The 104133-nt window shown below is 40.3% G+C and overlaps 2 protein-coding genes across 8 annotated transcripts; both read right to left on the bottom strand.

Annotated features, from left to right (window-relative positions):
• Positions 1-278: 278 nt before the first annotated feature.
• On the bottom strand, positions 279-26793 carry LOC129470462 (myosin-1). Of its 2 annotated transcripts, XM_055258314.1 has the most exons (40): positions 26771-26793; positions 26491-26521; positions 24694-24937; positions 24454-24597; positions 24181-24337; positions 23129-23156; positions 22272-22386; positions 22081-22173; positions 21886-21949; positions 21126-21224; positions 20940-21043; positions 20667-20805; positions 20333-20451; positions 20098-20247; positions 17445-17615; positions 16323-16632; positions 15857-15927; positions 13992-14079; positions 13792-13909; positions 13368-13491; positions 13143-13279; positions 12791-13046; positions 10988-11230; positions 10721-10897; positions 9751-9896; positions 9579-9669; positions 9095-9484; positions 8604-8730; positions 6959-7077; positions 6605-6801; positions 5699-5882; positions 5251-5416; positions 5033-5157; positions 4204-4512; positions 3913-4116; positions 3145-3270; positions 2884-3054; positions 2522-2626; positions 2307-2402; positions 279-540 (listed from the first exon to the last, which is right to left on the bottom strand). In XM_055258314.1, the coding sequence occupies exons 3-40, from the start codon at positions 24895-24897 to the stop codon at positions 388-390; spliced, it is 5820 nt and encodes a 1939-aa protein (XP_055114289.1). In that variant the 5' UTR covers positions 24898-24937; positions 26491-26521; positions 26771-26793; the 3' UTR covers positions 279-387. The 2 variants fall into 2 exon arrangements, with proteins under 2 accessions (XP_055114289.1, XP_055114290.1); XM_055258315.1 differs by lacking the exons at positions 26491-26521; positions 26771-26793 and having other exon boundaries at positions 388-540; positions 15857-15924; positions 16317-16632; positions 24694-24897.
• A 2661-nt stretch (positions 26794-29454) lies between these two features.
• LOC129470459 (myosin-2) lies at positions 29455-58225 on the bottom strand. 6 transcript variants are annotated; one of them, XM_055258308.2, is made up of 40 exons: positions 58126-58225; positions 57942-57984; positions 56290-56513; positions 56048-56191; positions 53914-54070; positions 52678-52705; positions 52480-52594; positions 52289-52381; positions 51688-51751; positions 51465-51563; positions 49205-49308; positions 48538-48676; positions 48056-48174; positions 47817-47966; positions 46272-46442; positions 45838-46147; positions 45135-45211; positions 43879-43966; positions 43674-43791; positions 42110-42233; positions 41886-42022; positions 40236-40491; positions 38420-38662; positions 38152-38328; positions 37924-38069; positions 37750-37840; positions 37278-37667; positions 36353-36479; positions 35544-35662; positions 35205-35401; positions 34287-34470; positions 34045-34210; positions 33818-33942; positions 33351-33659; positions 33060-33263; positions 32359-32484; positions 32096-32266; positions 31908-32012; positions 31690-31785; positions 29455-29739 (listed from the first exon to the last, which is right to left on the bottom strand). In XM_055258308.2, exons 3-40 carry the CDS (start codon positions 56491-56493, stop codon positions 29587-29589), a joined length of 5826 nt encoding a protein of 1941 aa, XP_055114283.1. In that variant the 5' UTR covers positions 56494-56513; positions 57942-57984; positions 58126-58225; the 3' UTR covers positions 29455-29586. The 6 variants fall into 6 exon arrangements, with proteins under 6 accessions (XP_055114283.1, XP_055114282.1, XP_055114284.1 ...); XM_055258307.2 differs by having other exon boundaries at positions 58203-58225; XM_055258309.2 differs by lacking the exons at positions 57942-57984; positions 58126-58225 and having other exon boundaries at positions 29522-29739; positions 45135-45205; positions 56290-56493.
• Between the last annotated feature and the right edge of the window lie 45908 nt (positions 58226-104133).

Here is a 104133-nt window from a genome sequence, read left to right as displayed (position 1 = left end):
TCAATAATTTCATTGACAGAAACTAGCTATGTTTTGTCAAGTAAGGTTTACCAAATATTCTATGTTTTATGTGCCTGTGGTATACCTTTAGGTTCACCTACTTCCCATAGGGACGCATATGGTGGCACTTACCAGGTCGGCCTAGCTGCTCCCTATCATGTCTTAATATTGGTGATTAAGCACTTTTCTGTAAAATGTAACCAAAATGTTGAGATGTTTTTCTTTTCTCGGTACTTCTAAAGACAAATTGACATAGAGAGGAAAAAGAGACTCACAAGTTTTTGGCAGATAAATTTTTTATCTCCAAAAGTCATAAGTACAAAATGGAGTGACAAAGATTTTCACATTTTGTGCATTTCTTTGGTCACCTTTCAGCAGTTAGATAAATTACTCTTCACTTATGATTTTTGTGTGAACCTCCCGGCTCTTCACGCGCAGCTTGTTGACCTGGGACTCAGCAATGTCAGCCCGTTCCTCGGCCTCCTCCAGCTCGTGCTGGATCTTGCGGAATTTGGAGAGGTTGATGTTGGATTGTTCCTCCTGTGAATGGAAATCCATTTATGAGGGAAGAAAGTTCAGAATTTTTCCATTCTTAGGTCAATGGAGCTTGAATTTCCTTTTTACTTAAAGATGATTCACTCTAGCAGATATTTTAAGAAACCTAGAGAAATGCTCTTGAATTTTTATTTTTGTTATTTTTGCATTAGCTTCTTGAACTCATAGATAACAAGGAAGGACAGGTGACCTTTGTATCTGAACTTTTAGAACAGCAGAACATCCTAGAGCTACTACTAAATATGCCAGGTGTCCAGCTTTGTTTTTCTTTTTTTTTTTTTCAGAATCCTGAGAATGGAACCAAACCTTTTAAGAATGCAAGTATGCAATCTATACCAAACCAAACCATTAAGCCTGAATATAAGTTATTGCCATGTGAGTATAAATTATTGCCACTTAAGTTTAGAAATTAAGCAACAAGTTTGTTTCCTAAAATAGTCTGAGCTGTCTCTGATTATATTTAAATATATAGCAGAATTTGAGCAGGTCGGTTCTAGTTTAGTCTCTGGTAATCATTCTTATTTAAAAGTCTCAGTAAGAACCTCCAAAATGTGGCATTCAAATTTAGAACAGACATAAAGCTTAGAATCATTAAATAGTATAGCTTGAGAAAAAACCTCAGCTTTTCCTCTTACAGATGAGGAAAGTAGGAACTGGAGAAAGATAAAGCAATTTGTCCAAGGTACGGACAGTAGTTTGTGTGTGTGTCTGCGCACACAAGTGTGTTTGTTTTCTCTCCCTCCCTCGTTTCTCTCCATTCCCATCTTTTTCTTTCTCTTACCCTAGATGTCAGGGGTAAAATAAAAACCATCAATGAACAGAGGAACTCATTTGTGATATGTAACTATGCATATTTATATGTAGGAAGTTGAAACTATTTGGTTATTAATCCAGATGAATCATGGGATATGGAAATGAGATAAAGTGGAGTGTTAAGAATCTACTGATTTGAACATAACCAAGACCTTCTGAGTTTCAGAATCTTATATTTAACTATTTACTTGACATGTTCACTTGTGTATATATGGTATTATGTATCTAAAACAGAATTCCTGTTTCTTTGTTGCCCTGCAAATCTGTTCTTCCCTTTGTTCGCCACTTAAGTGTTACATCATCCACCTGGTTACTCAAACCATAAACTTGATAAATTACTCTTAATTGCCTTTCTTTCATCTCCCAAGTGCAACCTATTAGCAATCTTGTAGTTTCTACCTCCAAAATATGTCCTGAATTTCTCCACTTCTCTCTGCTCCACTCTCTTACCCAAGCCACAGAACCAACCTGAAAAGCTTCCTAACATGTCTCTCTGCACCCACTTGTGTTACCCAATAACCCATTCTTTACATAGTATCCCGAATGTTCTTTTTAAAAAATATAGATCAGGTAATGACTCACCCACATTAAAACCCTCCCTGGCTTCCCAGTATCTTATTGTTCTTACCATGGCCTGGAAGACCCTATGAGCTGCCTCCTGCCTGGCTCTCCAGCCCCAGCTGTGGTGCTTTCCTCCTTTTTTTGTCTGCTTCTTGAGCCAGACTCTTTTCCACTCAAAAGCTTTGCATTTGCTCTTCCCCATCTCTAGAACATCTTCTGCTGGCTTGTCAGGCGGTTGGTTTTACCTCAGCCTTGGACCTCCATGTAGCCACTTGTTTTCTTTTGATCCTTCCTCATTTTACTCGTCTTTTCTTTTGTCACTTTAAACTGGCCTGGTCATGTCTGAGAAAAATCACCCCAAGGGGTTGTGAACTCACCGCTTCTTCAGCTTGTCTCTTGTAGGATTTCACCTTTGCTTGCAGTTTGTCCACCAGGTCCTGGAGCCTGAGAATATTCTTGCGGTCTTCCTCAGTCTGAAATAATGTTTTCAAGAGTAAGTTTCTTGAAAGTACAAATATTACATTTTGTCATACATATGGCTTTTAATCCCATGTAGACTAAAGTGAAAACCTAGACAGGCCATTTTCCTTACTTGGTAAGTGAGTTCCTTCACTTTTCTCTCATGTTTGCGTAGACCCTTGACAGCTTCAACATTGCGCTTCTGTTCACTTTCAACTTCACCTTCAAGTTCACGAACCTACAAGAAGATGGACATTTTAAGGACATTCATTTGACCAATTTCTGCTTCTTCACATGACCCACATACTTCTTTTACTCTGCTTTATATGTAGTTTTTAATGCCCTAGTTCAGTTTTCCTTATTATGAGCTTTTGGGCATGAAGGAATAGCTCTCCCTCATCTCGGTATGCCCCACATCATCTAGCAGTGCTAGGTATTCAGAATCATGTGTTGGATTGGAATGAGATAGGAATACATGCTGATTAGGAGACCCACCCTGGCCTCCAGTTTCTGGATCTGCTTCTTCCCACCCTTCAGGGCCAGTTGCTCAGCCTCATCCAGACGGTGCTGCAGGTCCTTCACCGTCTGTTCCAGGTTCTTCTTCATCCGCTCCAGATGGGCGCTGGTGTCCTGTTCCTTCTTCAGCTCCTCAGCCATCATGGCAGCCTAATTCGCAGTAAAACAGAATGGGTTAAGACAGCTAAGACAGCACGTTAAGATTCAAGTTTGACCACCACTGTGTTACCCTTCACTCACATCAGTGATGGCCTTCTTGGCCTTCTCTTCTGCATTGCGGGCTTCCTGGATGATGTCTTCCATCTCTCCCTGGATTTGGGAAATGTCTGTCTCCAGCTTCTTCTTGGTGTTGATCAGGCTGGTGTTCTGTTTAAAATGTGAAATTTAGAAATATTAGGCACATGAGAGAAAAATTAGGAAGCCTCATGTTCTAATGAACCCATAAACGAATTAACTAAATGAATGCATTAATATTCCTCCTTGTTTCATAAATTATCTGAGTTGACATATGTTTAAAAGACAATCAACTGGCCGGGCGCGGTGGCTCACGCTTGTAATCCCAGCACTTTGGGAGGCCGAGGCAGGTGGATCACGAGGTCAGGAGATCAAGACCATCCTGGCTAACACGGTGAAACCCCATCTCCACTAAAAATACAAAAAATTAGCCAGGCGTGGTGGCGGGCACCTGTAGTCCCAGGTACTCCGGAGTCTGAGGCAGGAGAATGGCGTGAGCCCGGGAGGTGGAGCTTGCAGTGAGACGAGATTGCGCCACTGCACTCCAGCCTGGGCGACAGAGTGAGACCCCGTCTCAAAAAAAAAAAAAAAATACAATCAACTATGGATGTTATAGTTCAGATAAACAAAAATATAGATAATCAAAAAAATAAAATATTTTAAACTTTATCCTTCATGAAATCTTATAAATAGATTTCTTAATAGTACCAAGATTTCAGCAAGAATGTCATTTTCATACCCTTGTATTTGTTACTATTCTATTATTACATGCACCTGGGTGTGCAGGAGCTGAACACGCTCACTGGCATCCAGGAGCTCCTGTTCTGCGATTTTCCTGCTTCTCTCTGTCTGTTCCAGAGTGGCCCGCAGCTCCTCAATCTCAGCCTGCAGCAGGTTGGCTCTGCGCTCCACCATAGCCAGCTGCTCCTTCAGGTCCTCCTGGCTCCGTAGAGCATCATCCAGGTGGAGCTGGGTATCCTATGGAACAAACCGTCATTGAGACACCATGTATTCAGGGTTGCAGGCAGCCCAATTGTCCTGGGACCATCTCTTGGACATATTTACCTTGAGGATGGCTTGGGTGTTCCTGTAGTTCCTCAGGGCCTCAGCAGCCATGCGGTTGGCATGGTTCAGCTGGATTTCCATTTCATTGAGGTCTCCCTCCATCTTCTTCTTGAGCCTAATGGCATCATTCCTGCTCCTGATCTCAGCGTCCAGCGTGCTCTGCATGGACTCCACGATTCTAATGTGGTTTCTCTTCAGCTGGTCAATTTCCTCATCTTTTTCAGCAATTTTCCTATCGACCTCAGACTTGACTTGGTTCAACTCAAGCTGGATGCGCAGGATCTTTCCCTCTTCATGTTCAAGAGATGCCTTAATGACAGCAAGAGGTGACATTAGTAGGGTAATGGAAGTGTGTGTATTCGAGAGATAAGAATGATTTATCCTTCATGGAACCTTATTTATAAATAGATTTCTAAGTAGTAGTAAGATTTAAGCAAGAGTGTCATTTTCATGCCTTTGCATTTTTTTGCTATTCTCTAACACACACACACTGTCTGCCTTTGTGCTGCCATCATACATTTTTATTTTGTTGTTATAGAAATTTCTACAAATTATTGAATGTTATTGTTGATTTTATATGCTTTTATCTCCCTAGGTAGATTGTGCCCTTGAAAGCAGGGCCTTTAACTGATTCATCTTTGTTTGCTCAGTGTGTAGCACAGTTCCTGACATATGGTTATGTTGGTTGTATGCATGATCAGTTCTCCATTCTCATCCCTAGTTCATGGAGCAAAAATTATTTTTCGGTTCTCTTGATTCACCATTCCTTGCATTTAATAGACCCCAATTCCTCTTCTAATTGGTTTAGAGTATGCAATAAAATGCTTACCTCTGCCTCCTCTAAAGCAGCCTGAAGTTCAGACTTTTCTTGCTCAACTTGCTTCTTTATTTTTTCCAGTTCATGGATACGCTTTCCTCCTTCTGCAATCTGTTCAGTGAGATCAGAAATCTCCTCTGTTGGTGAACAAAAAATATAGAAATTTGTTTATAGATGGAAAAGATTCTTTCAAATCTTTTATTGTTAAAGAAAAGGTAAAATGTTCTCACGTTGCAAATTCTTATTTTCCCGCTTCAAGGTTTCAAGTTGGTCTAAAGATTCCTCATAAGCATTCTTAATCTTAAATAGTTCTGTGCTGAGTGAGCGGGATTCCTTTTGAGAAGCTTCAAGTTCAGCATGAGTTTCTTCACACTTCTGTTTCCATTCTGCCAGGATCTGAAGGTCAAGGAATGGACAAGAAATTTATTGGACAAAATTTGATGAGATAAAAACCATCTATTCTAGCACTTCTCAGAGTTGAGGTGTTCTGGGATTGAAAAAAAAATTACGAATGAGAAGGATAGAAACCACAGGAGCACTTCCCCTCTTCACAGACAGCTGCTGATGGGTCAAGAGCTACTGAGAACAGCCCTCAGATTGTTTGAATTGGGCACACTGAAGGTAGCAGGCTATTGTTAATTCTGTGTTGAAAGTTGAAGCAAAAACTGGAGAGAATACCTTATCGAAGTTCCTTTGCTTTTTGTCCAGGGCGGCACAGGCAGCATTTGTCCTCTCAACATCAATCATGAGGTCCTCAACTTCATTCTGGAGCCTCTGCTTCGTCTTCTCAAGGGAAGCACATTTGGCATTCACAGCTTCTACATGTTCCTCAGCATCCTGCAGACGCTGAGCCAGCTTCTTCCTAAAAAGTGAAATATGGGCAATAAAAGTGAACGGCTGTCAACTGAATTGGGTGTTTCAAAGTGGGTACAAGAGAGTGAATTCCACAATCAGACTTCTTTAATACTTTGCTTCTCAAGCTTGTTTTGTAGGTCCAGTTCTATATTAACTCATTCCCGTTATCCTACCACCAAATACCAAAAACAACCCCAATTTTGGTATTGCCGTACTTCATAGAGTGGCTTTAAGGCCATCCATGACAAGTATGAGCTAACATTTTACCCTTCCAGGTAGCTGGCTTATTCCTCTTCTATAGAATATTAATATCTACCTTGAATTACTGGTTTGTTTTTCTGTGTCTCCACATAATTTTAGTCCCCAGAGGGAAAGTCTGTACTGTACTAATCTTTGTATTCTTGTAGGCTGTCCAACATATTAAGGGCTCAAATGTTGGATAAATTGAATTCAAATGAAATATACTTGATTTTGTCTGTCTAATTGTATTCCTTATTTGTGCTAGTTTTTAATTAATCCATTAATAATAAAGAAGCTTTCCCACATCAATATACATTTTGCATCGAGAACTCCTCTCAGAATCTCTTCTAAGGCATCTACCAAAACATTAATTCCAACAATATGGCTGTATATGGTCCCAGAATGTTTTTTCCCTAGTTTTTCGTATTTTTTGAGAGCAAGGAAACTGTTTGCCCTTATAGTTCCATTTTAACTAAGTCTGGAACATACTTGGCCTCCTCCAGCTCCTCTGTGCGCTGGATGGCGTCTGTCTCGTATTTGGTCCTCCACTGGGCAACCTCACTGTTGGCCTTGGACATTGCTCTCTGCAGCTCGGCCTTGGCTTCCTGCTCCTCCTCATACTGTTCCCGCAGCAGGTCACAGTCATGGCGGGAGGACTGCAGGGCATGTGCCAGGGCACTCTTGGCCTGAGAACATAGAGATTGGTGACTTAATTTTATATATTTAAAGTGATGTTTGATTCCTGATCTCCTATAGGCCACCAGAAGAAAGTCTGTAAAAGTAAGCGAAAAACAAATAACAAGAACAATAATGACAAGAACGACAACAATAAGTGGAGCTTACCTTTATCTCCTCTTCAAGTTGCCTTTTCAGTTCCTCAATCTGTTGTGTAAAGGCTTGTTTGCCCCTTGAGAGCTGTGAAACTAATGTATCCTTTTCATCTAGCTGGCGTGAATATTCACCTGTAAAAGACCAAGTCCAGAAAACTCAACCTTACTTTGGAAATTAAAACTCTAAAATAAAAACTTGAGCAGGGAAAGGGAGCCGAGTTTGAAACTTGATGGAGGGCATGGGTGACAACAAACCACCAACATCCGCTTTAACCCTGATAAGTAGATCCATGTAAAAATTAGAAGCATGGAGAAATTTGAGGCATATTACATGCTTGTGAACAGCACAAAAGATTTCAAGAGATATTTATGATTATTTGATCATAGTCAAAATTGATGAAGAAATGTGAAAAAAATGTAAATCAAGCCAACAAAATATTCTAGTACTTTTTACTTTATGTAAGGCAGTAGTGTCTAATTTGCCTTCCATTGAAAGTTGGTTGAAACAAAGGATTTATACTGTGGAAAATAAGAGACTTTGGGCAATTTCTTCTGTAAGTAGAAATGATAGTCAAAAGAAATTCTGGAAAGATTTTTATATTAAGAAATGATTAAGTAGTCTCCCATCCCCAGAATGAATTGGTTTCTGGATAAGTACTTTCCAAACTAAATGGCATTTACACATGTCTTCAATTTTTTAAGTACCATAATGCAGAAAATGCACTACATTATGTTAGAAAGATAGGAAAACCTTTCCACACCATTTTTAAACTAGTTATCTTGAACTTTATCTCTGGCATTTAATAAGAATTATAATAAATATTTATTCTGAACTTTGTTATAGAAAGAACAGTATTTGAATACCAAAAGTGTAGAGTCATTTTCCAACACTTTAACCTGCCTATTACTTTAATAGCCTAAATTACCCATAAAACAATTTCCATTTTGTTACCTCTACTTGGGGAGATAGAACTTTGTTAGAAAGTTGGACAAGTCAGTAGGAGGGGGAATAAATGCAGAGACTTTTCCAATTTCTGTAATCAAAAATCTACAAATCTTACTTGAATGCTTCTCAGGTGGGTTGTGGTCTTGAATATTTCCCTACTTAACCATGTTAGTTACAAGTAATTGGCAAGACTTCAGGAAAAAGACTGGAGTAAACATTCTTGGACAAGTCGCTTCATCACTACCATAATCCACTGTCTTTAAAATGGGGATAGTATTACACAGACTAATGAGGAAAATAAAGTAACACATGGCTTGCGAAAGCATTTTGAAAAGTGAAAAGAGGTACTGTAAGGATACACTTTGTTTTTGATAACTTTTTGATTAAAGCCGAATCTCCCTTAAAGTCTTCAAAAATAAAAGGGCCTGATTCTATTTCTCTCTCTCTCTCTCTATAAATATAAATATATGTATATAATATATATGTATGGATATATATATACACATACATATAGACATGTATTTCTCTCGTATATATATGAAAGAAAGCAACCTCATGCCAGTGGTCAATAATGTGTTCATATTAGTGGGGATCTCCCAGGGAGGTAGTATATGATCTCAAGCAAATAAATGCAGAGTTTTTCAGCAGATTCACCTGCATGTGCATGCAGGGTGAATTTGTCATTCAAGGTCAGTACTGGTACATGGCCCACCTGATTCTGTTTGCAGGCGCGCTCTCTGTGCTGTGAGGTCGTTGATCAGCCGCTGCTGCTCCTCTTCCTTGGTCTTAATTTCACTCAGTTGATCTTCTAGAGCGCGGCACATCTTTTCAAGGTTTCCCTGCATTCAAAAAGTGGTAGAAGGCATTTCAAGTAAGTAGTTGGACCAAAGAAAGTTTCAGTAATCTAAACATTCCATAGGAGCTGCAGTACTCATTTATTTTGAGAAGAAACTATCTTTACAAACAAAACCAGCAAAGGTCTTAGATTGTGATGGAAAGAGTAATAAGATACATAGTCCAAGCATACAGCCACTGAATTGCTTGTTAATCTAACTACTTAACTAAATTGTTAAGTTTCTCATATCCGTGATATGAGAAAAAGGGTGCCTGATTTAGTCATGAGACGTTTTTGAGATACAAATCATATTCGTGCTAAAGGGAAAAACAAAAAACCAAATAATCAATGTGAAGTGTTGATTGTACCTTAGCTTTGGAGACAGTCTCCATGTTACTAGCAAGGTCATCGATCTCCATCTTCATCTCACTCTTCTCCTTCTCCAGCTTCTGCTTCACTCGCTGCAGGTTGTCAATCTGCTCCCCAAGCTCGGCCACGCTATCTGCGTGCTTCTTCCTCAGGGTGGCCGCCGTGGCTTCATGCTGTAGGGTGGCCTCCTCCAGGTCCCTGCGCATTTTCTGGAACTCAGCCTCCCGCTTCTTGTTCATCTCAATCTGGGCTGAAGTGGCCCCACCGGCTTCTTCCAGCCTCTCGCTGATCTCCTCCAGCTCCCGGGAGAGGTCAGAGCGCTGCTTCTCTGCTTTGGCCCGGGAGGCCCGCTCTGCCTCGATTTCCTCCTCCAGCTCCTCAATGCGGGCCTGGGAATGGTGAAAAATATTAATACGAACTCACCTTCTTGGTGTCAGTAACTTTTTGATGTTTAATTAGCCTGGTGAGAATCATTTAACGTACTTGTAACTCCTTGATTTTCTTCTGCAGCTGCATTGCAAGGGCTTGTTCATCTTCAATCTTGCTTTGCAGACCGCTCATTTCAAACTCTTTCCTATTAGAAAAGCCCTTTATGTCAGTCTCAGAAATATTAAGAGTAATTTCCCCACAAAACTGTTGTCCTAAAACTGCTTACTTTTTAAGCTTTTCATCAAGTTGTTGTTTGTCATTTTCTATATCCATTGTGGATTCTTGAGCCAATTTTAGGTCTCCCTCTAGTTTTCTCTTTGCTCTTTCTAGATCCATCCGAATTTTCTTTTCTTGTTCCAAAGATCCTTCTAGCTAAAAGTTAATAATCCATGAATACGGTTCTTAGAATGGTACCACCTTTTGACCCAGATTAAGTTTTTAAACATTATATCTATTCAGCAAACTATTTTTCTATGAATTAGGCAGATTTGTCCCACTGACTCCACTCTCCTTGGCATTTACCTAGTCGAAAAAGTTATCGTTTAAAAGGTAAAATGTGCCTCTTTTTCACATGGTTATAATAAGCTACTAGTGAGACATTATGCCTTCTGCATCTCCCCACTGGAATCCAATACTTTTCCAGCTGGGATGGACACCACGCTAATACTTCCAAACCATGAACTTTTTTAATGCCTCCCTTACTCAGGCATTTTCAGTGGGTTCTCTATTAGATATCAGATCATGTTTAAAGCCAAACTTATCTTCCACATTGCTAATTCTGAGTGTCCTTTGTTGCTGTGAGAGAAAACCTTATTGATCATTACAACTTCTTTGCTGCTGCTATGCTGCCTGCTTAGAACACCCTGCCTCTTCTGTAACTGCACATAGCCACTTGTCTTTCAAGCCCAGCTAAAGACGTGTTTTGCTTGTATAGCTTTTCTTTGTGAACACATTAACCTTCCTTTCCCTCAATTCTTTTTACCCATATTGTCTATTATTCATAGTTAACTTTCTTTATTGATTTTAAAAACTTTCTTGTGTGTACATCTTAGTCCTTGTAATAGGGATGATATTCCATATTCCTCATTCATAGGAGGCACTTGATAAGTACTGACTGTATCATGACGACACAAACTCATGCTTACTTAGTTTGCTACAAAATTTAAAAAATCATGTTTATATAATGTTAGGCTTACATCATCCACTTGTTGTTCAAGTTTGATTTTAGCTTTGGTCAGGGTGTTGACTTTGTCCTCTTCTGCCTGCAGGTCATCCAGGGTCTGCTGGTGGGCCTCCTGGAGAGCCTTCTTCTCCTTGGTCAGCTTAGCGATGGTTTCGTCCAGACCTGCCATCTCTTCTGTGAGGTTTTTCACCTACAAAGGTGAAGAAAGTAGCTTAGTTGTATAAAGCAGCTTCGTTAGGTGGCAGAACCTCTATAGAGTACTGTAGAATATGGTTGATACCTTGTTTTCTGTGGCATGTTTCTCCTTCTCAACCTTGGCCAGTGTCAGCTCAAGGTCATCAATGTCTTTCTTGAGTTCTGAACATTCATCCTCCAGTTTCCTCTTCTTGGCTGTCAGCTCAGCATTGATCTCTTCCTCATCCTCAGCTCTCTCAGTCACCTCTTTGATTTTGGCCTCTAGCTGGATTTTGGTTTTGATCAGCTGGTCACACCTTTCCTCTGCATCAGCCAAGCTGTCAGCTTCCTGAGAAAAGGCAATAGATATTTTAGATTTTAGTTTCCTAGACATTTTCAGATTTTATTAATATGTTGAAACCAAACAAGTAAATTGTTTTAAGGCTTCAGGTTAATTTTTATTAGCTTTCTACCATTCAGTAAATATTTATTGGGCACTTATGAGTCTGGTGATAAAAAAAGGAACTTAAGTCATGGTTCCTGGTGAAATTATGTTACAATTATATTTGCTATAACATATATAATGTGTTGGTATATAATTTCGGGTCAGCCAATTTTCTTTATTTAATATTTATTTTCAGGAGCATTCAATATATGAAAAACCAAGAGACAAAAGGATTGGGTTTCTAGCAGGTTGCTAGGAGAGAGGGGTACTATCAGAAAAGTGCCTTGAAAGGAAGAAATGTCATCCAGTGACAGAGTAAACAAAGGGAATGGAACATGTTCAAGGTGATGCTTAGAGAAGTAGCAAGCATATTTCTCATAAGAAGAAAGAGGAGTTGGGATAAACTGTGAGGGAAGGACCATGTCTCTCATTCAAACTTGCATCCCTGTCTGGAACTTCACCCAATATTTATTAGTGGATAGTTGATAGAATATTGTTAAACAGAGGTTTTATAATACTATCTGCAAAGGACAGGTATATTCTTGGATAGATTATCTCCTGTTTCTTGAAGACATGATGAACCACTCCTCAATGTGGAAAACCCTGATCTATACAAAGTACAGGAAAGTCACAGTACCAACCTAGGTATTTGCAATTCATCATTCTTTAGATTTTCTAAGTATGTGTCCCAAACTTGTAGGCACAGTGGGACTAGTCAATTCCCTTTCTGAATTCAGAGAACTGGGAGGGCAACTTTTAATGTTTCTGCTGTTGGTTTTGGTGGCAGCAATTGAACTGTCTTGTTATTTGCATTACAAAAATGGGTTAGATAGTGGCTCTTGATGAAATATTTCTCTCCAAGCCTCTGGATAGTTACTGGGACATTAGAATAAGAATATCAACCCTATCTCTCATATTTTGCATAAAAACAGACATTATCTATGGAAGGCATTGCCATTATCCTTACCAGAAAGCATTGCCATTATTCTTGCCATAATCCTACTCTTTCAGGTACTAAAAAGTTTCTAAAAATAAAGTTGAGCAGGAAGTTGCTCGGGGATTGTAGATACAAAACTCAGAATATTGATTTCAAGTTAATGCGTTTTCATCAAAGTCTCCTTCCTCACTGACAATATTTTTCTTTTTCACAGCTCTTATATGCATTTTTCAGTAGGGAGAATTTAGGGAGCAAAGCTCACTTTATTTCCTGTTCACATTCTGCTGTGGAAAACAACAGAGCGGAAGGAAAAATGCTTTTATTTTTCCCTTCTTGACATCAAAGAATCCTACCACAGTGATTTTTAGTAATATTGTGTATGGAATTCTATAGAACATTCTAAGGAGTTGTGGATTATTAAAGATTCATAACCTGTCCCTTATTTGGTAGAATCTAGGTCTCTCCTTAGTGACCACTGAGCTGAAGTTTTAGCATCAGATTGCAGGAAATGACTTCGGGATACTCACAGCTTGAACCTGGAGTTGCAAGTCATTTTTTTCTTGCATCAGAGTAACCATTTTTTCTTCCAGCTCTTTCCTTTTTGCCTCGGTCTTAGCCAGCTCTTCTTTGGTTTTCTCAAATTCTTCCTTCATGTTGGCCATCTCCTTCTCTGTCTCTGCACTCTTGAGGAGGGGTTTGATCTTGAAATACAGCTTCATCCAGGGCCAGTGCTTCACATTCATGAAGGCACGGACATTGTACTGGATGCAGAAGATGGACTCTCTGTCATAGGAACAGAAATGTCCAAATCAGATTATAATAAGAAGCAGAATTAAAACGCCTAAGATGATGAGTTAAGTAAAGAATTCTTATTAATACCTTCTTTCCACCATTTTCTGGTACTCCACTCTTGCCAAGAACCCTCTGCACATGGCCTGGGTTCGGGTAATCAGCTGTGCCAGCTTCTCATCTCGCATCTCCTCTAGGAGCCCCAGAAGACCAGCTTTGAAAAAGACCTATGTGTGGGAAGAATTTCAGATCAGAAAATTTACATAAAGTTCAAAGGAACAGAAATAGCATCAGGTAGGATTTACAGAATATTACCTTGGTGTGACCAAATTTATACTGGGTGTGGTCAACATCAATGGACGCCAGGAGCTTCTCGGAAGCCTTCTTGCTATCGATGAATTGTCCTTCAGGGATAGCACTTGCATTTAATACCTTGTATCTGTTTAAGCCAGACAAAAAAATGATATGGCTGTTGTCACAGGCAGGAGATCTTCCTGTCTGGCTATAGAAACAACATAGCCACTGGGTAATCTGAAATAAACAAGAAATCATATCTACCCCTTTATCTATCCTCTGTTTATTCAAAGGACTTCAGAGTTTTCTTATGTCAATACGGAGTTTGTTAAGTGAGTTTATCTTCTCTTCAATTTTAAGAGGAGGTATAAAGGATTCTTTCACTGAAAAATGTTTAAAAAGTAATAAAAACCTCTTAAAATAATTTACAGCAAAAATGTCTGACCTCTGTTTGAAGTCTGCATAAAGGATTCTGCTTGGGAAGCCTTTCCTACAGATGCGAATGCCTTCCAGCACACCGTTACACCTCAGCTGGTGCAGGACAAGCTCATGCTCCATGGCACCTAAAAGAATGAACCCACATGCCATACTTCGTGGTCTATTGCAAACACGCTGGAGCTTGTCTGGATATCAGAAATGTCTTACCAGGAGTTTTAGTTTCATTGGGGATGATGCACCGCACAAAGTGGGGGTGAGTGCTCCTCAAGTTGGTCATCAGCTTATTCAGATTCTCCTGTGGAACCATGTGAGTTTATACTTTAAAAAATGTACTGTTTTCTACATTTATATTTATCGACATAATTATTGAGATCTATGACAGTGGTTTAATTCTAATGAATAGTATCCAGATGAAAATTTTCTGGAATCCAATTTCTGGAATTTCCACATTCTTAATATGTCCCCCTATTTTCTGTTGGTGTGCATTAGAAACATAGTTTTCTACTTGCTGTTGAAGTGACTGTTCGCTGCTGTTGAATTTCCTAGTATATGTTTTAAATTCACTGTGACACCCTAAATATATGGAAATACTCTACCCATTCTCTTTTTGCCTGGATACATGGTCTGATTTTACTACTAATCAATGCCTTCCTCTAATTCTCCCACTTTTTTCTTTGTCTTTTCTTCTTCTTCTTTTTTTTTTTTTTTTCCTGAGATGGAGTCTTGCTCTGTTGCCCAGGCTGGAGTACAGTGGTACAATCTTGGCTCACTGTAACCTCTGCCTCCCAGGTTCAAACAATTCTCCTGCCTCAGCCTCCTGAGTAGCTGGGATTACAGGCACATGCCACCACCCCCACCTAATTTTTGTATTTTTGGTAGAGATGGGGTTTCACCATGTTGGCCAGGCTGGTCTCGAACTCCCGACCTCAAGTGATCCACCCGCCTCGGCCTCCCAAAGTGCTGGGATTACAGGCATGAGCCATGGTGCCCAGTCACACCCACTTCTTTCTTTACCTGACTTTCACTTGTATCTGTGTGTCTATCAAATGCTTATTCCTTGCCATAGATACAGAGCTGTGTCCTCCTGCTTATTCCACAGAAAGTGGCCTTTATTAATGCCTATTCTGGGAATTGGTAGAAAACTGACAGCCATGTTACCAAGCGTAAGTTTTCCATCTTTTGAAAATCCTGGTTTTTCCGAATATCTACAGCATCAGTTATTAAAGATGGAATCAGAAATAGGATTGCCAAAACAAAAATAGACTTTTCTTTTTTTCCTTTTTTTCGTTGAGATGGAGTCTTGCTCTGTCGCCCAGGCTGGAGTACAGTGACATGATCTCAGCTCACTGCAACCTCTGCCTCCTGGGTTCAAGCGATTCTCATGCCTCAGCCTCCTGAGTAGCTGAGATTACAGGCGTGCACCACCATGCCTGGCTAATTTTTATATTTTTGGTAGAGACGGGGTTTCATCATGTTGGCCAGGCTAGTCTCGAACTCCTGGCCTCAAGTGATCTGCCTGCCTCGGCTTCTCAAATTGCTGGGATTACAGGCGTGAGCAACTGTGCTTGGCCGTAATTTTTTTTAAGTGCTATTTATTATCACATCTGGTTTCTTATTTTCTTCTTTTGACTCGGGCTCCAATTCTCACCACTGTTCTATCTTTAGCTTTCAAAATCTACTCATTTCGGTTCTATACCAATGTATCTTTAAGCACCTAAATCACTTGGAGGCTCCCAAAGCCTCAAGCAAGTCTCAGCTTTACTTAATCCTATCCCACTGGAGTCTTTTAAGTGTTAAATGACCTCATTCTCAGGCCCCAGCATCGAATTTTGCCGTCTGCTACTGACTTCTGCAATTCACTTTCATCTCCCCTGACCCCTGTGTCTTCTGAATAGTGAGGTATCTCTTCCAAACTATCCCCAAGCTCCCTAAAACTGTTTTACCACTACCAGCTGAACTATCTCGTTGAGTCACATCAGTTCTAGAATCCTTGAAAGGTTAGTTTTTTCCCCGACACCATAGAGTATATTAATATCCTAAATCTAATTAGACAGAGAAAATGAAGTTTGTACCCTGAAGAGAGCAGACACGGTCTGGAAAGAAGAACCCTTCTTCTTACCACCTTTCTTTCCACCGCCAGCCTCTGAGGGGAAAAAGAAGGCAATCATAGGACAGCCTTTCTCTGTTTTTTTTTTTTTTTTTTTTTTTTTGTGACGAAGTTTCACTCTTGGTTGCCCAGGCTGGAGTGCAGTGGCATGATCTCGGCTCACTGCAACCTCCACCTCCCGGATTCAAGCGATTCTCCTGCCTCAGCCTTCTAAGTAGCTGGGATTATAGGCACCTGCCACCACGCCCGGCTAATTTTTGTATTTTTAGTAGAGACGGGGTTTTGCTATGTTGACCGGGCTGGTCTTGAACTCCTGACCTCAGGTGATCTACCCACCTTGGCCTCCCAAAATGCTGGGGTTACAGGCACCGCGTCTGGCCTCTGGTTATGTTTTATACATTAGGTAAAAGATTAATTATATTGATAATTACCTGCTTCTGCTGCCGTTGCCCCAGCAAAGAGGAGAGCCAGAGTCTTCATTGCAGACTTCTGGTACAGCCCCACCACAGTCTCATTCAGGGGGTCCTTGTTCTTGTCCAGCCAGCCGGCAATGTTGTAGTCCACGGTGCCAGCATAGTGAATCAAAGAGAAGTGGGCCTCAGGCTTGCCTTTGGCAGGCTTGGGCTTCTGGAAGTTATTGGATTTTCCAAGATGTTGTTCATACAGCTTGTTCTTGAAGGAGGTGTCTGTTGCCTTGGGGAACATGCACTCCTCTTCCAGGATGGAGAAGATGCCCATAGGCTGGAAGAATGAAAAGAAATAAATGCCACTTGAATTCTGTCTGCTTATAGAAATAACATGTAACATTAATAATTATCCCATCTGAGTAAATTCACCCTTTAATTCTACAGAGTTAATGAAAACTCGTTCCTTTGGTCAGAAGCCATTAACTTAACAAATATTTATTGGGTGCTGATCAGGAGCCACGTGCTGTGTCAGGCTCTGGGATATGACAGAGTAAGACAGATGAGGGCTGTGCTCCTGTAGAGTTTGTGTCTTTACCCCAAAGACCTGAGAGCAGTATTTCTCCAAGTGTGACTTGCAAATTAGCTGCATCAGAATCACTTGCTCAAAATGAGGATTCCGATGTTTCATCCTACACTTACCAGAAAATATTTCTAGGGGTGAGACGAGGGAAACCTGCAGTTGTACCAAGTATTCTTGGGGAGTCTTTCGCACACTGGATTTTAAAAGCCCCTGCTTTAACGTACAGTAGTAGAAATTCATACTTCAAATGCAGTAATAATGACTTTAGGATGACAAAAAACAGTAAGTAAAAAATATTCTAGTCAGTGCACTTTTTGTAAGGAAAGATGACTTTAAATGTAAGACTTTGTATTGCAAACTGTGGGTAAGTGTTGTGTTCTGGACTCTACAGAAAATATTTAATCTCCTTTTACCAGAATATCTACTTCAGAGTTGGCAAAATAAGGAATTCTCCTCATGTTTTTCACAAGTAGAAATATTTAGCCATTGCCTATATCAAGATTTTATGATTTTATTTTAAATACTATACAGCAGTATGATCTGTGGTCTGCAAAATGCAAGCCAACCTTCTCGATGAGCTCGATGCAGGCAGCCAGGTCCATCCCAAAGTCAATGAACGTCCACTCGATGCCTTCCTTCTTGTACTCCTCCTGCTCCAGCACGAACATGTGGTGGTTGAAAAACTGTTGCAGTTTCTCATTGGTGAAGTTGATGCACAGCTGCTCCAGGCTGTTGAACTAAATGAGTTGAAAATACAAATTAGCATTCAATTTATAATGAAATCTTCTCTTTGAAAGGGGTGATTTTTTAGTTAGCCAAATTGCCCTTTTAGGATGGTATCGTTTTGTCCTACCTATACCTACGCAATGAAGTTTTTGCTGCTGTTAGCATACTTGTTAAAATTGTCTCTTTAACACCCGTCAACAAGCTCTGAATGATGCTTTCCTATGCAATAAAAAAAGTTGTTTGGAGCTGGAGGCCATTATTCTTAGCAAACTAATGCAGGAACAGAAAACCAAATACTGTATGTTCTCACATGTAAGTGGGAGCTAAATGATGAGAACACATGGACACATAGAGGGAAACTGCACACACTGGGGCTTATTGGAGGGTGGAGAGTGGGAGGAGGGAGGGGATCAGAAAAAATAACTCATGGGTACTAGTCTTAATACGTGGGCGACACAGCTTACCTTTGTCACAAACCTGCACATGGACCCCTGAACTTAAAAGTTTTTTTAAAAAGTCGTTTGGTTTTTATAGTATTTGTTTTTGTTAGAGGTTTCTTAATGATTATGATTATGTTGTAAGCTAGCTAAGTTTGCTAGATCTGAGCTATTATGGTCTGTATGTTGTCCTTAATAATAAAAATTCAACAGCTAATATTTGGTGAACATTTACTCTACAGTAGACACTATGCTAAGTGCCTTGTATAAGTTACTGCATTTAATCCTCACAGATACCTTTGTAAGTGGTATCATTTGCTCATTTCATGGGTGAGGAAACACTATTAGGGAGGCTAAGTAACTTGTGTAAGACCATGGTAGTAAGGGTCATGGCAGGAACCCCAACATTTTGATGCCAGAGCCAGTGTTTGTAACTATTCCTAGAACTTGAGTAGACCTGCCCTGCTTTATTATTTGGGACACCTACATAGAAACACAATTGAGGATGCCCTTGTTTAAGGGCACTATCACCATACACAAAAGTCAAAGGAGTTCTATGAGGGGGATGAATCTGGCAAGCATATGCGAAGTGCAAGAAGCCAGTCACAAAGAACACATATTATCCGATTCCATTATAAGACATGTCCAGAATAGCCAAATCCAGAGACAGAAAGTAGATTGGGGGTTTCTGTGGCCTAGGGGGAGGACAAAATAGAATTTCCTGTTGGGATGATGATAATGTTCTGAAATTGTTATGATGATAGCACGTACCTGTGAATATACTAAAAACCATTGAATTTTATACTTTAAATAGGTGAATTGTATGATATGTTAATTATATCTCGATAAAGCTGTTACTTCAAAAAAAAAAAAAAGCTCAAAATGATTGCAAGTACCCTGTCTTTAGTTTTCTTATTTTAAAAAGTGTGGATTGCTTTTTCTGTTCCTGCTTAATGACAGATTATTCCTTTCTTTCCACGTTGGCTTGGAAATGTCTGGAAGTGCCTCCGTTTCTAAAATTTCATCTAGTTTCAATCAGTCCATACATAGATAAAAGTTTAGAATTGCGACCTCTAAATGAGACACATCTGAAATACTGCTGTCAAGCGGAGGATTGCAGTAGCCCTATTTGCTAAGCTGTGTAGCAGGTATTCTTTCTCAGACAGACAAATTTGAGTTTATTTACGATGCCATTTCTTTTTTTTTTTTTTTTTTTTTTTTGAGACGGAGTCTCGCTCTGTCGCCCAGGCTGGATTGCAGTGGCGCGATCTTGGCTCACTGCAAGCTCCGCCTCCCGGGTTCACGCCATTCTCCTGCCTCAGCCTCTCCGAGTAGCTGGGACTACAGGCGCCCGCCACCACGCCCGGCTAATTTTTTGTATTTTTAGTAGAGACGGGGTTTCACCGTGGTCTCGATCTCCTGACTTCGTGATCCGCCCGCCTCGGCCTCCCAAAGTGCTGGGATTACAAGCGTGAGCCACCGCGCCCGGCCATTTACGATGCCATTTCTATACTCAGTACCTGGGTATTGCAGAGGTTATCCTAATAATTAAACACATTTCATTTCTCGGCAAACAGAATCTCGAAGTCTTTCTTTTAAAGACTTTGTCTTCTCCACCGCCATCTTTGATCCTATTGTTGCCCTCAGTATCTTACCGTTTACTGAGTGCTGCCTGCATGCTTGGGGACTGTGTTAAGAGCTGAAAATTCAGAAATCTTGAAACTAGCAGACAGATCTCAGAAGTGAGTCTGTGATCTGGAATGCTAAATGCTTTACCTACAGGTCCTAGTTGAATTTGCCCAATGATCAATCAGGTACCATTCCCATTATTACACAGCTAGTAATTGGCAGAGCAGGAGTTTGAATCCAGGTCTGTCTCATTCCAAAGTTCATTTCCTTTCATGGTCTTTTGGTGCTCTTTCATGTGTCAGTTAAGTTTATAGTGTAGCTATTTTTCATAGACCCTTTCCATAAGTGACTACAGTCATGTTCTATGACCGCAGCAACAAGCTTGCTTGTTGGAAGCTTTTTTGGTACAAGTTTTCTGCTAACTCACATCAAAGATCTCAAAGCCAGCAATGTCCAAGACCCCAATGAAGTACTGCCTGGGCTGCTTGGTGTCCAGCTGCTGGTTGATGCGGGTGACCATCCACAGGAACATCTTCTCGTAGACAGCTTTGGCCAGAGCACCTACTGCATTGTACACCTTCACAGATAAAGTTTGTTGGTGTTATTAAAGACATGTCATGAAGGCCTCGGATGTGTGTGATTCATTGAGGTCATGCACTTACCTGCTGCACAGTTTGACCTTTGGTGACAAACTCATTGCCGACCTTGACCCTAGGGTAGCAGAGGGCTTTGAGCAGATCTGCAGAGTTCAGATTTTGGAGATAGGCTGCTTTGTCAGCAACTGCAGAAACATAATTCAGATACCCAATATGACTTACTCTGGGACCCACAGTTCAAAGGGGCATAGTATTAAGTAAATAACTTTGTAGAAAGTCTGTGTGTGGGTACATCTGAGTATATCCATCAGGAGCTCAGCTGTAAAGAAGACTTGAGTTTTGGAATGGACATTTTTGCCTTTATTTTCTCATTAAACCCAGATGGAGATTCATTTGGTACCTTCAGTGCCATCTGGCTCAGCTTGCTCCTCACGCTGCTTTTGCTTGAATTTCATGTTCCCATAATGCATCACAGCCCCTGTGAGCTTATAGATGGACACTCTTTCATCTGAAGTGAAGCCCAGAATTTCAATGGCACTCTACCAGGAGAGATGAGAAGACAAAGATTAGGGCACAAGAGAATTTATACTGTATCCTTTACACACATATAGACGGCTATTATTGCCATTCCCATGCATAATGGATTTTAAATTAAAATTCATGTATAACTTACATCTGTAGCCATCAACTCTTCTTGGTCATCAATGCTGGGCACTGTGATCTCCCCTTGACTGACGAAGGCGTAGTCATATGGGTTGGTGGTGATCAGGAGCATTTCTGGGTCACAGAATTCAGGGCATATGTTTTACATTAGAAGATAGTACAGTGACAATCTTCTAGCTATGAATTTATTTCTTACCAATTAGATCTGGCTTCTTGTTAGACATGATCTGATAAAAAATATGATAGCTTCTTTCAGCCTTTAGCTGGAAAGTAACTCTAGACTTCTCCAGAAGATCTGCAACGGATAGTAGACATCAGATTATGGGGAAAAATTACACAATGTCCTGGAGTGATTTGGGGACTTGGGATCATTAGCTAAATCTCACTGGCCTCTTGAGATTTCAACTGAATGTTCCTGTGAAGTACCACATATCATGTCTCTACAAACACTATTGCAGTTCCTCCTGCCTCCTGGGAAAAAAAGTGAAATATGCTTGGCTCAAGATATTCACTTCTCATACAGAAGATCCTTGACATTTGGAATATAATTGAGTCCTGAGACTCCCTCTGCAGGGTCCTGTCACCATATAATAGAGGGATTACTAAAAGCAACAGTATTAAAGCTCAGACTAGGAATAAGTCACATGTCCTCAATCCCTGGATAATTTGTTTACTTCTAGTGTTAGTTTTTTTCTTAAAAAAAAATTGAAATCATTCTGAGGCTGGAATACTTTGGACATGCCCAGCAGTTCCTGGCAGTTTCCACAGAAGCATTACCTCATGACTGGAGTGGGTAAAGCATACTGTGGGCTATGGATAAGACTGACATTAACCACAAACATGTTTGGCAGCAGACTGGTGCTTTACAAGCTCCATGTTCAGCAGGAGCTGCAAAGTGTTCCTCCAAACCAATATTTGTCATTCTTGGATTCTATTTAGGAGGTCCTGTTACTCACATGTTTCAATATCAGCAGAAGCCAGTTTCCCTGTCGTACCGAAGTGGATCCTGATGAATTTACCCTTGTAAGTAAAAAGGATGATGTTATACCCAAAGCTTGAAGTACGCAGTAGCGATGCCATTGAAATAATTCAGACATACTTTCTCCGGCATCTAAAGGCAGAGAAGACCCTTTGGCAACCAAGAGACTTACAAAGCGAGAGGAGTTGTCATTCCTCACGGTCTTGGCGTTGCCAAAGGCTTCCAGTAGGGGGTTGGCACTGATGATTTGATCTTCCAGAGTCCCCTGCAAAGGCAAGAGCAGTTGTTGCATCTGGGGCTTGGGAATTTCCTACCTGAGAGTCCCAACAGAGCCTGGATTCTGACTGTGACAATCAGACACACCTGAATTTTGCCAGAAGTAACTTCTTCCTTCTTCTTATCCCCAGTAACCGCAATTGTTGCAAAGTACTGGATGACACGCTTGGTGTTCACAGTCTTCCCTGCACCAGATTCTCCACTGTCAAAGACCAAACACATGAGAAATTAAGCACTGTGACAAATAAAACTACAACTACCTCATGCCTTTGTCCTTATATCTCTATTAGAGAGCCTTTTACATCTTTATTTTCAGCCTACATATAGCTCATATTATTTCTTTTGCTTTGCACTGACAAGAAGTAGAAAAAATCAGTCATTATTCATTTAACACGTATTTCTTGAGTGTTTATAATGTGTCAGCTTTTTTTCTGGGTGCTGAGGCCTGGGCTTGAGGGGTCTGAAAAGCAGCTACTCAGCACCTCTGTAGTGAATGGAGCAATTAGTAGGAAACTCTATGAAACGTGCATGTGTTTTTCCATTTCCTCGGACCAGAGACATGGCTCAAGTTTGGTCTTTGAAGGAATGGACATTCTCTAAGTGGGCCTTAAAAATGAACTGCTAGTAATATTTCCAAACTGCTGTACCTTTTGAAGGCTGTATGCTGCTCATTGCACTGTACTGGTTCCAGCCAAGCTCATTTTACACTTTCTACACACCGAAAAGTTCTGTGGAACTTTCAAGACCAGCAAATGAGGTGATTTAGAACATTATTATTTTACATTCTAATGCAAGGTAAACCTTAAAATAAAGCTAAACCAATATCTAGTTCCAGGTTGATCATTCAGTGCTTTAGTAGGGAACATTAACTAATTTCTTTTTTTGGTTTGTCATTTTTCCAGCAAGAACAAACTGCCAATAAATCTCAGAATAGGAATACATACGTGATCAAGATAGACTGATTCTCCCGATCTAGAAGAAAAACAGTGGAAAATCAGCATATGTATCAGTTATACAAACAAAACTTTCTATAGGGAAACAGGGCATTTGAGTATAAGTATCATGTGTTCAGTGGGGTTTTTCAATATATTATGGTAAAGTTATAGGTGTGTCCTGTTGGTTTAATATAAAGAGCAGTATTCTCCGAAGCTAGATACATTCCGTAGTTGTCATCTGTAGATTTCAATGGCATGCTGTCTGCTAATTAATGCATATAGCTGAAAAATGCATAATATGCCAAAGGCTTGGACTGTCATTTAATAGATTGAAATAGTGTTAATCAAGCCATGACTGAGATTTTGTTTCTAAATGTGTCAGTTGACTTCACAAAGAGAAAAAATTTAGTATCTTATGGCCACAGACTAACTTCAATATAGCTTCGATCAGCCCTCCCAAAAGTGTACCATTGTGTTAAAGAAAGATGAGGTAAGAGAGGATGCCTCAATCAAAATAAAATCTTTCTAAGGGGGGGAAACAATTTCTGTTTACATGTGTGTAGCCCCAAAACATCATCTTCATTCAAACAGAGGATATCATCTCTGAGATGTACTCTGATAACTTTAAAGAGATGAAAGTACTTGTAAAAGTATCTAATTTATAATTAACATGAAACTGAGGCACCAGAAGGATTGAACTCCTATTTTTCATTTCTATTCAGATAATATATGATTTATACGATTCAGTTGTTACTTAATCTTGCCTCTTATTACTTAAATATATAAAATAAATTGTGTGTTTCCAAGCAAGGAGACCATAAACAAATTAAACTTAATGGGATGGAGTAATAGCATGGCCTAGTAAAGTCAAGGAGGTGTAATCAGGAGAGCTGAGTTTTAATACGAGCTTTGACAGTATATACTTCTCTGTGCTTTAGTCACCTCTGCTGAACAATCAGGGGCGTGAATTGGGTTTTTTTCTAAAGGCCTTTTATTAGTTCTAACATTTTGTGATTATGGATGGTAAAATAATTCATATGAAAACCAGCTGAGCCACTCACCAGTCAGCATGAACTGATAGGCATTGTCAGAGATGGAGAAGATGTGGGGTGGGGCCTCCTGGCGCTTTTTGCCTCGGTAGGCTGTCACCACCTCTGCATTATACACTGGCAACCACTTGTAGGGGTTGACAGTGACACAGAACAGGCCTGAGTAGGTCTGCACCCAAAAAAAAAGGGAGGAACAGAATTATTTGATGGGGACCTTAATCACCTACTACTTTTCAAAAACTATTAACTACTCTCATGAGTACAAGACCGTGAGAAAGAACTCACATAGATCATCCAGGCTGCGTAGCGCTCTTTGAGGTTGTACAGCACAGCAGGCTCGTGTAGATGAGTCATCATGGCCATGTCCTCGATCTTGTCATATTTGGGAGGGTTCATGGGGAAGACTTGGTCATCTTTCACCGTTACGGTCTGTCCAGTCAAACAAGAGAGGCCAGATCAAAAAATAAGTGCTAACTTAACCCAAAATGAGGCAGAGTCTAATCAGCTCCAGGTGTTTTTACTCACAGCTCCAGCTTCGGTCTTAGCTGTCACCTTCCCCCCTTCCCTGCTCTGCACTGTTGCTTTCACAAAGGACTCCTTAGGGTCCACCACAAAGACTGATGTCTTGGCATCAAAAGGCTTGTTCTGAGCTTCAATTCGCTCCTTTTCAGACTTTCGGAGGAAAGGAGCAGCCTCCCCAAAAATGGCCATCTCAGAGTCGGAACTCATGGCTGCAGATTATTGATGGCAGCCCAGTTAAGGACCCTGGCTGGGAAAGGAAGAAAAGAAATTGTAGAAATTAAGAAACCGGACCATTAGATTCACATTTAAAACTTTTCAAAAAAATTTACTGACCAATTGAGTGCTTAGCGTTGCATTGGGTATGACCACCTCCCTGGCTTGGTTGAGGATAAAATGTCAGTCTCCTTCTTCTGTGCCAGTGCTGACAGATACTTAATCATGCATTTGGAAAGACACTGTTGTTTCTGGCTCACCTATTGCAGTCTCTTAGCTGCTTTCTCTGTTTCATTTGTTATGTATATTAATCTTTATAAGCTCTCTATCATTGGCTTATGGAGAACATAAAGCTATAATGGTGGCAGGATAGTCTCCAGTTCTTTCACTTTAGTTTTTATCTTCCCAACTGGATTATAAGCACCTTGCAGGCAGGGAGCACTCTTCTTTTTATGGTATCCTTCACACCTCTTAGAACAAATGCTGGACGTGGAGAAAGGCTCAAAGCTGGCTTGGTGAATTAAAAGAACAATAGGAATATGTTGCTATAATTTTAGGAGCTATTCTGTACATGACGGAAATATTTTCATTATAAACTTGGGAGTTACGAAGACTTCCTAATATACAGGAAAGCAGAAATGTGTGGATCTTTGTTTTGCATTGTTAAAAAATATTCTATTATCCATCAGTTTCTGTTGTCTCTGTATAATAATTTTGACAAACTCAACTTCTTCACTGATCTTTAGCATTTCTCAAATATTTATTATAAAACATTATTACCTATGTTTTCTTGCTTTATTATTAACATTTTTATAACAATTTCACAAAACTTGTTCTTTTCAGGATCCCCGTCTTGCCACATTAACTAGCATTCATTAATGCTGTCAATAATCTTCATGTATATTCTACTTTATAATAATAAAGATACCTTTTCCAGGGAAGCTCATTTGGATACATTTCTCCCATTGGAACTATATTGACTCAGATAACGTAATTAAAATGCTTCATCTTGCTGAATATGCTGACAAACATGTTTCGTATTGTGTGTGTGTATATATACATATGTGTGTGTGTGTATATATATATTCGTTAATTTTTATTTTACAGATTGTGAAACAACATGCAGATTTAAGCAACTTTTCCAAGGCAAAGATTCAGACCATTCTGTTTATCCAATTAGACATCATCTCTCATAGGTTTTTATATTTATAGTGCTGAGGAAAAGCCATAGTATAGAAAATTTAGATTTTCTCTATAATTAACACTTTGAAATGTTATATTGCATATTGTAATGCAGTCATTTAAAAGATAAACTACAATGCTGGAAATAGTGAATGAAATTCACTATTGTGAATAAAATTCCCAAAGACTCTGAGAAAGCATTTTCATATATTGCAAGGTATATGAGTTAAGAAGAACCAGTTTCTAAAGTCATTCTCCATTTTTTAAGAGAAGTGCGATCAACCATGAAATGGAAATGATTTTTTTTTTATCACTCCCCTCACCCCGCCCCCACCATTGTCCAAACCACTGCAGAAGATTCCTTGCACTCTGTGAGGAATGAGAAAAAAAAAATCAGAATCTTACCGTAGAGATGCGACCTTAAAGTGGATCAGAACTGTAAGAAAAAGAGCAAACCTCTTCTGATTAAATTATAACAGTTCCCAATTATAGAATAATTCTTAACTGAGAGCCAGGAAATGACTGGGAAGACTACAACATCTAATTAAAATTGCTACGGAGTAAGCTGGTGTTTCACTGGCAGGACTGCCAGGGACAATGGGAGCCAGTATGTGTGGCATGCACGAGGGCAGCCAGACATCCCTTACCGTCCTCCAGACAGAGCCCTGTCCTCACACACACTTACCTTGAAGCTTTATGAGGAGAGACAAGTCATACTCATTCCAAGGGTACTTTTATAGGCTCAAATATGGAAAACACGTAACCTCCTCCTCTTTCTTAAAACATATTTGGCAAAACATGTTTTTGGCATTGAAGGTCTCCAAGCCTAATTCCCCTCATATTAAAGATGTTTGGATATAATTAGAAATATTTCCTCTCATATTGGGTTAAGTATATGAATCAATCTCCTATAAATAATTTGAGTCGTTGGCAATCTTAAAGTTGTTGGCCTTTGGAATGTAAGGTGTTGTTTCAAAGACAGCTAAGTTCTGGAATCCCTGGACTTTGTTGCCTACTGCTCTTCTGTTTCACAGAGTCGCCTGTGTGAAGTCTTTTCAACTGCCTGCGCAGTTACAGATAGTATACTCGGGAGGAAAGCTTCTGCTCTTTAGCAGAGGGTTATAAAAACATTGTTGCTTTCTCTCAAAAAGATTTCCTTTTTTTTTTTTTTTTTTTTTGCAATTTATTGTGCTTTTTCAAGGTTGCTTGGAAATTTAATTTTGAAACTTGCTTCATGAAGGGCAGCCAAAGATAGCTTCTTTTGTTTCCTTCAATCAGTCGCCTCTTATTCATTGTCAAATCATTCCACCGGCACTTCAGACTTGCTCCGAAATTGCATTGCCTTGCCAAACAGAGATGTCCTGCTTCTCTCTTTTTTTTTGGTGCCCAAGTTGCTTGTGAAATCTTGTTTCCTCTATGAAACTCAACATAAGAAAATATTGGAAACAGGGCATTTCTCTGTCTAAATATGCAGCATCGATGATTTTTCCTCTGTCAGCTGTCCATGGGATATATTTAATATTTTGCTTACAAACAATACCTGAACATTGTTTTCTATTTTAATTTTAATTTTTTAAAAAAGTTTATTTCACTGTCTTGGTGGCCTCGTGTCTCTCTCTGTCAGCATTGTCTGGCTAGGACTAGGACAACATTTGCTTAATATACCTGGTTTTGCACCCACATCTGTATTATTGTACTTATATCTCAATTGATTTAATGGCTATAGCTTGCCTTATGAAAGAAGATATCTGGATATACTAGTTGTAAAGGTCACATAGTTTTATTACCATAAGGAATCATCTAATTCATCTTCCTCGTTTTACTAATAAAGCAACTGAGATCCAAAAAATAGAAGAGAATCTCCACAAATCACACAGCAGTTTAGACTCTGGTCATCTGACTTGCGGTCCAGAGTACTCACTTGTGACACACTTCTACCTGGGGTAGATTAAAGTCATAAGGAAGGGCATTGCAGGGATGTGCCTCTGAGAGGGCCTTTCCTAGCCATCTATTAGCCTGCTTTGTTACCACAGGTACCTAATTTTACTTTCTTACATATCTGTTTCTTTACTAGGCACCTGCAAAATGTGGGTAATGATTTTCAGGAAGACAGAACATTTTAATAATGCTCTCGATAGGATTTGATGGGAATCTTCAGACAACCTTTTGTCTTGCTCTGGATAAACTTTTCAATAAGTAGGAAGTAAGATATTGTTTTTGTTTATTACTGCCATATTATAAAGCACTTAAGCAATTCCAGGTGATACAGGAACAAAGTGAAAGAGGGGCTTATGCAGCGAGAAGAGCAATTCCACACCCCTTTCTAAGGCCAGTGCGACAGTGTGAATCCAACTTATCTGTTAAACTACCATGTCTAATTTACATCATTTTCACACAGTGCCATTTAGACCAAGATACTCTTGCTTTCTATTTGATGGGAAGTTACCATTTAGCTCTTCCTTTATTCTGTCAAGGAAGGTTATATTTTTGGCTATGCATCTCAGCTGCATCCAGTTTTAAAAATCTTGATCCTCTAGATTTTGATCCTCTTGATCCTCTAGATCCTCTAGATCCTCTTGATCCTCTAGGAAAACGTCTCTGAGTGGTCCAGATTGCTATGATATCTACTTTTTGTACCAAACTCATACCCATCATCATGTGTGTTGAATATACATTTGAATAACCTACTTTGAGATCATATTTTCTTGACACTTTTAGTCATTTATTTTGGCTCTTTATATAATTATACCGGAGACCATAAAGATTGGAAACGTAGGCTAATAGCTCATGGATACTACATTATAATATGTAAAATAATATTCTCTATGTCTCCAGATTTGATAGACATCCTGTAGTTTTCATAGAGAGAAGAGTCATATTTAATTTAATTTTGAAACTTGCTTCATGAAGAACAAGGTCATGTCAAACCCATTACCCAGTGCACATACTGTGGGCATGTGGTACATTGGAATTGATAATGTAAATATCCATGGGCTAATTAAGAATATTTTGTGTTTATATTCTTGATAACAGTTATTCAACAAAGAATTAATGATACAATTCAGTTTGAATCCCCTATGTGAGAATATAGCTAGTACTATCCTGAAAAAGATTCACGTTAGGGGAAGCAGGAGCGTTCTAAGATTTTACTGTACTCAGATATCAGGAAAGGTTAGAAAGAAATAAAATGGACTTCCAGATTTCTGTTCATTAGAACAGTCTTTCTGGATAAGTGACATCTTTACAGCCTTAAAGTGTTGCTGTAGACCCCCCAAAAAGTCGCCAATTGAATGTGATTGTTTGACAACTCTGACTATTCAAACTTTGACATGGCTTCAGGAAAGAGAAAAGACAAGACCAGTCTAAGGATATTGTTTGCAAACTACCCTATGCTTTATTTCCTTTGCAACAGGGTAGAATACACAATAATTACAGAGAGAAATGACCAAAGATGTCACATTTTGTGCCTGTCTTCAGTCATTCCATGGCATCAGGACATGATCACTCTTCACTTATGACTTTTGTGTGAACCTCCCGGCTCTTCACCCGCAGTTTGTTGACCTGGGACTCAGCAATGTCAGCCCGTTCCTCGGCCTCCTCCAGCTCATGCTGGAGCTTGCGGAATTTAGCTAGATTGGTGTTGGATTGTTCCTCCTGAGAATAAAAATGGAATTGTAAGGAACTCATACTTGCGTCATTCTAGACTCTAGACCTAATAGAAGAAAGGACTTGGCATCTATGGAGAAGTAACATCTAGGGCTTATCATTGAAATTAATTTTAAGATTTGTTTATTGGTGTCATATATATATATATATATGTATATACATATCTCACATTCCTATTTTGGCAACCAAAACACATAAAATATATGTACCACAAGTAGAATAAGAAGAAAAATATAAGCTTAGAGAGGAAGGCAAGAATATTAAAGTCATAGTTGTTAATGCTTGCTGTAAGATGATGATTTTCCCTTGAGTTAGATTTTTTTATCATATTAAGAATGAATTAAGTTTTTAAAATTTGAAATAAAATTGGATTTTGTCGTGTATCATTTTGGCACATTTCAGAATGGTTACTTTTTTCCTCCTGCATTGGATGTAATGATTCTATTGACAGATTACCTAATATTAGGTAACGTTTACATTGTAAGAATTAACCTTATTTAATCACTGGAAGACAATTCCTTTAATAAAGTAAGACTTTTACTACTTAGTAATTTATCTTTGCTGTAACTGTCTTTATGAGTAAAATTGCCTTTAGTTTTTCTCCCTCTGTCCTCTCTTGGACAGGCTTTGGTATGAGGGTTATGTGAGCTTCTTAAAATGAACTGGACAGCTTTCCATCTTTTCCCGTGCTCTTGAACAGCCTACATAGCTGGGGGATTATCTGTTCCTTGAAATTTTGAAAGACCTATCTGGACTTGGGTCCATTTCCAGAAGTAATTCAGCCAACTTGGTAATTTATATTCTCCTAGAAAAATCATCAGTTTTTTTCAGGGTTTCAACTTTATTGATAGATGTGTTTTATGTTAAAAAATAATCCTCTATGTATATAGCTTATTCCCTTTCTCATTTCTAATGTTGTTTGTATTTTCTCTCTTATTTTCCTTGATTAAACTAGTTATAATACATTTATTTTATTAATTCCCCAGAAGTTACAAATATTACTGAACTTATCAAATAGAAAATAGTATACTCTAATTCATCAATTTCTACTTTTATTTTTAACAGTACTTCTTACTTCTACTGTTTTGTTTTTTTTTGTTTTTTGTTTTTTTTTTTTTTTTTCGAGACGGAGTCTCGCTCTGTCACTCAGGCTGGAGTGCAGTGGCACAATCTCGGCTCACTGCAAGCTCCGCCTCCCAGGCTCACGCCATTCTCCTGCCTCAGCCTCTGAGTAGCTGGGATTACAGGTGCCCGCCACCACGCCCGGCTAATTTTTTGTATTTTTAGTAGAGATGGGGTTTCACCATGGTGTTGACCTCCTGACCTCGTGATCTGCCCGCCTCGGCCTCCCAAAGTGCTGGGATTACAAGCGTGAGCCACCACGCCCGGCCACTTCTGCTGTTTTATTATTATTTATAATTTCTTTATTGGACTGTCTGTTTATTTTTACTTTTGGTTCATAATGAAGGCATTTAAAGCAATGAATTAGCCTCCAAGCACAGCTTTGACTACATTCTGTAGGTTTGTAAGAGTAGCATCTTCCTTGTGATTTTACTTATAATTAATAATTATTTAGTAATTATGTTTTTATGTTTACTTTAAACCAAGAGTTATTTAAGAAAGTTAGTTTTTTTAATATTTAAGTACCCAATAATTTTTGCTTATATTTTGTCATCACTTTACAACTCTGTCATACTGTGGCCAGAGAATATGGCCTGTATTATTTCTGCTTTTAATTTTTTTCAGGTTTCTTGGTGGATTGAAAGTTTACTTTTAAAATGAAGCTACTGATATTACAAATGATATGCAATAATTATTGTACAAAAACAAATGTTAAATATGCGTGCAGTAGTCTATAAAGCAAACAGCTTGTTTACTATAAGAGGTAGTAATTATTTATTAGCTTAATTTGAGGACTTCAGTCTTAAAAATACTTACAGCCTCCTCAGCTTGTCTCTTATAAGATTTCACTTTTGCCTGAAGTTTATCTACCAAATCTTGAAGCCTGAGAATATTCTTTCTATCTTCTTCTGTCTGAAAGATTATAAAAAGTCCAGGACCTTAATTACTAAAGCACATGACTATTGCATCATTGCATATGAGTATTTCACATAGACTTCGACCAGTGCTTAGCTGCTAAAAACTACTGGCCGTACCTGGTAAGTGAGTTCCTTCACTCGCCTCTCATGTTTGCGCAGACCTTTGACAGCCTCAGCATTACGCTTTTGCTCACTCTCAACCTCTCCTTCCAGCTCCCGTACCTGCAAATAAGTAGGCTCTTAAGAACTTTGATCCAATAAGGCACTGAAAGCAGATGGAAATAGACAGATATTGGGAGACCCACCCTGGCCTCCAGTTTCTGGATCTGCTTCTTCCCACCCTTCAGGGCCAGCTGCTCAGCCTCATCCAGACGGAGCTGCAGGTCCTTCACGGTCTGCTCCATGTTCTTCTTCATCCGCTCAAGGTGGGCGCTGGTGTCCTGCTCCTTCTTCAGCTCCTCAGCCATCATGGCGGCCTAAATAGCAAATAAATCAAGAAAACCAAGAAAGTTATAGATGTCAGGAAATCTTACTGCTAAATCAGTGGACAAGTGTGCCTGCCACTCACATCAGTGATGGCCTTCTTGGCCTTTTCTTCTGCATTGCGGGCTTCCTGGAGAATGTCCTCCATCTCTCCTTGCATTTGGGAAATATCTGTCTCCAGCTTCTTCTTGGTGTTGATCAGGCTAGTATTCTGTTTAAAAAGAATTTGTACATTTAAAAAATTGTGTTACCAAAGTATTTATTGGTAACCACTTCTTGAAAAAAATTCAGATAAAAATTTGCAAGTGAAAAAATGCCTTTTAATATTAAAGAATTAAAGGATTGTGTTATGTAGTATGATAAAATAGAAATGTTATAGAATATTCAGCATCTTCAAGTGTATAGGTCACAAGCAGACCAAGTAGCTCTATAATTTTATAATTATCATTTACCAATAGACCATTCACAGGGATAAAAGTATAATGGACTTTCTCATAACATTCCATTTCTCCAGAATGAAATGTGAATATTGATAATGAGGGCCAATAAAGATATTAACACAATAGAATATGGGGCAGCCTTAGAATATTATACAAAGCAAATCAACAATAGTTTTTCAAAGCAAAACAGTGAAAGATTTCTCAATAATGCAGAATTACTATTCTGTATTATTTGAAACGAAAATTTGATAGACATATTAGGTCTAGCTGTCTTATGAAAACTTAGGCTTATCTATTCTGGGACATATAAAATTTACTAAGGAAAGTTCTTTGTGCTGAATCCCACCTGAGTGTGCAGGAGCTGAACACGCTCACTGGCATCCAGGAGCTCCTGTTCTGCGATTTTCCTGCTTCTCTCTGTCTGTTCCAGAGTGGCCCGCAGCTCCTCAATCTCAGCCTGCAGCAGGTTGGCTCTGCGCTCCACCATAGCCAGCTGCTCCTTCAGGTCCTCCTGGCTCCGAAGAGCATCATCCAGGTGGATCTGGGTATCCTGTGAAACAAACCGTCATTGAGACACCATGTTCTCAGGATTGCAGGCACCCCAATTGTCCTGGGACCATTTCTTAGACATATTTACCTTGAGGATGCCTTGGGTATTCCTATAGTTCCTCAGGGCCTCAGCAGCCATGCGGTTGGCATGGTTCAGCTGGATTTCCATTTCATTGAGGTCTCCCTCCATCTTCTTCTTGAGTCTGATGGCATCATTCCTGCTCCTGATCTCAGCATCCAGCGTGCTCTGCATGGACTCCACGATTCTAATGTGGTTTCTCTTCAGCTGGTCAATTTCCTCATCTTTTTCAGCAATTTTCCTATCGACCTCAGACTTGACTTGGTTCAATTCAAGCTGGATGCGCAGGATCTTTCCCTCTTCATGTTCAAGAGATGCCTTAATGACAGCAAGAGGTGACATTAGCAAGGAACCAAAAACTTTATGAAGTTTTTCTGCACAGCAATAGTTTTGTGTTATGTGTCTTTTTATTCACTCTATGCAAATGTACCTAATTATTTTCCAAATTTTTTTATAACGCACAATTTTATATGTACCTCTGCTTCTTCTAAAGCAGCCTGAAGTTCACACTTTTCTTGTTCCACTTGTTTCTTTATTTTCTCCAGTTCATGGATACGTTTCCCTCCTTCTGCAATCTGCTCCGTGAGGTCAGAAATCTCCTCTGTCATTTGAGTAAAAGACAGGTAGGGATTTTGTTAAACATGTGACGTAAGGGAGAGATTCTTCCAAGTTATGAATATTATTGAATATGATAGGGACTCACGCTGTAAGTTTTTGTTCTCTCGCTTCAGGGTTTCTAGCTGATCCAAAGATTCCTCGTAGGCATTCTTTATCTTGAACAGTTCAGTGCCAAGGGAACGGGCCTCCTTCTGGGAGGCCTCAAGCTCAGCATGCGTTTCCTCACATTTCTGTTTCCATTCTGCCAGGATCTGAAAAACCAAGACCTGTTACCTGCTGTAAAGACAAAAGAGTAGAGTAAAGAGCAGAAGATGCTGGAGGAATTACCTTATCGAAGTTCCTTTGCTTTTTGTCAAGGGCGGCACAGGCAGCATTTGTCCTCTCCACGTCAAGCATGAGGTCCTCGACCTCATTCTGCAGCCGCTGCTTCGTCTTTTCGAGGGAAGCACATTTGGCATTCACAGCTTCTACATGTTCCTCAGCTGCCTGCAGCCGCTGGGCCAGCTTCTTCCTTGAATATTATACATGTTTTCAGAGAGAAGTGAACCATAATATGAATTAGGAGCTATTACCACACACACTGAAGAGTATTAGAAACTTCATATTAATGCTGCCCAGCCACCGTTCATTCTTTCAACAAATATCGATGAGCCCCTTTTATGAACCAGACACTGGCTACGCAGCAGTGACCAAGACAAAAAAGGTCTCTGCTTCATGAAGATCACAAACAAGTGAGAGAGGTAAACAATAAGCAAATCAGAACATCCGTAATAATACCTTACAGATACAAGTGCAATGAAGCAAAATAAAATAGAGTAAATGGTGGGCAACTACTCTAGATATTCAGTGAAGGCCTCCATGAAGAGATATTTGAGTCAAGAGCTAAAAGAAGTCGGAGAGTGAGCCAAAGGGAAGTCTGTGGAGAGAGTATTTCAGACAGAGAGAACAGCAGGTACAAGCTCCTGATGCAGCAATGAGCTCATTGTGCTTGACAAACAGCAATGAAGCCCCTAATTATCAGTGTAATTATTTGCTCTTCTTTGTTTTCTTAACTAGATTTTAGGATCGTAAGGCAGGGACCATATTTGATTTATTCATGTCTTATTCTCAGGGCCTGATTGTGACTGGCACATAAAAGCAGATTAATGAGCATTTGTGGGCTAATTCACTGAATCTTCAAAGGTCATGTCTTTCTGATTCAATATGCAAAGTTTTCTGCTCATTCTCTCATATCTGTGCACATACTTGGCCTCCTCCAGCTCCTCTGTGCGCTGGATGGCATCTGTCTCGTATTTGGTCCTCCACTGGGCAACCTCGGTGTTGGCCTTGGACAGTGCCCTCTGCAGCTCGGCCTTGGATTCCTGCTCTTCCTCATACTGTTCCCGCAGCAGGTCACAGTCGTGGCGGGAAGACTGCAGGGCATGTGCCAGGGCGTTCTTGGCCTATGGAGACAGTTACACCTTCATTTTACTGGATATTTAAATATGTAACTCTTAACTTTCAAAACCTTTTGAAAGCTGGTGTAACAGCCTCCGTGTAGAATCAGCTCATGAGGGAAAAAATCAGTCTTAGAATCATAATTACTTTTATCTCCTCTTCAAGTTGCCTCTTTAATTCTTCAATCTGTTGAGTAAAGGCTTGTTTGCCTCTTGACAACTGAGACACCAGAGCTTCCTTTTCATCGAGCTGGCGTGAAAATTCACCTAATGGACAAAAGAAATGGCACCATTTTTTAAGTGAAAAACAAGATTCTGCCAGCCCATGTTAGAAAGAAATTTTGACTCATTTTCCCAAATTGAGTGCTCAGATGGTTGAATTCTATCCTGACATCTTCATGCTCAATGCAGGTTTTCAGTTTTTATGGTGAAACTTTCAGATCAATCGGAATGAATAAATGCAGCTTAAATTCCTTTTGTCCTTTCCATAACTAATTCTATCAGAATTATATGATATTGTGCAAAACCTGGTGAGGACTGTCAAATGAGTAAGCTAAAATGTCTAATTCTACAGAGTCCCCATTCCATAGGACTTTTGAGAGACTGGGATATTTATTGCCCCATTCTGGAAGTTAGTTGACCCTCATATAAATAAAGAGAAACCTGGCCTGAAAGAGAAGCCCTGAACTCATGCTGGAGTAACCGCTAATCCCAGCGTCCTCGCAATGAGCAAATACTCAAGGCCGTTCTGGAACAGAGCTTGGTTTTGTCCTATTGAAACCTTTATCTCCAGCATTGTCCCAAGATGACCTTGCACATAGGTCAGATGTCTGAGCTGTTCAGTGAATCATACATATTCTCAGCTGCTTTTATTAGGCTCCCACGTCACCAAATCAGTCCGTTGTTCTTAATCACATCCTCTCCACCCAGAAGCTGCACGGAAGAGGGGAGAGTTACCAGATTCAGTCTGCAGGCGCCCCCTCTGTGCAGTCAGGTCATTGATCAGCCGCTGCTGCTCCTCTTCCTTTGATTTCAGTTCACTCACTTGGTCCTCTAGAGTCCGGCACATTTTCTCTAGGTTTCCCTATAGAAGAAAAAGTAAAAGAAGAAAACAGAGACCTTTTAAGCGAATAATAATCACCTTTGCAGTTGCTGTAACTTCTCCCCGAAATAAAAAATACAATATTTATCTTAATATAGAAAATAAACCAAATTATCTTATATGTAATGTAATGCATAAAAATTTTTCTTTCTTTTTTTTTTTTTTTTTTTTTTGAGACAGAGTCTTGCTGTGTCCCCAGGCTGGAGTGCAGTGGTGTGATCTCGACCTCCCGGGTTCAAGGGATTCTCCTGCCTCAGCCTCCTGAATAGCTGGGACTACAGGCGCACGCCACCACGCCTGGCTGATTTTTCTTTTATGAAAGCTAATCATGAAGCTCTGTTCAATATTAATATGAAAATGTTAAGGTTATATTCTAATTTTAAGATTTTGTTAGAATTGTATAGTGTACATTTTCTAAAAGCGTGTTCTAAAATACTTCATTGCCTTTATGTATGATGAAACTTTCTTTATTTCAATTTCCTTGAAATAATTGGAGACCTTTGTTCTATAACTGGAGACTTGGAGAACACAGATGGCTTATGTTCAAAAGCTGGTGTTGTCGTTTATTAATGGTGTGATGGGTCTAAGTGCTTGGCCTCTTTGAATTTCTGATCCTTTATTTGTTAAGTTGAAATAATAAAAAATGCTGATTTTTTTGTGCTTACTTCCCTGAATTACTGCAGTTAACAAATGACTTAATGTGTAAAAAGTGCCCTGTGCAAACTATGATGTGTCCATAATGCATTATTGTCAATAACAATTTCCCAGAATTTGTAGTACCTTGGCTTTGGAGACCGTTTCTACATTACTAGCAAGGTCATCGATCTCCATCTTCATCTCACTCTTCTCCTTCTCCAGCTTCTGCTTCACTCGCTGCAGGTTGTCAATCTGCTCCCCAAGCTCGGCCACGCTATCTGCGTGCTTCTTCCTCAAGGTGGCCGCCGTGGCTTCATGCTGTAGGGTGGCCTCCTCCAGGTCCCTGCGCATTTTCTGGAACTCAGCCTCCCGCTTCTTGTTCATCTCAATCTGGGCTGAAGTGGCCCCACCGGCTTCTTCCAGCCTCTCGCTGATCTCCTCCAGCTCCCGGGAGAGGTCAGAGCGCTGCTTCTCTGCTTTGGCCCGGGAGGCCCGCTCTGCCTCGATTTCCTCCTCCAGCTCCTCAATGCGGGCCTGGGGATGGTGAAAAATACAAATTCAGCTTCTTTGTGTCATAACTGCCTCCAAGCAAGACTGATGAAAATCATGTACTTACTTGCAATTCTTTAATTTTCTTCTGCAATTGAATGCCAAGTGCCTGTTCATCTTCAATCTTGCTTTGCAGATTGCTGATTTCAAACTCTTTCCTTTTAGAAAAGTAGCAAAGGACAACAATTTAGTCCATATCTAATGTTGGAAGCAAATCCATAAGCAATTCTTTCTTACTTACTTTTTGAGCTTTTCATCAAGTTGCTGTTTCTCATTTTCAATGTCCATTATGGACTCTTGGGCCAACTTCAAGTCACCCTCAAGTTTCCTCTTAGCCCTTTCTAGGTCCATGCGAAGTTTCTTTTCTTGCTCCAAGGACCCTTCAAGCTAAATATAAATAATGTTGAATCAGAAGGAATGCTTATCTTCCTTTAGAAGAAAATAATGTCCTTGATGATACTAGACTTACATCATCCACTTGTTGTTCAAGTTTGATTTTAGCTTTGGTGAGGGTGTTGACTTTGTCCTCCTCTGCCTGCAGGTCATCCAGGGTCTGCTGGTGGGCCTCCTGGAGAGCCTTCTTCTCCTTGGTCAGCTTAGCGATGGTTTCGTCCAGACCTGCCATCTCTTCTGTGAGGTTTTTCACCTACAAAGGTGAAGAAAGTAGCTTAGTTGCTATAAAGCAGCTTAGTTGGGTGGCAGAACCTCTATACAGTACTGTAGAATATGATTGATACCTTGTTTTCTGTGGCATGTTTCTCCTTCTCAACCTTGGCCAGTGTCAGCTCAAGGTCATCAATGTCTTTCTTGAGCTCTGAACATTCATCCTCCAGTTTCCTCTTCTTGGCTGTCAGCTCAGCATTGATCTCTTCCTCATCCTCAGCTCTCTCAGTCACCTCTTTGATTTTGGCCTCTAGCTGGATTTTGGTTTTGATCAGCTGGTCACACCTTTCCTCTGCATCAGCCAAGCCTTCGGCTTCCTTAAGTTGAAAACAAGATCAAAATTGGGAAGAAAGAATGAAATACTTCACAATGGATAAGAGTGTATGTTTCTGCATTTGATCTTTTGAAGTTCCTATATTCATTTGTTTACTCCTTCACAAATTTTTGTTTTATGAACCACCCTATTGTGTACATTTTCCACATGTGGGTAAGCCAAAATGTACCAGCTGTTGTTCTGTTCCCCTAAAAGAAAGTATTCTACAGTAGATTAGAAAACCTGTTTCCCAAAAGCTACCATTAATGTAGAAAGCAATTAGTGACATAACAGATCAGAGAATTTGGATCAGAGATGGTTTCATGAAAGACTTGCTATTTGACTTGGGCCTTGAGAGGGGTAGGATTTGCTTTTGCAGAAATCAACTTATTGTGGAGAGGAGCAGGAGGGTTGTGGGGAAGCATTCTAGCAGGACAAATTCAAGATACAGCTGCTACTGATTTTTTTTTTTGTAGTACTGGAGGATGCTCCTGATTATGATGTACTAAATTCAAGTTGAAACATAAAGTAATCAAGAAATTCCTGGCAACCTGCTGTTTCCAATTAAGGGGGTCAGAGCAGGCGGGAAATGAAGGAGACACTGGAATATATACTCATCAGTAATCCTCCATATCAGCCTTTGAATACATTAAGGAATGCAGGGTGCTGTGTATAACTGTGTAATGAATACAGTGGTTTAGTACAGATTCTGCATCAATCTCTGGGGACAACAGAAGAGAATACAGGATAGATTTGGAGGGCTCTTTCCTTCTGTAATCTAGAAGGAGTTATTACACTGCTCGGAGTTATTACACTGCTCAACATTGACAGAGAGACCAGTCTTAACAGAAAAAAATATGACTGTATGATAAGTAGACCAATTCAATTCACTCCAAATAAAACACAGTCTTATAAATTATAGTCTGAAGTTGATGGAAGCAGTTCTAAAATGATTGGTTCAGGAGAGGGCAGTGAGCAGGCTGGATGGAAGAAGAGAGAATTGGGAAGTAGGCTGAGCAACTTTGGTGCTGATGCAGCAATGTGGGTGTGACATGATGGGACACGGACTGTGGAGACAGATTAGAAAGAGGGAGTCTGAGTTTTTGAGATCAATATCACACGATAATTCAGTAAAATTTGATGAGAGTGCTGTCATGTGTCAGCTGTTCCTATTATAATTTAAGACCCGTGGACATTTAGAAGTTCAAGGAAGTTTCAGAAAAATATTACTCTCTCCATGCTGTCCTCCCCTTCGTATTTTATTTGGGATTGTATCATATTAAAATAATTTTTATGGACCGTATTTAAAGAGAAAATAAGTCAAAAATCTTGTGGTTTGATGAAATTGTGTACAATGGAAAATGAGGGATATTTCTACCTCACTGCCCTGGTGCTGGTTTGTTGGGGGTTACTGGGCAATGGAGGAATGTTTGGACCTTTTCGTGCCATTGGAGTGTTTTAACCTTTTCCTTCCAATGGGTGTCTCCCATGCGATTACCCAACTCATGGCCCACAATGGCCAAAGTTCTAGCACCTGCATCCTGGTTAGTGATACCAAGGGTGATATTCCAACTCACAGCCTGAACTTGGAGCTGCAAGTCATTTTTTTCTTTCAACAGCGTCACCATCTTTTCTTCCAGTTCCTTCCTTTTTGCCTCTGACTTGGCAAGTTCGTCTTTAACTTTCTGAAATTCTTCCTTCATGGTGGCCATCTCCTTCTCAGTTTCTGCACTCTTCAGCAGAGGCTTGATCTTGAAGAAGAGTTTCATCCAGGGCCAGTGCTTGACATTCATGAAGGATCTGATATTGTACTGGATACAGAAGATGGCCTCCCTGAAATTAAATTGATGCAAATTAATATTGTGTGGTTGATGCAATGAGATGAAAGCTTGGCAGTGAGAGTTGGAGGTTCTGCTCCACCTTGTTCCTACTCTGTTTTCAAACACGCAGATGAAAAAAATTCTATTTCGGGATGATGGTCAAGGTCTTGCTAAGGTCACTCATTTCTCTACATCACTGCTTCTCAAACTTTGGCATGCGTAAGAATCACCTGAAGGGCTTGTTAAAATACTGACTCCTGAACCTCACTTCCATAGATTCAGATTCAGATTCAGAAGATCTAGGGTGGAGCCTGAAAATTGGCACTTTTAACAAGTTTGCAAGAAATGCTGATGTTGCAAGTCCAAGGAGCACCCTTTGAGAAGCCTTGCTGTACATCAGTGCTTCTCAAACATTGCTACTAAAACACCACTAAGGGCAGTGAAGGGGGAACACAGCTCTTTAGGGGTATGTGGGGCATGAGATATTAAAAACTCAGAATTTCTTAGAAAATCTCTGCCTTTATATGTTAATGTTGTGTGAATTTTGTATTCTATTCTCTAATACCATTTTGTTTTCATCTAAATGATTTTTACAACTAATTACCCCATATATAGACAATTACCCAAATATATATATATTGTGGATCATGACCAAAATTTATTATTTTTAATGAAATGGAATATAGTTGAAAATATTAGCATAATTACAAGTGGTAAAAATAAAATTTGCTTCATGTAAATTATTTATATATCTGCATACACATATGTATATGTGTAGATGCATAGGTGGCAGTGTAAAATGCCTTTCTCAACATGGAGAAATGGTCCTGATCACATACATCCTGTACTTTGAGACACCTGGCTCTATAGTCTTTGAACTCTGTCCTCACATCAAATTAGATCACCAAATAGCTACATTCCCTGATGCATTGTGTTAACTTACTGCAAAAAGTCTTTCACAGATAAATGGCCCCTAATATTTTAAATCATGATAGTTTGATAATATAAATGATCAGAGGGAAAAAGTTGTCTCTACAGCCTGTGTAAAACCACTCTTGAGTATACTGTCTGTTTTGCAGGTCAATGTCCCTTATATAATGATCTGTCCAATAAATTCATATTAGAAACAAGTGCTAGGGCAAAAGTTTGCTTCTGCTTACTCACTGGTGTATTTTATCTTGTTAGATAAGAAGTACACACTTCTTACCTAACTTCTCAAGTTTTTACCCATACAATCAGATGGTGATGGTTCCTTCCTTAAGTTTTCTGGTACATGTATATTCCCACTTCATTATAGGACTCTTATTCATTTCTTCTTTAGTGTCCTTATCATAAGCTGAGTCTTAACTGTAAGCCATTTCAAATATGTTTTTGAAGACGGAATATGTGAATAAACATTTTTTATACCTTCTCTCCACCATCCTCTGGTACTCCACTCTTGCCAAGAACCCTCTGCACCTGGCCTGGGTTCGGGTCATCAGCTGGGCCAGCTTGTCATCTCGCATCTCCTCTAGGAGCCCCAGAAGACCAGCTTTGAAAAAGACCTGTGAATGGAAACAGTTGCAGATCACAAGCTTTAATAAAGTTCAAAGGGACAGGAATAGCATCAGGTAGGATTTACAGAAAATTACCTTGGTGTGCCCAAATTTATACTGGGTGTGGTCAATGTCGATGGATGCAAGGAGCTTCTCAGAGGCCTTCTTGCTATCAATGAATTGCCCTTCAGGGATTGCACTTGCATTTAATACCTTGTATCTGTTGAAGTACATATAGCTTTTAAAAACTAGTTTACTGATGACACAAATGCTAGCTAAACATTAAATGATTCATTTTTTAAAGCAGAGCTTTAAAAAAATATTATTCTTTGTTCACAAGGAGAACATTGTTTATTTGAATGGTCAACCCTTTGGCAACCAATTTTTACTCCATTTGCCTTTCCCTCGCAGTTGCAACTTTCCTTTCTATCTCATCAGATCCTGTTCTTAGGAAAGGGTTCTGCCTTAAGAAAGGCACACATTATGGTATGCCTAACCAATAAAATGTAATGTGTTATCTTTGCTAGATGCATTTACTTTTTAAGGCCCTGAATCCAAGAGAGTTACTTTTCATTGAAGAATTTGGTAGACAGTACACTTTAGGTATTCGCAACTATCCTAATCACCTAAAATCAAACTTAGACATGCTTTGGATCTTGAGCCCTGGAATCCTCTGTCAGTGCCACCTGACCCAGACCTGGGAGAGATCAGCTCCTAGCAGCTGCTACCCAGTCCTTCCCTACCTCTGCCTTTTCTTTAATTCTCAAGATGGGCTTATCTAGAGAAGAGAAAAGGGACCCGAGGAACAGTCATTGTGACATGTTCTCTCTGCCTCCAGGAAACCCTGGGAGTCTAATATGTGAGAGAAGAAGACGAACATAGATGATACCAAAGGAAATGACAGAAAATGAATAGCTATGTTTGTATGGAAGAGTTTCTAACTCAACCACTTAATAACTGTGACTTTGGGCAAGTACCTTAATCTCCCTGAGCCTCAGCTTATTCATCTATAAAGTGAAGTCGTAATAGTACCTACCTCTACTGTGTTTTTGCGAGGATTAAACAAGATAATCTAAACATATTAAGCACTCAAAAAGGTCATTCTTAATTATTATTGGAGTTAACGTGTACATCTATGAGCTAAGCCAAGTGCCTGGTAAATCCAATGAAAATTCCACAAGGTGCTTAAAATGTTGTATATTTATATTTTAAAAGTATTTGAGGCTGGGCATGGTGGCTCATGCCTGTAATCCCAAAACTTTTGGAGGCCAAGGCTGGCGGAAGACCTAAGGTCAGGAGTTTGAGACTAGCCTGGCCAACATGGTGAAACCCCATCTGTACCAAAAATGCAAAAATTAGCTGGGTGTGGTGGCATATGCCTGTAGTCTCAGTTACTTGGGAGACTGAGGCAGGAGAATCGCTTGAACCCAGGAGGCAGAGGTGGCAGTGAGCTGAGATCACGCCATTGCATTCCAGCCTGGGCGACAGAGCAAGACTTTGTCTCAAAACAAAAGTGTTCGAGACTTGAGACTTGTAATTTTTTTACTTCTTTTTGTGACAAAACTAACAAGTAGAGGCATATGTTTCACTAAATTGTTTTGCTTGCATTAAACTTGTTCATATTAAACTTCAGAATACACCATAATCAGGAGAAACTGACCTCTGTTTGAAGTCTGCATAAAGGATTCTGCTTGGAAATCCTTTCCTACAGATGCGGATGCCTTCCAGCACACCGTTACACCTCAGCTGGTGCAGGACAAGTTCATGCTCCATGGCACCTAAAAATTCATATTTATTTCACTGCAGAGCTGTTGAAAAGGAGGTGTGGCAGTCATCCTTTGCACTTTCATTATAGAACTTCTTACCAGGAGTTTTTGTCTCATTGGGGATGATACACCTCACAAAGTGAGGATGGGTACTCCTGAGGTTGGTCATCAGCTTGTTCAAATTCTCCTGTAAAATCAGGAGAAATCCTGTCATTTTAGGTTCTAGACATGGATATGAGCAGTCATTGGTGTCTATAAAATCAATATCTGTAGCTGAGTTGAATGACCAGTATGGACTGTGTTCATATAAGGCAACACTTTGAATGCTTCTTCTGAGATGCACTTTCCTCCTCAATAGATCTTTCTGCACTTGAGTTTCCGGGAGTTACACACAGAACAAGGAAAGCCCCCTGGCGTGTGCTTCTTTTCAGTTTATACCAACACCATCCTTCCTACCCTGGTCCCTGACCATACACATACATTTACAAGGCCATTGCCTTCCCATGTGAGATGATCGCTCTTTCTTCTAATAAATTCTATAGTTCTCCAATAAGGAAATGGAAGCCTGCACCACATTTGGACATTTTCCTTATAATACAGCTCCTCTTTTCCAGCTCTATCAATTTTTAGGGGATAGAGATTATCTACAGGGGAGCAATCCTACCAATTATAATTGAAAATTGACTCGATTAAGAGCAAGGATACTATATTAGCTGCACTGCAGATTTGCTGCTAGAATTCATGAGTTCATTAGCCATACTGATGTCTTTTAGTCTCTCTGAGTTCATGTCATTGCTCTTTTTCATGGCTCAGCTAGATTATGAATGGCAGAGTATTACGGTCTATAAAATTTTCTATAAAATACTTCTTATTATTTGACTTAGCATGAAAAGTGAACTAATAATTTCTGAGTGATTTAAATCCCTTCTTTCCAAAGTTAGATCAACAGAGTCACTAGTTACTATCAGTCCCTTTCTAAACTACTCATGGAATGATCTTGTACTTTTAAAAGCAAATTTTATACATTGGGTACAGTGTACACTGCTCTGTTGATGGGTGCACCAAAATCTCAGAAATCACCACTAAAGAACTTATGCATGTAACCCAACACCACCTGTTCCCCAAAACCTATTGAAATAAAAAATAAATTTAAAAAAAGAAAAGATGAGGTGAATTTTGCCCAGCGATATGTCAAAGCATATTACAAAGTAATTTTAATAAATGTAACGTGATATTAGTATATGAATAGATAAATATATCCTTACAACAAAAATAGAAGTTCAGAAAAACAGACCCATGTAAAAAAAAAAAATCCCACAGTAATTGGAGAATGTCAAAAACAATTTCTTCCTTACTCTGAAAAGGGCAGACACTGTCTGGAAAGAAGAGCCCTTCTTCTTACCACCTTTCTTGGCCCCTCCACCAGCTCCCTCTGAAGAAAAAGGAAGAAAAGAAATACAGTTTTGAATTGGCAGGGCTATTTCTTGCCTATTTGCTGATTTCTGTGTTCATCGAGTGGAGCCTTTTTTCTACCCAGCTGGCCTCTCTGATTGAGCCTGAATGAATCTTATTTTTCAACTAAGTTTGCAGCCACTTATCTGTGATTCTTTCTCCAGTGGGAAATGAGGCCAGGGATATTCACCTGACCGCATAGAGAGGGATTCCCTAATATTAGGACATGTGGGGAGCTAACTTCAAAAATCATCAATAGAAGCTAGTACTGAGAGGTGGAAGTTTGTCACTCTGTTGCCTAAGATTTATACCCTCAGATACTCTATATATCCTGCAGATGTGGAGGAAGAAGTAGGAGAGAATCGTAGAAGCTGAGGCTTTTCATTGGTTGAGAGCCTGATAATCCTCTCTGACTCTGCAATAGGGCTCCTGTCAGTAGTGGAGTGAGCCACAGATGTGTAATTACAAGGCTGCCTATCTATTCAATACTTGGAGGAACTAGGGGCTTGGTCTGCAACCCTTCTGCCAGGCCTAAGAGATCACTAGCTTCAATTTAACATCACATTTTGTAATACCTAGAGAGTATTTTTAACATTTGAGCATTACCTCCTTCAGCAGTTTGAGCCCCAGAGAAGAGGTGAGCTAGAGTTTTCATTGCAGACTTCTGGTACAGTCCAACCACGGTCTCATTCAGGGGGTCCTTGTTCTTCTCCAGCCAGCCAGTAATGTTGTAGTCCACAACGCCAGCATAGTGAATCAGAGAGAAGTGGGCCTCGGCCTTGCCTTTGACCACCTTGGGCTTCTGGAAGTTGGCAGACTTGCCCAGGTGCTGGTCATACAGCTTGTTCTTGAAGGAGGTGTCTGTTGCCTTAGGGAACATGCACTCCTCTTCCAGGATGGAGAAGATGCCCATAGGCTAAAAAGCAGATCACAACACAAAATTGTACTTCTATTTTTTTTTTCCTGTCTATAGAATTAAAATAAAAAGCAGTGAATAATATAGTTGCCACAAAATATGGTTTTGGAAATGCAAAACCAACCTTCTCGATGAGCTCGATGCAGGCAGCCAGGTCCATCCCGAAGTCGATGAACGTCCACTCGATGCCTTCCTTCTTGTACTCCTCCTGCTCCAGCACGAACATGTGGTGGTTGAAAAACTGTTGCAGTTTCTCATTGGTGAAGTTGATGCACAGCTGCTCCAGGCTGTTGAACTAAGTAAATAGATATGTTTACTTCTCTCTTAAGCAAATTGAGTATTTTTTAAAATACAGAACTTTTCCATTTTAAAAATATGTGTCCAAGAGCCTTTATATTACAGATGTTAAAATCACTGGGTTAAAGAGGCTTTGAAATAAAAGGTGAAAAGTATGGAAAGTTTGAGGGCATGTGGAAGCTACTATTTTTCTGCTGTCATTTTGTAGAAAATCCTACCATTATGATATTCTTTTCCTGCATTTGCTTAAGTTTATTCAGGTATTTTCCTGAGTACCTACGTAATCATCCTGTGTTTATTCCCATTATCTTCTACATTTTCCAGAAGGTTTACAGTTTTCTGTTGACTCATTTAGGAGCCAACTTGCAACCCATGAGAAGCTGGCTGGGAGGAGTCTATCTTGCGTGGCAATCACATGGTCAGCATGGCAAGTGAACAATAATTTGCCACCCCTGTTATTCTTTAATGTGAAATGAAAAAAAAAGATCAAGATACCAAGTATTATATAAAGTATGACAATATACATTTGTATTTTTAAAAATTCCCTGAACAGCACTTTGGGAGGCTAAGGCGGGTGGATCATGAGGTCAGAAGATCGAGACCATTCTGGCTAACATGGTGAAACCTCGTCTCTACTAAAAAAAATGTAAAAAAATTAGCCGGGTGTGGTGGCGGGCGCCTGTAGTCCCAGCTACTCGGGAGGCTGAGGCAGGAGAATGGCGTGAACCCAGGAGGCAGAGCTTGCAGTGAGCCGAGATCACGCCACTGCACTCCAGCCTGGGTGACAGAGTGAGACTCCGTCTCAAAACAAAACAAAATAAAACAAAATCACCAAAATGTTAACATTATATATAAATAGTAGAATTATGTGGAATCTTTTTCCTTGGGACCTTCTATATCCCCTGCAATGCCCTAAGTTTTGCTTGTATAATTAGAAAAAAAAATAAACTTCTTGAAAACTATAATCAAGAAAAATATATTTCGTAATCAAATATGAATTTTTATTTCATGATATCATACTAATGAGTCTTAAAAGCTAATTGCATTTGTTACTGCTGACTCTAAATTATTAACATTTCTCAGCTCTTATTGTCTCTAAGTATTTCTTAAAATAGACCTTCAATCCCACTATACTAAGCTAATTCAGAACTCTCTTTGTATCATATAACAAGTTGGGGAGTCCTTATTAAGTGCATTGTTGTTTTTTATAGAAGTGGAATTGGTACTACAATAACTGCCCAGTTACTTTCTTTTAAGGCTTAAAATAATTTCGACAGTGGTAAGAAAAGGTCATAGTCTTCACTAATTCCTTCATATAGATATTTCCATTGCCTTACTGTAAAATCCTCTCACCAACCAGCTACAAACTCACATCAAAAATCTCAAAACCAGCAATGTCCAAGACCCCGATGAAGTACTGCCTGGGCTGCTTGGTGTCCAGCTGCTGGTTGATGCGGGCGACCATCCACAGGAACATCTTCTCGTAGACGGCTTTGGCCAGAGCACCTACTGCATTGGTCACCTTAAAAGACAAAATTATAACTCTCAAAGTTATTAGAGGCCTGTGAAAATGTTTTCATCCCTGGCAGTTAATTTGAATTATGCACCTACCTGTTCTACAGTCTGGCCTTTGGTGACGTACTCATTGCCGACCTTGACCCTGGGGTAGCAGAGAGCTTTGAGCAGATCTGCAGAGTTCAGACTCTGGAGGTAGGCCGCCTTGTCAGCAACTAAAAAGAAGAAAGAGGAACAATGTTATTGTGGCCCAAAGAAACCCACTTCCTTAAAAATATTTTTTAAACTACAAGTATTTTGTGCAGTGTTTCAAATATCTCTTTCTGAGTATCCTTACCCATTTGTTCATTAAGTTCAAGTTTTTGTTTATGGGGTAGTTTGCCCTAAAGAACTTCAATAATTATAGGAAACATCTACCTAGTGCTTGTGTTTCCCATTGCACATTATTTAGGTATACAGATACTTTAAAACTTAATTCTTAAAAGTGAATTTACCTTCCCTAGGAAAATTCCTAGGTAACAAGTTAAGAATGTGATTTTCAAACAAATGCAAAATCATGGGGGTGACTTAGTTGATACCTTCTGTGCCATCTGGCTCTGCTTGCTCCTCACGCTGCTTTTGCTTAAATTTCAGGTTCCCATAATGCATCACAGCCCCCGTGAGCTTGTAAATGGAGACCTTTTCTTCATTAGTAAAGCCCAAAATATCAATAGCACTCTGTCAATATAACCAATAGGATAGCTGTTAGGTTGTGATCTACACGCTTACCGTTAATACTGCACATTCCCATTGCTGGCCTGAGGAAACTACCAATACTAATGGGAGACAAAGAACACCTTAGACTGGGTATATAGAGAGTTGGTCAACCAAAGGCCAGCACAGAGCATTAGAATTATAGGTGCATACCCTCTGAAGATTCAAAACGGGAACTTAGAACAGAGAACAAGGATAGTAAATCTAAGGAACTTGTTATTTTGAGAGATGGTAGGAATCTAATGCAAGTCAATTGCAAAAAAAAAAAAAATAGTTTAGAAATTTTCAGAAATGATAGATCTTTGGAAGAATGTAAGGGGTAAGTAAAATGCTATAGGGGCACATCATACTCTTTTCATTTGACTCCAAGGGGCATGTCCATTTGCATCCTGGAATCTTCCTTTGCCATTTCCACTAGACACTGAATATTTATCTGGATCACCATTACTCTGACCTACCATAACAATTCCAATTTTCTTGTGTTCTACTTACATCTGTGGCCATCAGTTCTTCCTGATCATCGATGCTGGCCACACTGATCTCCCCTTGACTGACAAATGGGTAATCATATGGGTTTGTGGTAATCAGAAGCATTTCTAAGTACAGAGAACAGAACAAACATAAGCATAATTATCTTCTTCATTAAAACAAGAGATTTCTAGACAAATTGTGAGGCACTATATTATGGGAACTCAGGGACCCCAAACAGAGGGACTGGCTGAAGCCATGGCAGAAGAACATAAATTGTGAAGATTTCATGGACATTTATTAGTTCCCCAAATTAATACTTTTATAATTTCTTACCCCTGTCTTTACTGCCTTCTCTGAACATAAATTGTGACGATTTCGTGGACATTTATCACTTCCCCAATCAATACTCTTGTGATTTCCTATGCCTGTCTTTAATCTCTTAATCCCATCATCTTCATAAGCTGAGGATGCATGTTGCCTCATGACCCTGTGATGATTGCATTAACTGCACAAATTGTTTGTAAAGCATGTGTGTTTAAAAATATGAAATCTGGGCACCTTGAAAAAAGAACAGGATAACAGCAATGTTCAGGGAACAAGGGAGATAACCATTAGGTCGGGCTGCCTGAGAGCCGGGTGGAACACAGCCATATTTCTCTTCTTTCAAAAGCAAATAGGAGAAATATCACTGAATTCTTTTTCTCAGCAAGGAACAGCCCTGAGAAAGAGTATGCGTTCCTAGGAGGAGTTCTCTAAAATGGCTGCTCTGGGAATGTTTGTCTTTTACAGTTGTAGATAAGAGTTGAAATAAGCCTGGTCTCCTTTAGCGCTCCCAGGCCTATTAGGATGAGGAAATCCCGCCTAGTAAATTTTAGTCAGATCGGTTGTCTGCTCTCAAACCCTGCCTCCTGATAAGATGTTATCAATGATAATGCATGCCCAAAACTTTATTAGCAATTTTAATTTCGCCCGGGTCCTGTGATCTCACCCTGCCTCCATTTGCCTTGTGATATTTTATTACCTTGTGAAGCGTGTGATCTCTGTGACCCACACCCTATTCATACACTCCCTCCCCTTTGAAAATCACTAATAAGAACTTGCTGATTTTGTGGCTTGGGGGGCATCACGGAATCTGCCGATGTGTGATGTCTCCCCCAGATACCCAGCTTTAAAATTTCTCTCTTTTGTACTCTTTCCCTTTATTTCTCAGACTGGCCAACACTTAGGAAATAGAAAAGAACCTATGTGAAATAATGTTGAATTATCAGGGGTGGGTTCCCCTGATATCACATGATGCTTGGTTGATGACTGACGGGCACTGGAGAGGGGTTTAAAGGATATTAGGCACCATCGCGAACACCTTGAAGTTGATGTCATGGTGCTTTTATAAATCCTTATTTTAAAAAAAATGGCTGGGTACAGTGTCTCATGCCTGTAATCCCATCACTTTGGGAGGCCAAGGTGGGTGGATCACCTGAGGTCAGGAGTTCGAGACCAGCCTAGACAACATGGTGAAACCCCATCTCTACTAAAACACAACTATTAGTCAGGCATGGTGGTGCATGTCTGTAATCCCAGCTACTTGGGAGGCTAGGGCAGGGAGAATCACTTGAAGCTGGGAGGTGGAGGTTGCCATGAGCTGAGATTGCGCCATTGCACTCTGGCCTGGGCAACAAAGTGAGACTCCATCTCAACAAACAAACAAAACTATTGTAATCCAAAGAGGATAATTACATAATGGGAAAAGTTGTATCACTATAGTGTTGATTATATACAATCCAGAACTGGAAATAATCTATCTGTAAAGAGGGTATGGTTAAGTAAATTGTGCTTATTTCTAGAATAGAACACTATGCAACCATTGGAAATAATGATGTGGAGCTATATTTAGTGACATGGAAAAAGCTATGATACATAATTGCTCAGTAAAAAAGTAGATTACAGGAGAGCATGTAACCGTGATTTCAGTAATGAAAATTGTATGTATGTATCTATATGTAGAGATATGTATACAGAAAATGACTAGAGAGATATTCATCCAAGTGTTCATGGTGGTTATTTCATAGTAGTAGGAATTAGAGATGTTATTTTCAGGTTTCCTTTTGCTTTCCTTTGAATTTTTCTAATGAGCACATATAAATTTTTGCCAAACTCACAAAGCTATTTAAAAAATAAAAAGGCACATAAACTTGACAAAATTCAGTCATAGAATACTAGGTTGGACTATGCATTGATAGGTACTGATGCAGTAATTCTGGAAAAGAATTATGACATTTCTTACCAATTAGTTCTGGTTTCTTATTCGATGTAATTTGATAAAAAATATGATAACTTCTCTCAGCCTTAAGCTGGAAAACAACTCTAGACTTCTCTAGCAGATCTGGAAGGAAACAAATAACAAATAAGAAAATTGTAAAAATTCATGTGACATGTGAATTTGATTTTTGGTCAGTTTTTTAGATCATACGAATCAGAAATGATTTTAAGGATATCTGAACACTTACATGTTTCAATATCAGCAGATGCCAATTTTCCAGTAGTGCCAAAGTGGATTCTGATGAATTTACCCTTGAAATAAAAGCTAATATTACTACCTTGTTTTTATATAATATTAAATCTTTGAGAAATTCAAAACATTTGATGCTGGTACTTTAATATTAAATGAATTCAGAGAGTATTTGTATCAGGTAGAAAAAGGTGTATCTCCTATTTTATAAGTAGAAGAGTTTTATCTTTGATTTAAAAATTGTAAATATTTATTAAGTATGTGAAGTAATGGATACGTTAATTAGCATGTCAGTCATTCCATAATGTACACATAACATATATCAAAACATCACATTGTATTTCATAAGTACAATTATTATTTGTAAATTAAAAATAAAATTTTAAAATTGTGAATAAGTGTAGATCGTGACAGATAAGGGAAAAACGCCATATATCCTTCAAGATGGGGTTTGATCCATGTTATTACATGCTCAGAGGAAACGGAAAGAACGATGATGTAATAGAATGGGAATGAAAAAGATTCAGAGAATGTAATTACAAACATCTCATAAATTTTGACCAGCGAACAGCATCTATTAGCGTGTCCAAGAGACTTACAAAGCGAGAGGAGTTGTCATTCCTCACGGTCTTGGCGTTGCCAAAGGCCTCCAGTAGGGGGTTGGCACTGATGATTTGATCTTCCAGAGTCCCCTGCAAAGGCAAGAGCAGTCCTTGCATCTGGGGCTTGGGAATTTCCTACCTGAGAGTCCCGACAGAGCCTGGATTCTGACTGTGACAATCAGACTCACCTGAATTTTGCCAGAAGTAACTTCTTCCTTCTTCTTATCCCCAGTAACCGCAATTGTTGCAAAGTACTGGATGACACGCTTGGTGTTCACAGTCTTCCCTGCACCAGATTCTCCGCTGTCAAATCAAAACTCAATCAGATGTGGTCTCAAAGCTAGCAGCTATCACAGCCATGTAAAGAAAGCATAAAATCTACTTACGTGATCAGGATTGACTGATTCTCTCGGTCTACAAAAGAAATTATAGACATTTCATACTGTTTTCTTACATATTTGTCAATGATAAGTAAAGTAAAATGGAATGAACTTAGTATTATTCAGTCTGGACTTTGCAACCTTTAGGGCTTGGCAGGCTCTAGACCTACCACTTTCTCCCTCCCCAACTTTAGCACACATCCACCCATTTAAACAGAACACCACTACCTTTATCAGTTTTATATTCAAATCTTCCAAGAAATATTTCCTTTGAGGAAAAAAATTCTAAGATGAAGGAAAATGTTTGAATGCCACTCTATAAGTGATGACCACATGGCTGTGTATTCCTGAAGCACCAGACTTTTTCTTTTTAATACTCTATCACTAAATAAACACCGAAAGTAGACTTGGCTCTTTGGTTAGGTTTAGATGATGATTTAAGTTAGGGATGTATATATTATGGGTGCAAGACGTAATGAAGAATGAGCATTAGAGATATTTTTAGTGTGTGAAAAGGACTAAGTACAGTAAAGGTGATAGCTTTAGAAATACGGCTTCGGTCATATTTTTAGGAAAAGGTAAAATTTTGTTTTGATGTTTTACTGTCTGAACAGGAATTCTCTAAGCCCCTTCTCAAGGTGCCACAAGTAGTTTAGATTGGTCTAGCCAAGACTATATTGTAGGAAGCAGATTCAACATCTACCTGTCTTAATACCAAATACACCTTCAATCTGGAGCCTGTTCAGTTTGGTTCCGGGCAAAGGGCGATAGCATTGTGCCATCCTTCATACAGAGAGACTGTTTAATCTGTCACAATTTAGGATGCTGAGGCTAAAACTACAGAGACAAGTTTTACTCTTCCGTTTTTTGGCTCATAGTAACGGAGACACAGTTTGTATGTGTGATTGTGTGTGCATGAGTGTGTGCGTGTGTATACATACACAGAAATATTTGTATTTTTGCTCAAATTTATTTGAGTTTCTGAGTCATTCAAAAGTATACTAACTAACCATGGCCAGCCTCTGTTGACCTTTTCAAAGTTTAAGAGATCATTAGCAATTATGTAATATTATGGATTACAAATCAGCCTTTCTCCCCTTCCTGGACCTTCTCCTTCATAAATACACCAGCCTCAACTAAAAGGGATGATCTCAAAGAATGTGTTGAGATTGCCTCGAGTCTCTTTCTCCTATGGTTCTGCTCTAAAGGTTTATGCACTTGCAAAGCATTCGGCTCACTCACCAGTCAGCATGAACTGATAGGCGTTGTCAGAGATGGAGAAGATGTGGGGCGGGGCCTCCTGGCGCTTTTTGCCTCGGTAGGCAGCCACTACCTCGGGCTTGTACACTGGTAGCCACTTGTAGGGGTTGACGGTGACACAGAAGAGACCTGAATAGGTCTATGAGAAGGAAAAAGAAAGAATAAGTACCCAAAGACCTTTCCTGTTATTTGTGCAATTAACTTATTAATTGAATGTTTTTTTGAGACAGGGTCTTGCTCTGTCACCCAGGCTGGAGTGCAGTGGTGCTACCTCAGCTCACTGCAGCCCCAACCTCCTGGGCTCAAGCAATCCTCCCACCTCACCCTTCCAAGTAGCTGGCACTACAGGCATGCATCACCATGCCCAGCTAATTTTGTATGTGCTTTTTGTAGAGCTAAAGTCTCACTTTGTTGCCCAGGCTGGTCTGAAAATTAATTGAATTTTAACAAAAAGGAGCACTTTAAGTGAGTACTCTTATTTCTTCAAGGCATCAGCGTGAAAACCAGTTGGCAAGTTCAACACTGTTACAGCAGAATCCTGAGGGAAGTGACTACAATTCAGCTTTCTTATTGCTCTCCTCAGGGCTTTTCACAGTGATTTGTACATAGCAGAAGAAGAAATACGTGTTATTAAACACATGTGCTATGAAACTTTTATTGTTTTATGGAAATGGTTTATATTTTCTTTGCAGCATTAAGACAATTCAAATTTATGAGAACATAAATTTGGACATAAGCTAACTGGCCAACAGTAAGGGAATGGTTAGGTGAACTATGGTAAATCTTCTAAGACAATTTGATGCAGGCGTTTAAAAAAGTAAACATGAAAGTATACAGCAACACTCAGGAAATATTTACAAAACGTTTTTAAGTTATAAGGAAACAGGACACGAAATGATATATATATATACACGATGATTACAATAGGGGGATTTAAAAAATCTTTGACAATTGGTTCAAGACAGGCACCAACTAGTTAGACTGGATGCTGACCATCAACTCTAGGTACACTTGTATAGGTGTTGCCTAGCTAAATAACAGCACTGGCTAAACTATGCAAAAATATGAATATAATATAATAAATTTGATTTAAAAATATTTACTGCATGTTTATTATGTGCAGGCCTTTGCCAGACAGTATAAATGAGACCAGATAAATGAGATGATGTCCCTTGAGGAATCCCCAGTATATGTAAGACACAGTCATGTAAATGAATGATCAAGGAGAAACATGGTCAGTGTTAAGGCAGGGACAGAAATGAAAGGACAGAACATCTCACTGCTTGGGGAAGTGGGAGAGGTTTCATCGAGGAGGTGACATTCCAGATAGAAGGGACCAGAACACACAGATACAAATTGCTGTTATTTCAGGGGAGTCAAAATGAGTGAAATTTGTTTTTTTCAAAAAAAAAAACAAAACATTTTAGGCCAGGCATGATGGCTCATGCCTGTAATCCCAGCACTTTGGGAGGCCAAGGCAGGCAGATCATTTGAGCCCAGGAGTTCGAGACCAGTCTGGGAAACATAGTGAAACTCTGTCTCTGCTAAAAAAAATACAAAAAAAAAAAAAAAAAAAAAAAAATCCAGGCATGGTGGCACATGCCTGTAATCCCAGCTACTCTGGAGGCTGAGGCACAAGAATCACTTGAACCCACGAGGCAGAGGTTACAGTGAGCTGAGATCGCACCACTGCACTCCAGCCTAGGACACAGAGCGAGATGCTGTCTCAAAAAAAAAAAAATTAAAATAGTTTAAAGTGTTAAAACATGTTTATCTTTTCACTCTGGATGATTCTGCGGCTGGAGTGGGGAAAAGGAATGGGGAAAATTACCTGTGATTGAAATATAAGCAGTAACTGCTCAAATGCCTGTTGAAGGGTTTCTGGGCAAACCCAGTCAACATGGACAGTGGCCTTCCCCAGCTTTGGATGGGAAAACAAGGAAGTGCTGGCTGTTGAGCTGTGCTTTACAATAGCAATCATGAAGCCTTTTAACTAGTTATGCTACAATGAAAGTGAAATGGGTCACTACCTGTGACCTGTTTATGCTCAGTGGAAGAAGTGGGATGGTAGGGTACATGAGGATGATTGTATAGAGCACTGGCAGGGGACACTCACGTAGATCATCCAGGCTGCATAACGCTCTTTGAGGTTGTACAGCACAGCAGGCTCATGCAGATGAGTCATCATGGCCATGTCCTCGATCTTGTCATATTTGGGAGGGTTCATGGGGAAGACCTGATCATCCTTCACTGTCAGAGTCTGATAAACAGGAAAGATAACCGTTTACATTAATTGAGTGACCAAACAACAACAACAAAAGTCAATAAAATGTGGGAAGCTCCTGGGATTCTACTCACCGCGCCTCCCTCAGTCTTCACCGTCACTTTTCCTCCTTCTCTGCTCTGGATGGTCCCTTTGACAAAGGATTCTTTGGGCTCCGCCACAAAGACAGATGTTTTGGCATCAAAGGGCCTATTCTGGGCCTCAATGCGCTCCTTTTCAGACTTTCGGAGGAAAGGAGCAGCCTCCCCAAAAACAGCCAATTCTGAGTCTGCACTCATGGCTGCTGAACTCAGAGGTCCTAAAGGAGATAAAACTTTCACATTAAAGAGTCTGGATGGCCATGTATACCAATAAATCTTAATATTTATTGTATTTCATAGGCCCAGTTGGAAATTCCACTAGACAGGTCTACTGTTCACCATACTATAGTTACTGAGACAAACATAATCACAAGAATGAAAATGCATCAGGTGGTGTCTGTGTACCCAATACCGTATTTAGGGCTTTGCATCCATTGTCTTATTTCATCCTCCAAGACTCACATTCTCATTGGGAACTGAGTTACAGTCTAGTGCTGCTGTCAAGTAGCTTGTGATCTTGGGTATGTCACTTGATTTTTTTGAGCCTAAGTGACTCCATCTTTAGAATAGGGATTATAAATTCTGCCTCTCTAAATTCACAGCCCATGATATATGGTGAAGATACTTCGAAAAAGAGGTTTAAATGATGACTGAGAAAGTAATTTGAAATTGTTCAGGCTACCATTTATATATAAGATGTCATGTATTATGTCACAAAATTCCATGTCTTGAATGTAATGTAGAAGAACTTTATTTCCTCCTTTACCTGTTCAGCCAGAGTTGTTCAAGTTCAGTGGCTTATTGGAGATTATAATTTTGTTTACCTTTTTTTCTTTTAGGTTAGGTGCTTAGTATAGTTTCTCTGACATAATTTTTTGCATATTAAATACAGTTCATCAGTTTAACCCCCTTAAACTAATTAAGGATAAAAGCAGTAGCCAACGTTAACCTCATTCTTCTACATCTAAGGGCTCCCTTTACTATTCCAAATTTTCCTTTGAAGCATGCAGGCCCTGTTTGCTCCATTCTATGTGATCTGTAGATTGCCAGTGGTATCAGTAGAATGAAGGGTTTGGCAAATAATTCTACCGCAGTCATTACATGATCAAATTACTTGAAACTCATTTGAATCATCTCTCCTAGTCTCTCCCTTTAGAAATGCAGTAAGTAGTGGGAGGGCAGATTAATACCTCTATTATATATAAGAAAAATGTCACAGCACTCAGCATTGTGTAAGGCGACTTTTTACAAGGGCTTTAAGAAGTTTAAAGGAAGGATTGTCTTCCATTTTACATTGTTGGATATTATGTTTACTAAATGAATTCTAACAGCAGGATACATTTTTATCAAATTTGAGATTCTTAGCCAGGGAATCTGAGGGTAGACTCTTTTTTTCCTGCACAGACAATATATTTATTCAAAGCGATTCCCCTGCTCAAATGTCACCCCACCAATGCTTGAGCCGTAAATGAGGATGTGTGCATTGTCCTGAAAGGACAGTTCTCCCTTTCTCACCCCTTTCCTGAAGCACAGTTGTTAGAGGGTATTTACTGAGACAAGCACTTTCTGAAAGGTTGCTAAGTGACAGAAATCCATCCCAGAGACTCTTGCATTCTCCTCCAGGAACTGGTTAGTCCAAATCTTACCTTGTTAGCAAGTGAGAAGATGTAGCCTGGGAGTGAGACAGTTCTATAAAAGAAAAGGGAAAAGCACTTGATTAGTTGACCAAAACGAGGGGGAAAAAATCCCATTTATGGCATTACTTGCTATTGTAAACAGAAGTAACAAAATTCATAGAGGTAAAATGTGCAGTTCCAGAAGGAGCAGTACCAGAACTAGCAGCTGCTGCTGACACTGGGCAGTGTGACCAGTGTCCCTCTTGAAAGGCCGGTCCTGCTCCCACTTACCTTGGAGCTTTTTAAAGCAGGACGAGTCAGCCTCATTCCAAGGGCTCTTTTATATAGATAGCTATGGAAACAATGCAGCTGCCTCTTCTTTCTTAAGTCAAAAGGAATTGTTTGGCAAAATACCTCTTGGCAATCTAGCGTCCCCGCATAATTCTCATTCATATTAAGAATGGTTGGATATAATTAGAAATATTTTTCTTATTGAGTATGTGGATAAATCTCCTATGGATAATTTGAGAAGATGATCTGAAAGAGTCAAGCTGGTGGATAAAGGCAGTGGCTGGGCAGCCAGGATACCTGGCTTCCCTCGGAACTTCTTTTGGCTTTGCTGGGCATACCATTCTGGCTTGCCTTGCATCACTTTTGCATATTTCACGTGTTAAGTCACATAAATAAAATACAAATATGTATTTTAATTTTGTGACAGTTAATTTTTACCTGTTGGTCCTTTCTTTCCAGCCCTGCAAAATTAAGCGATGTGCCTTCAACAGCTTAAAGAGATAGAAGGTCCTCTCTGTTATTCCAATATTCCTGTAGTTTCGGGAATTTCCTTGCTCGCTTACCTTTTTGCTTTTGCCAAAGTTGTTCCCTCTACTTAGCACACCATTTCCTGTCCCCCTACCCATTTGACTTGCCTGCAATAAAAAAGGTTGAATATTTTCTAGTAGCAGAGGTGTTTTTAGAGAGTACTTTTCAACATTTTTTTGTGTCATAGCCCGCTGAGAAAAAAATGACAATATTAGTGTAGCATGCTAGAGTAATGTGGAAGGGATTTGTCTATATCTGTAAAGGGCTTGGGGAGAATATTTTTAATTTTTTTTACATTCCTTTATGTAATATAAATATAATAACTATGATATGCATAGCATTAAGGAAAATATTAAATACGGAATATGTCAGAAACTTACAAATAATATCTTTGTGAAAATCCTAAGGAAAAATTTGAGCTATATCCCACGAATAAAACTTGTTTGTATGTGACTTTATACTTGAAATATGACACAAATTTCCTGATCAAATTTTCAAAAATGAGACAAACAGTATCTGCATTCTTCATAATTGCCATAGCGGGGACCTTTGTCCAAGAAGGAGGGATGAAAATGGAAAACCAAGTAATTTACAACCGTTGGAGTATTTTAAAAATTTACCAGCTCTTCTTTTTCCTTCATTGAAAAATATAATGTTGAATATTCTCGTATAGTGAAAATAAGTTTTTAATCCATTTAAACTCTCTTTCATATCAAATATTTCAAAGGATAATGAAGCTCTAATCTTCAAAAACTTCATGGGTTAAAGAAGTCATCAGCTGCTACATTGGTCAAAGGACACACCAGTCACAAATACACAGAAGTACCTGATCTATTCAAAGTCTAAGGTTTGGAGCTATTATTGTGAGCTACCTCTTCCAGTACAACCTACTTAGCCTTCTGGCACCTTTACTCTGGCTGGATGCTCTCTGGGCTGCATGCCTTGTCCCAGGCATCCTGGAACACCAACCCTCCCAGCAATTCCAGGGGTCTCTTGACTGCAGAAGACAGCATTACATTCTCAGCTGGCTGCTGAAGTCCTTCTTGGTTCCATCCAGCACATGGCAAATACCACCATTGTGCTTGCCTCCTGTAGGCATCATAGGTTGTGCTGTCAAACTCGAATGCAGCCCAGTCAACACTCTGAGGAACCCTTAGTCAGCCTTCTCCCAGCTAGGAGCCACCTCCCAAGGCTGTGGTCGCCCCTGCCCATCCAGCCATTCTGAAACTGAAGAGATCAACATTTTATGGCACATCAGTTACCTTTTTGATGCCAAGACACACTGGTTGGGAAGCTCTGTTTTAAGGTGAGCTGTTGAGCTGTTTTTTCAAACTAAACAGCCATTTTTAGTGCCCACAGCAATAGTTTAATATTCTCTTGTTCCATCTCTGCTGCCAATGGGCATTTTCCTTGTTTTATTAAATATTTCTTATTTTATGTTATTTACAAAATGATCTTCACTTTTTTTTTTTTTTTTTGAGATGGAGTCTCACTCTGTCACCCAGGCTGGAATGCAGTGGCATGATCCCGGCTCACTGCCACCTCCACCTCCCAGTTCAAGCAATTCTCCTGCCTCAGCCTCCCAAGTAGGTGGGACTACAGGCACGTGCCACCACGCCCGGCTAATTTTTTTGTATTTTTAGTAGAGACGGGGTTTCACCGTGTTAGCCAGGATGGTCTCAATCTCCTGACCTCGTGATACACCCGCCTTGGCCTCCCAAAGTGCTGGGATTACTGGTGTGAGCTACCGCGCCCAGCCTGATCTTCAATTTTAAGTCAACCCATGGTTCTATATTCTGTTTCCTGATTTGGTAAACTCCTTCAGTGAATACTGTGTTCTATAGGTAGCCGCTGTCTTGATACATTGTTTTTGACTGTAAAGAAGAAAATGCAAAGCCTTGTTCCCAGTGATTAAGAGACACACCTTAATTGTTCCCGTGCCACTTGGCTCAGGATCTGTGACTGTTAAATGTTCTCTGAGAACGAGAGCTTAAGGAATATGTCATTCGGGATCATCTTTTCCACTATGTAAACAGGTCAAAGACATACATTCACTTTGTGTCCTTTTCTTGATTTCATTGTATTTTTACCACTGCTGCAATAAGTCAGGGGCTTTCTACTTTGCATTGCTCACACCTGGGAATATCTGTCACATTTTGGTGTGGTGACAGCTTGGGAATGAGCTAATTTAAGAGTGCTGATACTCTCTCTGAATCTCCTTGTATTGTCTATGCCATGCAAGGAGATTCTGAGAGAGTAGCAGCCACTGATCTGGTCTTCAGGAAGGTTACAATCTGAGAAATCGGGAGAGCACTAATAGATGGCTCAAGTCACCTTCAGAACAAGGTGACGGCGGCCTTTAAAAGTTACAGCGTATAAATCCTTTGCAGAAAAGGATCCATATTTTCTGCATCTACTTGATCCTCATCAACACTTAGGATAGTGCTGACATGTAGAAAGTGCTCTGAAATTCTAGTTTATAAATTCTCAGATGCTCTGGGTTTCTTTATCCTAATCATTCTTCTCCCCAATAACTGAATTTGGAACCTGGATTTAACTTTTGGCTACATACCAGCTGGATATCCTTGGAAATTTACTAAACCTTCTCAAGACTCAGCTTCCTGCTCTATAAAAGGGATAAGTGCTACCTCATAGGGGTTTGTGAGGAGTAAATAAGACACGAAAGTGCTTAGAAGCTGAAAACAGTGCCTCGTACCCATCACTCATTCAACTGATATTAACAATTGTGATTACTATTGCCCCCCACAGTTTGTTAGTTCTTATTCTGAAGTCTCTGCAGAAGTGAAACTGGTTTTCTTTCTGATCTCTATAACAAGACATGCTCCCTTGATCATTTCAGTTACTCAGTAAACATTTGCACAGCATGACTATACGGCAGGCTCTCGGGGTAAACTCCCCACTGCCACCATGGAATGCCCTCCTCTCTTTCATATTATTGTTTAATTATATCAAAATCCAGCTCAGCTCTTGTTCAGACATTTTCTCAATTATTCCATCAGATAGAGAAAAGGCAGTTTGGCCCGCACAGAGAGACAAACTGGTGTTAGCTGTTACATTAAGAAAGGTGTGGTGTAAGAAGAGGCTGGGCATGATGGCTCACACATGTAATCCCAGCACTTTGGGAGGCTGAGACGGGTGGATCACCTGAGGTCAGGAGTTTGAGACCAGCCTGGCCAACATGGTGAAACCCCGTCTCTACTAAAAATACAAAAATGAGCCAGGTGTGATCACTGGCACCTGTAATCCCAGCTATTCAGAAGGCTGAGGCAGGGGAATCACTTTTGAACCGGGGGGGTGGAGGTTGCAGTGAACCAAGATGGCGCCATTGCACTCCAGCCTGGTGACAGAGCGAGATCCGTCTCAAAAAAAAAAAAACAAAAAAGAAAGATATGAAGAAATGAGGGCCCAGGCTAGGGAGTTGGTGGTGGAAGTAGATAACTGATCAAGAAATTGGTTAACAGGTGATCTTTGGAGAGGGGAACTGAATGTTAGGTAACTTGGTGGAGGAGAGACTGACGTTTCATACCATACCATTTTTGTATTTTCAAAATTTTATGCTGGGTGCATGTATTATTGCTTTAAAAATCAAAAGTGATGATTTGTCAAAACAGGATCCCCCCTAAACATTGGAAGAAAAGAACAGATGGGATTAAAATAAGAATTAAAGAGATGCCAGATTAAGCCCTAGAAAAGTTGGGACTCAAGATGAAAATTTCCCAGGGACCGCTTCTGTCTTTTTTCCATGGACTAAACTCCAGGCCTATCAATCCACATTGTTAATGAGTGTTGATATTGTTTTCTAGGAATGCATTGGTTTTCCGTTTCAAACTTGGTACCTTTGCACCAGTAACCCACATGTATAAAGCCCCATCGATAGAGAGCTCTACTTGCAAATGTCTAGTCATAGAACTTTCTGAAAATTTGCGTTATAAAGAAAAAAATTGGCTAGTAAGAGGCCTGTAGGAGAGCTCATAATTTGAAGTTATTGAGAGACATAAATTAGAGCCATTTATGATTTGAATAAAAATATATACATATAGTCAAATTTATGTACTTATTTAAATATATTTATATATAAAGTACAAATATAATTTTTATCATATATTACATTACTCTTTTTAGTTCCAGATTTAGCTTTCAAAGAATACATTATTTAGTCCTAATTTGAAGTAAGTGGAAAAAGGAAAATTTGTATCTGTTTGCACTCATGGGTAGAATTGTACAGGAAGTTGCTGGAGGGGGTGCTATATCAAGATCCAAGAATCCAAAGACTTGCTGTATGTAAAGCATTCTATTAAGTGCTTAGGAGAGAGGAAGATGGGCCTAGCTCTCAGCAGTTCCACCAGCACAAAGCACATAATCTGCATGTAAATAAGGGAGTTTGGTGATCCTTCATGGAAAAATTTGGGAGAAGCAAAACTAACTCCCTTAAGACTAAATTAACGTTTGTTTGTTTTTCTATCCACAAAAGTAAAATTGGTACATGGATATTCTAGAAATTTGGAAAAAGCACAACAAAAGAATGAAAGTTAAGAGAAATGATTTCTTACTAGTGAGTGTAGAAAAAAATGCATTCATTTCTGCACATTTCAACATTCGCTTACCATGTTTCATTAGGTTAATTTGATTATGCAATTAAGAGGCACAATCAGTATGTATATGAACTCTATAGTCCTCATGCCTGTCAAATATTAGGCATCAATACGTGTTGGTTGGATGACAAAGGAATAAGCATTATTCTGATAATGCCACTACTTACCTGGCATTTTATAGCCTGTAAAGTGAGCCTCTTTCAACAGCTCTGAAATACGGATAGCACAGATAAATTCTCTTCTTTCTTTTCTAAGAAACCATGATCTAAAGGGGTATTATACGGCTTACCTAATCAGGGCGGAGCTCAAAGATTTCTTGCCCCATTCTCCATTGATTTTAATGCCTAATATATTTAACCCTGAATGCTGTTCACTCCAGGATTGCTCTAACGCCTTTAGGTTGACTATTAGGATGTGCATTCGTAAACTGCTAGCCTTACTCAGGCTTCTTATAATATTGTGAGGAAGATAAAATGATAAATATGCCAATAGTTATTCCAGGATGTAGAAAATGTTAAGTGTAAATCTCCAAAGGAGAGGGCATTTCCCACAAACCCTTTGCTATCCTGTTTGCTCAGTCTCTTCAAAATTAGCACACTGACTGTGAGAGTATATGCAGATTTCTTTAATGAAGAAGTAGCATTTTGTTGAAGGATCAGGGAAGGCCTCGTAGAAGTGTCATCTGAGATGGTCCATGAAGGAATGGGTAGGATTTAACAGATGGAGATCCAGGAAGAAAGAAGTTCTAGGTGCAAGAACAGAAACTGAAAGAACTGAGGTGGGAGGAAGAAAAGTTGAAGTCTGTTTGAGGAGGAGAGAGCAGTCTTGTCTGACTGGAGTCTAACGTAAGTGTAAGGAGGAAGTCTAGGGAGACAGTTGGAGCCAGATGCATCAGAAGCTGTTGTCAGGCCTCACTCATTAAGAAGGAATGTTCTGGCCCAGAACTCCAAATGAGGCTGACCAGAACAGCTTCTTTTTATCTTTGTTCTCAGACCACAGACCCCTTCTTTCCTTATTTTTCACTCGGCTCTACATTCTCAGATTAGTTTTCCACCCCCCATATCCACATGGCCACTTTGGCCTCCTCCTTTGGCCTCCTTTTGCTCATGATCTCCCACCCTTGACCGTACTTGATCCTATTAGTCAGGGCACTTAACCCCTCTCCTACTTCTGTGACCAACGTCCTTCCTCCTGCTGATGCCTGTAGAAGCTGGAAACAGTTACGGGTTGTTTTTCCTGCCCTGCCAAGCCCACTCAGCTTGTGACAACAACGAGCCTTGAATGCTTGGCACCAGGGTTTGACTTAAATAAAATATCTAACCCTCTTGGCTTGGGCACAGTGACTGACATCTGTAATTGCAGCACTCTGGGAGACCAAGGTGGGAAGATTGTTTGAGTCCAGGAGTTCAAGACCAGCCTGGGCAACATAATGAGACCCCCATCTCTACAAAAATTAAAAGTTAACCCTAAATATGGGGCTATTAGCCAAAACAACACTTCCGTGAATTTAGAATGCTGTGTCATTGAGGACCAAAATTATCTCATGCTTACTTTAAAATAAAATCTACCAACAGTTTTTGAGGAATTTTAATTTTACTGGACTATAATGCTTTTTAAAGTCAATTTTTAGGAATGGAAAAAGTATTCAATTAACCCAATTCTGTTTTCCTTGTCTCAGTTGCAAGAATAAAAACTGGATTAAAATAATTTTCATCTTGTCCTGCCAAAATTATGCCCCCACAAACAAACAAACAAATGCAAACCCAAATCTCAAAAGAGAAAAGAAAAATAGAAGTATGAATTAGGGTGGGAATGGAATTCTCATGGTTGAGGGAGGAAAGATTTTTGCTATTTCTGTGAGCTGGACATTTTAAAGAGACCCAAATGTGGATCAGCTTCCTCAAAACTGCTGCTTTTTCTTTGTGGTTTTGGCTTGTCCCAGGTCAAGCAACTGGTCCAGTGGACAGGAGTTGATTAAAACAAGGCTGTGTTCCAAGGCTGAAGAGTATTTTTAGATCTTGAGGAAGAATTTTTTTTTTTTCGAAGGAAAGGATGGTAATGTCATCCAAAGTACTAGTCCTGTGCAGAAGCTGCTACTTGGCATGTCTCAAGAAGCACTTCAAAAGGAATGCGGCCAAAGGCCAAGCTTCAGGAAGCCAAATGCTGAAGACCCAGTTGTTCTTCTGGTCTATTTGAAAAACATGATGGCAGACATTTTCATGGATTTTCTCATCCTTTGCCCCTTTTCTAAACCTTCACGAACACAGGCATTTGCTTTGTTTTGATTGCCCTGTGGAAGACTCTAGCTTAATGCTCTAAATTATTTCTTCTTTGAGCAATAAGAACAAAAATGATCATTGGAAACCCCCAAGATATATCATATCCTTGTAGGAAAATATTAGCTGGCCAATCTTGAACAGTCTTCAAAGTAAAAATTATGGGAAGAATGGATGAAACAAAGATCAAATGCCGGCCTGTGTACATGTGGGTGCACTGTGTGTTTATGTGTGCCCAGCATTCATGCATGTACTTTATGTGGGTGCACTGTGTATTTATGTGTGCCTAGCATTCATGCATGTACTTAACTAAAAGTGCCCTTTGCAATTAGGAGAAAGGCAGGAACAGCGGAACTACTTACTGTTCTTAGATGAGTCAGATTCACCAGGGGGTAGCTAGGTGTTTAGATAGATAAGTGCTCCCTGCTAAGATCTTACTAAAGCAAACGATTCTAACTTGGCATTCAGGAAAATCAATAAATGAAATAAAGAAACTGAATTTCTGAAAATTATCTTCAACTGAATCTCGTGATGTTGGCTGAGCTACTCAGGTCCCGTGGGCAAAAACTTAGGAACAGAAAGTTTTTATCAGCTAACTGAAGTGCCATTGCGTGGTGCATGACTGTATTATAGTTTCAAAGTGTTGATGCCTATAAATAAAATTTTTAAATATCTACAACTACTGGCTGGGCACGCCTGTAATCCCAGGACTTTGGGAAGCCAAGGCGGGTGGATCACTTGAGGTCAGGAGCTCAAGATCAGCCTGGCCAACGTGGTAAAATCCTGTCTTTACTAAAAATACAAAAATTAGCCAGGCATGGTGGTGGGCACCTGTAATCTCAGCTACTTGGGAGGCTGAGGCAGGAGAATCACTTAAATCCAGGAGGCAGAGGCTGCAGTGAGCCGAGATCATGCCACTGTACTCCAGCCTAGGCAACAGAGCAAGGCTCTATAAAAAAAATAAAATAAAATATTTACAACTACTGGTATATGATATGAATATCTATCTTGGTGACTATAATTTATCTTGGTGACTGTGATGGTTAATTTAATGCATCAAATTGACTGGGCAAAGGAGATATAGATAGACATAGAGATAGAGATAGAGATAGAGATAGAGATATACACACACACACATATATTCAGTTGTTTCTGTTTCTCTGGAGAACCGTGACTGATAAAGTGACAAAGTCACAAGCACTACTACTAGTACTTGGGCTTGTTTCCCACACCATATTTGAAGGAAATGAACTGCAGGTTAATTGTTTCTTAATAACTTCATATTTTCCCAGTCCAAAGGCTGCTCACTTTTCAAGAACCAGCAGATTTCTCCACCCATTAGAATCCCCACTGAGACTCCACATTTCTGAAGCCTTTGTGTCCACGTAATAATAACACCCAGCAAGCTGCTTCAATTGTTCATAACACTTCAACTTTGTGTTTCATCTCTCCTTTCTCAGTGTAGGTTTCTTGGAAGCAGGGACTGGACTTCTGCTTATTTTGAAATTCCCTGCCTCAACTGCAACCAGCATACTGATGGGAACCTGGTATTCCAGTGGTTCTCAACCCTGAACACACATCAGAATCACCTGCAGATGCTTGGGTTCTATTTCCCAGGCCAGTGGTTCACAAAGTGTGATCCCCAGACCAGCAGCATCAGTATCACCTGAGAATTTCTTAGAAATGCAACTTATCAAGCCCTACCTACAACCAACACAATCAGAAACTCTGGGAGTAGGGCCTCACAGTCTATGATTTTGGAATGCACTAAAATTTGAGAATCACTGCCCTAAGGACTCTGGTTCAGAAGAAATGGAGCAGAATTCAGAAAACTTTGTGGAAAAAGTACCATTATCTGGTAAATTCCATGAGGTCAAAGGTAGGGTCCAATTTTGCTCACCATTATACCTCAAGGGCCTGTCTTAGTGCCTGACAGATGGTCTAGACTAGAAACTATTTGTTGAATAAAAGAAAGAAATGCAATTTGAGAGGCCCACGTATTGTGCAACTATATTTTTCAGTGTCTGCTGACTTTTATAGAAATTAGATACAAGTCCTTTGGAAGATAAATATTCCCTTTGAAGGTGCCATTTATTGCAAGACATCAATTATTTAACAAATGATGCACTTGTGGTTCATCTAGTAGCTCCAACTAGTGATTTGGCTTATGAGAGAGTTTTGAAAAACAAGCAAAAAGGTCAGCGTTTAGAAACCTAAATGCCTTCACCAAATTAAAGGAAACTTTGCTTTTTTTTTTCTCTTTTTGACAGAGTTTCACTCTTGTTGGCCAGGCTGGAATGCAGTGGCACGATCTCGGCTCATTGCAACCTCCACCTCCTGGGTTCAAGCAATTCTGCCTCAGCCTCCTGAGTACCTGGGATTAGAGGTGCCCGCCACCTGTATTATTTGTATTATTACTAGAGACAGGGTTTCACCATGTTGGCCAGCCTGGTCTCAAACTCCTGACCTCAGAGAATCCACCCACCTTGGCCTCCCAAAGTGCTGAGATTACAGACGTGAGCCACCCCGCCCGGCCTACATTTTTTTGTTCCATCAGGAGCACTTGCCACGTTGAGCTCTTTGGGATTTTCTGATCTTCTTGACTACAGGGAGGACAATATGAGCTCTTATACTCTACAGAATAAAGGAAGAAAATTCTTCTGCATTTCACCTTCAAAATATAGGTAGAATAAACTAAAGCTACAGGAGACTACTATTTCCAAGAGACCATTATGGATATTCAACTAGCAAGTTGTCATATAGTGTACTTTGCTCTTTAAGTAGCGTGTCATTGATGGATTGATTCTACTACATGCAAATTGTGGTGTAAGACAAAACAGAGAATGCTGAAAAGTGTTCCTTCTCTCAAAGAGCTCACAACAGAAAAGAAATAAGAGCAGGGAAGACAAATAACTACAGTCCCTCTTTATCCTCTTTAGTACTCAACAGACCCCTTTCCAATGTCTTTCTTTATTTATCTGTTTGCTTATTTGTGAATTTGTTGTCTTCCCTCCTCACTAGAACATAAGTCAAGGAAATCTCATTTACCACCACATCTGACCGGCACTGAGGATATTTCCTGGTGCTGGTGGACACAATAAATATTTCTTAAATGGAATGCTGGGGAAGGAAACACAAAGTTAAACACATGAATTACTACTTTGAAAATATTAGATCCCGCCAGGCGTGGTGGCTCACGCCTGTAATCCCAGCACTTCAGGAGGCCGAGGCAGGCAGATCACAAGGTCAGGAGTTCAAGACCAGCCTGACCAATATGGTGAAACCCCGTCTCTACTAAAAATACAAAAATTAGCCAGGCCTGGTGGCACGCACCTGTAGTCCCAGCTACTCCAGAGGCTGAAGCAGGAGAATCACTTGAATCCAGGAGGTGGAGATTGCAGTGCCACTGCATTCCAGCCTGGGCGACAGAGCGACACTCCATCACAAAAAAAAAAAAAAAAAAAAAAAAATAGATCCCATTCTGAGGCATTTATTTTCATGTTCTTTGATGAGAACCATGCTCTGGATTCCGATGGATCTGCCTCAGCTAGTAAGACTGAATATGACTGGTCTTCATGTTTGAAAGCACAAGATATTCTTTTCACAGTTTAACACTGTCTTGCTTTTTGCTTTTCTTTTTTAATAGAAAGTATTGGGAAATGCAAACTGGTAAACACTTACTGACTCTGAATCTTAGCTAGAAGAGTCCTCTTATTCCTTGACAACTACTTCTTAACTGGGGACCTGGGGCCTTGGATGGCAAAGAGACAGGTCTGAGCAAAATGCCCTGCTGTCCAAGAGGGATCTGGCAGTGACCTAGGACAAATGTCCCTTCTCTTGTGACAGCCTCTCACAGACTCCACTGAGCCTTTCTCCAGTTGGACATGGCCCTTTATTCAGATCTCTTTCTGGTGTTAATTATGTGGTGGGGAAGTTACTTAGGGTTTTTTTTGCAATAAATAATACCTTGCTATATGCAGTGATAACACTGTAAAAATTAAGTATATAAGCATATAAAGTTAAAAAGTGAATGTCGCGTGAACCCGGGAGGCGGAGCTTGCAGTGAGCCGAGATCGCGCCACTGCACTCCAGCCTGGGCGACAGAGCGAGACTCCGTCTCAAAAAAAAAAAAAAAAAAAAAGTGAATGTCCTCCTTTCCCTCTCTCTCCTTTGTCCCACTCTTAGCAGTTTGGAGCATGGCCTTTCGGATCAATTTGTATGCAGTTTTAATATGCACATACAAAAAGATGTAATAAAGAGATCATTCTGTACATTTTGTTCTACATCTCAAAAATCTTGTCATGTCTGAACATATATTGATATATCTATTCTGTAATATAAATATGTTATTTAACTTCTGATGAGCATTCCTTTCTTTCTCTTCTTTTTCTCTCTCTTTTTGCTATTACAAACAATGCACCAACAAACACTCTGTTCAACACTCAAACACACACATATGCACATATACACTCATACACATATATATCTGGAGGATACTTTCATAATCTTGTTTTATACAATCGGTTGTTTAATGCAGGTAAAATTTATATTTATATGTAACGTGATGTAAAAATTTAATTTTACTTTAAAAAACGGATATCTAGGCCAGGCGAGGTGGCTTACCCCTGTAATCTCAGCACTTTGGGAGGCCAAGGCGGGCGGATCACCTGAGGTCAGGAGTTTGAGGCCAGCCTGGCCAACATGGTGAAACTCCGTCTCTACCAAAAATACAAAAATTAGCCAGGTGTGGTGGCAGGCACCTGCAATCCCAGCTGCTTGGGAGGCTGAGGCAGGAGAATCACTTGAACCCAGGAGGTGGAGGTTGCAGCGAGCCCTAGATCGTCCTGGGATTACAGGAGCGAGCCACCGCACCTGGCAGAGACTGTTCTTTCACCCAGCAAAATGCCCCGAGATTCATCCAAGTTCCTGACTGTATCTGTAGTTCCTATTTTTTTTTTTTTTTTGGTAAGTAGCATTGCACCATATGGAGGTCCCACAGTTTATTCATTCTCTCCTACTGAAGGATACTTAGGTTTTTGCAGCATTGGATCACTATGAATAGAGCTGTCTTAAACATTCATGTACAGGTTTTTGTATGAATGCAAGTTCATTTTCCTTGAGTAAATTCCAAGGAGTGGGGTTGCTGGGTTAAATGATAAGCATAGGTATAACTTCGTAAGAAACTGCAAAACATTTTTAGAGTAGCTATACCATTTTGCATTCCCCCACAGGTGTATAAGAGTGCCAACTCCTCGATATCCTTAACAGCACTCAATATGGTCAGTATGTTTTTATTTTAATCATTCTGAGCACTGTATAGTCGTGTCTCACGTTGGTTTTAATATGAATTTCTCTAATGGCTAATAATGTTAAACATGTTTTCATTTGGCAAAGTGTCTGTTCAAATCCTTTGCCCATTATTAAAAGCAGTTATTTGTCTTCTTACTTTTGAACTTTGAGAGTCCTTTATATATTCTGGATACAAATCCTTTGTGAGCAGGGGCATCTTCATGGGAGTGTGACCTGTGCAGCCGCACAGGGTTCCACACTCAAAGGGACCCAGAGCTTTGTTCAGTGTTCTACAGTTGCAGTCTTGAAATTCTTAATAATTTTTCAACAAGGGGGTCCCGCATTTTCATTTTGTACTTAGCCCCACAAATTACGTAGCTGGTCTTGTTTGTTGGATATGCAATTTGCAAATATACGTTCACAGTGCTAGCTTGTCTTTCCATACCCTTAGTAGTGTTTTTCCCGGAACAAAGTTTTCAACTTTGATGAGGTCCATTTTTTAATTTTTTCTTTGTTGGACTGCACTTTTGGTGTCATGTCCAGGAACTCTTTGATCATGACGATTTTCACTTCTGTTTTCTTGTAAATTTGTTATTGCTTTGTTTCACTTTAAGATACATCATCCATTTGGAGTTAATTTTTGTATCATTTATGAGATTTAGGTTTTACATTGAAACTTTGATTGGCAAGAGATTTAAGTTATAGATTAATTTAGGAAGAACTGACATTTTTACAATGTAGCATCTTTATGTCTAGAAACATGATAATACTTTTTTCATTTATTCAAGTCTTTTGTGTTCTATAAAGTTTTATGGTTTTATTCCTATATTTCTTGCACTTTTTTCCTGGTTTATTCCTAGGTCTTTTGTACCTTTTTTTGCTGTTTGAACGAGATTTGTTTTCTATTATATTTACCAATTCATTATAGTAGATGGATTGAAGTTGAAAAGAAATAATTGAAGATGAATTGAGGTCGAAAAGAAAACTGTTGTTTTCGCATGTTGATTTTGTATAGAACTGCTTACTAAAGGGTCTTACTAATTGTTTGCTCTTAGGTGGGTTCCGGAAGAGACCATGCTTTCCTCCTCACTTCCTGCTTTTCCCTCATATAAACTAGGGGATTGGAGTGGAGTGGCGGTAAGTTATGAGAGTTCTGCTGAAATGACACCTCTGGACAGCCTGAGGGTAGGAAATGGGTACCATTTGCTGTTAGGTACTTGGTGCCATTGTTATCAGCTGTGGGTTTTAAGAGCTAATTGCATCAGAAAAAAAATAAGATAAACACATTTTATCAGTAGATACTCATTCAGCTGCAAGTAACAGACTAGTGACATTTGCTTTCAAAAATGTGTTTTTTTTTCACATAACAAGAAATCTTGGGGTAGACCATTGCTGATGTCAGCTCAGTGGTTCAGTAATGCCACTAGGAATCCAAATTCTTTTCTTTCAGACTTTTTTTTCCAAGCAAACTTTTTGTTTTGGAATAACTTTAGATCCATACGAAAGTTGCAAAGACAGTACAGGCCTCTCACATACCCTTTACCCAGTTTTTTTCTCATGTTAACATCTTATATAACTTTGGTACATGTGTCAAAAGTGGAAATTAATATTAGTACATTACTATTAACTAAAGTACAGACTTCATTGGGCTTTCATTTGTTGTTCCTCTCTTATCCTTGTCCTGTTCCAGAATCTAATCCAGGGTACCATTCGTTCTAATGTCTCCATAGGCATCCCTTGGCTGTGACAGTTTCTTGATCTTCACTTGATTTTCACGGTCTTGACACTTTTGAGGACTACTGCTCAGGTATTTTGTAGAATATCCCTCAGTTTGAGCTTGTCTGGTGATTTCTCATAATTAGACTGGAGTTGTGGGTTGGCAAGGAATACATACCACTAGGGTGGAGTGCCCTACTCATTGCCAGGTGTCCTGCTATCAGAAGGACTTATCACTAGTGATGTTAACCTTGTGATAGTCAGCTGGTAATGTTAAACTTGATCACTGAACTTTTAGTCTTTTTATTATGGAGAATTTGAAACATGCACAAAAGTAGAGAAAACAATATAGTTAACCCGTATGTATCTATATCCAGTTTCAACAATTATTGATCTTATTTCATCTATACCTCCATCTACTTTCCCACTAGCCCCCCTGGGCTATTTTGAAGCAAGTTGTAAACATTACATTTAATCTATAAATATTTCAGTATGGATCACGAAAAGATAAAGACTCCTAGAAAAGTAGGCACAATGTCATTAGCACTCGTAAAATCCTTGACTATATTTTCAAGGCTATTTGTATTTTCCCACTCTGCCCTTTTGGGCATGTGGCTCTTTATCCTTGCTAACAGTTGCGAGAGAGCTTCTCTGTCTTCAGCCATCACATCTAAGTTCAAGGCCAAACACTGGGAGGCAGGATAGCAAAAAGCAAAAGGTTTCCCAGATCCTTTTGCCCCTTACCGTCACAACCCGACTTCCAGCTGTATCTCACTGATCAGAATTGTATCACGTGGATACCACAAGTACCAAGAGAAGTTGGAAAAGCTAGCATTTGGCTTTCCAGCCTCCATAATTGAGGATGACATGGGATGATGAGGTTGGGAATAGATGCAGAGTGAGCCAACATAGAGTATCATTCACACTAACTTGGGGAAAAGAGAAACTTCACTTGACGCATTTCTCCATTCTGTGAAACTAGTCATTAGGGAAGAGAGTGGGACTGGCAGAATAACTACTGAATGGCCATGCCATAGCAGCACTCGTGTTCTCCTGCCTCTGGCTTGGTGATGCCTAAGGCTGGGACCTGGCTGGGCCTATGAGTGGAGACTGAGGCTCCAGCTGTAGGGGCTGGAACAATGTGGGGCTGCAGCCAGAGAGCCGTTTTAATTTGACTTCAATGCCTCAAAGATGTAGTTATTAAAGAATGCATTTCAGGCCGAGTATGGTGGCTCACTCCTGTAATCCCGGCACTTTGGGAGGCCAAGGCAGGTGGATCACTTGAGATCAGGAGCCTGGCCACCAGCCAGCCTGGCCGATATGGTGAAACCCTGTCTCTACTAAAAATGCAAAAATTATCTGGGCATGGTGGCACATGCCTGTAATCCCAGCTGCTTGGGAGGCTGAGGCAGAAGAATCACTTGAACCGGGGTGGTGGAGGTTGCAGTAAGCCAAGATCATTCCACTGCACTCCAGCCTGGGTGACAGAGTGAGACTCCATCTTAAAAAAAAAAAAAAAAAAAAAAAAGAGAGAGAGAGAATGCATTTAATAGGACATAAAATCGAAAATCGGGATAATCCTAGACTACTGAGTAGCTTAAGTATAAGTTTAGAACATTACCAAAGCAGTATTCTGCAAGAAACATTGAGTTCTGGTGAGTTTAACAAGAATTTTTCTTTTTTTTTTTTTTTTTTTTTTTTTGAGACGGAGTCTCGCTCTTTCTCCCAGCCGGGAGTGCAGTGGCGCCATCTTGGCTCACGGCAAGCTCCGCCTCCCGGGTTCACGTCATTCTCCTGCCTCAGCCCCCCGAGTAGCTGGGACTACAGGCGCCCGCCACTGCGCCCGGCTAATTTTTTGTATTTTTAGTAGAGACAGGGTTTCACCGTGTTAACCAAGATGGTCTCGATCTCCTGACCTCGTGATCTGCCCGCCTCGGCCTCCCAAAGTGCTGGGATTACAGGCGTGAGCCACCGCGCCTGACCAAGAATTTTTCAAAATAAAAAAATGTTTAGAAAGAAGCTGCCAATTTTTAACGAAAATCATTTATTTTACATTATTTGACATATTTTTAAAAAAGAAAAAAATGTGCCAATTAAACTCTGAAATGCCATTGATTCTAAGGCACATCCTGACTTTAGAAATGTTAAAATGTGGAAAAAATTTTGTCTTGATATTGATGAAATACAGTATTTTAATTTTTAATTATATAATACAAGTAAAGTTTGGATTCTATGTCACAATCATTTTTAAAAATTGTTTTATTGAGTTATAATAAAATCAGTGAATAATAAGATCAATGAAATTCCACCGATGTATACACCTATCTAATCATCATCCAGATTAAGATTTAAAACATTTTGCCATCTCATAGTTTTCTTGTGCCCCGTCCCACTCAATCTCTGTTCACAGAAGTGACCACTCTCTGAATTTTTTCACCACAAATTAGCTTTATTTGTTTTGGGATTTATATAAATGGAATCATTCAATTTCTTCTCTTTTGTGTCTGACTCCCTTTTTTTTTTTTATGTCCGGGATACATTGTTAAGGGGGAAAAAAGCAAGTTATCAAAACAATTGAAAGAGTATTATTATTTTTGTTTAAAAAACCACAAGTAGTCTATAAGTGTGTTCCTATGTATATTACGTGTAAGGACAGTGTACTGAAATGGGGAGCTATGAACAGGCCAACCTAGACCTCCATATTTGAAAATTGTCACTTGCTGCTTCCCCTGCATGTTACTCATCTTGTTCCCCTGTTCTGCATTTTCATTTTTCATAGCACTTAATGTCTTCTTACATTTTATATATTTACCTATTTATTATGTTTATTATGTATCATATGTTTCTCCTCCTTTCCCTAGAATGTAAGATTGCTCATGGTAAGAATCTTTATCTAGTTAGTATTTGGCACATAGTAGGTGCTCAGTAAATATGTAGTGAATAAATGAATCAAATGGTATTGGAGGAAGGTGAAGGAAAAAACACTTTTTAATTAATTTATAATAGTTGTATGTATTACAATGTGTAATGATCAAATAGGGTAATTGGGATGGATATCCATCACCTCAAACATTGATCATTTCTTTATGTTAGGAACATTACAGTTCTTCTCTCTAGCTATTTTGAAATATACAATAAATTGTTAACTATAATTTCCCTACTGTGTTATTGAATAGTGGAACTTATTCCTTTTAACTATATTTTTATTCTCTTAAACCAACTTCTCTTTATCCCCACTTGCCTTCCCAGCCTCTCGTAATTCAGCATAATGTTTTTGAGATTTATCCATGTTGTGGCATGTATCAGTACTTTGATCTTCTTAAAAATCATTGAGTATCATTCTATTTTAAAAATATAACAAGATTGGGCTGGGCACGGTGGCCCACGCCTGTAATCCCAGCACTTTGGGAGGCCAAGGCAGGTGGATCACCTGAGGTCAGGTGTTTGAGACCAGCTTGGCCAACATGGTGAAACCCCGTCTCTACTAAAAATACAAAAAATTAGCCGGGCATGGTGGCATGTACCTGTAATCCCAGCTACTCAGGAGGCTGAGGCAGGAGAATGTCATATTTTCATCACTAAGTAGGATTCCCAGATAAAATAGAGAACTCCCAGTTATATGTGAATTTCAGAAAAACAAATTTTTTTACTGTAAGTATGCCTTATGCAATATTTGAGACATGCTTATACTAAAAAAATTGTATTATCTGAAATTAAAATGTAACTGAACATTATGTATTTTTATTTGCTGAACTTGGCAACCTCAGAATGATGGGGACTGGGAATGGGGGAAGGGTAGTTGCCTAAAGAAATCCTGAGCAGATAAAAAGCTTGTGCCTACTATACTTCTTGTTTCTGCCTGTACTCCCAATTTTGTGTAGACTTTTCCAGGACATCTATCTCATTTTAAAAACTGAGATAATCACCTTCACTTCCAAATGTGTATTTTTTTGACAAACTGCCAATTACTGACAACAGATTTTGTCTCCATTCCTCTCACCTCTAGTTATTGAATTTACAAGTTTGGTGTTCTTTCATTTCTTGATTTTCCTTTGGTCCATTAATCCACAACTTGAAAACCCAGACTTGTGTCTCACCAAGTAAATTCCTACATTCCAGAAGCTGCAAAATTCAACTCAGTGACAGTCTAGTGCTAGCTCAAAGGTGACTTGGGGCAGTATCTGAGCAAGCAGTATGAACCTGGAAATTCAGATGCAGCAGATTTGCTGATTTGAAGAGATCATTCCAGTTTTTATAATAATTTCAAATACTTATTATTTTATGAAATAATGTACTGTCATAGTAGCAAAGTTTGGACCTTCGCTGGAGGGGAAGGGGATGAGTTCAAGAATTTTTCCTATTTGTAAGCACTACTATTTGTTTGTTCTGTATCACATTGCCATGTTCTCACTTGTATGCCTCAACTGTAAGTATGTATATCTGCTTTATTAGTCAAGATTCTCCAAGGAGTCAAACGCACGTGTGCACACACACACACACAAACACACATACACAGAAAGCGAGAGATGTATTTGAAGGAATTGGCTCACACTCTTGTGAGGCTGGCAGTTTGAAATCAGCAGAGCAGGGTTAGCAGGCTGAAGAGCCAGGAAAGAGTTGATGTTGTAGTCTTACGTCCTTTGGTGACTTCAGTCTTTTGAGACCTTCAACTGATTGAATGAAGCCCTCCCACACAATAGAGAGTAATCTGCTTTACTTGAAGTCTACTGATTTAAATGTTAATCACATCTTTAAAAAATCTCTTTGGCCCAGCATGGGGGCTGCTGCCTATAATTCCAGCGCTTTGGGAGGCAAAGGTGGGAGGATAGCTTGAGCTTAGGAGTTAGAGACCAGCCTGGGCAACATAGTGAGACCCTGTCTCTACAAAATAAAAAATTTTAGCCCCAGGCATGGTGCACATGCCTGTGGTCCCTGTTACTTGGGAGGCTGAGGCAGGAGGATCACTTGAGCCTAAGAAGTTGAGGTTGCAGTGAGCTATGATCACACCAGTGCACTCCAGACTGGGTGACAGAGCAAGACCCTGTCTCAAAAAATAAAAATAAAAATCCCTTCACAACAATGTCTAGACTGGTGCTTGACCCAAAACTGGGTATTGAGGCCTGGCCAAGTTGACCCATAAAATTAACCATCCCATCTAGGAAGTCATTACTTTATGTCTAATTGTGTCAAGGTATATCATTGTCAGATCTTCCTTCAATATTGTCAAAATTCTTAATACATTGGTTTTATTTGCTTGGAAAAGTTTCGATGATAATTGCCAGGCTATTTTATAGAAAAGTTCTTTTTCTCTTGAGGCTATTGGATGTGAATAATCCTCAAGTCTTCTTCTATAGCAAGTCACTCAAGAAACGGATTGACCTTTAAAAGAAATTTCACAGTAATTTTCCTCTGGCTTATTTTTGGCAATCAAAATAAATAAAATCAAAGACTGGGGACTGGGCATGGTGGCTCACACCTGTAATCCTAGCGCTTTGGCAAGCCAGGGCAGGAGGATCACTGGAGGCCAAGAATTTGAGACCAACCTGGGCAACAAAGCAAGACCCTATTTCTACAAAAAAAAAAAAAAAAAAGAGTCAGACATGATGGCTCGTGTCTGAAGTCCTAGCTACTCGGGAGGCTGAGGCAGGAGTACTGCTTGAGCCTAGCAGTTCAAGGCTGCAGTGAGCCATGATTACACTACTGCACTCCAGACTGGTTGATAGAGCAAGACCTTGTCTCAAGCAAACAAGCAAAAAAAAAAAAAAAAAAAAAAAAAAAAAAGAACTAAAGACTAGAGGGACGTTGACTCCTCTTTGAAATCTTAGGTTTATGCTTAGATGAGACACTGCAGTAGCCTGAAGCTTCATATTAGTCTATTGGCGTGTGCTTTATTTTTATTTTCTGAGACAGGGTCTTGCTCTGTCACCCGGTCTGGAGTGCACTGGTGTGATCATAGCTCACTGCAACCTCAACTTCTTAGGCTCAAGTGATCCTCCTGCCTCAGCCTCCCAAGTAACTGGGACTACAGGCACAAAAGACAAACAAAACATATAGGTAACAAAGATGAAAGACAAAATAGACCAACATCAAGAAAAATGGCATTCTGAGTTTTGATCTCAGACAACGAGTCCCCTCTGTATGTTCCAGGAATGACAGAAAATGAAATATTTCAAATACAAGTTAATTCTTTTCTTTTAGCTAAATTGTTCATGATTGAATGGTACTTTTATATGTCAAGAAAATGATCCCTTCTCTCCCTAATCTTCTATTAAAAACAATGGAACAATTAATTTTTCCTACTGATGAATCTGATAATATGCACTGTTAAATGTGTGGAACGCAAATTTAGAGTTTCTTATACAGATCAGATACTCAGAGGGAGTATAATTCACCAAGGATTCCCCTTTGGAAAACGATGTTTAAAAGCTCAGAGAGCACTAATTAGGTTAAGTACAACGATCATGAGAGAAATGTTAGATTAGAACCAAAAAGTTTTTGAAAGGGTAGAGCAACTCGGAGGAGCTAAGAGAAGATTAATGCATAAGAATTGAGTGACTGTGCTAATGACAAAAAGAACCTAAAGGGACACATTTCAAATCAGTCAGTGGTAAATGGTGGAGAGGTGTGAGAGGAAAAGGGGTCAGGGTCCCTTTGACAAATATTATCTTAGGTATTTTCTCTTAATTGAGGGCCCTTGTGGAGGAAGAGTGATCTAAAAGTTTGCATGGCTAAAGGAATACCTGTTGAATTCAGTAAGACCTTAAATGCCCAGGCAAACTCTCTGGCCTTGGCTCAGTAAGCAGTAGAAGTCACTGAAGGTCTTGAGGAAAAAGGAGGGAGAAGAATGCTGTAGGTTAGAGAAGCAAATCTGGAAGTACAGTGTAGACTGTGGGAGAAGAGTTCACGTTGGCGATTAGAGGCATGTGTGAGTTTCGATTGAATGTGTGGGCGGGGCTTACAGATATGAGATGACTCTGAGATATTCTTCTCTTTTTTTTTTTTTTTTTTGAGACGGAGTCTCGCTCTGTCACCCAGGCTGGAATGTAGTGGCGTGGTCTTGGCTCACTGCAAGCTCTGCCTCCTGGGTTCACGCCATTCTCCTGCCTCAGCCTCCCAAGTAGCTGGGACCACAGGCGCCCGCCACCACGCCTGGCTAATTTTTCGTATTTTTAGTAGAGATGGAGTTTCACCGTGTTACCAGGATGGTCTCGATCTCCTGACCTTGTGATCCACCCACCTAGACCTCCCAAAGTGCTGGGATTACAGGCATGAGCCACCACACCCGGCCGACTCTGAGATATTCTAAAAGAGTAGGGGGCTTACAGAGAGGAATCGTGGACAGGCTAGATGGTATCTTTGAAGTTATCTGATCCAATATACTACCCAATACGATATGTCTACATTTAACAGTCCATAGCTTACATTAGAGTTCACTCTGTGTTGGTCATTCTATGGATTTTGACTGATGTCATACATCTACCATTACAATATCACATAGATATCAATTTCTTTTTCAGAGACAGTGTAGACTAATGCTGTATCAGTGAAGGAATTTTCTTTGACTACCAGATATCTGTTTCTGTAATGTTATCAGTGGATTCCCACTGTTCTGCCAGAAGCTTTGAATGTTCTTCCTGCTTTGCAGGCAGTTTCTCCCTAAAGAACTACTGAATATTATGTCATACTCCCAGCAGGGTAATATATGTGATGTGCACCGTAAAACTTTCCAAAAGTTATTAAAATACTGAGTTCCAAATGCACCTGGCCCCAAAGGTTGTGGATTTGGAGTTGTGGATCTGTACGCCCTAGTATCCCCAGCAGGATCTGGGAGAGGATCTCAGAATCAAACAACTTCAGATTTCTGCAGTGAAAGAATCTCTGCGCATAAATACTCACACTAAGTAGGATACAGAGAGATAAATATCTCTACACCACTTTCAGTCGAGTTTTGTTGTGAAAGGGAAAACTTATTTTCTTAAAAAAAAAAAAAAGCTTTTATCTTTTCAAAGCATTTGGGATTTCAGAATTGTAGATAAGGGATGGTGGACCTAGACAACACATGACAAAGTGATATAAATGCCACTGTAAAAAAGTCTATGGCACTCCAGCCTGGGCAACAGAGTGGGACCCTGTCTCAAAAGAAAAAAAAAAAAAAAACGGCCGGGCTCAGTGGCTCACGCCTGTAATCCCAGCACTTTGGGAGGCCGAGGCAGGTGGATCACATGAGGTCAGGAGACCAGCCTCACCAACATGGTGAAACCCCGTCTCTACTAAAAATACAAAAATTAGCTTGGTGTGGTGGTGTGTGCCTGTAATCTCAGCTACTCAGGAGGCTGAGGCAGGAGAATCACTTGAACCTGGGAGGCGGAGGTTGCAGTGAGCTGAAATCACACCACTGCACTCCAGCCTGGGCGACAGAGTGAAACTCCGTCTTAAAAAAAAAAAAAAAAAAGAAAAAAGAAAAAAAAGAAAAGGCTATGGGCCCATAGACAGGCAATTGGTTCGTATCTTTACCCCTTAGCTAAGCCAATTTTAGATAGGTCAAGAGGAAGTGATAAGGGAATGGAGCCAGTGGGCATGGACTATTTGTATGAGAAATTTATGGCGGGGCACAGTGGCTCACTCCTGTAATCCCAGCACTTTGGGAGGCTCGAGGTGGGCGGATCACCTGAGGTCAGGAGTTCGAGAGCAGCCTGACCAACATGGAGAAACCTCGTCTCTACTAAAAATACAAAATTAGCTGGGTGTGGTGGCACACGCCTGTAATCCCAGCTACTCGGGAGGCTGAGGCAGGAGAATCGCTTGAACCCAGGAGGCAGAGATTTCAGTGAGCAGATATCGTGCCATTGCACTCCAGCCTGGGCAACAAGAGTGAAACTCAGTCTAAAAAAAAAAAGAAAATAAATGTATTAAAGTGTTTCAATTGCTATGTTTTTGTTAAAAGCACCAGGAATTCCAACTCAAAGAAGCTAAAACATTAAATGTGTCAGCTAATGTATCTGGAAGGATCAGAGAGAAGACTAGCATAAGGCAAGGCTTGATCTGGAAGCTCAGTGATACTATCAAGAACTCAGATCCTTTTGGCCTCTCAGCTCTGCCCTGTAACTTATGCTTTTAGGTGCACATGAACAGGGAAAACAAAACTGAAGACCGTAGCTTAGGCCATATGCCCCATCCATCCCTGGTGGTAACAAGAGGAAAGTTACCTTCCTTGGGACCGTATAGATGCCCAAACAGAAATCTGAGGGTATTGGGAAGGGGGAAGAGGGATTGGCTGGTGCAGAGGGAAGCATCTGACAAAGACAAGGGGAGAAGCCATTGAAAGGAGGTAAGCTTTTAATGTTTGTTTTACATAGAGAGTATATGTGTGTGTTTGAGGGCAGAAAAGTGGGGATGGGGTGAGTTGAAGTCTAGAACTCATTAGAGACGTCCTAGAGGAGGAGGGGAAGAGAAAGGATTTAGACAGAGAGAGACAGTGGGTGTGTGGCTTGGTAACTAGATTGTGGCAACTGGCTCTGATATCCTGAACTTGAACTGCCTGATAGATGGATGGGCACAGCTGGTTACTCAAGGCAGTGTCTCTTGGGGATTGCTGTGGTTACAGAGCAGTTTTTTTCTGTGAGGTCAAGCCACAGCTATAGCCTCAAGCTACTTGAGAGCGAAACCTATCTGTTTAATTATTGCTAAAAGGATTTTATTGTTCACTGCGCCCAGGCATATAAAAATGCACTTTGAAGTTATAAGATTGGGTCCTTGAACTTACCCTTTTTTGGTTTCAAGCAGCAACCATTACAGAACTTTAACCAGATAAACTGTTAGTAAAACATATCCATAGTGATTGCCACTTCTCTGCTATCTTTATATGAAGATAGCATTTTTTAAAAGAAAAACTCTTATTGAGTATGATATAAAATGCAAACAAGTAAACATCATAAGATGACAATTTGATGAATTTTCACCAACTGAATACAACAAGATAATGAGCATCCATGTTGAAAACCAGCACATCGCTGCCACTCCAGTAGCTTTCTTCTACATGTTATTCTGACCATGTTTATGCTTAATCCAGTTTAGGGATAAGGCTACCAAAAGCATGTAGTCTGCATTTGAAATAATATCATGGCAATTTTGGAGTCAACTGTTAACTTGGTTATGTCAGTATTTCACTGCTGGAAGACTGATTTCAGAAATACTTTGCTCCCAAAAAACACATCTTTAAGCAAAAATCTGAATCACCCATAACAATAATTTTCTTCTTTTGCTACATCAGCAGAATCTGTCAAATGGAAGGGTGAATTGATGAGATGTAGAGGATATGGATCTTTATTAAGCAGCAATGAGTCAGCAAAGAAGCAAAATATTAAATAGCAAAAAACAAACAAACAAACAAAAAAACAAAAAAAGAAGTGGAGACTGTACCTTACTATTTGATTCAGGATACTAAATACATAATTTGCAAGTGATGGTTATTTGTTAATAGCTTTTTAAGGTGTTTTACTTTGTAAAGATTATTATAGAAGAAACTGTTCTTTTTACTTCATTTTATACATATAATAATGTCAGTAGTATTTAGTCAGTGGCCCGTATTTTTTTTTTTTTTTGAGACAGAGTCTTGCTTTGTCAGCCAGGCTGGAGTGCAGTGGCATGGCTCACTGCACCCTCTGCCTCCCAGGCTCAAGCAATTCTCCTGCCTCAGCCTCCCGAGTAGCTGGGACTACAGGCATGCGCCACCATGCCTGGCTAATTTATTGTATTTTTAGTAGAGATGGGGTCTCACCATGTTGGCCAGGCTGGTCTCAAACTCCTGACCTCAGGTGATTCACCCACCTCGGCCTCCCAAAGTGCTGGGATTACAGGCGTGAGCCACCACGCCTGACTGAGTGGCCCTATATTTTTATAGAACATTTATATATTTGTTTTTATTATTCTAATTGGTTTCTGTTTTATTAGAATATCAGTGCAGATCTGACATCTATCAATCTACATAAATATATATATATAATTCAATCCAATAAACATATGTATATTTATGTAAATGGATCTTGAGATGGGAGTAGGGCATGTGAATTTGGAAATAGTGTTTTAAAACATCAGTGGGTAGCTATTTTATAGTTACTTGTTTTATAGTTTTTATAGTTTTTATAGTTACTTGTTTTTCTGAGGTAGGATAGAAGAAGCAGTTGAGGACTGGAATAGGAAGGAAAAGGCTGGGAAGGGAATGTTGTAGAAAAAAGATAGGAAGCTGAGAGGTCATGGGAGCTGCTTTTGCTGAAGTTGTTCATCCAACCAGGGGCCAGATGGCCAGGCTGAGGCAGAGGGGACCCTCCTCCAATTTCCCTGACTCCCTTGCCTGTGCTTGGCCTCTGCTGGGACTGAGAACTGGGAGAGTGGCTGCCATTGGCTTGCCTGCTCCCAGGCGATTCAACACTTTCCTGTTCCCTTTCCTCCAACCATACATTGGCTCCCGGGACCAGGCCTTGTGTTTATGTGTGTGTTCATTCAGTCATAACTGCACACCATCGATTCAGACCACACATATTTATCAGAAGTGTAGCCAACTTTGACGTTTGTTTGGTTGAATATCACCAGTAGCCAAAAAAGTCTGGTGAATGTCAACTTTAAAAAAAATTGTGGTAAGAGCATTTAACATGAAATCTGCCCTCTTAAATTATTTTTTCTTTATTTTTGAGACAGAGTCTCACTCTGTCACCCAGGCTGGAGTGCAGTGGCACAATCGCAGCTCACTGCAATCTCTGCCTCCCAGGTTCAAGCAATTCTCATGTCTCAGCCTCCCGAGTAGCTGGGGTTACAGGTGTGCGCCACCATGCCCAGCCAATTTTTTTTTTTTTTTTTTTTTTTGTATTTTTAGTAGAGACAGAGTTTCACTATGTTGGTCAGGCTGGTCTGGAACTCCTGACCTCAAATGATCTGCCCACCTCGGCCTCCCAAAGTGCTAGGATTACAGATGTGAGCCACCATGCTCAGCCTGCCCTCTTAAATTTTTAAGTATAAAATACAGTATTGTTAACCATAGGCATGCTGTTGTGTAGCAGATCTCTAGAACTTACTCATTTTGCATAACTAAATCTTTATACCCATTGGATAGCAACTCGCCATCGCCCCTTCCCTTTAGCCCCTGGCAGCCACTGTTCTACTCTCTGTTTTTATGTGTTTGACTAATTTGATTCTATGTAGAAGTGAGATCAGGTAGTATTTGTCCTTCTGTGACTGGCTTCTTTCACCTAGCATAATGTCCTCCAGGTTTATCCATGTTGTTACCTATGACTGGATTTTCTTCTTTAAGGCTGAATAATATTCCATCTTATGTATTTACCACATTTTTCTTTGTCCATTCATTCACCAATGGACATTTAGGTTGTTTCCACTTCCTTGTTATTAATAATAATGCTGTGGTGAGCACTGGAGTACAATTATCTCTTTGAGATCTTGATTTTAGTTCTTTTGGGTAAATACTCAGAATTGGGATTGCTAGATCATGTAATAGTTCTCTTTTTAATTTTTTGAGAAAGCTTCATATTGTTTTCCATAGTGGCTACCCATTTGTGAATGTCAACTTTTAAGTAACTCTCTGATTGCGATTTGATTGTTGTGGGTACAATTTATACTTTCAAAGAAATACCTGTGCCAGCAGAAATACCTGTGCCATCCTAAGCTTTTAATTTTTGATAAGAAAGCATTGAATCGTATATAACCGAGGACCTTGAATATTGAATATTGAGACAATCTTGCTCTTCGGTTTTTAAAAAATTATGTTTTTCTATCAAAGATGGTTTAAATATAGCATTTTTCCCTTCCAAATGTGGTTTATTTTCAACACTTTAGATTTATTACTTTTTGCCTTCATTTAAATGTCCATTCAGGATAATTGAAATGTAACAGATGGTCCTTGACACTTTGACACTCTCTGTCAAAAAACATTAGTGGAAATGCAGCATTTCAAGGGGAAGTTTGTACCCACAGGAAAGGTGGGATTGTACCTACAGTCTATGAAATAGAAAGACAGTCATTTGAAAGTTCAGAATGGTAAGTTATCTGCCATGCCCAGGTCAAGAGAAGTTACAAATGTGCTTCTGTTAGTGGAAAACTATGAGAGTGAATGGTGATTGGAGGCCAAGGAAATTATAGAGGGAGGAGTTAAGGCTGCAGGCTGGAGAAGCTAGAGGAGACCAGTGGCAAGAGAGGACCAGGGCAGATTTTAGATGTGAGGACACTGGTGGTGGGCCTGGAAGGCTTGGAGAGTGAAAAGTGAAGGAAGAGGAGGCAGGCAGGAGGAAATTCAAGTGAAATAAGATGAGAAGTGGCTCTTGCAATATGAGAGAGGATCTAATGATACTGTCGTATGCAGTGATGGAAGGAAAGTGAGGCCAAAGGCAGCAGGGTCGATAGAAAAGGGAGGAAAAAAACAGTGAAATTAGTTTCCTATAACCCCACCAGTGTCCTACCTCTCTGTAGAGTACTGGCCATCAAATAGCTCCCATGGAAAGCTAGCATGTCTCGAAAGGTGATTGGATACAGAGCATCATCTGTCAGTGTACTGACCCTCGGGAAAAGCAAGAGCTTGGTTTCCTGACTTGTGAATAAACATTTACTCTCCTAAGAAAAATTAAGGAATTCTGTCTCATCCACTTAAGTCTAAGTCAAAGAACCGAAGGGATGGCCCTGCATCAAATCAAAGTGAGTCCACTTGTTTGATCAGCTTAAAGGGATATTTTCATTTGTCAAGTGTTCCAGAAATAGTACATAAGATATTGATATTGTGTATTTTTGCTATCAACTGGTAATAATTATAAACATGCCTTCTGCAGATTTCTTCTTCATCAATTTATCCAAATATAAGGGTCTTGGCCAAAGATTTAAAATATCCCAGGTGTAACGTCCCTAATGTTATCTTCCTGAAAGAATGAAGTAGGTTCGGATGGAGAAGAAATACCTCAGTTTAAGAAATGAAAAGTATCTGCTAATAATGAAAGAAAATTGCACTTCTTCTTCTGGGACTTCACAATGTTCCTTCTCCTACCCAGGCACGTCCTGAGCACAGAGTGCTAAGTAGAGTATTGCCCTCGGGAGGTTCACAATCAGCCTGGTGAAAGATGGCTTGTGTTGACAGACAAGCCACCTTCATCTGGAACTTGTAAATTTGAGCTGGGGACACATTTGTCACATAGCAACCTTGAAGTAAACAGGGTGATGCCTCCCCCAGAAATAGGATTTGCGTTTGCTGAGAGGGTTGGGTTAGATTATCTTCCGGCCCTGGTACAGCTCTAGTCCTCTGTGGCCCATTCGTCTACCTTTTAAAAATGCCTGTGGCAAGGGATTCTCAAATCATTTTGGTGGAGGTATAGACTGAGGCAACATCATTAAGAGGGCCACTTGGGAATATCTATCAACACTCAAAATGCACAAATCATTTGGGCGAGAGTTCTACTTCTAGAAATTTAGCTTGTATACTTTGTTGCATAGGTGTACTAATATATAAACACAAGATTTATTGTAGCAATGTTTGTAATAAGAGAAAAAAAGTGAAAAAATCCTGTATGCTCATCAATGGGAGACTGATTTAAAACATTATGTATACCCATGCAATGAACTAATAATCAATATTTAAAAGTTTGAGATAGAGCTATATATGTTCATCCATATGTGTTCTTATCCCCATGAAGGCCTGTATTTTTATCTTTTATTCCTCTCCTGCATTTAAAACAGTACCTAGCACATGTAGGTGCTAATAATCTTTTTAAGTGAAGAAAGGAATAATGAATGAGTTTTAAAAATGAGTTTAAAAATGTCTACTATAAATGCCCAAAAGGTACTGTGTATTTGCTAAGGCATTTCATAAGTGGATCTTGGTCTTTCCCAGTTGTGATAGCAAAGGGTATGGGTATTTTACACAGCTCTGCCTTTGGAGAGTAGATGATTTTGGTTAGTAGTGAGAAGGCTTAATCCAAAATCTTGATAACATTCTCTAGGGCTGTACAGGTGGAGATGGGGAAGGAGACACTGAATAGCCATCTGCAAATACCAGTCACTGTTCAGAGCATTTCACGAATGATGCTCATGGTTGCAGGATGCTTTGACTGTGCTTGAAAAGGGAATATGAAACAAATTGCCAGCTGTCCCATTTGAAAACATTCTGGTTGCTTTCTTGTTAGTTTTAACACAAACTCTTTAGCTCAGCAAAGTTCACTCCTTAAATGAGATGAAATGTTTCCAAAGCATATATTTGCAATGAACATGATGGATTGATACTTCTTCATGTCAGGGAGTGAAAAGATATAAACTTAGTGAAAAGAGGGTAATGCTTAAAATGTCCTTTTCCTGAATTAATAATGTAAGAGATTTAAAATTCCTATAATTACCCTAATTGTTATCTGTGTTTCCATAAATTGGAAACCCCAATTTCATTCCCCTTTGCTATTTTATTTCTTTGCCCTCGTGGTTATTTTTGTTTTTTATTCTGTACATTTAAATAAAGCACCGGCAGGGGGATATACTCTTACAGGATTTTGAAATTTTATAGCCTCACACTCCCAAGTTCTTTATAGAAGAAATTATAAGGCCTAATAAATATAACTACACCTGTTGGTTAAAGATACACATTACGGAAAATAAAACCGCTGCTCATTATCCTGTGCATGTTTGTGAGAGCATTTAAGGATTTGTTTCAAAAGAACTGCTGAAAATATGGAAACTTGACATCGTCACGAAACTTGCTGAGATGCTGAGTGCTGATTTACAAGACCACGCCCTCAGCACCCTCGTTGAGGTAGATAAGCCAACTCTTGGCAGAATGTTGTAGCCACAGAAACTCATCTAACTCTGCTACAGTCTGACGTAGAAACTTAGAAGAGTATGTAGCTGCTGATTGACAGCTATAGGTCTGTAGGGACCGTAGTCTTGGTAGTCTCCAGCCTTCTCATTTGGGGGGAACAGCATTGGAGGAGATTAGCCACATTAGCTAGAACCGTTAGCTAGAACCTGCTTCCATCTTTATGCCCTCATAATAGACTAAAGGAAGAATATGAAGGAATGTATTGGAAATTTGGACTTTCTCATATAAATGGAGCCAAAGCCTTATTTGTCAATTATTCTGTGGAAACAATTGTTTTTTCTACCCCTCAACACCCCCAAACCTACTTTTTTTTTTTTTTTTTTTTTTTTTTTTTGAGACGGAGTCTTGCTCTGTCGCCCAGGCTGGAGTGCAGTGGCGCAATCTCGGCTCACTGCAAGCTCCCCCTCCCGGGTTCACGCCATTCTCCTGCCTCAGCCTCTCCGAGTAGCTGGGACTACAGGCGCCCGCCACCACGCCCGGCTAATTTTTTTCTATTTTTTAGTAGAGACGGGGTTTCACCATGGTCTCGATCTCCTGACCTCATGATCCGCCCGCCTCGGCCTCCCAACCACCCCTACTTTTTAAGACTTTTTTTTTTTTTTTTTTGAGACGGAGTTGCTCTGTTGCCCAGGCTGGAGGGCAATGGCACAACCTCGGCTCGGTGCAACCTCCGCCTCCCGGTTTAAGCATTTCTCTTGCCTCAGCCTCCCACGTAGCTGGGATTACAGGCATCTGCCACCATGCCTGACTAATTTTTGTATTTTTCAGTAGAGACGGTGTTTCACCATGTTGGCCAGGCTGGTCTCAAACTCCTGACCTCAAGTGATCCGCCAGCCTCAGCCTCCCAAAGTGCTGGGATTATAGGCATGAGCACCCGGCTCAAGACTTTCAAATCTAACACATTTTATTTTTTAATAGAATGTATTCTTTAAAAGTTTTAGGCCGGGCGCGGTGGCTCAAGCCTGTAATCCCAGCACTTTGGGAGGTCGAGGCGGGCGGATCACAAGGTCAGGAGATCGAGACCATCCTGGCTAACACGGTGAAACCCCGTCTCTACTAAAAATACAAAAAATTAGCCGGGCGTGTTGGCGGGCGCCTGTAGTCCCAGCTACTCGGGAGGCTGAGGCAGGAGAATGGTGTGAACCCGGGAGGCGGAGCTTGCAGTGAGCCGAGATCGCGCCACTGCACTCCAGCCCGGGGGACAGAGAAAGACTCCGTCTCAAAAAAAAAAAAAAAAAAAAAAGTTTTAGATTGTAAGAAAAACAGAAGATAGTACAGAGAATTCCCATATACCCTGCATCTAGTGAAGATAGTACAGAGAATTCCCATATACACTGCATCTAGTTTATCACCCAGGCTGGAGTTTAGTGGCATGGTCACAGCTCACTACAGCCTCAACTCCTGGGCTCAAGCAATCTTCCCGCCTCAGGCTGCTGAAGACCACAGGTGCACACCACTACGCCTTGTATTGTTTGTAGAAACGAGGTTTTGCCATGTTGTACAGGCTGGTCTCGACCTCCTGAGCTCAAGGGATCTGCCTGTCTCAGCCTCCCAAACTGCTGAGATTACAGGTGTGAGCCACCACGCCAAAGTGCTGGGATTACAGGCGTGAGCCACTGTGCCTGGCTAGTTTCCCTTATTGTTAACATCTTATATGAGAATCGTTCATTTGTTGCAATGCCTAAACCAATATTGATACATTATTATTAACTGAAGTTTCTAGTTTATTCTTCTTTCCTTCGTTTTTACCTGATGCTCATTTTCTCTTCTAGGATCTCATGAGAAGGCCACATTAGACTTAGTTGTCATCTCTCCTTAGGCATCTCCTGGCCTTGGCAGTTTCTTAGACTTCCCTTGCTTTTGACAACCTTGACAGTTTTGAGGAGAACTGCGATGGTATTTGACAGGATGCTCCTCTATTCTCTGATGTTTTTCTCAGGTCCCATGTTTTGGGGCTTGGGGACAAAGATCACAGAGGTAAAGTGCCATTTTCATCCACATGATTTGTGACTGTTAATGTTACCTTTGATCACCTGGCTGAGGTAGGTGCCAAGTTTTCCACTCTAAAGTTGCTTCTTTTCCACCTTTTCCATACTGTACTCTTTAGAAGGAAGTCACTATGGGCAGCCCACACTCTTTGTCAGGAGTTATGCTCCCCCTCCTTGAGGGCAGAATACCTACATAAATTCTTTGCAATTCTCCTGCATAGGGAATTGCCTCTTCTCCGCCATTTATTAATTTATTCGGTCATGTATTTATATCAGTGTAGATTCATGGATATTTATTTTATACTTTGGGTTATAATCCAATTTTTTTTTTTTTTTTTTTTTTTGCTCAAATTGTTGCATATTTAGCCACCGGAGGCTCTTTTTTTTTCTTATTTTGTTGAGATGGAATCTGGCTCTGTTGCCTAGGCTGGAGTGTAGTGGTGCAATCTCAGCTCACTGCAACCTCTGCCTCCTGGGTTCAAGCCATTCACCAGCCTTGCCTCCCGAGTAGCTGGGATTACAGGTGCCCACCACCACACCCAGCTAATTTTTGTATTTTTAGTAGAGATGGGCTTCACTATGTTGGCCAGGCTGATCTCAAACGCCTGACCTCAGGTGATCCATCTGCCTTGGACTCCCAGAGTGCCGGGATTACAGGCATGAGCCACCGCGCCTGGCCTACAGGCTCTTTCATGTAGCTCCTGTGCTCCTTTGACATATCCCCATTATTGTGTGTGTAGGTTCTTTGTTTATTCATTTGTTTGAGTACTTTCTTACTTTCTGGCACTACGAGATGCTCCAAGCTCATCTTGTATATTTCCCTTCCCAGTCCTTAATTCAGCTGTTTCTCCAAGGAACAGTGGTTCCCTTTATTGGATAATGGCTTTAGAAGGCAATACCTGGGCTCTACGCATACTCATTGCTACTGGAGTGTCATTTCTTTTAGGCCTTTTCAGCTGACAGAGCAAATAAATAAAAGTGTGCATACAAACCTATGTATATACACATGTCTGTACATAACAATCTCTATATTAAGCTCAACATGAGTTCATAGTGATGAACTTTATAATCCATTACCACATGGACCATTCTAGCCTCCTCCCCTCACTTATCTGTAAACTTCCACTTCAAGGGTGAGAAACCTGGCTCCATAGTTGGCCTTCCACTTACTTAGTTGTTCAAATCCAATATACATGCATAGTATATCCAGAATTCAGTATCCAGAATTATTACCCTGGACCTCCCTGGGAAACAATCGAGTGAGTACAGTGCTCATATGCAGTTCCTTTTTCTTTTAGGTTTGCAGATACCATTTATGTCCAAAGCTGCTGAGGTCAGCACCTTTTCTCCCCATCTCCTTCAGTAAGATTGTTTCATAAATTTGTCATATAGTTACATTCTCTTATCATAGTCTGCGTTCCTTACTGAGATCCCTTGACCTCCTAAATCATTCTTAAAGTCTGCATATATTAAGGTTCATTTTTTTGTGCTATAAGTTCTATGGGTTGTGACAAATACATAATTTCATTTATTTATCATTACAGTATCAGACAAACAGTTTCACTGGTCTAAAAATCCCCTCATTCACCTATACATTCTACCCCTTCTTCCTGAGTCCCTGGCAGCCACCGATTTTTTTTACTCTTCCTATACTTTTGCCTCTTATAGAATGTCATATAATTCAAATCATATGGTATGTAGCCTTTTTATACTGGTTTCTTTCACTTACAATATGCATTTAATGTTCCTCCATGTCTTTTCCATGACTCAATAGCTCATTTATTTTTATCACTCAATAATGCTCCATTGTATGCATGTACCACACTTTGTCCATTTAATTACTGAGGGATATCTTGACTGCTTTCAGTTTTTAGTGATTTCCTAAAGCGGTTATCAACATTCATGTGCAGGTTTTTGTGTGGACATAAGTTTTCAAATCAATTGGATTAGTCAATTCTTTTATGACGTGAAACTCAAAGGGAAAAGTGGATCTTTTTCATCTAAGCATGGTAGAGGAGGATAAATCACTTTCCAGTGGTTTGTGATTCCTTTATAATTATATAAAACTAATTCTTTTCATTTCTATCCAACTTATTTATTTATTTATTTTTTTGAGACGGAGTCTTACTCTGTCGCCAGGCTGGAGTGCAGTGGTGCGATCTCGGCTCACTGCAACCTCCGCCTCCCGGGTTCATGCCATTCTCCTGCCTCAGCCTCCTGAGTAGCTGGGACTACAGGCGCCCGCCACCACGCCCAGCTAATTTTTTGTATCTTTAGTAGAGACGGGGTTTCACCGTGTTAGCCAGGATGGTCACCATCTCCTGACCTCGTGATCCACCCGCCTCAGCCTCCCAAAGTGCTGGGATCACAGGCATGAGCCACCGTGCCCGGCCTCTATTCAACTTCTTAAAATTGTCATGTTATCAACATTTATCCTCTTCTTCTGCCACTACCACCCTTAGTTTTAACTATAAGCAGCTGTACTAAGACATTCAGCACCTGTTTAGGAACTAAGTAGTTTTCCGTAATATCTATTTGAGCACAAGTACCTTGAGCATGATTGACATAATCATGTACAAAGTGGGCCTTTTCTAGCTACTCACTGAGCAAAACCTGCTGTCGCAAGAAGCATCAATGGGGAATTCTCCAGCGGAATTGCAACGAACTATTCTGGATTCCCAGTTTAAGGGATGGAGGTCGGAGCTCTGCTAACATTCCAAGCTCGACTTTGTCAGTGTTCTCTCTAGTTCCCTTCCTGCTAGTCCCTTAGATAGTGCTTTCATCATGCTGACACTCAGGGCTCTCTCTGATAGTAGGCTCCCATTGTCACTGGGGAGAGAGAGTTGAAATTCTTCACATTAGTTGAATTATGATATTTGCTGAATGCTGTGTACTGGAGAAGGGAGATCTAGGGCCATCAGGTTCATCTGGAGAATTTTTCCTTGCCCAAAGGCAGGAGCCAAATGTAACAAGATGCTAAGAATTCAAGAAGAAGAGAGAATCATCATATAAGATGAGGGGCTGGGTGCAGTGGCTCACCCCTGTGATCGCAGCACTCTGGGAGGCCGAGGCAGGAGAATTGCTTGAATCCAGAAGTTTGAGACCAGCTCGAGCAATGTGGTGAAACTCTGTCTCTATGAAAAATACAAAAAAATTAGCCCTATGTGGTGACACGCACCTGTGATCCCAGCTACTTGGGAGGCTGAGGCGAGAGGATTGCTTGAGCCCAGGAGGTTGAGGCTGCAGTGAGCTGTGGTTGCGCCACTGCACTCCAGCCTGGGTGACAGAGTGAGACCCTATCTCAAACAAAAACAACAAAAGAATCCAAAAACAAGCACTTCCAAACCAGGGAGCATAGGTTGTTTTACAAACTCACTACCCTTTTCTTTTCTAATATCCCTACTATTTGTTTTGCTGATGGTTATGGTGATGGGAAAGGATGTAATTGAGAATGGAACATGAAATAAGAACTAGGTCATAACCTATATAAACCTGTGTCAAAGTTTAGTCCTTAAATGTGTACTTGAAACACCCATTTTCTGTTTCCAGGATGCCAACAGATGTCGTTTTGTAAGAAACGCTCCCCAAAATTCTGTGCATCAGACTCATTTATGCAATCTCTGCCTACTTCGGGACCCCACTGAAGCCACAACCCCTAAGGCAGGGCTGGAATGCCCTTGCAGGTCTATGAAGTCCTCCATTCCAAATCTCTCTCAATTGTGATTTGCATTATACATTTATAGGCAGATAATTAGCTACATTGCAATATCTTTCATATATATATATATATATATATATATATATTGAGATGGAGTCTCATTCTATTGCCCAGGCTGGAGTGCAGTGGCGCAATCTTGGCTCACTGCAAGCTCCGCCTCCCGGGTTCACGCCATTCTCCTGCCTCAGCCTCCCGAGTAGCTGGGACTACAGGCGCCCGCCACCATGCTGGGCTAATTTTTTGTATTTTTAGTAGAGATGGGTTTTCACTGTGTTAGCCAGGATGGTCTCAATCTCCTGACCTTGTGATCCGCCCACCTTGACCTCCCAAAGTGTTGGGATTACAGGTGTGAGCCACCGCACCTGGCATCACATATGTATTTATACAGATATTTCAATGCCCCTTCAGAGACTTATGTCCTGAGGTACATGTTTGGCAAATATCAACATTCTGTAGGAAATTTCAACTGGACCTATTTACAGATTGAAAAAGACATTAACCTAAAAACAGAATAACAGTCCCTAATTGCTGACCAGTCACCAATTGATCTTTTTTTCTTTCTTTCTTTCTTTCTTTTTTTTTTTTTTTTTTTTTTGAGACGGTGTTTCACTCTTGCTGCCCCAGGCTGGGGTGCAGTGGTGCAATCTCAGCTCACTGCAACGTCCGCCTCCTGAGTTCAAGCAATTCTTCTGCCTCAGCCTCCCAAGTAACTGGGATTACAGGTGCCTGCCACCATGCCCAGCTAATTTTTGTATTTTCAGTAGAGATGGGGTTTTGCCATGTTGGCCAGGCTGGTCTTGAACTCCTGACCTCAGGTGATCTACCCACCTCGGCCTCCCAAAGTGTTGCGATTACAGGCGTGAGCCACCACGCCCAGCCCACCAATTGACTTTTGAAATAATTGTTGGTATTATGAACTATTCGTACATACCAAAGAACATATATAGAATATATGTGTTGTTTAAATCATAATAACATAAACACGTGGTATCCTCCAGCTAGTTTAAGAAACACCCAGCAAATGTATTTGCCCTCAAAGAGTCCTGTGTGCCCCGTCCTGCTATCTCTTCCAAGTTTTTCTCCCCTTAGAGCTGAGGTCTTTCAGAATGTAGAGGGACCTCATACGCTTCACACTGGGACCTACAGAGGCTACCTGACTCTCCAAGTGACCTAGAGACACAGAATGGTACCTGGTTCTACTAATTCCTGCTCCAGTGAGTTTTTCACATCAAGTTTTTGGCATTTGTTTTGAACAAGGAACATTTTTCAAGTGAAAATAGGTACCTAATGGGCCGGGAGCAGCGGCTCACGCCTGTAATCCCACACTTTGGGAGGCTGAGGTGAGCAGCTCACCTGAGGTCAGGGGTTCGAGACCAGCCTGACCAACATGGTGAAACCTTGTCTCTATTTAAAAATACAAAAATTAGCCAGGAGTGGTTGGTGGGCACCTGTAATTCCAGCTACTTGGGAGGCTGAGGCAGGAGAATTGCTTGAACCTGGGAGGTGGGGGTTACAGTGAGCTGAGATTGTACCACTGCACTCCAGCCTGGGTGACAGAATGAGACTCTGTCTCAAAAAAAAATAAAAATAAAAAAAGTAGCTAATGATTATTATCTATAAACATCATCTATTCCTTTTCAACCCATATAAATGTTTCTTTTTTCTAGACCCTCAAAGGAGCAAAGACTCAAGATTTCTATCTCATCACATAATGAAAAAAATGAGGGAATGGAAGTGAATTATAAATACCAGAGACTATGACTCTGTGGCTATAAAACAGTAACAAATTCTGACAAAGTGCTACTTAGAATCCTCTACCATCTGGTGGTACTCAGAGGTCCTTGGGCCAGCAGCATCAGCACCATCTGGGAGTTTATTAGAAATGCAGAATTTTTGGCCATGCTGCAGGCTACTGAATCAAAATCTGCATTTAACAAGATCCCCAGGTGATTCATATCACGACATAGCATGCTTCCTAGTCCAATGTCCAAGGTACATAGTTAAATGTTCACTTAATTCACATTTAAGGCAGAGAAAATTATTTTTAAAACTCTGGGAATTTCTCATAAGAAAATAAGAATAGTGTTTTCTAGAATGGTTTTATCTCCTAATATGTTATTTCTTCTGTAAGCACTATTAATGCATCCTTTTAAGTAAGTAGTCAATCGTGGTATCTTTATCACTTAGACATTTGACGCTGTCCTAAGGTAAATACTTGTGTGGAAAAAAAAAAAAGCAGTCTTATCTCTTACTTCTGCTGGTCTAGAGGTGGGATCAGGAGCATGCATGTGAAGTTTCAGATTGCATTCAATGAGCTCATGTCATCTTCATTCAGTATCATTGTTAGTGACAGTTTTGAGGACACGGTGATAAAATAAGGAAATCTATTGAGTCAGCAGTGCAAGCCTGAAAAGTGAAATGCAGAAAGTGTACAGAAAGTGTGAATCCAGAAACTTAATTCCTGTGTACGTGTGTTGTGATTGCCATTCATACGTGAAACTCTGAACTATAAGTCGTGAGTTACATAAATAATGACCTCTCAGCAGATTTTCTAGAAGTAACAATTGAAATATATTGGCCGGGCGCGGTGGCTCACGCCTGTAATCCCAGCACTTTGGGAGGCCGAGGCGGGTGGATCACGAGGTCAGGAGATCGAGACCATCCTGGCTAACACAGTGAAACCCCGTCTCTACTAAAAATACAAAAAATTAGCCGGGCGAGATGGCGGGCGCCTGTAGTCCCAGGTACTCGGGAGGCTGAGGCAGGAGAATGGCGTGAACCCCGGGGGGCGGAGCCTTCAGTGAGCCGAGATTGCGCCACTGCACTCCAGCCTGGGCGACAGCGAGACTCTGCCTCAAAAAAAAAAAAAAAAAAAAGAAATATATTTCAATATATTTTAAATACATTTTGAACCAGAAGCCCTGGAAGAGGAAGATCAAAGCTACTTTGTTTACTCTGCCTCCTCCAGGGCTTCTCAACCCTGGTACTATTGGCAAGTTGTTGTAGGAGGTGGACCTGTGCATTGTAGGATGTTAGTAGCATCCCTGGCCTTTCTTCTCAGTGGCACCCCCCTCCCCTGGGATGTGACAATCAAACATATCTCCAGACATTGCAGAATGTCCCCTGGAGGGGCAGGAGGGTGGAATTATCCCAAGTTGAGAATTTCTGCCCTATGCAGTGCCCATCATGGCCCCTGCCTCCCATCCTGGCAATACAGCCACTCTTCCTGGTGACCCAACGGCAGAACCAATGTCATTGTCCTCCTTTCCAGAGCTCTGTGCTTCAAGGGTGGGGTGTGCTCCTACCCATGTCCCTTCACCCTCATCATGCTTATCATCCACCTTTCTTAACCGTAACCTTCATCATTTATGTGAAACTGGGGACAAATGATCACTTTCGAATGACTGGCATATAGAGTTGATCCTCATCATTTGAGGATTTCATATTTGTGAATTCATCTAGTTGCCAGAATTTATTCATAACCTCCAAATCAATACTCATACACTTCTGTGATCATCTGAGGACATGTGCAAGATGGAGAAGAATTTGAGTGAACAAACCTGCATGTTCTCATCTTAGTTCAAAAAAGGTGGCGTTTGGCCTTATTGTTTTGGCTCTCATGGTATAAACAAGTGTCCTTTTTGTGGTCTATTTAGTACTACTTTTTTTTTTTTTTTTTTGCATTTTTGTGCATTTTGTTGGTGACTTACAAATGGCTCCCAAGTGTAGTGCTGAAGCTCTGCCCAGTGTCCCTAAGTGCAAGAAAGCTGTGATGTGTCTTGTGGAGGAAATACATATGTTAGACAAGCTTCATTCAGGCATGTGTTACAGTGCTGTTGGCCACGAGTTCAATGTTAATAAATAAACAATATATAACTGTCTTTAAATAATCAGGTGTCTTTAAATAGAAACACACATGAAACAAAGTCATGTATTGGTCAGGTGATGAAAATGTGACCAGAGGCTTACAGGAACCGAACCCTGTACTTCCCCTAGGAGCAATGGCTCTGTATTCACTAATTCAGCATCCACAGTAATTTTATAGAACTACTGCAAATAATGAGAATTGACTGTATTCATGTGGGAAAGCCCACTTGAAGGATGTATAAAAAGCTGGTAACACCAGTGACTCCAAAAAACAGAATTAGGTGGCTGAGGGACGGGGTGGGAGGAGACTCTACTATAATTCCTTTTTTGTTTTGGGCTACACAAGTGTAGCCATCAAAAAATTAAACTTAAAACACAAATGCAAATAAAATATAAAAAAAAATTTAATCATGTTTGTCTTTAATCTCAGGAAAACAAAGTAACTCCTATCAAAAATCCAATGTATCAAATGACACCGAAATGCCCTCCCTGGTCTTCTAGACCTTCCACAAGCTGTCCTCATGCTCTCTCTGCTCAGCTCTGCTTCTCACCACCCCCTTCATGAGTGTATCTGGTTATCCCTCTGGATTACCCCTTGCCCTGCAAAGTACTCAGTAACTCAATTACTTTGGTGTTGATTACTCCGCATTTCTCAATAGAAACACCTTTCTTCTCTCTACCTAGCAACATTCTGCTTTTTCTTCAAAATCTTTAAATATTTTCCTGACCATCCCACTCTAAGGGACCTTTCTCTTTGGCTTGCTGGAACTCATTAGAGTTTGTTATAACTTACCATTGTAGCCAACTGATTTTGTCGTTTGTGTTTAAGTTGTGAGTCTCCCTCAATTCATTACCAGTTATTGAGGATGGGATTGGTATCCTTCCTGGAACTCCTTCAGAGCCTTGCATGTAGAAACTCAATAATGTTGATTAATTATCCTTTATTATTCCATAACTCAATTTGTTTTTTTGAGACGGAGTCTCACTCTGTTGCCCAGGCTGGAGTGCAGTGGCACAATCTCAGCTCACTGCAACCTCCGCCTCCTGGGTTCAAGCGATTCTCTTGCCTCAGCCTCCCGAGTAGCTGGGATTACAGGTGCCCACCACCACACCTGGCTAATTTTTGTATTTTTAGTAGAGACGGGATTTCACCACATTGGCCAGGCTGGTCTCGAACTCCTGACCTTGTGATCTGCCCGCTTCGGCCTCCCAAAGTGCCGGGATTACAGGCATGAGCCCATCATGCACAGCCTGCAGCCTGTCTTTCTAAGTGTATTCTTGTCCAGTTAGGTAAAAGTGAAGCTGCCTAGGTAATTATGTTTTAAGAATAGTATGAAGATGTTGGTTGGAGATCTGAAAAAGACTTGCAATTGCTCTTCAAAATGAGTGAAAGTAGAATTGTGCCATTTGTGAGGAGGCGATCCAGAAACCAGATTTTTATCTCAAACAAGTCACAAAATGGGAAGGGATCCAAGTGTCGATTTGTTGAATTCCTGCTGGGCTACACACTGTCTGTAGCACCTAGTATACCTCATTTTATTTACATGAGCCTTTAATGAATTCTATTTTATATGTGAACAAATGGAAGCCTAGTCACTAGCATATATGTTATGCAGCTGATAATTTCAGAATCAGGATAAGAGGCCAGGTCTAAAGGCCTATCATATTGGGTTGTCCCCAAACAGAATACACAATAAACATTTTGAACAAATATAAGTTATTTGCTGTAAATTCACAGGATTACACCTCTGGGTAAAATACAGGGCAAGAATGTTTTGAGATGGGCCCAGCCAAGCATCGTACATCTATGATATGCTGCAAGGGAGGAGGAAACAGAACGAAGAAATTTGCCCTCCTTCAAGGCAACTAGTATCAGCTGGTGATAGTTCTCAGTCCTGGCTGAACATTGATTCCACCTGGGGAGCTTAAAAAACTATGGGAGGCTTTGGAAGGCTGAGGCAGGGGGATTACCTGAGGTCAGGAGTTCGAGACCAGCCTGGCCAACATGGTGAAACCCCGTCTCTACTAAAAATACAAAATTAGCTGGGCATGGTGGTGGACACCTATAATCCTAGCTACTTGGGAAGCTGAGGCAGGAGAATCGCTTGGATCTGCCCGGAGTTTGCAGTGAGCCGAGATTGTGTCATTGCACTCCAGCCTGGGTGACAGAGTGAGACTCCATCTCAAAAACAAACAAACAAACAAACAAACAAACAAACAATGGATGGGAAGGGCATTGGACATAATTAGTTTTGGGTGGGACTCAGGCATCAGTACCATTATAAAGCTTTCCAGGTGATTCTAATGTGCAACCAGGGTTGAGAACCACTGAGCTAAAACCACAGAGAGGTACACGAATCAGGTGATTTCTTTAGTTCAGTGGTTTTTAAGTCTGGTTCTTGGACCACCAGCACTAGTATCACTTGCAAACACAATAGAAATGAAAACTCATGCACCTCACCCAAGACTCACTGAATCAGAAACCCTAAAAGTGGGGCCCAGAAACTCTGTCTTAAACTCTCTGGATGATTTTGATGTACAGTAAGGTTCGAGAACCACTGCTCTCAGGACAGGCAATTCATTGAAAAGGAAAAACAAATAGCCAATAAACATATGCAAAGATGTTCAACCACTTTTAGGGAAATACAGTGGAAAGTAACAATGAGGGCCAGTGCAGTGGCTCATGCCTGTAATCCTAGCGCTTTGGGAGGCCGAGGCAGGCAGATCACCTGATGTCGGGAGTTCGAGACCAGCCTGACCAACATGGTGAAACCCCATCTCTACTAAAAATACAAAAAATTAGCCAGGCGTGGTGGCGGGTACCTGTAGTCTCAGCTACTTGGGAGGCTGAGGCAGGAGAATGGTTTGAACCTGGAAGGCAGAGCTTGCAGTGAGCCGAGATAGCACTACTGCACTCCAGCCTGGGCAACAGAGGGAGACTCCGTCTCAAAAAAAAAACAAAAATTAGCCAGGCATGGTGGTGCATGCCTGTAATCCCACCTACTCAGGAGGCTGAGGCAGGAGAATCGCTTGAACCTGGGAGGCGGAGGTTGCAGTGAGCTGAGGTCTTGCCACTGCACTCCATCTTAGGCGACAGAGTGAGACTCTGTCTCAAAAAAAAAAAAGTAACAATGAGATACACTTTTTAATCTTTCAGACTGGCAAAACTTGAAATGATCGATAATATCCAGTGTGACAGTAGGAGACAGGAAAACATTTTACATACGACTAGTGGAGGGGTAAACCACCACCACTATAACAACCTTAGAGAGAATTTGTCAGTTGAATTACAGATTACACATATGTATATCCCAGGACCAGGCAATTCCCTCCTTGGCCTCCCTGCTAAAGAAACACTTGTACCACCCATAATCCCAGGACTTTGGGAGATTGAGGCGAGCAGATCACTTGAGGTCAGGAGTTCCAGACCAGCCTGGCCAACACGGTGAAACCCTGTCTCTACCAAAAAATACAGAAATTAGCCAAGTGTGGTGGCACGCACCTATAGTCCCAGCTACTTGGGAGGCTGAGGTGGGAGAATTGCTTGAACTTGGCAGGCAGAGGTTGCAGTGAGCCGAGATCGTGCCACCGCACTCCAACCTAGACCACAGAGTGAGATGCTATCTCAAAAACAACAACAAAACAAACAAACAAAAACCACACGCACGCCTACACTTGTACTAGCGCATAAAATGATGAATAAAAGATATTCGTATGCATCATGCTGTATTTGCAATGGGAAACAGCCCAAGTGTCCATCACTAGAGGAATGCGTGAGCACACTGAGGCCAGCCTTACTACAGAGTCTAACCAGCAAGTGACAAGGATGAGGTGGCTCTACATGTGCACGTGTAGGACTGCCCCCAAGACATTGTGAAATGCAAAGGCAAGTTGCACACACACAGATCAAATAAGGTTTACGGTCTACGTGAAATGTGATGGGGAAAACATCCGGAATGGAGGTGTGGACAAAGAGACTTCAGCCTTATCTATAATTTAAAAATTTCTTATGTATCCAAGAATTTTTTGAGCAATAAAAAATAATTTTGGGGTGTGAAAAAAATGTCTGTGGAAATAATATACTAGATTGATGATATATTATGGTATACTTAATAACTTTTGGTCATGAAGCTCTGAGAATCTGACAAAAGTTTCCCCTCCCCCACAAAGGCACAAACATTTTTGTTCAATTTGAGGGAATTTCCAGATACCCTGAAGCCCACTCATAGACCCCTTAGGGCTTCCTGACCCCAGGTTGAGGGCTTCTGGGCTGCGCAGCCTTTAAGGGTTCTAAGTGGTTTTACTCTTCTGTCCTGGGCTCTATGACCCCTTCGTCGTACGTGTCTCAGAGGAGTCAGAACATCTGACAGCTATTTTTATGGGCATCAGCAGCTCTTCTCCTGCAGATTAAATTTCAACAGAAGGTAGATTTTCGCTGACATCTTAATACTTGGAAAGGAGCAGATGATCCTTGAGGAGTGAGTGAATATAGCATATGGTTTGCTGAGCTGCAAACAGAAGCTGATCTATGTCAAGGAAGCTTCAAGTGTTACACATGTGCTCTTAAGCATCATCACGTTCTGTTTTTAAGTTCTGCAGTGTCATTCTCCCCATGCACACAGACCCTTTTCAGTGTTTTCCACTTGGCTTATATATTAAAAGAAGAAGAAAATAGCAAGAAAAGATTATCTTTCCACTGCTAGATTTTTAGTTGATATTCTGTTATTCCAAAGTGGTGGCAGAACAAAGGTTTTTATTTGCCTTATTTTCATCTACTTTAAACTGTCTTAATGGCAAATCCAGTTCTCATAAAAGTGAAACTCCTTGGTAATCTACTTTTTATTAAGTCCCAGAGCTGCCAATAGATTTATGGTTCTTAGGTAGTAAGTCTGATTAAATGTGATGTGCCTGCCATTTCCATGGATGCCTTGCACACACTGTCTCTCTGTGCCCACCCAGGACCTCATTGCTGCTCACCCTGTAGCAGGTTTGAGAGAGCTCTGGACAAGTTGACTACAGGTGGATTTATTTCTCCTTTCTCTAGCCTCCCATGGATGCACTTACATTCTAAGTAGGAAAAGACAGGTCTAAATATTATGTGATGTTATCTAAGAAATTTGGATGGTCGCGGTGGCTCACGCTTGTAATCCCAGCACTTTGGGAGGCCGAGGCGGGCGGATCACGAGGTCAGGAGATCGAGACCACGGTGAAACCCCGTCTCTACTAAAAACATAAAAAAATCAGCCGGGCGTGGTGGCGGGCGCCTGTAGTCCCAGCTACTCGGAGAGGCTGAGGCAGGAGAATGGCGTGAACCCGGGAGGCGGAGCTTGCAGTGAGCCGAGATCGCGCCACTGCACTCCAGCCTGGGCGGCAGAGCGAGACTCCACCTCAAAAAAAAAAATAAAAATAAATAAATAAATAAATAAAAAAAAACAAAAAAAAAACACTATGGATTTTATTCAGTAGGGATGCAACTGGATATTCTTGAGTCTTTTCCCATCTGGAATAATAATTTCTGCAGCTGGCATTGAAGCCTGCCCCTTCATGAGCTGGTCCAACCTCTCTTTGCAGGTTCATTTCTCATTGCTTTCTCCCATGAACTATTGCTCCCAGCCACATTAGTATCCTTTCCCTTATTAAAATCCCTTTCTTCTTCTGAGTCTTTACTCATGCTCTGCTAACTTGCCCTCATATGGCCCCTACCAGTTCATTTATTTTATTCGCTATCATCCAGATCCAAATCTAGATTTTTCAGAAAATTCAGAAATTTCTGAAAAATATAGATTTTTCATTCGCCAATCAACCCCATCAACAGTGCCAAGTCTCCTTTGCGTGTTTGCACAACCTTGTCTCTTGTGCTCATAAGGTACTTCTCTATGAAAGGTGGTATTGTACCTGCCCTCAGTAAATGTATGTTGAGCACTTACTATATTCCAGGCACTCTTCAGGTTCTGGTGATATGAACAAGTTTTGTTCTCGTGGAGCTTGTCTTCAAATACGTGAGGCAGGATAAATAAGCACTGTACACAAATTCAATGATTCCAAAGAGTGAAGAAAATGAAGCAAGATGATGTGATAAAGTGACT

Source organism: Symphalangus syndactylus, chromosome 20 (assembly GCF_028878055.3).
Source record: "Symphalangus syndactylus isolate Jambi chromosome 20, NHGRI_mSymSyn1-v2.1_pri, whole genome shotgun sequence".
Lineage (NCBI taxonomy): Eukaryota > Metazoa > Chordata > Mammalia > Primates > Hylobatidae > Symphalangus > Symphalangus syndactylus.
The sequence above is the reverse complement of the archived record's forward strand: the minus strand, read 5'-3'. Positions and strand labels throughout refer to the sequence as shown.

Excerpts from the sequence above, each read along its gene's own strand:
- LOC129470462 (XM_055258315.1), bottom strand. The coding sequence starts at position 24,897 with ATGAGTTCCGACTCTGAGATGGCCATTTTTGGGGAGGCTGCTCCTTTC. Across the intron at positions 20,452-20,666 it reads TGAGCCAGATGGCACTGAAG|TTGCTGACAAAGCAGCCTAT; the intron begins GTACCAAATGAA and ends ATGTTTCTGCAG. Across the intron at positions 15,925-16,316 it reads GGCAGCAGAAGCAGGTAATT|CTGGCGGTGGAAAGAAAGGT; the intron begins ATCAATATAATT and ends TCCCCTCAGAGG.
- LOC129470459 (XM_055258308.2), bottom strand. The coding sequence starts at position 56,493 with ATGAGTGCAGACTCAGAATTGGCTGTTTTTGGGGAGGCTGCTCCTTTC. Across the intron at positions 38,329-38,419 it reads AACATGCCACAGAAAACAAG|GTGAAAAACCTCACAGAAGA; the intron begins GTATCAATCATA and ends TCACCTTTGTAG. Across the intron at positions 32,267-32,358 it reads CCAAGAAGGCCATCACTGAT|GCCGCCATGATGGCTGAGGA; the intron begins GTGAGTGGCAGG and ends TTTGCTATTTAG.